The sequence below is a fragment of the Mus musculus genome, chromosome 1 (genome assembly GCF_000001635.26).
Source record: "Mus musculus strain C57BL/6J chromosome 1, GRCm38.p6 C57BL/6J".
Classification (NCBI taxonomy): Eukaryota; Metazoa; Chordata; class Mammalia; order Rodentia; family Muridae; genus Mus; species Mus musculus.
This window is the reverse complement of record NC_000067.6, coordinates 134,242,797-134,383,295: the sequence shown is the minus strand read 5'-3', so window position 1 is coordinate 134,383,295 and position 140,499 is coordinate 134,242,797. Positions and strand designations below refer to the sequence as shown.

The 140,499-nt window shown below is 47.8% G+C and overlaps 3 protein-coding genes, 3 long non-coding RNA genes and 1 other non-coding gene across 24 annotated transcripts; 5 read left to right on the top strand and 2 right to left on the bottom strand.

Moving 5' to 3' along the window:
- The first annotated feature begins 21,283 nt into the window (after window positions 1–21,283).
- Window positions 21,284–37,200, top strand: Tmem183a (transmembrane protein 183A). Of its 5 annotated transcripts, none has more exons than XR_003956268.1 (9): window positions 21,284–21,534; window positions 21,673–21,762; window positions 22,372–22,539; window positions 27,580–27,736; window positions 28,455–28,635; window positions 30,162–30,321; window positions 30,861–30,941; window positions 33,058–33,213; window positions 35,102–37,199. XR_003956268.1 is itself a non-coding variant. In NM_001042485.1 (8 exons), exons 1-8 carry the CDS (start codon window positions 21,426–21,428, stop codon window positions 35,285–35,287), a joined length of 1,125 nt encoding a protein of 374 aa, NP_001035950.1. In that variant the 5' UTR covers window positions 21,297–21,425; the 3' UTR covers window positions 35,288–37,199. The 5 variants fall into 5 exon arrangements, 2 of the variants coding, with proteins under 2 accessions (NP_001035950.1, NP_065613.1); NR_151737.1 differs by having other exon boundaries at window positions 21,290–21,534; window positions 30,159–30,321; window positions 35,102–37,200; XR_003956269.1 differs by having other exon boundaries at window positions 21,291–21,534; window positions 27,583–27,736; window positions 30,159–30,321.
- Window positions 37,201–38,539: 1,339 nt separating this feature from the next.
- Window positions 38,540–86,513, top strand: Ppfia4 (protein tyrosine phosphatase, receptor type, f polypeptide (PTPRF), interacting protein (liprin), alpha 4). Of its 13 annotated transcripts, none has more exons than XR_387189.3 (30): window positions 38,544–38,703; window positions 50,368–51,006; window positions 54,049–54,150; window positions 54,488–54,652; window positions 54,929–55,003; window positions 55,207–55,296; window positions 55,847–56,038; window positions 56,334–56,480; window positions 56,678–56,812; window positions 58,702–58,785; window positions 59,086–59,217; window positions 60,203–60,294; window positions 62,127–62,235; window positions 63,873–64,081; window positions 65,248–65,488; window positions 65,823–65,858; window positions 66,100–66,233; window positions 66,518–66,681; window positions 69,573–69,666; window positions 70,128–70,209; window positions 70,560–70,760; window positions 71,177–71,239; window positions 71,741–71,767; window positions 73,545–73,720; window positions 78,912–79,009; window positions 79,516–79,691; window positions 82,758–82,826; window positions 83,828–84,005; window positions 84,160–84,270; window positions 84,468–86,513. XR_387189.3 is itself a non-coding variant. In NM_001374777.1 (29 exons), the coding sequence occupies exons 2-29, from the start codon at window positions 50,773–50,775 to the stop codon at window positions 84,515–84,517; spliced, it is 3,555 nt and encodes a 1,184-aa protein (NP_001361706.1). In that variant the 5' UTR covers window positions 38,580–38,703; window positions 50,368–50,772; the 3' UTR covers window positions 84,518–86,513. The 13 variants fall into 13 exon arrangements, 4 of the variants coding, with proteins under 4 accessions (XP_006529912.1, XP_006529911.1, NP_001361706.1 ...); XR_387190.2 differs by lacking the exon at window positions 38,544–38,703 and adding an exon at window positions 38,744–39,064; XR_001785570.2 differs by lacking the exon at window positions 84,160–84,270 and having other exon boundaries at window positions 38,540–38,703; window positions 66,518–67,889.
- On the bottom strand, window positions 79,004–83,862 carry Gm32267. Of its 2 annotated transcripts, none has more exons than XR_387416.3 (3): window positions 83,084–83,862; window positions 81,742–81,853; window positions 79,004–79,201 (listed from the first exon to the last, which is right to left on the bottom strand). It is a non-coding gene; the product is annotated as a predicted gene, 32267 (long non-coding RNA). The 2 variants fall into 2 exon arrangements; XR_003948723.1 differs by having other exon boundaries at window positions 81,742–83,556; window positions 83,775–83,862.
- A 4,234-nt stretch (window positions 86,514–90,747) lies between the features above and the next one.
- On the bottom strand, window positions 90,748–93,292 carry Myog (myogenin). Its single transcript, NM_031189.2, has 3 exons — window positions 92,770–93,292; window positions 92,122–92,203; window positions 90,748–91,622 (listed from the first exon to the last, which is right to left on the bottom strand). The coding sequence occupies exons 1-3, from the start codon at window positions 93,238–93,240 to the stop codon at window positions 91,501–91,503; spliced, it is 675 nt and encodes a 224-aa protein (NP_112466.1). The 5' UTR covers window positions 93,241–93,292; the 3' UTR covers window positions 90,748–91,500.
- A 242-nt stretch (window positions 93,293–93,534) lies between these two features.
- Window positions 93,535–94,701, top strand: Myoparr (myogenin promoter-associated myogenic regulatory antisense lncRNA). Its single transcript, NR_160520.1, has one exon. It is a non-coding gene; the product is annotated as a myogenin promoter-associated myogenic regulatory antisense lncRNA (long non-coding RNA).
- A 7,603-nt stretch (window positions 94,702–102,304) lies between these two features.
- On the top strand, window positions 102,305–102,411 carry Gm24517. Its single transcript, XR_003949176.1, has one exon. It is a non-coding gene; the product is annotated as a U6 spliceosomal RNA (small nuclear RNA).
- A 4,413-nt stretch (window positions 102,412–106,824) lies between these two features.
- On the top strand, window positions 106,825–111,242 carry Gm32221. Its single transcript, XR_878548.2, has 4 exons — window positions 106,825–106,934; window positions 109,588–109,725; window positions 110,775–110,808; window positions 110,959–111,242. It is a non-coding gene; the product is annotated as a predicted gene, 32221 (long non-coding RNA).
- Window positions 111,243–140,499: the final 29,257 nt, after the last annotated feature.

Here is a 140,499-nt window from a genome sequence, read left to right as displayed (position 1 = left end):
TTTAGAGCTCAGACTTCTTGGAATAAAGATTTCTTGGGAAAACAGGGTCTCTGCCTCTGCCTGCTTAAGGTCCCACAAATAAACTTATAATAAACTCCTCTCTAAAACTTAAACAAAAATATTTCATGGCTAAACTATAATAAGAATATTAATAAAATATTCAAAGTTACTCCTATTGGAAACATTCTTATTTCTGATAATCCTAAACATGAAGAAGTACAGTATAGTGTAGGAGCTACCAGAAACCATGTATGAAGGTCACAAATTCCAGGCCAATCTGGATAACTTAGTGAGCCCTTGTCTAAAATAAAAAGTAAAGCAAAACAGGGTGGGAGTGCTGGGATATAGATCAGTGGTAAGGGGCTTAACCAGCGTGTGCAGGAGGCCTTGCTTTCAATCCTTAGCAACGAATTAAAAAGACTAAAATACAAAAGAAAACAACCAAACCAAACCAGACACAGTAGTTCATGCCTATAATCCCAGCATTCAGAAGGCAGAAGTAGGTGGATCTTTGACTTCGAGGCCAGTCTGGCTACAAAGCAAGATTCAGGAGAGCCAGGGCTAAGCAGAAAAAATTCTGTCTCAAAAATTCAGAGAGGATGTTCTGCTAAAGCAAGCAAGTGAAAGGACACGCGATGAAAGATTCTTTGATAACAACAACAACGACGATTCTTTGATGAGGATGGTTATAAACTAAGATAATAATTGAGTGAGGGAAATGTTGGGATCAGGAATCGGTTTGGCAGATCTTCTCCAAACTCAAGAATGTCACACAGAGGCGACAGGGACCTGGGCGTCTGTTGCCATGGCAACCGCATACATTCCCAGAATCCACTTCCCATACTTACCTGCAAGCAGGTTACATCACAGCCTAAATAAAAGGCAGACCCTTCCTCACCTTCGACCCTTTTTCTCCTTGTCTTTCTCTCTTTCCCCTCTGTCTCTATCCTTCTCCCAGTAAACCTCTGCCACGAGGAACTACTTTGGCCGACATTCCAACACAACAGGAAATGCATGTGATGAGCTGAACAGATGCTGAGGTAAACATCTGATGAAGCTCGATAAAGCTCAACGCCTACTCTTGGCCTTCTGTGTTTCTTTCCTTCCTTTTCTAAGTTTTTTAGTTTTTTTTTTTTTCCTCTCTCCCCCCTTCCTCCCCCATTCTCTTTCCCCTGCATTTCTCTCCTTGAGACAGAGTCTTGCTACGGAGCCCGGAACTTGGGAGCCTCCTTCTGCTCCGGAGTGCTGTGTTTACAGAAGTATGCCGCATGCTTGGCTTCCGTGTCTGCTCCTCCTCTGCTCCTTGGTTGCCTGGGGATCCATCAAAGGGTGATAAAAGGAGACTCAACACACCCCTTCCTACACTAGACAGTGACTAGGAATCACCTCTGTGAGGAGTCGGCGGAATTTAAAAGAAGGTGAAGGGCAGGAAGCAGGGCAGGAAGCTTGAATCGCTTCCACGCAGAGTTTGTATGCATATTGTGGGGACCGGTTCTCATTCACACTCCCTTGAGGAGACAAGGAAGGGGACGGATGAATCAGGAATGCATATGTGAGGTGACCTTTGGTGGCTATTGGTGGTGGAAGAATCATGGAAGAACCGCTGGCTCCTTTATACTTTTGACTCTGGAGCCAAGAAAACATGGTGTAGGTTTTGTTTTTGTTTGTATGTCTGAGCGGCACCCAGTGTTCTAGAGAGAGACACCAGAAGCCTCTCTTCCTCCAGCCAGTATCCCCTCCAGAGTGCCCACCACTCCCCCATCTACTGCTACCTCATAAGTCTGACACAGATTTTAATCAGGGTTTATGGTGTGGTTCTGTGGGGTATTAATCTCTAGTCAAGTACTTTAAGAAGAATTATTTATCCTAGCTAGCCTATATAGACGACAGTCCTGATTTTATTTACAAGCTGTAAGCCTAGCTTGGGCAGGTTTTGGAGCTATTCTAACTGACATCCCAGCCATGTGTCCTTTGTCCCTTACTGTTTCTCCTGACCATGAGCTCATGGTCCATCTCTCACTGTAGCCTCCTCCTCTCTCCTCTTCTCCTCCTCTCATTTCTTCTCAGACCCATCACTCAATCCTTAGTCCTGCCTTTCTCTCCCTACTGCCCAATCACAGGCTTTAGCTTTTATTAAACAATTAACTTTAAATCAGGGATCAGGGTTTACGTAGCATCACTTGGTGTGTGTGAGGGGCAACCAGACCTTGGGGTACAGAATTTAGCATTTGAATACATAACACCAGAACAACTGCTAACAAAGTACTAATTACTTTCTTCCTCATGTCTAGATACACTCATTAATGGGATCAGAGTACAATTCTCTATCTCCATGCAGAGATAAGTCATTTTGTCCTTTCTGAACTTGAATCTTAGGCTAGCCTCTTGTTTCCAGGTGTAATAAGTAGTTTTTGCTCTCCCACAGTTTATTTGCTTGTGTTTATTTGTTTTGTTTTTACAGTTCCTCATGGGAGGTTTATTGTGGGGAAGAGGGCAAAGGTGGCGATGAAAACGGAAAGGAGAAAGAGAGGTCATGTTTATTTGTTGACACGGGGTCTTAGGTAGCCCAGGCTGGCCTGGAACTCACTATGTAGCAGAGGATGGTCTCGAACTCTTGATGTTCCTGCCTCTGCCTTCCGGGTGCTGGCATTAGAGATGTACAGTGCCAGCTTCCCATTGGTTCTTCTAGCTGGTTCTACTGCTGGTCTTTTCTTTGTATCTCTAGTGTGTGCTTGTGTTATGGGTTATATCCCTTGCCATTGACCTAAAGTCTAGACCCCCTCTGATTCTGCTGTCACCATTCCTGACTTTCTCTCATTCTTCTATTTTGTCCTCTCAGTTGAGTTGCTGAAAAAGCAAAGCAAAACAAAACAAAAAGCCAAAGGTCTGAGTGGGAGGGAGCGAGTGCAGAGGAGCACTCTGCCTTCCCAGCAGGAGGCTTTGGGTGACCCAGAGCTTCAGACAGGGAAGGGCATAAGATGCAACAATTGAAGCCCCATAGGAGGAACAACAATATGAACTAACCAGTACCCCCAGAGCTCCCTGGGACTGAACCATCAACCAAAGAAAACACATGGTGGGACTCATGGCTCTAGCTGCATATGTAGCAGAGGATGGCCTAGTCGGTCATCAGTGGTAGGAGAGGCCCTTAGTCCTGTGAAGGAAGGTTCTATGCCCCAGTGTAGGGGACTGCCAGGACCAGGAAGCAGGAGTGGGTGGGTTGGGGAGCAGGGAGATAGGGGATTTTTGGAGGGGAAACTAGAAAAGGGAATAACATTTAAATGTAAACAAAGAGAATATCTAATAAAAAAGTAAAAATAAAGAATAATGTTTTGCTTTCCGTATATGTTGTCATAAATGATAGGATATAATGTTTTAGTGTCTGAATATAATATGCATGACCTTATAAGATACACACACACACACACACACACACACATCTAATAAAAAGAGAGAAAAGCCGGGCATGGTGGCACACGCCTTTAATCCCAGCACTTGGGAGGCAGAGGCAGGCAGATTTCTGAATTTGAGGAGACCAGCCTGGTCTACAGAGTGAGTTCCAGGACAGCCAGGACTACACAGAGAAACCCTGTCTTGAAAAAAACCAAAAACAAACAAAAAACCAAACAAAACAAAAGAGAGAGAGAGAGAGAGAGAGAGAGAGAGAGAGAGAGAGAGAGAGAGAAAAGAACAAAAATGTAGGAGAATGCCAGGGTGGTGATGTGGGAGTGGGTGGGTGGAGGAGCACCCTCATAGAAGCAGGGAGAGGGGGATGAGATAGGGGGTTTGTGAAGGGGAAAGCGAGAAAGGTTATAACATTTGTAAATAAAATATACAACAAAACAAACAAACAAGCAAGATGAAACAATTGATAGTTTTCCTTTTGAGCGTCAGCCACAGCAAGTGATTGTCCATCCCTTCCCTGGAGCTCCGGCCCCACTTAGTTGAACACTAATGAGCTCTTTCCAACGATAAGAAGAAAATATAGTCCTTGGTAAGCCTGGGGCAGGCCAGAAGAATGTGAGTCCCAGAGGCAAGGCCAAGTGTCATCACTCTCAGGTCTTCCACCCCCAGCCCTGAAGCCATTGCTCACACTGAATGGAGGCTGTTCCTTAGCCTGTCTCACTCCTGCTCCAGGGAAGAGGAGGTGGAAAGGCAGGACGACAGAAACCTCCTGGGATTCTGTCTCAGGGATGTGAGCTGGAAGTTGGTCACATTTTTTTCCCCTCCAAAGAGAATTTTTATTGAAAAATTTCTCAAAACATTTTTTTTTTTTTTTTTTTTGGAAACAAAGTCTTCCTTGGTAGCCTAGGCTGGCCTGGCCTGGAACTTTGTGTCATTCCCTGGCCTCTAACTCCCGAGTGCTGGGATTAAAGGTATGTGCTATCAAGTTCAATTTTTTTTTCTTTTATGATCTCTATGTGTGTGAGAGGGGCTAGGGGTATTGTATGTGGGCATGTGTCCACGAGTTTGGTTACCTTAGGGGGGCCAGAGGCATAGGATCCCCACAGAGCTTGAGTTACAGGTGGTTGTTGTCGCAGAACAAAGACCAATGATTAGACACTGGTGTTCCGTGATTTACTTAAAGCACCGTTGGTACTTGCTTATTTGCCAACCATAATCTCACTTACTACCTGGACCAGGATGACCTGGAGAAATAGCTAAAGCCATGGGTGGTTGCCCTTAACCTGCTGACTGCCACTTCTGCTTTTGTGAAATCTTGCTGGTTTGCCCCACCACCACCCCCCCCCCCCCGTAGTGTTATGGGGTACTTGAAAAACAAAACGTCAAGTGAATCCTGAATCAATCAAACTATGTGGCCTCTTGATTCACCACTGGTGGGGCTGTCCCAGGCAGAGAAGGGGGATCTTTCATTTGTTGGAGTTTTTAAAGGCAAAACCTGTAGTTACAATGTATACAGAAAGGCAGCTGTGCACATCTGCAGCAAGCACGCATTGTTTACAGAAGTGGAGAACAACAGTTAAGTGGTCAGCCAGTTGTTATAACCCCTAGGTCAGGGATACATTGTATAAGAATTTTTTTTTTTTTTGGTTTTTCCATTGTATAAGAATTTACTCTAGTAATTTATAGCTAGTCTACCTGACCAGAGACCAGTTTATCCAAAATAGTTCCTAGGAATACTTTTATGAGATGGCATAAGTATAGTTCAGTAACCCACCCCTATGGTTTTAGAGTAAAGTGAGAATCAGAACTGGACCAAGATGGAAGCCTTTCAGGAGCTGTCCTGGCTTTGGTCCATCAGTGACATCACCTCTCATTTGTCTCAGATTGCCTGTTCCAGAGAGATTCCCACAACAGTTCTGAACTGTCTTAAGTGGGTGCTGGATTTGGAACTGTGGTCCTCTGAGAGAGCCATACATGTTCTTAGCCACCAAACCATCTTTCTAGCACCCTTTATCATCTCTAAACTATGGGATACACTTACTATAAACCTTGAAACAAATAAAAAAGAATAGCAAAGGTGGCTCAAAGTCTGAACAGTAAGAGATAGCCTCTTGCTAAGATCTGGCTGAACAGCTTGAGTCACAGTGAAAAGGGTGGATTGAAATCCAGGTTTATGGTAAGAGAGGTCACATCACTAAGAGGCTCTCGGTCAGATGGGAACAGAATTCCTGAAATATGACAGTTCTCAGGAGTAAAGGGGAGATAAGCCTGTTTCCACAAATAGGTCATTTTCAGTTTCCTAGGGCAACCTCTGACTCCTTCATCTGTATCCCAGATATGCTATCTCCCCTAAAAATACTCATCATTACCTTGATATCTTCCACGCCATTTTAAATAATTAGTAGCCCCCCCCCCCCCCAACACACACACACACACAAAGTGGTCGTGGACTGGTCTGGATAGCATGTGCATTTAGTTGCCAACTAAAGAACAATGGATGCTGGACATGTTGGCTCACGCCTTTACTTCTAGTGTTTGGGAGGCAGATGCCGCCAGGTCTCTGTGAGTTTGAGGCCAGCTTGATCTACATGGTGAATTCCAGGCCAGCCAGGGCTACATGGTGAGACTCTGTCTCAACAAACAACAAACAAATAAATGGAAAAGAAAACATGATGTTGCTAAATTCCTGTCACTTTAATGAATCTAGGGTTGTAGTGTCCCCTGTAGCAATGTTCCTTAAAGAACTAATTTTGCAATGAGTCTTCTTTCAGTGGTTGATACTGCTTTTCTAAAGTCATTTGCTCAGAAGGTTATTCCCCCACTCTCTGTTCTTTCTGTGTGATTGCACGTTCCCTCTCCTTTCCTCTTCCCCTTCTTGGTCCCTATTATGGCTCCCCAGGATTCCTGTTGAGAGGGGTTGGTTTAGCCTCAGCTCCAGGGCACAGGAGACTTGGCACTTGGGTTTAGGCTTCTCATGGAGCTGGGTGGGTCCAATTTGCTTGGAGAGGAGGATGATCGTGCCAGCTGCTGAGGGGACACTGTAAAGGCCTCCTCTTGCATTTGCCTTCAGTGGTGGGAGGGGGCTTTCCTAGGGGGAGCAAGGCTGGCCACCTACTACAAGCAGGTGGGTTGATGGGGCCACTCCTTGGGTGATGGTTGTCCTGAGGAACCTGGGCATTTGTTTGAGCTCTTGCCTGTCTGCTGCAGGATTCAATGCTGTGGCTCTCCAAGACAACATGGATGAAGAGTCAACTAGTACAGGAGTGTTTCTCAGACAAGAACTAGGTGGAGTTTGAAGTCGTGGAAGACAATACAATCGTTCACACTGCCCATTTAAAATGTTCGTTTTGTTTTGTTTTTCAAGATAGGATCACTCTGTAGCCTTTGCTACCCTGGAACTCACTCTGTAGACCAGGCTAGCCTCAAACTCAGAGATCTGACTCCCTTTGCCTCGGAGTGTGGTATGCAGATTGGAGGCCAGGTGTGATTCTGCTTCCTCAGGTTCCTTCCTCAGCCCCTCAGCCTATCCAGGCACAGCTGCACACCAGGCTGGAAGGATGCAGTGGGAGTCTGGACCAGGTGGGCTCTGCAACAGTTCTTACATGATCTTCCCTGAAACAGCTGGTGTGCAGACACTTTATTTGGGGTAAACAAGGGCTATATATGAACCTTGGAGAGTGGGAAGGAGTTTTCAGGGTGAATGTAAAATCACTGGCTAGAGTTTAAAGTACTGTGATACCTCATTTGTGTGGAGAGTCATCCCAGGAATCGCAGGTACTTGCAATCTGAGAGCACAGCTCTCATTTCAATGGGGTTTATTTTGGAGCCAAATATGAATGACCAAGGCTCAGAAATACAGGTTCAGGCTACTCTGAATTCCACGTTCCTACATAGTAACAGTTTCTTGATATTTTCATAGTAACACAAAGAAACCATAATTCAAGACACCTTTAAAATACGTGGAGGAAACATCAGATAGGAAGGTCACAAGCAAAGCAGGGCCATCTCTGTCCTAGGCCTCGGATGCTATCTGATGCCATCCCTAGCCTTTTGACTAGTGGAAGCTAGAGGTCTCTTTGTATATTCCAAAGGATTTACCTAACAGTTAAAAAGATCTAGGTTAAAAGGGGCCATTAAGAGGCCAGGACAAGGCCAAGAGTGGTGGCGCACGCCTTTAATCCCAGCACTTGGAAGGCAGAGGCAGGCGGATTTCTGAGTTCCAGGACAGCCTGGCCTACAGAGTGAGTTCCAGGACAGCCAGGGCTACCCAGAGAAACCCTGTCTCAAAAAACAAAAACAAAACAACAACAACAAAAAAGAGGCCAAGACAGCTCTGGATAATTTGTAATTAGACCCTAGACCTAACAGTCTGACCTCTCCACAATCAGCCTGTGAGCAAGCCAGTATGTTCTCTTCACAGTGATTTTTGTGCACGGTTGCAATGGTCATGTTGTGTTCTGACAGCCAAGCTGGGTTTGGAGATCAGAGGGCAATCACATGGATTCTGGGGAGGGGATTCATGTCATTAGTGTTGGCAGCAAGGGCCTTAACTTGCTGAGGCATTTCTATTTATTTATTTATTTTTGAGACAGGGTTCCTTGAGTACCTTTGACTGCTCTGGAACTCACTCTGTAGACCACACTGGCCTAGAACTCATAGAGATCCATCTGCCTCTGCCTCCCTAGTGCTAGGATCAAAGGCGTGGGCCATCACTATTGGGCTATAACCTATTTTTTTAAAACCAGATTAATTTGATTTGATTTGATGTGAATGCGTGTTGTGAGTGTACCTGGCACCTATGGAGGCTAGAAGAGAGTATTGAATCCCCTGGAACTGAAGTTACAGGTGGTGGTGAGTTGCTTGATGCTGGATGGTTAGTGGTTGGAGCTGGGAACTGGGCAGGGTCTTCGGGAAGAGTAGCAAGTGCTTAAGAGTAGACAGTAATCCTTTCTCCATCCCACACATGGTTTAATATGCTAAACAGAATATATTTCCTTGATAGAAGAATGTATGGAGAAGCAGCTGCTGGAGGCTTCTTGGACTTAACCTGGTGGGCTACATCCTCCATAGTTGAGCATCACCAGTTGTCTGGGGGAGAGTGCAAACCAGAGTCACAGTCTCTGACTCAGCAAAGCACGTGCCATGCAATCCTGAGGATCTGGGTTCAAATCCCCAGGACCCATATCAAACTCAAGATTCTTGAACCCAGTGCTAGGGAGGGTGGAGGCGGTGTCATAGGCGAATTTCTGAAGTTCATTGCCAGTCAGTCTAGTGGAGTCAGTAAGTTCCAGGTTCAGTGAGAGATCACACCTTTAAAAAACTAGGTGAACATGGATTGAAAAAAAAAACATGCAAAGTTGATTTTTGGCCTCCATACATAAATACACACTCCTCCCATGTACATATGTACACAGACACAAACAAATACCCATACCAGATCCTCTTGGACAAACCACAGCGAGACATGATTTTACAGCCATTTGCTAAGATGAGAAAGATGGATAGTAACAGGAGTTGGAGGGGATTGGAGGAAATCTGATGCCTCCCTGGTTGGGAGGAATTTGAAATGGTGCAGCAGCTGTGACAGTTAGTGTAGCAATTACTCAAAAAGTTAAAGACAAAGTCAGATGTCACGGCACAGGACTGAAATTCCAGCACTGGGGAGGCTGAGGCAGGGTGCTTGTGAGTTTAAGGTCAGCCAGGGCTCCAGGGGAGACCATCTCCAAGAGCAAAGACAAATGTTAGCATTACCACATCAGCTTTACTTCAAGAGAACTGAACTGTATGGTCACCCCAAATTTTCCATGAATATTCAGGCAATATTATACAAAATAGCCCAATGCCCAGCCCAGAATGGTGGCATAGACCTGTAATTCCTATACTTGAAAGTGGAGGCAGGAGGTTCAGGAGTTCAAGACCATCCTCAGGTACATAGCAAATTTGAGGTCATCCTGGGCTATGTGAAACTTGTCTCAAAAAATTATTGACAATAAAAACAGCTCCCCCAAACCAATTCAAATTTCCACCAACTAATAAATTCATAAACAAGGTATGATATTTTATCCAATGATGTCACTTGGTATAATAATTATATTTACATTGCTGTAAATATAGCTGATATACCAAATACCTGATATAAACAACTTAAGGAGGAAAATTTTATTTGGGGCCACAGATTCAGAGAGTCTACTCATGGTAGTTGGCTCTGTTGATTTGGGCCTATGGCGATTGCAGAGCCTCATGCTCTGGGTTCATATGGTAGAGGGTACTCACTGCATGGCTGACAGGAAACAGAGAAAGGGACTATAAGAAGCAGCCAGGGCATGCTTACTTCCCACCACCTCTTGGCAATAACATCATTTATTAATTATACAAGTGATAATGGCTAGGCCATTATCCAGATCTCTCAGGATTCAGCAACTTCACCAAACCCTCTGGCAACTAAAGCTTGAATGAACCTGTGGGGACATTTCACATTCAAAATCAAAACATTCTGCATTTGTCCCTGAAATGGCTCATGACCATCTTATAATAAAAAAACAAAACAAAACAAAACAAAAACCTCACACATTTAGTTTATCTCCAAGAGTCTTTGAAGTCTTAAATAATTCCAATATTTAAAATTTTAAACACTGGGCATAGTGGCACATGCTTTTAATCCCAGAACTTGGGAGGCAGAGACAGGCAAATTTCTGAGTTCGAGGCCAGCCTGGTCTACAGAGTGAGTTCCAGGACAGCCAGGGCCACACAGAAAAACCCTGTCTTGAAAAACAAACAAACAAACAAACAAATGAACAAACAAAAAATAAGTTCAACATCTCTTTGAGACTCAAAGCAGCCTAGAGATGGTGGCCCATGTGGAGGCCAGTCTGGGTTAATGAGTTCCAGGAAAGTCAGGGCTCCATATAGAAACCCTGTCTTAAACACACACACACACACACACACACAGAGAGAGAGAGAGAGAGAGAGAGAGAGAGAGAGAGAGAGAGAGAGAGAGAGAGAGAAACAGAAACAGAGAGAAACAGAGAGAAACAGAGAGACAGAGACAGACAGAGAGCTATGTTGGGATTGGGATTGGTTTTGTGCACTGTGCATTCAGATGCTGAGTTCTGTACCTAAGATCAGGATGCAGTCTGAACATAGGCATTGTATTGACCAATGTTCTGTAAAGAACACTCCCTAATAACTTCTGATTGGTAAAAGAAAAGCTAGAGCCTGTGACTGGGCAGGGGAGAGGGGAAGGCAGAACTTCAGATCAAGTGAGGGGATCTCTGGTAGGGACCATGTGGAGAAGGGCAGGAGAGAAGAACAAGGAGGTTGAAACGAGTCAGGATGCACCATGAAGACAAACCATGAGCATGTGGCCAGGAGAAGCTCACCCTGAGGACACACACAGAACAGAGCAAGACTCAGATGGCAAGTAATGGGGCATTTATTTGGTTATTATAGTTGGGTTAGAATAGCTCAGAACCTGCCCAGCATAGTGCCAGCAGCTTGTTAAAAAATCTGATGTCTCTGTAATTTACTTGAGAGCTTAACAGGATAGAGGGGAACAAAAGCCCCCCCCCCACCTTAATATAATAAAAAAACTCAAGGCCAATGCCAGGTTCACGTTTTTAAAAAAATCATGAAACACCAGTGGTGGTAGTGGTACATGCCTTTCATCTCAGCACTCACGAGGCAGAGACAGGTGGATCTCTGTGAGTTTGGGGCCAGCCTGGTCTATAGAGTGAGTTTCAGGACAGTCAGAGCAACCCAGAGAAACCCTGTCTTAAACAAACAAACAAACAGTCAAGTAACAAATCATGTAATTCCAGCATCCAGTGGTACAGAGTAAACAGTCCCATTCCAAAAAGGGGCATTGAAGACCTAGGATGGTATCAAAGGAAGGAAACCCAGCAGGGCAAGCATGAAATCCTATAGCTCTGTCTGGCATCTGGGGCACATGGTGGCATCACGGGAGCCTCTGTGGTGTGGACACTTACCACTGTTACTTTACTTCTTGCAGTGCAAGTGGCCTGGTTCTACTCATTGCTGGAGACTCTCTTCAGCATTTATGGCCCACATTTCAGGCATCTCCAACATCCTGGGGATACTACTGAAGCTTACACTTTACTGTTCCAGCTTTGAAAATCTCCTTTTAAGGCACTGTACAGATGTCTCAATGGTTATGAGCTCTAGCTGCTCTTCCAGAGGATCCAGTTCAATGCCCAGCACCTTCATGGTGGCCTACAGCCATCTGTAACTCCAGTTTCAGGAGATCTGATGCCTCTTCTGGCCTCCTCAGGCATTTTGCACACATAGTACAAAGATAAAAATGCAGGCAAAAATACCCATACACATAAAGTTGACAAATCTTAATATGAAAAAAAATTCCTTTTAGTGACTACCTGTAGAACTCTTGACCATGCTACACATTATCTGATCTCTCAGACTTTGAACTCTTTGTGGAAGCCTCCATGACCCTGTAACTCATACATTCTGTTTGTCTGCAAACTCAGTATGGTGGATGACACTGTGAGATCCCAACTTAGAGTGTTTCTCCCTGGGAGGTAAAGCCCCTAAAACATCCCCTAAGCTTGTTTTCCCTGATCTCTAAAAATACAGCTAGAAAGAAGCTCTTTGTTCTCTATAGCCAGCAAAAAGCCTTTTTGTTTCTATACCTTACAACCAGAGATGTGATAATTGTAAAAAGACCTAGCCAGGCGCTTGCCTGGCTCCCTGTGCCAAGGACACGGAGATAAAATTTCACAAAGAACTCACTCCCCACTCCTCATGCCTTGTAATTTTTTCCAAGGACACCTGGTAGAGAAGAGTTGTAGCCCAACTCCTCTCAATTCCTCAGCTAGCTGTTAAAAGCCCCCTACTGTTACTGCTTGGGGTCGAACTCCCCTGCCCTGGGCTGGGGAAGGAGTTCATCCTCAGCTAGCTGATAGTAAAACCTCTTGCAGTTTGCATCAGGTGTGGTTTTCTCTTGAGTCATTGGGGTGCCAGCCAGCTCATCCCGGAACTTGAGCGGAGGCCCAGCTTTGGGGGTCTTACAACACCAGGTTATGCTGCCAGATTAATCAGGAGACCAGGTCTAGGCATGTTGGTGCATATCTCTAATGTCAGCACTCGAGACAGAGGCAGGCTGGTCTCTGAGATCTGGGCTAGCCTGGTCTACATGGAGCGTTTCAGGACAGCCAGGGATATGTACAAAAACTCTGTCTAAAAAGTAAGCAAGCAAACAAAACGAAGAATAAAGCAAATATTTCAAGATTTTCTAGCAGATGAAGTTTTAATATTGTGTGACATTATTCCTGGAGAGATGTTTTATCATCTTAGATAGGGAACTGACGGAAAACAAGGATACCATCAAAGTCCATGAGTGTGAATCCATGAGTTTTTATTGGGGTTACTGCTAGGAGTAACTAGGATGGAGGGTTACTTATAGGAGTAGAGATGACTCAAAAGCAGCTACAGCATCAAAAGTCTACCCAACAGGGTAACATCCCAGGAAAACGGGAAACCATGAAAGCTCACTGTACAATGCACCAAAAGGCTGATAGACTGAAGAGTCTACAGGGTGGCTAGTTGGTCTGAGTCTCTTCCAGGTAACTGAGCTCTTCTCTGTCTTGTAGGCAGCTTGGCTGGTGTGAGAATATCTATCAGCAGTCTCTCAGTCCTTACTGCTTATATAACTTTGGGGATGAAAGGGCCTAGTGCATCTGATATGTTTCAGGGACTTCCTAAGCCTTCTGACTTGTCCATTTCCTGGGTTGTAAGTCTTTCCCTTTAGAACTTCTTGAATCTAACAAGCTGCTCTACTTCATGGCACTCCTCTGCCTCAGATGTCTTGAGTGCTAGGATTACAGGCATGCACTCACATGTCTCCTTCCAAATCTCAGAGTCTCAGAAGAGCAAAAGCCTTTGTCACACGTGCCACATGTCCACTGTAAGACCCCCGAAACTGGGAAGACCTCCGCTCAAGTCCCGGGAAGAGCTGGCACCCCAATAACTCAAGAGAAAACCACACCTGATGCAAACTGCAAGAGGCTTTATTGTCAGTTAGCTGAGAACGAACTCCTTTTGCCTCACAGGGCAGGGGAGTTCGACCAGAGCGGTAACAGTAGGGGGTTTTTAAAGGAAAAGTGAGGAATTAGGAGGAGTTGGGAGGAGTTTGGGAGGAATTTGGCTACAGCTCATCTCTGGCGGGTGTCCTTGGTAAAATTACAAGGCATGAGGAGTGGGGAGTGAGTTGTAGCTCTTCTTTGTGGAGTTTATCTCCGTGTCCTTGGCTAGCGCCTGGCTAGGTCTTCGCATCTCTGGTGTAAGGTATAGAAACAAAAAGACTTTTTGCTGGCTATAGAGAACAAAGAGCTTCTTTCTAGCTGTATTTTTAGAGATCAGGAAAAACAAGCTTGGGAAAAACACTTTAAAGTCGGGGTCTCACACCACCATGGGAGAAAAATGGAAGGACCGCTGTTGCTTCTTGCCTATGGAAATCATCTGAGCAGCTGGAACAATAAGACCATCAGATTCATGTGGTCTTTCTGGCAGTTCTCTGGTTTCACCCTCAAAAGACATCTGAAGTCCCACAGAAAGCAATGGCCCTCTTGAAACTAAAAAGGAAACAAACACAGGACCTGAAGGGCTCTGCTCTGTACTAAGTGGGATGAGGGTTCCTGAGTTGCTCCTTCAAGATAGCCCAGCACCGCTAGTCCTACCCAGAGTCAACCACTGGCAACTCACGTGAAGGACTTCACACTCCAGCACTGCCGAGGAGGAGGATTCGGGGAGCGGGGGTTCACGTATCCTAACCTTGGGAGTTAGAAAAAGAAACCTGTTAGGGGCAAAAACATATTTCTGTAGTTGTTGGTGTGCTTACAGGTTTCATGAAGGACTAATGTTTTGATTTTCTTATAACGCTCTGCTGCCCCCACGTGGTACAGACTGCCCAGACACTTCTGTAAAGAGAAGGTACTATTTTAGATTAGGCTTTTATGGGCTTAGGCTCTTTATTTTTCTCAATTAATTAATTTATTCATTTACTTTACATCCTGATCGCAGCCTCCTCCTCTCCTCCTGAATGCCCCTCACACAGCTCTTCATTCTCCCCTTCTCCTCTGAGAAGAGGGAGACCCCACCCTGGCACATCAAGTCATTGCAGGACCAGACGCATCCTCTCCCACTGAGGCCGGACAAGATAGGCCAGCTGGGGAAACAGGATCCACAGGTAGGCAACAGAGCAGCCCTCTCTCTGCTCCAGTTGATGGGGGACCCACATGAAGACCAAGTGCATATCTGCTACATGTGTGTGGGTGGGGAGTTGGGGGTGGGCAGTGGGGACCTAGGACCAGCTTGCACATGCTGTTTGGTTGGTGGTTCAGTCTCTGGGAGCCCCCAGGGGTCCAGGTTAGTTGACTGTTGGTCTTCCTGTGGAGTTCCCATCCTCTCCAGGGCCCTCAATCCTTTCTCCAATTTTTCCACAAGACACCCCAAGCTCCAGCTAATGTTTGGCTGTGGGTCTCTGTATCTGTTTCAGTCAGCTGCCGGGTGGAGCCTCTTGTAGGACAGTAATGCTAGGCTCCTGTCTACAAACATACCAGAGTATTCTAGCTCATGGGATGGGTCTCAAGTTGGACCAGTCATTGGTTGGCCATTCTCTCAGTCTCTGCTCCATCTTTGTCCCTGCACTCCTTGTAGGCAGGACAAATTTTGGGTCAGATGGAGCAACCAACAGAGGCTGCTGCTGGCAGCCAGTGACTGGGGTAATCATCCAGTAGACTTTTCTTTTTTTTTTTTAAGATTTATTTATTTATTATATGTAAGTACACTGTAGCTGTCTTCAGACACACCAGAAGAAGGAGTTAGATCTTGTTACGGATGGTTGTGAGCCACCATGTGGTTGCTGGGATTTGAACTCAGGACCTTCGGAAGAGCAGTCGGGTGCTCTTACCTGCTGAGCCACCTCACCAGCCCCAGTAGACTTTTCTCTGAGGGTATAAAGCTTGATTCATTGAGGTCAGCACTCTCTGTGACCATTGAGAAACTCTCTGAACTCTTTTAAACTCTTTGGGGGTTGCCAAGAGGGAGAAGAGAAAAAAGGGGGAAATCACACACACACACACACACACACACACACACACACACACACACACAAAGTGGATAAAACAAGACAAGCTCCAACAACTTCACACATATACATACACACATACATACATACAGGCAGACAGACAGACAGACAGACAGACATATTGATTGGATGGAGCAAAGCTCCAACAAGCAGGCTCCAACCATTTTACACACACATATATATACATGTACACTTATATACACATATACATATTTAGTGAATGGAGCAAACTCCAATGAGTTGATTCCAACTATTTTACACACACACACACACACACACACACACACACACACACACACACACACACATTTTGGATGGAGCAAACTCAAAGGAGCTGTCTTCAACAAAGTTTACATATATCCGTATATACACAATTGTGGGAATGCCGAGGGCTTTAAAAACAGACAATGTTCCTGATTATACATCTAAGGCCTTTAAAAATTGGTGTTTAAGGGGGCTGGTGAGATGGCTCAGCAGGTAAGAGCACCCGACTGCTCTTCCGAAGGTCCAGAGTTCAAATCCCAGCAACCACATGGTGGCTCACAACCATCCGTAACAAGACCTGACTCCCTCTTCTGGTGTGTCTGAAGATAGCTACAGTGTACTTATATATAATAATAAATAAATCTTTAAAAAAAAAAAATTGGTGTTTAACTTTCAGTATCTCACACTCTACTGGCATTCCCTACAGCCTCCAGGGGCAGGCTACTATGGAGAGAGTACATTAAACCTTAAAGTCTCAAATATTTAAGCTACAAAATGGAGATTATGATCATTCTTCTCCTTGGCTCTAACAGTGCTGGCCCTGTCATTAGCATGACCTCAATCCTAGTTCCACCCTTGGCTCTCATCAGTTTGTCTTGTGCTGTTGAAGCTGGCCTTCGACATCCAATTTTCTAGAAAACACCAAATTGATTTCCAGAGTGGTTGTACAAGTTTGCACTCCCACCAGCAGTGGAGGAGTGTTCCCCTTGCTCCACATCCTCGCCAGCATCTGCTATTGCTCTGTGCTCTTGTAGAGCTAAAGTAGCCACAGAAAACTGAGGAAGAGACAGATTAACCAGCGGCTGGCTGGCTCTCCCCGTCCTGACCATCTCTCTCTGGGTCAGTTACATATGGAGAAAGTAATCATAAGTCAAACAGATGTGTCCAAATAAAACTTTATACAGTTAGACATCAGATTTGAGTTGCAGCCCTTCCTTGATTTGGGATTTTAAATGAAAAAAAATTTATTTAATGTGTACAAATGTTTTGTCTACAGGCAGGTCTGAACATCATGTGTATTCCTGATGTCTGGTAGAGGTTAGAGTGTCAGATCCCCTGAAATTGGAGTTGTGGATAGTTGTGAATCACCATGTAGGTGCTGGGAATGGAACCTGCTCCTAAATACTTGGCTATCTCTTCATCTCCCAGAGACAAGATTTTAAAATCTTAGGTGCTTCCAATCTTTGTTATGGGGCCAGATCAATTATCTGTTATAAAACTTCACCAAGGATTCTCTTATGAGAGTGTAGTTCAGATACTGTAAGATACTTCTGCTTGTAATTGTAGCTGATGTTTATTGAGTACATACAATATACCAATACTAAGCTAAGCCGGGTGTTGGTGGCGCACGCCTTTAATCCCAGCACTCGGGAGGCAGAGGCAGGTGGATTTCTGAGTTCGAGGCCAGCCTGGTCTACAAAGTGAGTTCCAGGACAGCCAGGGCTACACAGAGAAACCGTGTCTCGAAAAAAAAAAAAAAAAACACAAAAAACAAAAAACAATACTAAGCTAAACGCTTCCCAGATACTTTCTCACGTACCTGACTCTATGAAATGGGTACCATGATTCTGTCCATTTCACATATTTAGAGGGTAAGACGAAGTAATGTACTCAAGGTAAGTCCTTGTTACAGGAAGGAAAATGGTCCAAACCCAGACAACAGCCCCAAGGCCCCATCACTAGGCGACTCTTCTTGTTCTTATTTTAACTGGAAATGCTTCAGTGAAGACTCTGGACAGCTTGAGCATGACAAACATGGCTCTGGCAGGCCTTGCCCTTCTCCCTGATTCCCTCTGCCTTGCTAAGATCCGTTTGCTTACATTCCTAAAGTTAGTCACCGAGGTCTAGCTTCTCACTGGCCACTTCCTTCTCCTGAGGCTTACTACCAAGGTCCAGCTATCAAAGTATCGAATGAAGTCCAGCAACTGAAAGTCCCCTTTAGCTCACCTAATTAACACGCCCAGTTAAAATGGGACACCTCACCCTAACCCAGGGTTTCCCCTTGTACCTTTATAAACTGCCATTTTAGCTGAGAGTCTTGTCTATTTCTGTATCCGGAGCTAGTCCTTCTTCCCCTTTGGGACAAATATCCTTGTCCTCTCTTCCTTGTTCCCTTCCCCTTCTCCCTCATCCTTTATCTCCTGTTTTTGTCTCTTATTCCCTACCCTCTGTCCCCCTGGGGTCAAAAATTTTCTTTCCTTTGTTCTTAGAACTTAGTCTTGGGGGGTTCTATGCCCATACTGATTGTAATATTCAGTAAATGAAATTAAACTAAATGAACTAATTTTTTAAAAAATTGTATAGTTTTAATAAGGCTAACAAAGCCAGTCACAATCATGTTTAGCTAGATTTAATTAATATACTTTTCTGATGCCACTAGATTCTCAGGAAGGGTTAAATTCTTCTCAGATTCTGCCCAAAGCTTTGACACATCATGGAAATGTATTAAGTAACCTTTTTTCCCATTTGCTTTCTGTCTTACAGAGTTTCTCCAAGATGCCATAGTTTGGCTTGATATTTGCTTGGTACATTGATTTTTTTTAGGTTATTAATGTTAATTTTAAGGGTGACATAGTATGCTGGTTTTAGATATGAGCTTGGAAGATAGTCTTCTGTCTGAAGTCTCATCTTGTCACTTGCAGGCTAGTCTGCTATCAGTTTAGTCTACTGGAATGGCCTGCGTTGACTGTGACTCTGCACTGTAATCTGTCTTCCTGAAGAAGAGACAAAAAGGTCATCAGGCTGTGTGGAAAACACCCGCTGAGGCATCTCATCCCACTCACGTGTCTGAAAATAACAGCAGCCACAGGCTGGAAAGTGGTGGCACATGCCTTCAATCCTAGCACTCCAGAAGGAGGGGCTGAGTTTGAGGTCAGCCTGGTCTACAGGGTGACAGCCAGGGCTACACTGAGCCAGGGCTACACAGACTGTCTTGAAAAAACAAAACAAAACAAAATAACAGCAGCCACAATTCAACTCTCATTATCACCACCACTACCACAACAATAGTTGATATTTACTGGGTGCTTGCTGTATGCTATTTTAAATGATTTTTATGAGTGAATGTGATCATTTGATAATCCTGTCAAGCAGGCCAAACTTTTTAGGTAAAGGCTTAATTTACATATAATAAGTAGCTAGACCTTGTATTTTCAGTTCTGAGGCTCAAACCCAGGGTCATATGCTAAGCAAGTGCTCTACCATTGAGTCTCCTGAACCAGCCCTTGGCTTTTTGAGACAAGGTCTCATCCAGACTGACCTTAAGCTCATGACCTTCTGCCTCTGCTTCAGAAATGCTGGGCTTACAAATGTGTACTACACCTATAGATTTTTACCCACGCAAGCTTAACTTCACATTCTATACTCTGTTTAAATGTATTTTTACTTTTGAGAAAGCTCTTGTTAAGTTCTAGCTTGAGACTTGCTGTGGTAGGTCAGGTTTCCTCAAACTCACAGATGTCCCTTGCCTCTGCCTGCTGAGGGCTAGGATTGAAGGCCTGTGCCACCACTCCTGGCTATATGCTTTCTCTTGAAAAGTAGGACGCTGAAGAGAACAACCTGTACTTCTTTTCATTTTCATGTTACTGGATTGTCTCCAATAGGATGTTGCACTGACCAAAGATTCCATAAAAACCAGGATAGGCTTTAAAGAAAGGCTCTTAAAACAAACACACACGATAATATTTACTATTAGCACAAAGTAAAGTTACAATGTAATGCAGGAGTATAGTGGACATATTAATTCTTTCACTATTCACATATTGTCCTTACATTTCCCACTTGTTTGAGAAAGACCAATTTCTCCCGTTAGTTAGGTTAAATAACTTCTATTTAAATACAATGGTAAATTAGGTAACTTTTCTGTTTATCTTTTGAGAAAGAACCTGTAAAATTGGGTCTGATCATTAATGCAACCAATTGAAAGTTCGTTGCTCAAGTGTGTGTGTGTGTGTGTGTGTGTGTGTGTGTGTGTGTGTGCGCTGGCCAGTGAGCCCTAGGGAATAGCCTGTGCCCACATCCCCAGTGAGTCCCCATCGCCACCATTCTAACCCCACAACTCTTGACTTTTATGTGGAGGTTGAGAGATGATAAAGTCTTGCCAAGCATTTTTTTTTTTTTTTTTGGCAAGCACTTTCTAGAGTAAGCATTTCCTAGGCCTCCACTTGTTACTTTTTATTGAAATGAGGAATAAAAGACGTATGGGTTCTTTGTTCCTCTAAATTGGCTAAATACTCCAAGAAATCTTGTTTAAGATTTTTTTCAATCAAAATTTGAAAGAGAAATTTTTTTGGTGTAACTAGCATGTTTTTCATTCCAAAGGATTAAAATGAGAGAACATTTCAGCTAAAATCCTTATGTTTTTAAAGCAGTTAGTGGTTTATTAATAGGGCCTGAGTCTCTTGCATCTTTGATTCCCTTTGGACTCCTGGGTGTGAGTATTAAAGAGTGTCACATGAGCAGAGATCTACATGCATGAAAGCCTCATTAAATTTTTACTGGTAACGTGAGATGAGAAGGCTCTGTGCTGACCAGCTGTATTTTGAACTCAACTACAGACATTAATTATGTATACATGGAAAATTATTTAGAACAATTATAGGCTGTTAGACCTTTGCTTCCTGTTATAATTCTAGATAAATTAGAGCATGATTATAACCAATTATGTTGTTTCAGTTATCATTCCCAAGTGATCCAAGCCTTATTCTATGATCCCTGGTGGTAGACTGTTTCATAATTCTAGTAAGTTATGTGGTTTGCTCTTTATGAACTTCTGTGCACAGTACTAGGTAGAATAAAATGGAGACCCCTTTGAGGTGTCTTATAGGGCACTCTCTGAGTAGATCTAGCCAGTTGGGTTGCCTGGGTCAAAAGGACTGTTTCTTAAGCCAGGGACTGTTAACACTTTGGGAGCTGAAAGGGAATTAGAAGAAAAAAAGACACAACACGGGACTTCTCTTTTAATACAAAGGAATTATATGTTCTCATCTATCCTTCTAGAATTTGCTCGGATGATGGTGATGGGAAACCTTTTAAGAATCTCTTCTACTTTGAGAATTCAGACATTTACTCATTTTTCAGGCAGCATCTCTTGTAGCCCAGCTGGCTACGAACCGAGGATGACTCTCACCTTCTGATCCTTTCTCTGTGTTGGGATTACAGGAGTTAGCCACTGATCTGCAGAGAGAATTTCAAAGCCTTTGTAAGCAAAATTATAGCGACCGCTTTGATATTTACGTTCAGGTTACTTGACGTAAGTGGGAAAGAGAGAATGACGAAAACAAGATATATGCAATCTAGATGCTGAAGTGGACCACGATGTAAATTATTAGTTCTAAAGAACGCGGTCTGGAGGACCAAACGCCCCAGAGAAGACGGTGATGAAGACGGTGACAACGCACTCCCCGTCCTACAGCCCGCTCCGCTTTGGGAACCTGGCCTCCGCTGCGGCTGAGGGCGCCGGGTGATGACGTCACCGGGCCCCGGAGGCGATTGGCTCCCCGAGAGGGGCGTCGGCAATCAACGGGACCCAGAGCCCTCGCCGAAGTCCTCGCGATAGCCGCGGCCTCGGTGCGGGGATGGCCGCAGAGCCGGGTGGAGGTGCTCTGCGGCTCCGGGAGCCGGCTCTCGGGGCCGAGACATGGCCCGGGGCTCCGGCCAGCTAGGCGGGCCTCATCGGGACACCGTCACCATGCCCAAGAGAGGAAAGCGGCTCAAGTTCCGGGCCCACGACGCCTGCTCGGGCCGAGGTGGGCGAGGGGCGGGGCCGGGCTGGGCGGCCAAGGCGGGCTGGGCGGCCGGGGCGGGCGCGGCGGGACCCGGCGGGGAGCGGTGGCGGAGACTTTGCCTCGAGTCTGAGGAGGCCTTGGCGCTTTGCTCTGTTTCAGTGACCGTGGCGGACTATGCCAACTCGGATCCGGCGGTGGTGAGGTCTGGACGGGTCAAGAAAGCCGTGGCCAACGCTATTCAGCAGGAAGGTAGGCTTTCGTGGGTCTTTTTAGGCCCAAGCTTTTAAGAGACAGCATTGGGTGTTGTATTTACCTGGAATTGCGTCCCGGTGTTTTTTCTACTGACCTTTGGGTCATGAACGTGTTTGCTCTTCCCACTGTTTACTTTCTCGTTTCGTATCCTGGATGGGATGGGTGTGTGTAGCCAGGATCAGCAGGTTCCGGAGCCGAAATGGTTTTGTTTCCTCTTTGAGTTAAAACCAACTTTGTGACCAGCTGCGGTGGGCATTCCTTTAATCTCAGCATTGGGGAGGCAGAGACAGGTGGATCTCTGTGAGTTTAAGGCTAGCCTGGTTTACCTAGCAAGTGTGAGGTCCTGTCTCAGAAGAACCACCAAACCAAAACAAGAACAAAATCCCACACAACTTTTTGTACTCGTTAATTTCCACTGCCACTCCTTGATACCAGTCCCCCCCCCCTTTTTTTTTTTGGTAGTTTGTGCATATTTTACCATGCAGTTGACTTCCATTTCTTTGGCATATTGGGTTTTTTGTTTTTTTTTTTGTTATGTTTGTCTTGCTTTCAAGATTTTTGCAGATGGGACCAAGTGCGTTTCATTCTCTCCTTGTTTCCTCCTAGTAAAATCTCTTTGTGGCTTGGAAGCGTCCCAGGTTCCTGCCGAGGAGGCTCTTTCCGGGGTGGGTGAGCCATGTGACATCCTGGACAGCAGTGATGAGATGGATGCCCAGGAAGAAAGCACTCAGGAAAGATCAGTCTCCAGAAAAAAGAAGAGCAAGAGACATAAAGGTACGGGTTGCTTTCCTGAGCACTGAGCTCTGTCTGTGGTGATGGATGCTGTCGCTCTTCAATGTGAGGGGAGATCTACAAGGAACTAGTGATTGTCGGTGATAACCTTTTTTTTTTTTTTTTAAAGATTTATTTAGTCTGTGTGAGTACACCATTGCTGTCTTCAGACACACCAGAAGAGGTCATCAGATCCCATTACAGATGATTGTGAGCCACCATGTGGTTGCTGGGAATTGAACTCAGGACCTCTGGAAGAGCAATCAGTGCTCTTAATTGCTGAGCTTTCTCTCCAGCCCCATAACCTTCTTTTCCATGATACAAAAATTAACAGCAACATTAGTTACACTTTTTAAAATTCTGTTAGGGATGTATACATACATATTATATGTGTGTGCGTGTGTGTACACATTTTCCAGAAAATTTCCGACTTAACGTTTTAAGTTTTGTTTATTTACTTTTTTTTTTTTTTTTTGAGGAACTGAATATGAGTGTCTGCATGTATGTGTGTGCTTCACTTGTATGCCTGGCACCCTCAGGTCAGAAGGGGTCGTTAGATCTGTCACTGGAGCTGTGAGTTGGATGGTTGGATGGATGGTTGTGAACTCTGATTTGGGTTCTGAGACCCACCACACCCAGGTCTTTTGCAAGGGCAACAACTTCTAAACCATCTTGGCTTTTCAAGACAATATTCTCTTCTCTTCGCTTCTTTTCTTTCCTTCTCCTTTCTTTTCTTTCTTTCTTCTTTTTTTTTTTTTTTTTCCTTGAGATAGGGTTTCTTCATGTAACAGCCCTGGCTATCCTGGAACTGCTTTGTAGACCAGTCTGGTTTGTAGGTCTCAAATCCACGGAGATATGCCTGCCTTTGCCTCCCAGATGCTGGGTCTTAAGATATAACGTACTTTTTCTGGTCTAATTTCTTTCATATGGCTTAAAAGTATTTAAGGTTCATCCATATGGCATGTGTACCAGCTTTTATTGCCTTTTACTTGACTACTTTGTGTTATGACTTCAGGGATAAGTCTTGCCTGGGTAAATGCTTTCATTTCTAGTAGGTAATGAGTGCATGAAATTTCTGGATTGTATGGCAATCTGTGTGTAAGTTTTTGAGGAATCAGTGAAGTGGCTGTGCCATTTGGTGTTTCTAACAGTAGCATAGGAACATTTTTCCCTCCGAGACAGGGTTTCTCTGTGTAGCCCTGGTTGTGCTAGAACTGACCAGGCTGGCCTTGAACTCAGGGATCTGCCTGCCTCTGCCTCCTGAGTTCTAGGATTAAAGGAGTGTGTCACTATGCCTGGCTTTTCTTTGCTTCTTCATTTTAAATTAAAATATTGCATTATAAGACTCCCTTCACATAGTCAGGATCTAATCACTTACTAGACAAGTGATTTGTGGCATGTACACTCTTGAACATCATTTCTCTTTTATTTTGCTTTATTTTCTCTCTATTAAGGTACATCTACTTTGATTATTTTCTCTTAAAAATAATTTTAAAATTTCTTTGTCTATCTGTTTATTTTGACTGTGTGTGTATAGGGGGTAGGATAACAGAGTTGAGCATACCTGGGTGTAAAGGTGGAGATCAGAGGACAGTGTGATAGTTATCTCCTTCCATCATTGGAGTTCCAGGGAGTAAACTCAGTCAGGTTTGGCTGCAAGCACTGTTATCTGCAAAGCCGTCTGGTTGTCCCTATCCTTTAGTTTTTAATGAAGTCGTTATAACCACTATGCAACAGCTATAAATTCATTACTATTTATGTTTCAATTTTGAGCAATTTCTATATATCATTATCTCTATAATGTTTTAGTGTCATACCCTCAAAAGAGAGATAGTTTTCAAAAATACTATTGTTAGCCAGCAAGTAATCTCAGGAGGTGGAGGCGGACCAGGAGTCCAGGGCCAAGGTTAGCTACATGTTGGAGGCTAATCTGAGTTACATTAGACCCTGTCTGAAGAGCTAAAAATCCAACAGACCCGGAATGTTCCAGAGATCCCTCCATGGTTAAGAGCACTGGCTGCCCTTCAGAAGACCCCTGTGGACCCATCACCCACATGGAGGCTTACGTCATCTGTACCTTTCCTTCTAGTGGAGCCAGTGCTCTCTTCTGTTCTTGGGAGCAGCTATGCAAGCGATGCAGACACACACATGCCTGCCTTTTTCAAGTTGTGTAGTGTTGCGCCATCTCCCTATCCCTGAGACATACAACCTTTAGCTTTAGTCAGCTTTGTAAAAGTCCCGATGAGCCCGGTGTGATGGTGCTTGACTTTAATCCTAGCACTTGGGAGACAAAGGTAGGCAGTTTAAGGCCAGCATGGTCTACATAGCAAGTTTCAAGATAGCCCGGGCTTCAAAGTGAGATCTGCCTCAGAGATAAATGATTATTTAAGATGGTGGCTTTCTGGCGTATGTGTTGTTATTCTAATCTGAGATATGTAGTGAACCTTAGGACTCAAGACAATAAACAGTAATTAGGTCTGAAGCAGGAGGAAGAGACAGGAAGGCTACATTATCAAGTAGGGACTGAAGTACAAGATAACTAGAATGTGGCAAAGGTTGATGCTTGTGTAGCTCAGCTGAGACATAGGTTTGATCCCAACTACATAAAGCCAACATGGTGTCATATACCTACAACCCCAGAATTTAGTAGGTGGAGACAGGAAGATAAGATGTTCAAGGTGTACTATCAAGTTGGCAAGCCTGACCTACCTGAGACTCTGCCTCAAAACAAACATACAAATAATAAAAATGAAAACTAGAACATGTGTAGAGTGTTGATTGTGAATATATGCTATAATTTACCTTTTCTGTTGTTAAGGTTATTTAGTTTCATTGTTCTTTTTAATATACCTTTTTAAAAAAACTAAAAAAATGGGTTTTGAGGTTTATTTATTTTTATTTTGTGTGTGTGGGTGTTTTGCCTGCATGTGTGTTTGTGTATCACGTGTAAGTAGTGTCCTGGGTTTTTGTTTGTTTTGTTTTATTTGTTTTTTTTTTGTTAGCTTGACACAGGTAGAGTTATCTGGCAAGAGAGAATCCCAGTTGAGAAAATGCCCTACCAGATTGTGCTGCGGGCAAGTGTGTGCTGTGTTTTCTTGGTTAATGATTAATATGGGAGGGCCCAGCCCACTGTAAGTGGCACCACCCTATCAGATGGTCTGACGGATGAGACGGCTCTGCTGGTAATACTTGCCCCCATGCCTGACTCTCTTGAGTTCAATTCCCAGGATCCACATCAGGGAAGGGAGAGGTGACACCCACAGCTTGTCTCTGGCCTCCATGCTCATGCTGTGACACTTGTGGCCTAAATAATTAAAATGTGGTAATAAAAATCAGACTGAGCCAGCCATGAAGAGCACACCAGTAAACAGCACTTCTCCATGGCTTCTGTTTCACCTCCTGCCTTGACTTCCTTCAGTGATGAACTGTGACTTGAGAATTGTAAGAAGGAAACTTTTTTCTCTACGTGCTGCTCTGCTCCCGTGCTTACCATAGCAATAGAAACCTTAACTGAGACAGTGTTCTTAGTTTTTGAGCCATCTCTTTAGCCCCAGTGTCTGTTTTCTTATTATGACATCAGGCTTAATAATAGTTTTCTTTTTTTTTTTTTTTAAATTTATTATTTATTATATGTAAGTACACTGTAGCTGTCTTCAGACACACCTGAAGAGGGCATCAGATCTCATTAAGGGTGGTTGTGAGCCACCATGTGGTTGCTGGGATTTGAACTTCAGACCTTCGGAAGAGCAGTCGGGTGCTCTTACCCACTGAGCCATCTCACCAGCCCCAATAATAGTTTTCTTAATTCAATTGAATTATTGTTGATTGTTAAAATATACACATAGGTGCTGGGCAGTGGTGGTACACGCCATTAATCCCAGCATTTGGGAGGCAGAGGCAGGCAGATTTCTGAGTTCAAGTTCAGCCTGGTCTACAGAGAGAGTTCCAGGACAGCCAGAGCTACACAGAGAAACCCTGTCTCGAAAAAAACAAAACAAAACAAAAAAAAAAAAAAAAAGAAAAAGAAAATATACACAAAGTAACTTTAAAAACTTAATACACAAATAGAATTTTTTAAAGGTTTTAGTTAGGTAGGTTTAATTGGTAAAGCACTTTCTACAAAAACTTGAAGGTATGAAATCAGATCCCAGTAGTCACCTGGGCTTCTCTCTTACCACACAACTCTACCTTGTGTTTGTGCTGAACAAAACAAAATAAAACCCCAAACCAACCAGGACCCTTTTCTTTCAGGGGACCTGTATGATATTAGCACCCACATCAGGCAACTGACAAATGCCTAAAACTCCAGCTTCAAGGAACTTGACATTCATTCTGGAATCCATGGATTCTTTTATGCACACGTTTTTCCATGGGTGCATGCATGCGCGTACACACACTTTTTTAAAGACCGTGAATAGGGTGGGGCTGGAGAGACGGGTCATGTAAAAAGACAAGTCCAACTGTGCGGTCTCTAACCCTGCCAAAGGGTGCCTGGAGCTCAACGGCTGCCATCTTTAGCTGGCTGGTGAGCTCCAAGTTCAATGAGAGACCTTGTCTCCAAATATGAGGTAGAAAAATGATGGAAGAACATGCTGGATATCGACCTCTGGACTCTACACACGTGTACCTGCCAACACATGTGGCCATACAAGAAAATGTATGTACATATGCATGTACATACAACAAAGGCATCAAGGACAGTAACTTGGGCAACAAAGATCTTAGCAGCTGGAATTACCAGGAAACCATCAACTTGAGGGGCTTCCTTGGAACTGTTTTAAAACCCTATACTTAGCTGGGCATGCTGGCACACACCTTTAATCCCAGCGCTAGGGAGGCAGAGGCAGGTTTTGAGGCCAGCCTGGTCTACAGAGTGAGTTCTAGGACAGCCAGGGCTACACAGAGAAACCCTGTCTTAAACAAACAAAAACACACCAAGACAACAAAAGCCATTTTCTTCAGTGTACAGCTAGCTGAGAATTGGAATGAACACTTTTGGTGTGTGTGTAATAAATAGAACACAGAATTTTCTTCTTGTTTCAGAAGACCCGGATGGCACTGGAGAAGAGTATCCTATGGATATTTGGCTGCTGCTGGCTTCCTATATCCGTCCTGAGGACATTGTGAATTTTTCCCTGATTTGTAAAAATGCTTGGACTGTCACTTGCACTGCTGCCTTTTGGACCAGGTTGTACCGAAGGTGCGACCTCTGAGTGCCAGTGTTTTCTCTGTAGTTGATTTTGTTGCTGTTTGTGATTTGGAGCTCTGCCCCTGGGCTCTTTCTACTTTTTCTCCCTAACATGCCTTGGCATAACCCTAGCTTTGGACTTGTTGATATCTCTCTAAATCTTATGTTACTGATCCATGCAGGTGATTGTCTTTCCTATGGCTGCCACCCTACCCCTTCTAGTATCTTTTTTTTTTTTCTTTTTGCAAATGGTATTACTTCTGGAAGAACTTAGACTTCCTATAGAGGTGTATCTTATTACGTGATGAATAAACATGCTAGATTTTCATGTGGGGTACAGAGGTCTAGTGGACTTTATGAACTGTAGGATGTGGTAGGGATGGATAGAGAACTTAACATGTCTGACAGGGAAACCAAGTGGCTCTTCCCCGTGACAGATTCTTTTTGAGCAACTAAAGCATATTACATGATTTCCAAATCAGAGACTTGTAATTCTGTAGAACCTGAAATAGTCCAGATTTAAATGGAAAACTACAGGGTTACCAAGATGAAGAAGCAAAAGTCATGGATAATGTCAGGAGATGGTGATGGTAGTGGTGAGAACTGGGCAAACTAGTATCCACCAGTGCAATAGTGGAGTAAAGTTCACATGGAAGTTGGGGTCCTGGGAGGCTGAATAAGAACAGGCAGGCAGGTCACATATTGGTAGGAGTCATGTGTCATGTTTCAGGCACTACACGCTGGATGCGTCTCTGCCTTTGCGGCTGCGACCAGAATCCATGGAGAAGCTGCGCTGTCTCCGGGCATGTGTGATCCGATCTCTGTATCATATGTATGAACCATTTGCTGCTCGAATCTCCAAGAATCCAGCCATTCCGGAAAGCACTCCCAGCACACTGAAGAATTCCAAAGTAAGTGAAACTTGCTGTTGGGGTTTGGCTAATGGATTCTTGTATGGTGGGCTTGTTCTTGAGTCTTGTTTGTAGCTTCTTAATGGGGAGGGCTGTAGGTCCCAACCATTAGGGGGCTCATGTAAACTTGTAGGTTCAGAAGTGTCATTTCTCTGACACATCCCTGCTGTGCTGGACTGCTTTGCTATCCTTCCTTAAAGCTTTCTTATGCTTATAGTGTATTTCTTAAGTCTCTATTTTAATTCTATGCACTGTACATTTGATCACTGTAGATAAAATGGTTTTGATAGCTTGGGCTAGAAAAAATACTTGAATGGTAGGTGTATACTACAGTTTTCACAAAATGCTTAGTCATGACACAAATAACACAAGGAATTCTACTGATTGTCTGTTTCTAACGTAACCTCGGCATCTTGCTTTAAGGATTCAAGTATAGACATCTTTACGTGCTAAGACCCTGTGCCAGGCTCTGATCATTTGTCTCAGAGATTATAAGGTGCTATAGTCTATTCATAGATGTTAGGATTCCAAAATCTTCCTATGTTTTAAGCTCCCTTTATCTTTGTATTCTCTACATAGTTTATATCCCTACACTGTATTCAAGCTTCTGGTATTCTGAATAATAAGTAGGTCTATTTTAATTATTTAGGCAAGGTGATGTCTTGACCCTTACCTTCCTCACCCGAGGCTACTGTGTAAATCTCTTACCTTTGAATTTGTAGGTCATTTTTACACCTCTGTCCTACCCACTCTAATCCATTCTGTAGCACTTTCTGTTCTTTTCCTTTATGCTCATAGATGTGATGTGGTCTTCTCTCCTAGTTGAGCTCTAAGGTTGTATTAATTCCAGGAATTAAAAGGTACTGTTGTTTGAAAGTAATCAAGATTCCACTTCCAACACATACAAATGTAGGTCATCAAACGGGTTATAATGCTAGTTGATGGATTTAGGGCAGGAGTAGTGTGTTACATGAGTAGAGTTTCACCCTGAAGCTGCTTCTGCTTGTAATGTGAGTGGACAGTGTCCCATCTCACATTTACAGTGTCTTCCTCCCTAGAAGCATTTAATCCTATCCGATTAACTACAAGGAGGGTGGTAATCATTACAAAGTTAACCATGCCAGGCAATGGAGCAGGACAGCATTGATTGGGCAAACTCCTCATGCTTGACACATCTTAGCGGCTCCAGTGCACAGTGCAAGGGCTACTGCAAAGTCTCAAATACCCATATCTTTATAATCTCATTACTATGTCTTTTAAAAAATAGATTAGAAAGCCAAAGTAGATTGAAAAAATAAGCTCTTCATCCAGGTAGTAAAGGCAGGCTACCTGGCAGCCTCTTTTTGTGTTGTTAGAGATCCTCTGAAGAGGATATGGGTCCTGTTGTGGCAGGTGCCTGGTGCATGGCCTCACCACTTACATGCCTGTAATCGCATGGCACTCAGTTGCCAGCATGCCTAAAGGAAGTTTCCCATTCCCCGGACTCCAGCTTTTCGTATTTGATCCCCTCTCTCTCTTTTCAGTAGCATAGCTTGTGTGGGACACTGGAGCCGTTGTGATGGCAGCAGAAGTGTTTTCCCCTAAAAGCCAAGCCCATTATTTTTGATGGAGCAGCAGGACGTACAGGGCATGTCTGAAGGCAGGACAGCTGGCACGGCGGACGACCCACCCCTTGTCCCCTGGGAGGTACTTCACTTCTTGTGCTTAACCCTAGCTATAGCCTGACTTCATTGAGGGGCTTGCTTTAGACTGAATTCAGCTTAGCTCATTGGTTTCCATAGTAGCTGTTCCCAGAAGATCCTGAGTGGCTTGTTCCTGTTATAGGGCTAGCCCTCCTTGCCTGCTTTGTGGCCTTGTTACCATCTTGCCTGATGGCTACTTGCTGCCTTTATATTTTAATGTAGAGCAGTGGCTGCTGAATCAGAGAAAACGCCCCACACTGTGGATATATATTTCAGTCTTTACAGGTGAGAGCATTAGGGGTTGATCTTCATAAGCTCAGAGGTTGACTTGTATCGGTCCCTCCTCTCCTTCCTGAGTAGCACTGTGACTGTCTTCATGTTGCACCAGTGTTGAGTTGGGGGTCTGTGTGCCAAAGGAAATCCTCCGCTTCAGGACTGTAGTTGGCTTTAGAGCGCTCAGATAATTTTGCTAATTAATTTTTTTTTGTTACTTTATAATACATATCAATGTCACTTTCTTAGTTTACTTTTTCTTTCTTACAGTGCTTACTTTTCTGGTGCAGAAAGATTGTTGGGAACAGACAAGAACCAATGTGGGAGTTCAACTTCAAGTTCAAAAAACAGGCATGTGTCCTTCTCTTTGTCTCATAGTTTTATAAATTTTATTTTTAAAGGTTTGTTTATTTGGGTGGTTGGATGGTTCAGAGGATGAGAGTGAATACTGCATTTGTCAGAGGAGTTCGAGGACATTTAATAATAGCCTCTTCTGACCTTTCAGACATCACACTCATGTACAAACCACTCCTACACCCATACCCACCTTAAAACCAAGAGACTTTTTATTCTGTATGAGGTTTTTGTTTTTGTTTTTGAGACAGTCTGTGTTTCTACAGATCCCTGACTGTCCTGAAACTTGCCACATAGACCAGGCTGGCCTCAAACTAATAGAGATCTACCTGCTTCTGTTTCTCAAGTCCTTGGATTAAAGACCTGCACCACCATATCTGGCTTGTCTGTTAAGTGGTTGCCTGCACTATGCACGTGCACTATGTGTATGCCTGGTGCTTGTGTTGCCCAGAAGAAGGGGTCAGATTCCCTGGAATTGGAGTTGTGGACAGTTGTTAACCTCTATAAAGGTGCTGGGAATCAAACCTTTGTCTTCTGTAAGAGTAGCAAGGGCTTTTAACTGGCAAGCCATCTCTGCATCTTTCAGATATCTTATTTAATGAATTTTACCATGTCTTAATCCTTTTGTGCTGCCATAACGAAGTACCAGAGATTGGATTATTTATAAAGAATGAAAATTAATTTCCTCATAGTTCTGGAGGCCAGGAAATCCATAGAGGTTCTATGTCTCGAGACTCTGGTTCCCACTTTCAAGATGGTTCCTTACTGTACCCTGTGTATTCTCACATAGCTGTGGTAGGAGGCTGAAAGGAGCTGAATCCATTTTCAAGCCCTTACTGTAATAAGAACTTTCACCCATATCATGAAAGAGAAGTCTTTATCTTCTAACGGCTCCATCTCTTACATAACATTAGATTAAATTTCGAAATAACATTTGGTGGGAACTGTTTTATAATGGAGGAAGAAAGATAGCATCTTCAGGTTGTTACCCAAGGTAAACCTACACAGATTACCAGTTCAGAAAACAGAGCTTTATAAGACGTGTGTGTGTGTGTGTAGCACGAGGATATGAATTTGGCTACCCAAAACCCATGTGAAAACTGCTGTGGTGGCATACTTCTGTAACACTAGTATGAGCAAGTGAACATGGGCAGAATTCTGGAGCTCCCTGGCCAGCCAGTTAAACTAGTTGAACAGCTCCAGGTTCAGGAAGAGACTGTTGAAAAATAAAGTGGAGGGGAGGGGGGAGGGGGAGAGATGCTTGGCATTGACCTCTGGCTGCCATGTGCATTCACACACACATGCCTACCCTCTCTCCTCCATCTCACACAGATTTCATGGGCAGCTGAGAAAAATTCAGTATCTGTGGAATGTTGGTGTCTATTGCTGTGAAGAGACACCATGACATCAGCAGTTTTTATAGAAGAAAGTATTTAATTGGATCTCACTTACAAGTTCAGAGGTTTATCCATTAGCATCGTGGTGGGAAGGATGGTGACATGCAGGCTGTCACAGTGCTGGAAAAGTAGCTGAGAGTTCTACATCATACTTTCCTATTAATTTATTTTTAAAACATGGTTCTGGTGAAGAAACTTGGCTTTCATGTCTTTGTAAGAAATCCACAGTCTGTGCTATCAACAAGACACCTTTCTCCACTGAGGAGTCACCCTAGCAATGGAGAAATGGGACAGGAGACCAGAATTACTACAGGAAATTGAATGCTGAGAGACCTTTAGCCTGAGACTTGTGAATCCTGTTTTCTGGTTTTTGGAATTCGGAGGTTACTTCTGAATCTGCCCTCTTGTGCAGCAGATACCCTGAAGTCTGATACAGCACGTGGAAATTGGAGAGTGGCTGATAGAGCCATTTCTTATCAGATAGCGGAACTACTATCTAAATAAAAACTCACTGCTATATTTGCTAATCTAAACACCCTCTCTCTTTTAACTGGTAGATTCTTTGATCTCTGCATGGAAACCAATATGTATACAAAGAGCAGATGACAGAAAATTTTATCTCACTAAAATTTGCCTGTTGGGTTTTCCTTCACAGCATCTTAAAGAGCATACATTATTTCCTCTAGGCCAGTAGATTAATGCTTAGCTCTTCTTAGTCCCCTAGATTAAAGAGCAAGTGTATGGAACGGTTGCAACCGCCCATTCAATATCAAGATGTCCATACCAACCCTGACCAGGACTGCTGCCTACTGCAGGTCACCACCCTCAACTTCATCTTTATTCCTATTGTCATGGGGATGATATTTACCTTGGTAAGTGAGGACTCAGCGCTTTTGTAGAATTTCACTGTATCTATGGTTTGAAAAAGGATTTGCAGACTTAACTACTGGGAAGAAATCTGTATAATAAAGTATAATTTAAGTATAATAAAGTTCAAACGTAAAACCATGTCAACACATGGTATACCCCTTTTCTCCCATGTGACTGCACACACACCACACACCATAACTAAAAAGAACCCACAAAATTGATGATGATGATGATGATGATAATGGCAACACCAATAGTAATAAAAACCCTAAACATCTCCCCAGGTAAAATAAAAACAAAACCACAAGTATAAAGTTAGATTTGCATATTAGAAAGACGATAATGGAGAGGAGCTAATTATATCTGAGAATGTTTTGTCTGCCTTTTCTGTAAGAAAACGAAGGCTTCTGTACCTTCCCGTATGCACTGAAGGGAATATGGATAAACATGCACATGAGCACTGTTAGGACCTTAGGCATTCAGAGGCTGCCATAATGGAATGTTAGAATAGATAACTAGCTCTGTCCTGTGTGAGGTGAGTAAATCATATATGTATCTTTTAGCTTGTAATTTTTAATGGTTGAAAAATATTTAATTGGATAGGCAGCCAGAAAGTTGGTTATTTGTCATTTGTCTTCTCTGTGTCTTAGGCTTATGTTCAGAGATGTTTGGAGTTGTTCTTTATGATGAAAAAGTTTAGTTTTTAATGATAGGTAATGTGTATATCATGAAGAATTTAAATAATGCATACATTTTTTTTTCAGAAAGTAGAGGTAACATAGACTGCCATTGTCCTGTAACTCCAGTTACCTTTCTGGGCACTGTTTGTAAAGTCTGTCTGTTAACAGGTTAACATACATCCTCTGTAGGTAGTTTCCTGTAGCTGAGTGTGTCATGATTCTATTTTTATCGTGGGTCCTTCTCTCTCCATTGAGGTTAAGTTGCTTTAATGACCTCACCGTGACTCCTATTCCATAGATGCCATATCAATTCTGTAGAAACCTCCTGTATTAGTCAGGGTTCTCTAGAGTCACAGAACTTATGGATAGTCTCTAGTTAGTAAAGGAATTTATTGATGACTTACAGTCGGCAGCCCAATTCCCAACAATGGTTCAGTCGCAGCTGTGAATGGAAGTCCAAGGATCTAGCAGTTACTCAGTCTCACGCAGCAAGCAGGCGAAGGAGCAAGAGCAAGAGCTAGACTCCCTTCTTCCAATGTCCTTATATTGTCTCCAGCAGAAGGTGTAGCCCAGATTAAAGGTGTGTCCCACCACACCTTTAATCCCAGATGAAAGGCGTAGCCCAGATTAAAGGTGTGTTCCTTAAACTCAGAGATTCAATCTTCTGGAATCCATAGCCACTATGGCTCAAGATCTTCAAACCAAGATCCAGATAAGGATCTCCAAGCCTCCAGATAAGGGTCACTGGTGAGCCTTCCAATTCCGGATTGTAGTTCATTCCAAATATTGTCACGTTGACAACCAGGAATAGCCACTACACCTCCATCTAAATACTTGGAAAATTTTACACAAAAATGGATCAGGCTTAGGTTTTACAGATCTTGCCTGACTTGTTCATCAGCACATTATCAGAATTCTATCTTTATCCTATATGTGTAACAATTAGATGGCTTTTGTGGTGGTGTGTGTGCATATATCCTAAATTATTTATCTCTAAGACCCTTTAACATCTTAGATACACAAAACAGAGAAAATCTTAACAAATATCACTTTAGTGTTTTTGTAAATGTGTTGGTAGTATAACTTACAAAACAAACCTTGAGGCTGAACCAAGGTATATTAGACCATCTCATGGAGAGCCCAAAGAATCCAAGGTTAAATTAACTACTAAACATTTAAATTACATGCTAAATGTGCCTTTCTCTTCTAGTTTACCATTAATGTGAGTACAGACATGCGGCATCATCGAGTGAGATTGGTGTTCCAGGATTCTCCTGTCCGTGGTGGTCAGAATCTGCGTAGTGAACAGGGTGTGCAAGTCGTCCTGGACCCGGTGCACAGTGTTCGGCTCTTTGACTGGTGGCATCCGCAGTATCCATTCTCCCTGAGAGCATAGTTCCTGCTTCCTGTCCCTCGGGATAGCTTCCAGTCTAGTCCATTAGTAATCAGATTCTGTTTGGAAGGGGCAGCTGTATTGTGTAGCTGATTAGTGATGCACAGGCTGTTTGGGTTCCTGGGGCTCCTGTTACAGGAGGTGGAAAGGTTGAATCAAGAGGAAAACCAACTATGATTTATAAACATTTTCATGTAAAATTTGCATATTTGAAAGGAGAAACCTGGCCTCATTTTCTGTGTTAAACCTCAATTGGTGCTGTTGAGTTTGTTCTTCGTTCATTTATCTCAGCAAATGGATGATCTTTCGTTAGGGGAAAGTTAAACTCTTACTCTTCATGGAAGAACGTTTTTCCTTACAGATTAGAGGAACTCAGAGGCTTAAAATGGTTGCTCCAATGTTGCTGCTCCTCAAATTCAAGTGAATATTTTTTTCTTTTCCCTTTACCCTTCTCCAGAAATAAAGCAGGTGACAGGGTTGTCAGAATCTTATAAGATTGATTTGTGCATCTTTTAAAAAAAATGCTTTTTGGATATTTATTACATGAATATTGATTGTTTTGATGATTTTGTATTTTGGGTTTTTGTTTTATTGCATGAGACTTAATAGTGATGGTAATAATTATGTGCCCCTGGTACTGTTCTAAGAACTTTATAGATTGTGTCTCTAATCCTTGTGTCTTGCAAGGTAGTTGAAACCCTTCCCATTTTAAGGTTGAGAAGCTGAATCATTGATTTACCCAAGGCCAGAACTGCTGGTCCATGCAGAGCCAGGATTCTGACCCCTGTCTTTTGCTACACAACAACTTCAAAGGCCAGTTTCATTTTTCGTGTGGTACTTAGTGGTACAAAGAGGAGGCAGAGTGTGAGGAAAAAGTAAAACAATGAGTTATTTGAATCTTTCAGATAGCTATGCATTAACTGAAAGGTAAGGCAGAGTTTAGGAAAATTGTGTTTACATTAAATTGTTAGGCTTTATAATGCTAAAGGTCATCTTTAAAAAATACATTGCATGTTGAAAGCAGCCTTCAAATAGAGCAATTAGTGGCTTTTCTCTGCCCTGTCCTGTCCTTTGATATCTTTGTTTTTCCTTTTTAAATCATCCTGTGTGCATTCAGGATCCTGGTCTTCATACAGAGATGTTGACACCCTTCTTAGTCACAGTTCTTACTGTCACTGGCATGCTCTGAGAAAAGGATGTGGGTGGGGTTTTGTTTATTTCTTTTGCTAAGAAGAAAGTCTTACTGCTTCCTTTCCCACCTGGATGTGGCAGGAGATGCTCATTAAGACAATGCTCTCCTACTCAAGACCTGGAGTTCATCCTGTAGCGCTGCAGTCCAGCCTCCCTGCCCCACAAAAATAGTCCTTTGGAGACAGGGTCTTGCTGTGTAGCCCAGGCTGGCCTTGCACTTAATCCTCTTACTTTAGCTGCCTGGAGTTGTTGGGTGAGTCACCAGACAGGACAAAGACAGAAAATGTTCTTTAAACATAAAAATATTGTGGGGTGGATACTTTTGTGAGCTAAATTGCTAAATGAGTATGTTGGTTTTTATCTTTCCCCACCCCATGCTATTTAAAGACCATTCTTAAGCATCTGTTTAATGCTGCTGCTGACAGCAGCCGTACCCACACTGAGGGGCATGCTGTCACTGGTTGAACAGATAGTGAGCCTGGGTCAATAAAAAGAACCACCAGAATTTGGGTACTTAATTAACAAAGCAAACAAAAACCCTAGGACAGTAAGCCTCCACAGATCTCTGCAGTCAGAAGCTGCCTAGAGGCAGAAGAAAAGAAGCACAGAGTCTGGAGTTCCCTGAACAAAAGATGCCATGGAGCAGGGGAAGTTGTCCTTGTGGATTGTGTGTCTCCCATTTAGGTTTACCCTGAGTGGGTGAAATAAATGTGGCTTAATTGTTTTCTGGCTCAACTTGTGAGTTTTTATGTCAAACTCCATGGTATGATGATAGATGCTATAGCCTCCCTTTGAAGTTCCTGCTGCCTCTGCTGTGGTCTTAGCACATTGCCAACACTTGGTAAAATGGTTCTTCATGGTTACCATGGCTGCAGTCTCCTCAGCATTGGCTGAGTTGCCTTTTCTGGCATTATTCATGTTTTGTTAATGGAAGGGTGTGAAGAGTCAAGGATTGCCTTTTTGTAAAAACTAGTCCACCTAGAGAACGACTGAAACTTGGTAGGCTCTGGGTTTAAAAACTGACTAATGTTTTTCACTTCTTGATGTATATATTCTTGTTCAGAGTGTCAGACAAATAACAGATTCAGCTCCTCTCAACCCCTATCAGAATTAATTTCCTTGCCATTTTCTAAAGATGAAAGGAAAATTGGATATATTGGGAGAGAGGGAATGAAAGGCTATGTTAACTGACCTCAGCTTCAGCCTTTATAGGACACTGTTGCAAGATGTGTATATATCTGTAACTGCCTATGTGCACATTGTATATAGAACAGTTCACTGCTGCTGGGTGGTGGCAGCACAGGCAGCCTGCAGAAGCAGGTGAATCTAGGAGATGGAGGCCAGCCTGGTCTACATAGTTCCGGAACAGCCAGGGCTGCACAGAAAAACCCTGTCTTAAAAACCTAAAAAGGGAGAAAAAAAAAAAAAAAAAAAAAAAACCAAACCCAAAACAGTTCTTCACACTCATAACAGTGCTTATGGGGTATCTGTGAAGGATTTGAGTAGGCACTGAAATGAAATTTCACAAACCAGATGGAAAAGATACATTAATAGCCACGGGGGCAGGGAAAGGGAACAATTCAGGAAAATCGGTTTAGCTAAAATTTGTCAGAATTTTGGCATTTGAGCATGTTTTCATAGGATGTATGTATCAGACAAACACTTCATTTTGTAGTAACAGCGTTAGGGCAGTCACATGCCCAAAAGCAAGTCACAATTCACTGAGGCACATACTACAATACAAGAGTATCTGGGTTTCCAGTTTCTCCACTTAAAAATATGTGAGCGAGAACAGGTGTGAAGGGCGACAGACGACTGGCCATTTAGGGAACAGACTAGACTTAGGAAGGTGAGTTCAACAGAGGAAAAGAGGGATGTGCTCTGCATTCCAAGTTTTAGGGCCAGAACATCTACCAGATTAAATGCTTGCCCTGCCCTCTCAGGCTCGACCAAGATGGCGCACAGCATCAAAGCAGCGCCCTTGTCACGTGCGAACCAGGGCTGGGGAGCGCCCGGGCGTGGGGGCGTGGCCTCGGGGGATATGGCCAGGCCCCGCCCTTAGGGGTGGGGCCAGGGTATCCGCGGAGGAAGGGGGCGGGTCCTTGAGGCCACGGTACTGGGCGGTGGAGGCTGCAGCTACCTTTGCAGGCTTGCCTCTAGGACGCCTCGCGCTGCCGAGGTCGGGGGCGGCGCCCTGCTACCGCTGGGCCTTCGGCGATTCCACGCAGGTGAGCACCCACAGCCACTCCGCGGGGAAGGATACCCCTTTTCCCAGCTCCAGCTCCCCTGAACAGTTTGAGGAGGAGTCTCTGTTAGTGCGCCTTGGGAAACAGCCTCTTCTGGTCTGGATGTATCTCTGCGGGGCGCGGAATTCGTTGCCCCTCGCCTTTGCTGTGCCCTGTGCCCTTGGGGATGAGGATGGGGGTCGATGCCCGTTTTGCAGGGAGGGCGTGGAGTTCGCCCTCAGCTCCATCCTCTCTCTGGGAGGGGGCAGCCGGGTGGACTGCGCCCCCTCATCCTCTCCAGGAGAGTCAGAGCAAAAGCGCCTCTGGGCTTGGGGGCCAACTCTGCTTCTTTGGGCGAGCGCTGGTGAGAGGCTGAAGTCTTCGATCTTCCCGGGGGTCTTCCTCCTTCCCGCATGCCTCTTTTCGCCCTTGGTTACTATCGCCAGCTCTGCATTCCTTCAACTGTCAGGCTGTACCAGAGATGCCCCCATCTCCGCAGTGCTGGGGCGGTGGGGTGGAAGGAATGGCCAGCCGAGGGCCTGGTTGGGGGTGGGGATGAGGGTGGGCGCAACAGGAAAAGAGGTTCGTAATAGAGATTACTGAACTGGGGTGGGGGTGGGAATGATAGGGTTGATTAGTGAACACAGTAGGGGTATTTCCCAGCACGGGTGTTGAGGGTTTTATGATTGGTAGGAAGGGAGGTTGGCCTGGAGGACTTGGAAATATGTTGTAGGTGGTTTCTCTGAGAAGGAGGAGGGATCTAGCACTAAGTGCCACTAGGTGCTGATGTCACCTTTGAGGAGAGATGTGTTGGAGAGGAGGAGAGTTGAGGCAGCTCCTCAGTACTTGTTCGTGGAGAGCAAGTGGTTAAGGGGGCTGTGCTTAGCCTGATGAGTCCCTCCTGGTGTGAGCTTAAGAAGGCTGTTCCAGGAGCCAGGTTTCAGGGACTCCCTGCAGTCCTTTCCAGACTTGTTGGAATTGGCTCTTAGTACTTTATTCAATATTGAGTAAACATTTATTGGGCACCTACTACATGCCAGACACCATACTAGAGAGATAGATACTTGCCTATCCAAAAGCTGTTAAAGGCCATGGAGCAGGTAGATGGTACCCGAAATAGGCACACATTCCCCTATATACATTTTAGTTATCCTGTTAGTGGAATGGCAGAAACAAAACAAAACAAAAAAGCCAACCGGATCTTAACCCACAGAATCCACACCTCTGTTAACTGGCCAGATAGTCTTTAGTAAAAATGACAGCTTGAATGGTTTATATTGGCTATTTTCTTAGATTTGGGGCTAAGATTTGAGGAGGCTTCTCAAGATAAATGATGTCCCAAAGTAATGAGACGAGGGATAGCACATTGGGTTGGGGGGCTTTGGGGGCCCTAGACACTGTGCAGTGAAGACACCCTCTCCAGAAATGAGTGGCTGCAGGAGCGTGGTGTGAGGGGAGTTTTCATCGGATGCTTTGGGCCTGTGCCGTTGGGCATGTCATGTTGAGCATGTATATGATGTCAGTATATGAGCTCTGTCCCAGCAGCTGGCCTGTGAAGGAAGGATTGGAGGAACGGAGTAGGGCCGGCAGTCAGGCTCGTGGGTCCTCTCTGAGTGATGACTGAAACCTTAGAATTGGAAAGAGTGAGGAGGATTTGCTGTGGGTCCTTTCTGAGCCTCTGAGGATAGCAGAGCAAGAGCTGGGGAGAGGGTGATTAGTTGGACTGTGCTGCTGATGAGGCAGGGGTGAAGCTCAGGAGGGCCAGGGGACTGGGTGCCAACGGGGTTTTAAGGTGCAGGGAAGTTAACTGAGGCTTTGTTACGGCTGAAATGCTCTCCGTGGGCCTCCAAGAGCTGTACTATGTTAAGTTGGTAAAGGATTTGTTCTAAGAACATGGTGGGCTATACTGGCCGAGCAGTATAGAGGTGTGTGTGTACAATACATTCATAGTGTGCATATGTGTGCTTGTGCAAATGTGTGCACTGGGAGTGAGGACTGAGAAAGACTGAGAGAGCAAAACCAGCCCCAGAGTCTGGGTTCCACTTAAGGAATTGGAAGAAATGGAGGGAGGGACTGGGGTCAGAGGGAGAGACAAGTGTGTATTGCAACCACATAAGTCACCATCTGTCCCCTCTCTGGCCTGCTAGCTCACTGACCTATAATTAGCTCTGGAGGGCATACGGTGCTGGCTCACTGGAGTGTGGCACTTTGGGTGTCCAGCAGAGTCAAGAACACACAGAGAGGCTGTGGTCCTATGCTGAGGACCATGTCCCAGGACCACGACCCCTGTGAATTCTCCAGTCTGAGAAGGGCTCTCTGTATTATTGAAGAGGGAAGGGGCCCTAAGGACCTGAGGACGTTAATAAGGTAGAGTTAGCTGGTGAGGCAGGCAGCAGTGGGACAAGGGGCTCTAAGAGAGGGTTACATGAGACTTGAGGCCACCAGACCCTAAGGATCCACTTTTATCCACCCCTGGCTGCTGCCTCCCTCACAACACAAGCATGGTTGCAACCTGGCTTAGTACTCCAACTGCGGACAGGCCAAGGCTGTCACATGGGGTCTTCCTTCCCATCTTTTCTAGCTGTCCCAGAAGACAGTTCTAGCACAGGGCAGCTGCATGCCTGAGAGAGTTAGGGACTGAGAGGCCTTGGCTCAGGGTCACTTTTTCTGAGAGTTTCAGGTGTTTGTACTCCAGATGGTGCTTAGCATGGACCCCAGTGTAGAGCAGAGGCTGGTCAAACCCAGCTCTGTATTGCCCTGAAACAAGTCTCAGTATGACTGTACCCTCCCAAGAAGCCTATTATGTATCTTCTACGTTTTCTGTATCTGTGGCAGGACTATTTGAGAGAGTATCAGATTGAATTGAAGTGGTCTGTCTTCTGGTCCCTTGGGTTATATGAAGCAGGTTCTCCTCGAAATTAAGATATTTAACCTGCAGCCGAGATGTGCCTGGGAACCCAGTATCATACGATTACATTCCACTGGGGGAATTGGCAGTAGATAACATGAAAATCCCTAAGCCTGTCATAAAGCAGAGTATTTGGGTTTAGGTTTATGACCTTGAATGTATAGATTTGTATATCTATAGATTTGTATATCTATAGAATGTATACATTTGGTATATCTTACATATTTTTAGTTACTTATAGAAATATTTAACATGGTACTATATGGCAATTTAAAGAGTTCTCATCATTTTTAAAAGTTTAAAAAGATTTTAATTTGGGCTGGAGAGATGGTTCAGCCATTAAGAGCACTGACTGTTCTTCCAATGGTCCTGAGTTCAATTCCCAGCAACCACATGGTGGCTCACAACCATCTGTAATGGGGATCCAATGCCCTCTTCTGGTGTGTCTGAAGACAGCAACGGTGTACTCACATTCATAAAATAAATAAATAAATCTTTAAAAAAAAGATTTTAATTTAATGTATAAGGGTGTTCTGTTTGTAAGTATGGCTATGCACCATATGTGTTCCTGGTGCCTATAGAAGCCAGAAGAGGACATTAGGACTACTGAACCATCTCCCCTGACCCTGAAATACATGCATACAAACATACATAATACACCATACACATGTGCATGTACATGTGTGTGTGCATGCATATATATATGTGTATATGTGTGTTTGTGTGTGTGTGTGTATATATATATATATATATATATATATATATATATATATATTACACATATATATTATATGTCTCCTGAGTGCTGGGACCAAAAGTGTGTGCCAGTATGCCCTACTCTAAAATAATATTTTTGTCATATGAAGAAGTTAGTTTGCATTTAGAGGCCTTTGTTGCTATCTTGCACAGCCAATGAGTTGAAGTCTCATTAAGTTATGAATACGTGCACATGCGTATGTGTTCAGTAGGCTCTCCTGTAGCACAGGCTGTCGTCAGACTTGCTGCTTATTTGAGGATGGCCTTAAATTTCTGATCTTTCTGTCCCCATACTCAGGGGCTAGAGTTACAGATGTGTGGTTCTATGCATGGCTGACCACTGTTTTCAGATAGATGATTTTCTTTTCTGAGAGGATACAGGTTTCTCTTCATTTTAAGCAGCTACAGGGGTGTGTGTGTGTGTGTGTGTGTGTGTGTGTGTGTGTGTGTTGGGCGGACGATGATCGTGGTACAGTGGACCTTGGTGATTGCTTCAGAAGAATGCGTTTCCATGTTTACTCAGAGGAGTTGGACTGAGAGTGCGCAGCAGGAAGCCTGGCTGTCTGAGACTGGCTGGGACTGGCTGGGACTGGTCCATGCTAATTTATATTCTGAGATATAACATGGCGCGGACCCAGCCTTCTCTCATGGCCATAAAGACCTGGGCTTGGAGCATGCAGCATATCCCTAATAGGTTGAGGTCATCAAAGGGAGGGTTGGGCCCATTCCTGGGACCTGAGCTCACATACGACCAGAGTAGCTTGTCTAAATCCTTTGGCCCTAAAAGGGGCAGAGCGCCGGGATCAGAAGGAAGGTTTTATTCTTGCATCCCCACCGCTCTCTCCATTCCTCACAGGTATCCCCACCTAGTTTCACTTAGACTCTTTCATGACAGGGCTGTAGAGATGGCGCAGTGGTTAAGAGCACTCATTGTTAAGTTTCCAGCACCCATACAGCGGTCCCTGACCATCTATAAGGGATCTGGTGCCCTCTTCTGGCATGTAGGTGTACATGCAGCAAAGCGCTCATACATAAAATAAGCAAAACTCAAACCTTGTGGGGGGGGGGGGAAGCACTTTTATGATCACACACATGTGCACGAGCTTTCATGACCCACTGTCCTTTTAGGAGCGTGCGTACAGAGTTCTTTCCTTCTACATGCATGTGCCTGCCGTTACCGCTCGTACGGTGCACATGCTCACACACCATCCTGTGTGGTCACACACCCTGACGCAGAACTGTAACCACACGCGTACACGGTGTGTTTACACACTCAACAGCTTTCATGCACACGTGCAGGCCCCAATTGTCACAACTGTACTCTTGTCACATATTCCTTCTCTTTCTAACTCTTACATGGCTACACACACATACACGCACATACCAAGCATTCTCATGACCACATACATATTTGACTATGTAAAGACATATGCATGACCTCCTCCTCATCTGTCTCATAAACACATACACATGTTGGTTTTGAACACACACCCACACGCACACACATGCACACTCGCACATGCACACGCCCACTCGCACCCCTTTTACAGTAGTCCTATACTCTGATGCTTCAGACAGCTGTCAGCACTCCGACCAGGACTGCTTGCTGCAATGTGATAGCTCCTTAAGCTTAGCCCTGACTCACTAATGCAGTGACCTCTGAGCATCTTTTTTCCACATGCCAGAGAGGTCTGTTGAACATTTGTCCCACACAGATCCCTGGCTTTGAAAGATTTTTATTTTCCAAATATACCATCCACGTTGCTTTGCTTCTTCTTTTGAAAACTATTTGGGGACACTTGTTTCAGTTGACGGCTCCGGTCAGTATGAGATGCCTGGGATGGTTGTGCTCAGTAATGAGAGATGGAGAAGCTGAGGGCTGTGTTCCGTATCTGTGAGATGTCTGGAATGTGGGCAGTGGTTGACAGGCCCCAGTGTTAGCTGTGGCTGTCCCAGGTCTGCTGCTCTGTTGCACTGATGTTCTGGCTTTCTGGTTGAGACTTTTCATTTTAGCAAAACAGGAGAATTGTACTTAGTTTTATTTATTTATTTATTTATTTTATTTTATTTGGTTTTTCGAGACAGGGTTTCTTTGTATAGCCCTGGCCATCCTGGAACTCACTTTGTAGGCCAGGCTGGCCTCAAACTCAGAAATCCGCCTGCCTCTGCCTCCCAAGTGCTGGGATTAAAGGCGTGCACCGCCACCGCCCAGCTTGTGTACTTAGTGTCTTAATAGACAGTACTTAAATCAGCACTTGCTAAACACACGTTAGACCAGCATCCCTTTAATACAAATGAAACCTTAATCAAGTGTCCTATGAAGCAGATTTATAATCCATGAGACTGACGCTGAGCCGTGGGCTGCTGAGATGGCTCAGTGGTTGAAGGTGCCATCCACGAAGACTTGACAGCCTGAGATTGACCCCCAGATCCTACAGTGGAAGGCGAGAACTGACTTCTGAGAGTTACCTCCACAAGCATACTATGGCCTACACTCAGCAGGCCTTATACACATATCACACACATACAACTAGAATTTCAAAAGATAAATAAGAGAGTTTAGAACCCTTTGAGTTGGTTCCACCCTGGCTGTCCTTGAAAGTACACCCTATAATCGCAACACTCAGGAGGCCGAGGCAAATGGATCTCTTGCGTTCAAGGCCAACCTGGTCTACAGAGCAAGTTCTGGGACAGCCAGGGCTACACAGAGAAACCCTGTCTCAAAAAACTAAAAGAGAAGAAAGAAAAAGAGGGGGGTAGGGGAGAGGAGAGGGGGCGAGAGAGAGAGAGAGAGAGAGAGAGAGAACTATGTCAGAAAGTTCAATTTACAGCCTTTGGAATTAGAGAGGAAGTTGTGATCACTGGAATTGGGTGTCACAAAGGAGGAGCTAAACTGACAGGTGTAGACCTGGTTTCTACCAGTGTCCTGGCGTGACTGTCTACAATACTTCTCTCCAATGTGAAGAAGGATTTAGTGTGGACTGTCCATTGTGCGCTCACAGAGGTGATATGAGGTACGTTGGGAAGGAGAGACCCATCGCTGTCTTCTTAGGGAGTAACTGGAAAGTTGAGCTTCAGTGATGCTGGCCCAGAGAGCTTGTTGGGTGAGCCAGTGCCTCCCTTCTCCTGTGCCCGGCGGAGTGTGCTAGGTATTAGGGGAGCTGAGTGCTAAGGCTGGATGCTGGTGCCTGCTTGAACTTGGAACATATTTGATACCTTTTCAGAACCCCCTTTCTGTCTGTTGTCTCCTGTGAGACCCTTGACAAGCTGTGATCTCCCTGAAGTGTTGGGTGTTATGTCCTTTCTCTGTCAGATGTAGAAACCCGAAATTGCAGAGGCAAAATCTCACTGCTGGTCCTGTAGAAGGTGCAGAGAGAACCGGGCACCTCTGAAGGGTTTGTGGCAGGCTGCCAGCCCTAGTAAATCTCACGCAAGACGTTATGCTCTGGGCATGGCTTCTAGAAGTCAGCTTTTGATTTTCTGACAGTATTTCGGGTGGGCCCAGCCTTGAGGGCTTCAGGAGCCATGGGTGCTGAGCTATCACAGAGTTTGTATTGCTAGGAAGTGGTGTCTGTACTTCCTTCCATGTGTGGGGACTTGTAATTCGCTGCCAGCTGCCTGACAGTGGTTGTGTGTGTGTGTGTGTGTGTGTGTGTGTGTGTGTGTGTGTGCGCGCGCGTGCTAGCTATCACTCCTATCTCAAGAGAGGATAAAAGCCTTCCCAGGGTCACATGACCAGCCTACTCCAGAGTCTGCCACCTTTCAAGAGAGGAGTGGCCCCAGGTTGTCCTGAGGGGCTGTGGCTTTCAGAGGGCAAGTTAAATGACCCTAATCCTGGGCCAGGATTTCCTCCTTGGAGTTTCTTGAAAGTCTTATTAGGTACAAGCTTGTAGACTCACACGTGTGCTCAGTTTCTTTCACATGAAGTTCTGGTGTTAGAGCTTCCAAAGCTGCCTGGAGTTCTTATGTAGGGTCTACAGCTACAGATGGTGTAAAGGAAGGCCAGTGACCGTGAGAGGTCTAAGTATAGATCTGTAAAGGTCACCCTCACGGTTGGCAGGGGATCAGACAAGGTCCTATGGGTGACATGTGGGAAGAGGTGGTCGAGGTCTTGAGGGAGATGAACTGGCCATCATCCTCCATCCAGGAGCAGGAGAAGCTTTGGTCAGGTGAAGATGGTGTGCCGTCTGAGGGCACGAGCAGATGGTTGTGGGTACCACTGGACGACTGAGGATGCCTTGAGTCAGAGAAAAGTGTGGGCTGGAGTCCAGGTCAGTTGGAGGAGGGCGGAGCCAGCTGAGGGAGGGGCCAGTGAAGTGGGTGGGGCTGTGAGTGGGAAGGCGCACGCCCTCCCAGGCTTGAGGAGATGAGTGGAAGAAGGGTTCACCACAGGCCACTATGGGTGTGACACGGGGCATTCTCAGGGAAGATGAGATGCCTGAAACACACCCCTCTTGGTGTTAGGTACACCACGACTCCTGATTTTCCCTTTTACTGTGACTCTGGGAGGAGGGGGGTGGGGCTTGCTTATGTTATCCCGAGTCCTGGTTCTCATATCTGAGACATGGCAAGAAGGGTGATGTTTCCTTGTGAGGAACTTTGAGGATTAAAGGAGCACCATCCTGGCACGGGAGGAACACTTACACATCATAGTGGTGGCCATCATCTTCATCTTTCTGGGTCACCACCGCCATTTCCTCAGACCTCTCTCCCTTAGTCTGAGGTATGTAAGAGCCTCTTCTTGTTCTGCTAGCTTTAAAGAGGCTCCTACTCAATGCGCCATCTTTGCCCAGATCATGGCATGAGCTCAGTTTCCAGCAGCTTGGTTGGGGCCCTGTATCCTTTGCTGAGCTGGGCAAGTGGTGGGGCTTGCCATCTGGTAGGGCAGTAGGGAGCCAGGCCTGTGTGAATGTATAGCCAGCCAGAGAGCATCAGACTGGAGTGTCTATCCCTCCTGTTTGTTAGGGGAAAATGGGGCTGGGGGGTGGGGTGGCTTTGGGGAAGCCAGAGATGCCTCAGAGACTGTCTTTGATGTTTATAGAGCCAGAGGCCTACATTTCAGGCAGCCCTCCCTCCGTAACACACACTCACACCCACCTACTCTTGAGCCTTCTGCTGTTCACAGCCTACCCCACACCCTTCCTGGCAGAGCCCCTTGCAAATGCTGGCTCTGGGGCCTGGCACTTTCGCCTCTGAATCAGGACCTGTGAGTTTGGGAGTTGCAACTTCTGCTAAGCTGAGATGATAATTGCACTATTTAAAGCAGGCCCCCGAGCCAGGGAAGCCAGGTGTCCCCATGTGGCCGCCAATCTAAAGTTTCTTTTGCTTACCCACTCCGGTAGTGGTTGGGTTGGGTAGGAGGTCCTACGCGGACCTCCAGGGGTTTCTGCCTGCACCTTTCTCTGGCCTCATCTCCAACCAGCTCTATGTGCCATCTCACCAGAGGAAGTGGAGTTGCCACCTGGCACCTGATTTGCAGGGAGGCTGGGGAAAGGTTTTTGGCTGCAGAGCCAGCTTCTCAGTTGTCAGAGTGGCCAGGAAGACGTGGGGAGGCTGGGCTGGGCCACACGGCCAGCAGCTCACAGTTATCTCTGTCTCACCTTGCGGACTCTAGCATCGTTCTTGGAAGATGAGAGGGCGTTGCCATGTGGAGACATGGCCTAAGACAGAAGGAGCTTTTCAGACACCACTCCCGGGCTCTCCTTTACCCAAGATGAAGGCAGTTCTTTCTCTGCCATGGTAGGGGTGCTTTCTCCTTTAAGCCAGGCTCCATCTTATAGCCCAGGCTTCGTGGAGGGTACCATGCTCAGGCTCACCCAGCTAGACTCTGGTAGAATTGCACCCAAGATTTCCTAGGACCTGGCTCTAGCCTTTTTCATTTGTGCTAGACCACAGGGTCCCTAGGGGTCTGGCATTGAAGCCATCTGCAGGGGGCTGAGAATAGTCTCCCTCTTCCCACTCCCTCTCCCCTTTCCCTCCACCCCTCCCCCTGTCTAGTGACCAAGACCAGGGTCTTGCACAAGCTTTCAACAAACAGACAGACAGACACCCCCAAAACCTAAGTGGTTGTGGGGGGCTACAGAGAGAATGTGAGCGCACTGTTAATGAGTTTGGAGAGGGAAGGTGGGGCCCCGGGGCCTTTCAGTCTCTCAGCCTGGAGCACTCAGGATGAAGGGGCTCGGAAACACTGGGCAGGAGATATTTTGGAGAAATTGCTGCTGTCAGCATCCCCTAGGGCAGTTTATCAGACTGGAGTAGCCATCTATCCTGTGTTCCCAGCTGCTCTGAGGTGGGGAGGGAGCATGGGCTGTCTGACCACAACTTTCCACCGTTGTTCAGCTGGTGGGAAGGATCTCCACGAGAAACGTTCATATCTATTTCTCTGTCTGGGAGCATGTGTGTTTGCCCTAGCTCTTTCCTTGTTCCCTTGTCTGCCCTCTGTGTGTGTGTGTGTGTGTGTGTGTGTATGTGTGTATATGTGTGTGTGTTTGTGTGTGTGTGTGTTACTGGCTAGAGCCATGGCACCTCTGGGTATGGCTGTGAGTTCTGGGGTTTTCTAGCTGTTCCTCTGTCTCCTCCCTTGCTTGTCCCCCAATTTTGCCTGTTTTGTCAGCAGACTGGTTTTCTCTGTTGAGCTCGGCCCTGCCAGAAGCCCACATCTGATCTCTCACTCGTACAGGCTCTTGCCCCTCCTTGGCTGCTTGCTTCACCTGCTGAAGTGCCCTACATCTTTAGAAATGGGGTGGGTGAGGTGGGAAGGACAGCACTACTTATGGTCTCCAGAGTAGCAACCATTGTATTGGGACCTTTCTGCAGTTTTGGAGTTCTCCAGTGGATGACCTGAGGACATTCCCTGTGAGAGCCGATGAAGCCAGTGGCCTAGCCCTGGCCAGGAGGTGGAAAACTGACGGTGGTCAGAGAACTTTGCAGCTGAGAACTTCTAACTTCCATGTCCAACCTTCCTGTGCTGTGACCTCTGGGCCCCTGGCCTGTGCATGTAAATGGTCATGGTCTGACTGGTGACTTTTGGTAGCACCAGCAGTGGGTAATTACCTAGACCAAGGGAGCAGATTGCCAGCCATGAGTAAGCTGCCTCACACAAGGTCTTCCTCTGGAAGCGTCCCTTTTCATTCCCATTTCCTTTTTTTTTGAGACAGGGTTTCTCTGTCTAGCTCTGGCTGTCCTGGAACTCACTTTGTAGACCAGGCTGGCCTCGAACTCAGAAATCCTCCTGCCTCTGCCTCCCGAGTGCTGGGATTAAAGGCGTGCACCACCACGTCATTCCCATTTCCATAAGGACATGGGGAGTCTTTGTCATCCAGTCTCCAACAAAGAGGTGGAGGCTGCGGACATACACTGGTCTGCGTGCATTCTCCTCAGCAGACTTTAGAAGTGGGAAATGACAAGCCAGCCTCATCCCTGAGTTATGGGCATCCTAGCAGGTCAGGGCTCTGCCTGCCCCACTGCCCAGCCTGAGCCTTGCTAAGACCTCAGCCATGTTATGGGAGTCCAGCCTGGGCGGGGGGGGGGGGGGTGTTTCTCCCATCCACTAAGCCTTTTAACCCCTTCTGTGCCTACCTTTGCTTGAATGTGGGAGAGGAGGCTATGGGGGGGGGGAGGGGGCGAGATACCCCATTTCCTTTCCTTCCACCTTCAGGTCTCAGGAGGACTCTGGGCAGCCTGCCGGCTGCTCCCCTACCGCTGACTGAATCATTTCTATATTTGGCCAGCAAGCCACGTGGGTGGGGAACCACTGTGGCTGCACTTCTGACAGCTGCAGGAGGTGGGGGGCAGGGGCTGCAGGCACAGAGACTAGGCAGGAGGCATGTGCATTCCGTGGGCAACCTAACAAGGTGCCACCAACTCGAGAAAGCCCCGAGAAGGGCATGTGCCAACCCACCCCCCATCCTCTCCCACTCTGGTTCAGGGCCCGCCTCCTTTGCTCCTCCCCCGATGCCCTGCTCTCTTTCAACTGGTCCTCACGGCACTCTCTTCTCCCACAGACCACACCGCCCTCCAGAAACCATGGGTGTTGCTAGACCCAGCTGGGATTCTGCCAAGCTCTGGTGCTCAGTCTAAGACAAGGGCTGCCTTCCAGCCCTGTTCGCCCAGCCTGTCATGGCCACACACCGATGCCTCCCGCTTGTGTGGGGACACAGGGCACCCAGCCCCAACCCTGAAAGGTTAAGCCAGGCCTTCTGGCTCCATTCCACAGGGACACTGCAGGCCCGAGGCTCCTTTCAGAGCAAGAGCAACTGATGTCATGGGAGAAGCCCCTACCCAACTGTCCACTTGCCTGGCACTGCCTGTTCTGAGACCCACGCCCTGGGTCCTTCTGCAGGTGCCAACCCCGTGAGCTCCCTCCCACCCCCTGACCCGACGCTGAGAAGGCTCTCTCCATTCCCATCATGTGTGAGGTGATGCCCACAATCAATGAGGGGGACCCCCTGGGGCCCCCCCACGGTGCCGATGCTGAGGCCAACTTTGAGCAGCTGATGGTGAACATGCTGGATGAGCGAGAGAAGTTGCTGGAGTCCCTTCGGGAGAGTCAGGAAACTTTGGTAGCCACACAGAGCCGGCTCCAGGATGCCCTTCACGAGCGAGATCAGCTCCAGCGCCACCTGAACTCCGCCCTTCCCCAGGTAAGGTTCCAGACTCTCCCCAGCTCCTTTGACGTTATCGCCTTTGGCCCTTCAGTCTCTGCATCTCTTTGCACATCACATACTGGAGTTCACAGAGTATTTGGCCTTCATGTCCCCTCCTAAGTGCAGCTGCCCGGATTGGCTTCACCTGGAGAAGTGAACTCAGAAAGAAAATCCAGCCATGACTGCCAACAGTAGGGAGGCCATACTACCAGTAGGTGGCGCCCTAGACTGGAAAGAAACCTCCTTTCTAACTGAGTTGACAGGAAAGGGGAATCAAGGAAAGTAGAGTTAGGAGAAGCAGCAGAGATCATCCTTCGTTTCCATGAAGATAAGAGACCTCACACAGATAACCATAGGCTGAGCTAAACCTCAGGGCCAGGTGTCTTGGCGTCCTATTTCACGGTCCTCAATAACACCTCCAGCAGCTAAAACCTTTCATTTATTGTGTATATTCTGTGGGCTAGGTTTTCTTTATCCATCATCTCAGTAGATTTCCCACAATGAAACTCGTACAGTTAGGGCCATCACCCTGTTCTGTCAGCGGTGAAACGGGCGCTTAGGGGAATCAGTCAGTGGCATATTGCCCTCCAGGTGGTAAATAGCAGCAGGAGGGCTGTGTCTCCCCCACCCCCCAAGACAGTGTCTGTTCTCTGCTTTATTTCCTCTTTAACACATGGGTTCTGGAAATCTGAGTACCCACTTATACCAGTACCTTTTATACTTATACCAGTAGATATTCTGGGGATGGGGATGCGTGGTTAGAGGCTAGAGACTTGCATAGGAACCCAAGTTATCCTACAGCTTCTCCGAGAAGGTGTGGTCTGCCAGGTCACCAAGTCCAGGGAGGCTGGAGTTTGTCTGTCTATACGTAGAGTACAGAGTCTACTCGGCCAGCTTGCCTTTTCCACCTCTTCCTAGGAGAGAAATGGGTTTGCGTGCTCTGCAGGACCACCCTGAGCCAGTGGGGGAGAAGCAGCCCAGAGGAGTCAAATAATTCAAGCCTCGGCTGCAGGTCCCTTCTCCAAATCTAGGGAGAGCCAGGGCTGAGCCTGGAGTGGTGAGCTTCAGTCCAGTGGCCTAGAGTCTTGTGGTAGTTTATGTCTTAAGAATATGGACCCTGGGGCTGGTGAGATGGCTCAGTGGGTAAGAGGACTCGACTGCTCTTCTGAAGGTCCGGAGTTCAAATCCCAGCAACCACATGGTGGCTCACAACCATCCGTAACGAGATCTGACTCCCTCTTCTGGAGTGTCTGAAGTCAGCTACAGTGTACTTACATATAATAAATAAATAAATAAATAAATAAATAAATAAATAAATCTTGAAAAAAAAAAAAGAATATGGACCCTGGTGGAGAGGAGGTGTGGCCAGGTGGACCCTGGCTACCTTGTCCATCACAAGCCCTGGGTAATATATGCAAGATTACATAGCTAACTGGGGAGAGCTGAGATTTGACTTCTGGTCTTCCCAACAGTTTATAGTCAAAGCTTCATTGGGGGGAGGCAGTGACTGGCAAGGGTCGGATGCTCTTCAGGGAGGAATACTTCCTTCCATTCCAGAGTCTGGAAAGCCCCTGAGGAGGCCGAACCCTTTGGAGGTGGCCTTTGGAAGTGGAATGTGAGCTCCTCAGAGGGTGACAGAGGCTGTGTAAGGGGAGATGTCTTGCCCTGTGAAGGCGTGCTCCATAGATGGTTAATTGATGTTTGGAAACAGTAAGCCACCAAGGTGATCAAGGTCTTGGGGTACTCAGAAAAAAGCCACCAGAGAAAAGTCTGAAAACTAGTCCTTAACTTTATGGACAGGCTTGCCCGTTGGGGGATTCTCCTGGCAGCAGGCTATCACATGAGTTAGAGCTGGAGAGGGAGGGCACAGCATGCAGGGTAGGGAGACAGGGCAGCTGCCCAGCGTGGGGCCAAAGGAGAGGAGAGTGTTAGAGACCATTAGGGGTAGATAGTATTGTGAGATGTGGGCACCCCTTCAAGTCCTCTCTCTAGGGGTGTGTGTGTCCCCGTATAGGTATATGTGTGCAAGCTGGGGGTTAAAGCAGTGTCAGGCTCAGGCCTCAGCTTCCAGATAATGAAATATTGAACTCTCCTTCACTTTGGCTGTAGACCTAGATAGAAAGGGAGTAATCAGGACTAGGGTGACAAGTCCTCGTTTTCTCCCCGTCTGGCTCTCTGGTCCCTTGCCACTCCCCACAACTCCTCCATCCCCTTTGCCTGGTCTGCAGCTACAGTGCTGCCTGTGGTTATGAGTTCTTGGTATTTACAGGGGGCCACAGAGGAGGGGCGAGGCCCCAGCCTCTGCAGTCTGTGTAGACTTCATGGCCACAGGATGCAGCCACTCATCCATCTGAGAATGGTTCTGGGGACCGTGTGGTGTCATCAGGCTGGTGGGATGTGGTGGGCCTGGAACTTCAAGGAGAGCACTCTTCCCTTGTAGTTTGTTTAATAGTAGAGCGGGGCTTGGAAAGACCTCTACATGGCAGTGTGGGGGAGTTTCCCCTCGGAAGGGACAGTCGGTATATGCCATCAAGTGCTGAGCTGTAGACTTGGCTTGATTGAATAGGGTTCCCAGAAGCCAGGGCGGGCACCACAGGGCTGTGTCCTTCCACTCTCATGTAGGTGGGTCTTTCAACCTATTTGTTGTATTAGCTATCTGCAGCTTGCAAAGCCCGTGTGTGTGTGTGTGTGTGTGTGTGTGTGTGTGTGTGTGTGTGTGTGGTGATGGCACACATGAGCTTTATTGCATCCTTCTAGAGGGTGAGTGTAGTCTGGTCACTGGTGACTGGAGAGGCAGGCCTTTCAGGGCAGACTTACCCGTTTCTGTAAGCAGTCCTGTTTCTTGGAATCCTAATATGTTCTTCACCTCCAGTAGTTCCCGATAGCTGTAGGCTTCCTGCACTGCCAGGGGGCCAGGCTGGGATGTGAGGGAGGTGGGCCGATAAGAGGGTGAATAAGAGAAGCCTCCCATGGATTTGGGTATGCAGGGCACCGGTTGGAGGTGAATCCTAAGCACTGAGGGTTTCTGGGGGCTTTCAGGAATTTGCCACTTTAACTCGGGAGCTAAGCATGTGTCGGGAGCAGCTTCTGGAGCGGGAGGAAGAGATATCTGAGCTGAAAGCAGAGCGGAATAACACAAGGGTAAGTAAGGGGTGGTCTTGTGCGTGTGCGCATGCGCACCCTGCCACAGGAGCAGGCAGCAGCTTGGCTGAGCAGGTTCTGCCTCCCATCCTGGGGTTACGGGCAGACAAGGACACCTAGTCCCCAGCACTGGGTTCTTGCTTGTGGTTCCTGGGTCACAGCGGGGTTGGTTGAAGTTCTGGGGGAGAGGCCAGGGTAGCCACGCTGGGGTGGGCTGTTTAATGGAGGAGCAGCTGTTTATGGACATCGTGCTTGGTGATCCTGTGGGCCCTGCTTTGTAGCCCTTGGGGCGCATGCCCATGGCCCTCTCCCCCCCGCCCCCCATGCTCTCTCCCAGCTGCTTCTGGAACATCTGGAATGCCTCGTGTCCCGCCATGAGCGGTCATTGCGGATGACAGTGGTAAAACGGCAGGCCCAATCACCTTCAGGTGTCTCCAGTGAGGTGGAGGTGCTGAAGGCCCTCAAGTCACTATTTGAGCACCACAAGGCCCTGGATGAGAAGGTACCCACCTGCCTCACCCTTTCCCATCCAGGCCTCCCTGAGTCTCCTGTCCTCTTTCCTGGGTTTATCTACACCTGCTGTTAGGGAACTTGTCTTCCAGCTGTAGGACCCCTCCTGCCATTGGTCTGGTTGCCAATCCTAGTAGGTTCCCTGCTGGGCTGTTGCATCTCCACAGGCCCTTCACATTCTCCCATGTGGCAGACCAAGCCTGTGCTGCCCCAGCCCCGAGTTCTGTAGGATGGCTTTCTTCCCCACATCTCTCCTTATCCTGGGCAGGTGCGAGAGCGGCTCCGGGCAGCTCTAGAGCGCGTTACTACCTTGGAGGAGCAGTTGGCAGGAGCTCACCAGCAGGTAAGCTGCACTGTCCCTCTGAGAAAGCCAGCCAGTAACTCTTGATCACACTGTGTTCTTTATTAGATATCCGCCTGCTGTGGCTGGGGACAGGTAGCTGAAGGGTGTTTTTCTAGGAGGACTCTTCTGTGACTCATGGTTTTTATTTATTTTGTGTGTGTGTGTGTGTGTGTGTGTGTGTGTCTTGGGGCTGTGTCTTACAGGTATCTGCCCTGCAGCAGGGTGCAGGAATTCGGGATGGAGTAGCAGAAGAGGAAGGGACTGTGGATCTGGGACCAAAACGCCTGTGGAAAGTGGGTAATGGGGAACTGTTTGTCAGGAGCCTGCAACCCACAGGACAGGAATGGGAGGTCCCGCCTGCCTGGGCTCAGCTGGCTATGGCTTTAATTAAGCTTGGGGCGTTCTATCCTCTTCCCACTCCTCTTTCCCCTCCTCGCTCCTTGGCAAGGGAATCTGTAGGTTTCCAGTTTTGTGCTACTGCACATGATAGGCCTGTGCACACATCTTCCTGTGGGCAAGCATCTGACAAGCTTCCTCTGGTCTCCGAGCCTTTCTGACCCTTATCTGCCCCTTCCTGGGATACAAGAGGTGGAGCTAGAAGGAAAAACTAGAAACATGGTTTTTGTTTGTTTGTTTGTTTTTAAAGATATACGACACACAGGAGACCATGGGTATTTGGCCATTATCAGGAGTGAGCTACTAGGCTCAGTGATCCTAAGCTCTAATGTGGGGTAGAGCTATGAGCTGTGGGCATGGGTTCCTTCCTCCCAGCCTCCCTGGGATGGAGCAGGGTGGGGTACGGGCATCTCTGGCTCCTTGGGTGATGGTTCGCTGTCCCTGGAGGATGACACTGGCCGCGTGGAAGAGCTGCAAGGACTCTTGGAGAAGCAAAACTATGAGTTGAGCCAGGCCCGTGAGCGGCTGGTCACCCTGAGTGCCACCGTGACTGAGCTGGAGGAGGACCTGGGCACGGCCCGCCGAGACCTCATCAAGTCAGAGGAGCTGAGCAGCAAGCATCAGCGGGACCTCCGAGAGGTAGGCGAGGGAGGCCCAGGCCTGCTCTAGGCAACTGTGTCTTGCTGGCTACAGGCATTGGCCCTTGGGAGGATATGAACAGGTGTCCAGCCAGGGAGGGTAAGACTCAACCCTTGGCAGGGTCCACTGTGACGGGGGAGATGGGAGGGTTGGGTCAAGGCCAGACACTGATAAGGGGAGCACAGAGCACAGGCCTTTCTGGGCATGCGCAGTCAGGTGTTAGTGGGAGGGGCAGCCATGAGAAGGGCAGGGAAAGGCTGGTGACCTTTCCTCTCCGACTCTCTGCTCCGCCCAGGCTCTGGCTCAGAAGGAGGACATGGAAGAGAGAATCACCACACTGGAGAAGCGCTACTTGGCTGCTCAGCGAGAAGCCACATCCATCCATGACCTCAATGACAAACTGGAGAATGAGCTGGCCAACAAGGAATCCCTGCACCGCCAGGTAACGCGGCTAGATGGAGCGGGGTGACATTGTACCTGACTCTAGGGGTCTCGATGATCACGTGGAAACTATTCTTTGGTGGCCATAGGAAAGAGCCAAGACTCTTCTGGCCTGTCACCTGCTTGCTCCCTGCTGTGGCTGGGATGGAGATGGGGACCGCGCGCCATCTTGACTTGTTCTCCTCTTTGTACTGCTAGTGTGAGGAGAAAGCCCGGCATCTGCAGGAGCTGCTAGAAGTAGCAGAGCAGAAGTTGCAGCAGACCATGCGCAAGGCAGAGACTCTGCCCGAGGTGGAGGCTGAGCTGTCTCAGAGAATCGCAGCCCTCACCAAGGCAAGTGGGCCGGGGGCCTGAGATCTTCTATCACCTCCTGTGTCCTAGGCTCTTTTGGTGCCAGGGAGGCACAGCAGGCTGGGGGCCAGGGAGTTGCTCCCCACAGTGAGACACCATTCAGCACAGTGCCTTGAGTCCTCCAGTCTCTCAGTTGAGAAGGTAATGCTGGCCTTCACTACTTTTTGTTTTGTTTTGTTTTGGTTTTTTGAGACAGGGTTTCTCTGTGTAGCCATCTCTCTGTCCTGGAACTCACTCTGTAGACCAGGCTGGCCTTGAACTCAGAGATCCACCTGCCTTTGCTTCCTGAGTTCTAGGATTAAAGGCGTGCGCCACCACTCCAGGCTTAAGGCAGAGTCCTTTAAGGAGAAGCCTCTACAGGGACACAGGATACTTTTATTATCATCTGGGCCATTCCAGCTGATACTTCTTTTTGTTTGAGGCTGTGGGATTCGGGGGACTGTACCATCAAGGCAGGAGCAGGGAGAGTTTTAGTCTGAGCATATCTTTCTTTACCCAACTGAAGCATTCTAGCCCTGGAGAGCATCCCTGGTTGCTTGAAGGCTGCAGCTTTAGAATGAAGTAAAGATGTATATAAATTTACCTAACGGAGAGGTAACTGCAGTAATAATTCCTGAGCAGCGTGCAGGCCAGACACCAGTAGACTCAGCGGCCAAAGCAGATATGGCCCTGGTCTTCAGAGGCACAGTTGGGCTGTGAGTTCAGTCTTTGGAGGACCCATCTGTCACACTGGAAGTCTGTAAGCATCAGGCTCTGGGTCAAGTGCTCATGTGACAGTGGTTGCTTTTTCTTGTGTCCGGCCAGCAGACCACAACCTGGGTTCTAGCCTGGAAAGGCATTTTGGAAACCTGGAAGAGAAGAGGGGCTAGGTGGCGAGAGAAAAGAATGTAGCCAAGACAGTTACTCTAATCAAGGCTCAAATTTTATTGTTGCGACACTAGTTATGAAGGAAGGGGGAGGGGACCCGATTCCCGCCGAATAATCTCTGGTCCAGTAGAAAGGTGCACGTGTGTGGCTCCACAGGTTCCAGCAGTGGGCGTGGCAGAACGAATGAGCAGGAAGCTCCACCCCTGAGCAAGCAGGTTTCAGGCTGGGGGAGGGGAGACTACAGCTTTTACCTGAGGGTTTAGGGAGAGCTCTGGTGATCACAAGTCACACCTCTACACAGTCTCCCATCACAACGACAGAATTCATCTCTGGTTAATCCTAGGTGCGTGCACTTCCTCCTCTCTCAGAGTCTATTGGTCAGGTCACAGAGCCTCTCCCTAACTGCACCTCAGTTTCCTTACTTCTATGATGGTGGAGTTGCCGGGGTAGCCACTATTGTCCTGGCAGACCTGGAATGAGGCCCGAGACTTAAGTTCCAGTAGAGGATGTTGTGGGGGGATGCTGAGCAAAATCTGTCTCGAAGGGATGGGCTCAAGTGATTGGTGTGTTCAAGTGAGTCATAGCAGGAGGATGTAAAGAAAGGGTTTCCTGACTGTAAGGGATGTAATGTTCTGGGTACAGATACAACAGGGTCCCCATGACTGGATAATGGCCAGGAATGGCTAGCTGGTTTAGTAGTGGTTTAGGTAATAGCCACCAGGAGGCTAGCATTCTGGCATGCTTACCGCACTTGGACATTTACTGTGGATTATTCCCTTTAGTTCTTGTGGGTCCAGTGGGCATACACTTTAAGGTTAGCCCTGGGCAAGAAGGAGAGGGGAAAAGGGAGTAACAGTTCTGCTCCAAGATGATGGGAGAGAGCTGGGTTTCTGATCCCGAGACCCCCGATCCCCAAGACCACCTTGACACCAGAGTTTGTGGCATATGGGGCCTGAGCATAGGGAACAAAGATCTCCAAGGTGGCTGACTGTCCCTGCACCTAGGCTGAGGAACGTCATGGCAACATTGAGGAACATCTGCGGCAGCTGGAAGGGCAGCTGGAAGAGAAGAACCAGGAGCTGGCAAGGGTGAGGGCACCAGTTAGCCATCTTGGCCTCTTCTCCACCCCCTCAGGGCAGGCTTACAGGGTGGTCCGTGGAGGGGGGAGGTGTACAGAGGAAAGGCTAGGCCAGGGACAAAGCTCGCATGGGGTCAGGAGGAGGCTCGCAGACAGGGAGGAGTGGATTGAAAGAGCTGGAGAGAATTGTCCTAGAGGACAGATGAGTGGACAAGTGAGTTGGCACAGAACCCCGGTAGAAATGGATGGTTTTGGAAGAGGGTGGTGACAAGCCTTGTGGAGACTAAGTACAAGATGGTGGGATGTGCAGGTGCGCCAGCGGGAGAAGATGAATGAAGACCACAACAAGCGGCTGTCAGACACCGTGGACCGGTTGCTTAGTGAGTCCAACGAACGCCTGCAGCTCCACCTCAAGGAGCGAATGGCTGCCCTGGAGGAGAAGGTGAGGAAGCTGGGGTGAGCACAGTGGGCAGGGTGGGCATGGGTGGAGCCCAGTGGACTGGAGGAGTGGGATTGTGAGGAGTTAGTGTGTGGTGGTGGGGGGAAGGGCATATAAAAATAAGCATATTGGTAAAGCCACCTGAGCCACAACGAGGGAAGGGAGGAGCATCCCTGGCCAGGGAGGACCATGCTGGCCTGGAGAGGTAGGGCTGGAAGAAGAAGACACCTGAGATCGGGGTCACTCCAAGATCAGAGTCAGGACCCCTGGCTCACAGCTGCTCTCCCTCAGAAAATGCTGATCCAGGAGTTGGAGAACTCCTGGGTCATAGAGAGTTCATAGAAGAGCTACAGGTACCCAGCTGCTGGCTAGCCCTGCTCATGTGGGAGGCCTCAGGCACAGTGCCTGGTGTTCACGAAGCTGCTCTGCTAGCCTCTCTTAGGTCACGCGCACACTATGCCATCGCCCGCCTGACACAATAGCTATAGACTGTATATATGCTGTATCCATACAGAGGCCAGAGGAGCAGAGGCCACGGACATAGGCCATAGGGTTAGCTCAGACTCTGGGCCCACTGAAGGATCTGGTGGGAGCTTCTAACTTGTGTGAGGAAAGAGTCCTACCTGCTGGAGATAGCAGCCGTGTCTTTAGCGGTGTGTGCCGCAAAGACCTGGTCCTCTCTGCTGCCTGGCTTCATTTGCCTTGCATTTGTCTGGTGGTGAGGCACCAACTGGCCTGCAGAACTCTTCTCTAGGCAGGGTCGCACAGTTTCTGGCCCAGCCCCTCTGTCAATCTTGTGCTCCTTTTCCCGTCACACCTCTTCCTTGGTGTCATCCACGGCCCTAGCTTGGGGCCCTTGGCTTCGGACCTTGCAGTATGTCCTTCTCCTTTGCCCCACCTCTGTTCTCCTCTTTGCCCCTCTCTGACTTCCACTCTCCCCTCTCTGCCCCTCCCTGGCCCCATCCCACCCTGGGTCTGCCTGGCACAGGGCCGTCTGTCTGAAGAGATTGAGAAGCTGCGCCAAGAGGTGGACCAGCTGAAGGGTCGAGGGGGGCCGTTTGTGGATGGCATCCACTCCAGGTACTAGAGTGTGGGACTCAGTGCATGCTGGGTTATGGTCCTGAGTGGATCTTAAGAAAGGAGACTCCCCCACCAAAACACTGCCCGGGACCTCAGGGTCTTCCGTCCTGTCAGGAGGGGACACTGGGGCTCAGGGAGCTTGGCCAGTCCTTCAGCTCATCTGGGCACTTAGGAAGGGAGCATACCTCCTCTAGGGGGTGCTGAGAGGCTAGGAATCAATAGTGGTCCTTCTCTGCTGTGGGAGGAGGCCATGCTTCCTAGATCCTTGCCAGAGGGCACGCCCTTGAAGGGTCCACTGAGTTACACGCTCTCCGTTATCCTGCAAGACCCTCTGTAGAGTTCACCACTCACTGAAGTTCTTGTGAGAGTCAAGGACCACCCAAGTTCAAGTAGGAGCCAGCGGACAGAGAGACACCGGGGAAAGTGAAACAAGGCAGCAACCCTCCTCCTGTTGGAAGTGGAGAAGCCACGTTTCTCCGTGGCCTCCATATCCCTTTACCTGAAAGCATTGTAAGACATGGCCAGTGGCGCTTGTAGCCATACTTTGTGAAGCAGTTGGCGTTGAACTCAGTTCTCAGAGCATCGAGGTAGGGTGAAGAGGAAGATGACTGATGCTACTGCCTAGGGTTCTTGACTCCTTGTTGTCTCTGAGATGTGCTGATCCCTTCAGTTGGTGTTCTTGCTGCACCAGGACATGGACATTAGCGGTTAGGAAGGTGGTTACGGGAAACACACATGTATGTGTGCATAGGAGGTGCTTGTATGAGGGCAAAGGATGCTGGGCTGGAGGTGAGAGGCCTCTGGAGCTCTGAGGTGGTAGGCATGCAAGTCTCATCTTCAAGCTCACTAGAAATTATGCTCTTGTATAGGGAGGGGGTGAAGAGGAGGTGGCAGGGACCTTTCTGACCTCTCCTTCCCCATTGGTTGACCAGAAGGAACAAGCTCTCAGTGAATGAGAACTAACCCAGAGCACACCAAAGCCCTTTGCTGCTGCTTGCTTTCCTTGCTGACCGGGAACTCTTGGCCTCACATGTTGAGTCACAGAACTGAGGTGGGGAAGCTAGGCTGGAGCGCCCTCTTCCCGGGTACATGGTTTAGATTGTAGGCTCCTTTGCCTCTCTGTATTAGGCTCCATCAAGGCTTCTGAACTGAGTAGCCATTGTGGAAGAATCCCAGAGAAGGCTTCTCAATACCAGACATTGTTCCAGGTGCCCTAAAGTCTTGCACTTGAGACAGACATGTTGGGCAGCCAAAGTGGACTCTCTATCTTGTATCTGTGATTTAGCTTTGGGGTCTTTAAAGCTTCCTAGTGATGTGGAGGACACACCTGGGTGAATCTGAGCCAGGTGTTCAGTTCAGGTTATCAGGAAACCTGCAGAGAGTGTCTAGAGAGAAAACCAAGATGCAAAGACCTCCAGACTTGAATGGCCCTTAGAGCTCCTGTCTTTAGATTCATCTTTGTCCCCTGGGCCAGGAGCCCTCCTGCATGGCTGTGATCGCAAAAGCCCAAGGCCTTCCACTTGAATGCCTCTCTGACAGGGGGCTCAACTTTTTAAAAAGCATCCTAACACTTCTTGTCAGGAGACGATCCTGCTCATGCAGAATGGTCCACCGCTCCCTACAGCATCCTCCCTTGGGTCCATTTGACCCACCCCCCCAGTACCGGGGCTTAAGTGGAGCCTCGTGCCTCCCTGGCAGCTCTTCTGATGTTTGAAACAGCTGTATCCCAGACTGCTTCTCTCCAAACTGGCCATTCCCCAGTCGTTGGGCCCTGTGAGTGTAGGCTGGGGCTATCAGTCTTCAGGGCCTGTCTTTCTCTCCTGTCACTCAAGGTCACACGTGGGCAGCGCAGCAGATGTGAGGTTCTCACTGAGTACAGCCACACACGCGCCCCCAGGTCTGCATCGACGCTATTCGGCGCTGAGGGATGAATCTGCCAAGGTAAGGGGTGGAGGGATATGTGTGGGGGTCTCCCTGGGGAATGTGGGGTCAGTTCAGCCGTGTGTCTGGCTCCAGTTACAGACGACTGGCGTGTGGTGCAAAGCCTCGCCCAGCCTTCTCCCCTGTCAATGACAGCTGCAGCCTTGGGGTTGGGACTCTTGTCAGCTGCAACAGCTGTGACACACCCCCCCCCCCTTTACCTCAGCCTCCCAGTGGGCAAGAGGTAGGGAGTGGAAGGTGGCCAGTGGTCCCTGAGGCCCCACTACAGCATGTGAGCGTGTGCCTGGCTGTGCACCATTCATTTCTGGTGCCAGAGAGGGGGCTGGAAGGGTAAAGTGGAATTAATGAGCTTCCTGGAACAAAAGCATGGCTTATAGTGTCGAGGAGGGAGAGATGGCAGATTAACTGGCCCCCCAGGCAATGGCACCTGAGAAGCAGCTGGGAGTTTACACTGTTGTCCAGGAACTTGGGGTGGGGGACAGGGAAAGAGAAGGGGCAGAAGAGGGCCAGCTGTCCACCAATCGCCAGTCCTCATCTGTTCTGGGGCCCTAGAGTATGGGCACAGAGAAAGAGGGAACACCTAGTCGGATGGGGAGAGAGTCATCTTCACCTTTGAGAAATTCCTAATCCGAGCTTGGTGTGTAGGTGTGTTAGCGTACTTGGTGTGTAGGTGTGTTAGCGTACTTGGTGTGTAGGTGTGTTAGCGTACTTGGTGTGTAGGTGTGTTAGCGCACTTGGTGTGTAGGTGTGTTAGCGTACTTGGAAGGCTGAGGCAGGTGGCTTGTGAGCCAGTTGAGGCAACATGACTAGAACCCATTGAAAGAAGTGGGGAGGAGGAAGGAGTGAAAGAAGAAAGGAAGGAAAGAAAAAAGGAAGGAAGGATGAACAAAAGAAAGAAAGGAAGAAGCAAATAAACAAGCATACATGCAGGGAGGTAGCAATGCATGAGGGCAGCCAGGTAGAGAGACAGGCAGGCAGGCAGGCATTGGGAGACAGGCAGGCAAGCAGGGAAGCAGGAAAGCAGAGAGACAGGCAGGCAGACAAGAGGCATGCATGCATGCATGCATGCAGCTAGGCAGAGAGGCATGCATGCATGCAGGAAGCTAGGTGGAGAGGCATGCATGCATGCAGGAAGCTAGGCAGAGAGGCATGTATGCATGCACGCAGGAAGCTAGGCAGAGAGACATGCATGCATGCAGGAAGCTAGGCAGAGAGGCATACATGCATGCAGGAAGCTAGGTGGAGAGGCATGCATGCATGCAGGAAGCTAGGTGGAGAGGCAGGCAGGCAGGCAGAGAGGCAAGCGGGCTGGAATGCAGGTGAATCTGCTCACAGTCTGAAGGCCTCTTCTTTCCTTCCTCTCCTGACTCTTTACTCCACTGTTTATAAGAACACAGCAGCTGCTTAGATGCTCCATGCAAAAGAGGCAGAGGCTGAAATGCAGCACTGGGGTGGGGTGGGGTTGGGGATGAGGAGTGGGGTGTAGGGATGGGGACACAGGACACTGGAGCCTTGGGTCAAAGAGGCTGTGCCAGAGCCTTTCTCTGGCCACATCTTCATCAGGCTTCCAGAGGAGGTGCAGGGTTCTAGCCCCTAGCTTTCCAGGGTTCTTACTGCCGCCCCTTTCCTTTGCTAAGGACTGGAAGCCATCGCCACTGCCAGGGGTGTTGGGCGCCACCACGCCTGCCTTTGACAGTGACCCTGAGATCTCTGATGTGGATGAGGATGAGCCTGGGGGCTTGGTGGGCACTCAGGTCGATGTCATCTCACCCGGTGGCCATTCAGATGCCCAGACCCTGGCCATGATGCTACAGGAGCAGCTGGATGCCATCAACCAGGAGATCAGGTGGGGTGGGAGTGAAGCTGCCTGGGAGGATGGGCCCTTTGGGTGGGGCACTGCAGGAGAAGTATTGACTCCTGTCCCGTCTTACAGCTTAGGACAGCCATCCAGGGACACTCGGTAGGTACCAGGCAAGGATTCGGGCCTCGTATTGACCCTAGAGGGGCAGGGCTACAGATGACTCTAGGTGTCATCTGTCCCCTCTGGGCTGGGAGGTGGCTGGGCTTGGGCAGATGGAGCTGTCTATGTTCCTGGTATTCAGTATGCCCGTGAAGAAGCCAGCTCAGGGTGGGAGCTTTGTCAATGTGATGGTTAGTCAAGAGGGGTTTAGTGATTTGCTTACAGTTGCTAAGTGGCTGAGCCCAGACAGGGTAAAGTTAAGTACAGGTAGAAGCTCTCCAGTGCCATGCCTCTCAAGCTATAAGGCCACATCAAATGGAACCGGAGACAGGGAAAGTTGTCAAAACCTTTACTACATCCTGTGTCTCTAGCGAGCTTATTTATGGTACTGTCCATGCAGCAAGGTGAAATTGACAAGCTGTTGACGTCAGACTTTCAAATTTGAGAAATCAGCATCAAGACACACATGCAAATACAAGACTCCAGTGTGGACCTCTGTAGAGTATTCCAGTAGCCATAGCTACCATTTACTGTCCCAGCAGATTTTCAAGAGAAAAGACATTTGAATGGCTTCAGAGTGGGGAAGGTGTTGTTTCAGAATAAGGACACGTCCCTCTCTGAAGCCCAGTTGGCATCTTTCCATCAGTGGGTGTGAATGCATATGCACAGCTTTCCCTGAGTGCCCCTTGGGCACAACACACCATCTCCCGTGTTTCTCATTTGCAGTGAAACAGAGGTACCTAATTAGAGGCTGGCATGAATTTACAAATGCCCTGTTTGGGCATAAACATGATCCCAATGGTGGCGTGTACTGGGAGCGAAGGCCGCTCAAGGTCACTCCTGTAGCTAGTGCAGCTCAGAGATTCCCGCTGAGATGGGTCATAGTTCATGGACCAAATGCCTCCTTCCAGAAATGGGCTTTTGTTAAACTGGGAAGGTGACTGGCCAAAGAGCCCTGGGAGCCCTGGTGGTGCCTACGGGTGTTGCCCACCTTTGGTGCTAGGGTGCTGAGTGCAAGGCAGTACCTAGCAACACCCTGGTTTTCTGAGCAGGATGATCCAGGAGGAGAAGGAGTCCACTGAGCTTCGAGCTGAGGAGATTGAGACCCGTGTGACCAGCGGCAGCATGGAGGCCCTCAACCTGACCCAGCTGCGCAAGCGTGGCTCTATCCCCACCTCTCTGACCGCCCTTTCCCTGGCCAGTGCATCTCCACCGCTCAGTGGCCGCTCCACACCCAAGCTCACTTCCCGAAGTGCTGCCCAGGATCTGGACCGAATGGGGGTCATGACCCTGGTGAGTCTGGGCGGTGGTTGAGAGGCCTTGCGACCCTTAGGCCCGTGGATGCCATTCTGGCATCTTTTGCCTGTGACATGACATGCTAGGTCACCAGCATGCCCTTCTGGGTAGGAAGGACTTTGTAACATCCTCCCTGCTCCCTTCTTTGGATGATCACAGTAGGCTTAAAGCCACACCCCACTGTCTGGCTGCTCTCTCTTCTTGGGAGGGGATTTATCTTTCCAGGTGCTCCGTTCCTTCCGCTGTGGTACTTTTTCCAGGCTGGTGTGTGTCCACGGCTCCTCTGCTCCCATCCTAAGCAGACTCGCCCTGTCCTCTTTCTCTCTTTCAGCCCAGCGACTTAAGAAAGCATAGGAGGAAGCTGCTGGTGAGTGCTTCCCACACCAGGTACTAGCTTACACCAGGTACTAGCGGGTTACAGGGTTACCAGCGTCCAGACCCTTTCCTCTGGCCTTCTGCCCCTGGCCCTGGGGTCTGAGTTTACCTTGAGAGGCCACAGGGCCTCCCCGAAGTGTTCTCTGGTTCTCCGATCCTCTGCCTTGTCTGGGCTGGGTAGGCAGGCCCCAGCTCTCTCCCTCTACCCCCTGACAACCCCACTGTCTGTTCAGTCGCCAGTGTCTCGGGAAGAGAACCGAGAGGATAAAGCCACCATAAAATGTGAGACTTCTCCTCCTTCCTCACCCAGGACGCTGCGGCTAGAGAAGCTTGGCCACCCTGGCCTGAGTCAAGAGGAGGGCAAGAGGTGAGTGAGCAGGGCAGGCTCCACCTCTGGTCTCTGTCCCGCAGCCTTGAAGGGGCTGCATCTCACCTGCCATAGGTGCCTGACTGCTTCATTTCTGCTTGGGACACCATCAGAGACTGATGTCCCCACATCTCCCTCAGTCACCTGCTTTGGCTCCACCCCCTCCCATCCATCCACCCCCAACACTGATAGTTAACGCCTTCCTGAACTCTAACTTCCATCTCTCTTGCTGCAATTGAAGTGTGTTTCTTCTTATTCACCCCTTCCTGGCTGTCATCCTGTAGTGCCTTGGAGGGTCAGGACAGCAACCCCAGCAGCAGCAACAGCAGCCAGGACTCCCTGCACAAGGGCGCCAAGCGCAAGGGCATCAAGTCATCCATTGGCCGCCTGTTTGGGAAGAAGGAGAAGGGCAGGCTGATCCAGCTGAGTCGGGATGCCACGGGCCATGGTCTCTGCCTTTCACCCAGAGAGCTGGGCGGGTACTGGGGAGTCAGCTTCCGGAGGGCCTGCTTTGTTTGCCTGTCCTGGGGCTTGTGGGTAGGAACCAGATGCCAACAGCTTCCAGCTCTGGAGAGAGGGAGGTTTTCATAGAATTGTGTCATGCTGGACTGGGTTATCTCATGAGCTGCTAGGTTCCTGTGCCTACGAGTGCCAGGTGGTGGCTGCTGTTCACTGACCTGATGTGCTGCAGAGGCGAATCTGTGTGGAGGCAAAGATGGCTCCCTGTAGCTGCTTCCTCTGTGGATCATTTCTGTTGGGCATTCTAGGACCTGAGGGCAACCATCCTGGCTCTCTTTCATTTAATTAACTAATTAAATAACTTCCGTGTGTGTGTGTGTGTGTGTGTGTGTGTGTGTGTGTGTGTGTGTGTGTGTATGCATGCATGCATTTATCTTATCTAGTTATTTTTGTTGGTCGTGTTTGGTTCTGTCCTAGGTCTCTGGGCCATCCAGCCTGTTTCCTGCCCCTCCAGGCAGTGTCACATGTGGGCTCCCCCTTGTGGCATGGGTCTCAAGTTGGGCGAGTCACTGGCTGTGCCCCAGCTCTTAAGAGTTGGATCGCCACTAGCTCTGACTCCTAAGTGCATCTGAGTTTTCACAGGGCTGAGGATGAAATCTTCCGCTTTGTTTGTTTGTTCCATTATCAGGGATTGAACTTGGGGCCTCCAACATACTAGAAAAGTGCTCTACCACTGGGCAATATCCCTAGGCCTCTGTTTAAGATTGGGTTTCATTATGGCCTTGAAATTCTCTCTGTTGTCAATGCTGGCCGGCCTTGAACTTATGATCCTTCTGCCTCAGTTTCTTAGTACCTGGGATTATAGGCCTGGGTTTCCAGGCTGGGTTCTAATTATAACTTAATGTTTATTTATTATTATTATTATTATTATGTGTGTGTGCACACACACGTGCGTATGCATGTGCGTGAGAGTGAGTGTTTGAGATAGAGCCTTGCTATGTGCCCTTGATTGGTCTGGTACTTGCTGTGTATCCTATGATAGGCTTAAACTCATAGTAATCCTCCTGTCTTTGCCTCCTGAGTGCTGAGATTACAGATTCTGTGGCCTTTTTTTGCTGGAGAAGATGGTTGGGCAGGAGTGGCCCTTCTGACACCATGTGGCGGTGGAGAGCTGTGGTTCTGCTTGGCCTGTGAGAGGCACGCAATAAACCTTCGCCTTTCCACCCTTGCTCTACTTCCTCCTCCCTCTCTCTTCCTCTCTCGTCTGTCCACCATTTCCCCAGTCATTATCTATACATTAAGTAACCCCATTTCAGCACAATATAAGGGGGTGGCGCCATAACTCAGGGGGCCTGGCAGCTGATTCAAAAAGGAAAAACAATGAAATTATCCCAAAACACTATGTTGTAGAGATGGCCCAGGTGTTGCAGGACCCAGCAGTAGCCATGGAAGGGCTGGAGAAGGGGACAGGTATCCTCTGCCAGGAAGCTCTGAGCTGAAGCCTGTAGGGTGACAGAATTTGGCCAAGACAAGAAAGGTGTGGGGGGCTGGGGCAGGGGAGAGGGTGCAGCTTGAGGAAGGGAAAGACATGGGGAAAAGACCAGTGTGTGCCGCTGCCCACTGTAGAGGAGGAAGAGGCGGGAAGATTGGGGCAGAGGAACGGATGGCTGGCCTAGCCCATCTTCCTGAGCCTGAGAGGAGAGTCAGAAATCCCCCAGTGACTGGAGCATTAATGAATCTCTCAGGGCAAGAACTTGATCAGCCGGAAGAAAGGAACCTATGGACCTAAATGCATAATTAGACCTTCCCTGACTTCACATCCCTGGAAGGGTGTGAATCAGAACACAGCAATCTGAGAAAAGAAGAGGACGAGGAGGGTAGGAGTCTCACTCAGCCTGGAAGAGGGGCAGAGCAGGCAGGAAGGGAGTGGAGCCAGCGACAGAAAGGTCTGCTCGGTGGCAGAGGCAACCTGCAAGAGGTGCGATTTCTCGTTCCTCACCCAGTGCTGACAGCTAAGCTTGTCCATGTTGCACTGCTGCTGCCGTGTGGACAGAGGGGCCAGGCCTACAGTGACTTCAGTGACAATGCCCTCTCCCAGGAATTCTCCAGGGTTTCATGCTGAATCAGGGAGATTGTCAGTAGGAGAGGGTGAAGGGGAGTCCCCCTTTGTGGTCTGTGCAAGTGAATGCACCTGGGGAGAGGCTGGTGTGCAAGAGGACACCCAGAGATGGTGCGTGCATACATGTGCATGTGTGTGTGTGTGTACATGCATATGCACAAAGAGTGAGACAGAAAAGTAGAGGGAGAGAAATAGAGGGAGAGACAGACAGACAGATAGACAGGTCTCTCTTACACACACACACACACACACACACACACACACACACACACACACACACACACGAGTATGATAGAGTGTAGCCAGAGAGATTGCCCAAGAGATAGATCTCTCAATAGTTTTTTTTATCAAGTCAGGATAGTCCTTTCTGAATTCTTTTCTGTGTCCATTCATATTTTCACTTGGGGTTTGCTTTGCACCTTGGCTTAGAGACGTAGTGGGCTCTGCCTAGGGATCTAGAGTGGAACAACTCTGATCCATCTTGTTGGAAAACACTCCCAGGGCTCAGGATCCCCCGGGGATGAATCAACCAGTGTCACTCTGGGGCTGCCTGGAATGTGGAGACTTCGGGGGTAGCCCTGGGAATGAGATGGGGACCCGTCAGCTTTGCTTGGGTTGCTCTGTGTGTGTGTGTGTGTGTGTGTGTGTGTGTGTGTGTGTGTGTGTGTGTAGAAGGTGCCTTCTGCTGCTGCTTCATTTTCTAGGTCCAGGCCAAGGCAGAAGCAGAAGGGCTGCTGACATATCTGTGTCTTCATTTCCAGTTCTGCTCACAGACTCCGAGCTCAGTCTGCAGGAACCAATGGTACCTGCTAAGTTGGGGACCCAGGCAGAGAAGGACCGGCGACTGAAAAAGAAGTAAGAGCCTTGGACCAAGGTGCTACTAGGGTGGCCCGGGCCCCCAGCTGCTTTTCCTCCCCCCATTTTGAGCTCAGAGAGATAGAGTCCGGCAAGACTTGGTCCATGCGGGCACACCTGAACGAGCAGTCCCGAGTTGAGATCGAGGCCTCAGGATGATCCCGGGGAACAGGAATCAGGAAGGCTGTGGGAGAGTAATCTGGGGCCTATGGTTCTCTTGCAGGGCACATGGAGATGCCTAAGTCAGTGTGTGTGAGGTGTGAGGACACTGTGGGCATGCAGGGTGTTTCCTGACCCACTTTGAAGTTTCATATTGCTTCAGGCATAGAGCAGAAGAATTCAAGGGTGGGGATCGGGGGGAAGAGCGAAACGGCAGCTCTTGGCCCAGCCTGGAGTGGTCCCCAGGACTCAGCCTGGTTGAGAGAACAAAACACTAGTGAGCCTGTTGTTCCTCCCCCAAGACACCAGCTGCTTGAAGATGCGCGCCGAAAAGGAATGCCCTTTGCCCAATGGGATGGCCCCACGGTGGTCTCCTGGCTGGAGGTGAGCCTGGGCGATGGAGATGCTCTGGGATCTGGAGGGAGGACCATGTGAGGGCGGGTTTCTCCATTCCTACCTGAGAGGACAGTCCTCTGTGAACCCAAGTCACTTGTGTCTGCTCTTGGGGTTCGCTTTGCACCCAGGTTTGGTGGGATGAGGTCTCCTAAGCAGCAGGTGTGATGTCTCTGTAACTTCACCAGAGTATTTCTCCCACGTGTGTGCCATACCAAGAACGAGGGAGCAAGTTACAGAGACATCAGTCTTTCACAGGCAGACTCGCTCTCCCACCAGGCTGCCCCAGGAGTAACCACCCAAATGATGCTGAGTTGTTCCCCTGTGCCCGATGTCTGTAGCTCTGGGTGGGGATGCCTGCCTGGTATGTGGCGGCCTGCCGGGCCAATGTCAAGAGTGGCGCCATCATGTCCGCCTTGTCGGACACGGAGATCCAGCGGGAGATCGGCATCAGCAATGCCCTGCACAGGCTCAAGCTCCGCCTGGCCATCCAGGAGATGGTGTCACTGACGAGCCCCTCAGCTCCACCTACCTCCAGGACTGTGAGTAGCCTCCTTCATCCTCAGGTCCACAAAGGCCCTGACATAGTGTTTGCACAGTCTCCTACTGGTCTTTAGGAAGGCGGGAGTACTGAGCCCTGCTTTAACCTCCCATCTCCACCAGTCTCCCCGGTCTTCAGGGAGGTACACTGTTGCTTCTGGGAGGATCCTTGGAGATCTGGTTCTCTGCCTCCCATGGGCCACCCATAGGCTCCATTTCCCCATGCCTACCTGACAATAACTGCAGATCTGGGGACAGTTTCTAGGATAGATTGTGTAGAGCTAGCCTGTGGGGAGCTATAGGCTCGGCACATGGGAGGAGTCAGGGAAGGGAAAGTTGTACTTGGGGCCTCCTCTGGGGGTCTTGAGGGGTGGGGTTGCGGCATCAGGGTCTAGGATGCCTTCCTCTCTGCCTGCAGTCTTCAGGGAATGTCTGGGTGACCCACGAAGAGATGGAAACTCTGGCAACATCTACCAAAACAGTGAGTCTGCCCCTTAGCCCGAGGACCAGCGACACCCATGAAGATTAAGTGGAAGGTGTGGGAAGCCAGAGGGGCTGGCAGGGATCCAGTATCCCTGATGTTGCCTGGTTCTGTTCTCAGGGTGGAGGATTGTGCGTAGGCAAGATGAGATTGGGACTCATATGTTACAAGCTCTGTTCCAGTCATAAGACCCTTAGTGGCGTTGGGCTACAGAAAGCTCTTCCCTGTTATGGGTCTGAGTCACAAACTCCATGTTCATGGCTTGGTCCTAGGGAGCAATCAAACCCGGGAACCAGGAAACATGTTTTTGCTACATAAACGTGTTTCCCTCACCACAATTATGCATGTATACACCAGCTTTCTCAACGGACCCAACTAGTTATTCTGGTCGCCCACTAGCTATTGGGATGTCTCTCCTCCTCTTTTGGGGAAGCCTGGGTGGAGGCTCCAGGTTTCTTGACTTTCATGTCTCCCCTGACATGCGGCACTGGCTCCTGCTAGGACAGTGAGGAGGGCAGCTGGGCCCAGGTAAGACCCCTCCTCCCACATCAGAACTACTACTCTATGAAGGTCAAGGCAGCATCCCCCCCACCAGGCTCTGAATGGCACAGCTGGCCGAGTCCAGTGTGTGCATGTCCTTGTCACACGCGGAGCCCTGAACAAAGTTCCTTCCCCTCTCTACCCCCAAACTCCCTTTTTCATTCTTTTTCTGCTTTCCTAGGATGACAGGTGAGGAGTCCTGGGGGGCTGAGGCCCCAGCATGCTGGAGCCTTCACAATTGGACTCTCTGTTCATGTGTGATGAGTCTTAGATTCAGACAGTCCTCTTCCATTCCTTATCCTTCCAAAGGTCACTTTCGTGAGCATCTATTAGGATTGGCCGGTCTAAAGTTTCTCAATGTGTGAAGGGATGGCATGAGAGGTTTGATGGAATAAAAGGAAGGGTGATATTTACAAACACAGTGACAGGGTGGGACAGTGGCTGCTGTGGTGGAGAGTGTGGCAGGGCAGTCATGCTTGCTCTCCCTGACCACACTATCGGCCTACACAGAATTCACTCCATAGACCAGACTGTCCTTTGAACTCAGAGATCCACCTGCCTCTTCCCATTAAGTGTTGGGATTAAAGGCATGAGCCACCACCACCAGGCTAATGCCTTCTTTCTTGTAGTAGAAGGATGGTAGACAGTTGGGTATAGCAACTGTGTGTGGGCAGGCAGTGGGGAGCAGGACGCAGGGGAAAGAAAGGGCAGAGGCTCTCCTAGTTCTGCACTTGGATGCGGACTATAGAGGATAACTTCATTTGTCTGCTTGATAATAAACATATTCTATTCGGTGTACAATTTTACATATATCAGCATGTGCAGTTTCCTTTTAAAACAGAACAGCTCAATGTGAAAACATCTAGCAGGATATGGGAAAGGTGTTTGAGGGTTGCTATCAAAACTGAACTGTCCCTGTTTGCTGTCTGTAGAGGTAATGCCTTGTAGTGCAGTCTTCTTGAGGCGAGTGACATCATGAGTGGGAACATTAATAAAGGACCTGGAGAATTGCCCAAGTGATGACCTGGCCTTTGGGGAAGCACACTGGCTATTCAAGTACAGGCTACTCTGTGCTTTTTTTTCTCCCCTAGCCTTCAGCCAACATTCAGTCATTCTCTGGACTTCGAAGCTAGCCATTCCCCAGAGTCAGGCTGGCATCCTTTGCAGATCCACTATACCCTGGCTGCCTCTCCTCTGGCTCAGCAGGCTTGAGGTTGACATAAGTTGGCAAGTTGTCTATACATCACTACACACCACCTTCCAGAGGTGGCAGGAAGGGCTCTGTTTTTCTTACTCCTTGGACAATTGCTCTTGTTCATTGATGTAGGCCAGAAGTTCTCGACCCGTGGGTCACAGTTGCTTTGGGGGTCAGATATCAGATAGTTATATTATGATACATAACAATAACAAATTACAGTTATGAAATAGCAATGAAGTTATTTTATGGTTGGGAGTCACCACAAGGTGAAGAACTGCAAAGGGTCGCTGCATTAGGACGCCTGAGGACCCCTGGTGTAGACAGCTGATACCTGAGTAGACCTGGGTCATTCTGAGATCCTGAAATACCTCTGTCACCTCCAATCACTATCAGCTCCTTAGTACAAATAAACTGAAATGTTATTGAACAGCTTGACCTCTCATGGGTGAAGGGGTGATTGGTATTTCTTCCTAATAGATATGCCACCTGTAACCTGTTGGCACTGCCTGCCTCCCAACCCCCCCCCCCCCACCCCCACCCCCGTCCTCTTCTCTCTCATGTCCCCAGACCCTGGCCTATGGAGACATGAATCACGAGTGGATTGGAAACGAATGGCTGCCCAGCCTGGGGCTCCCTCAGTACCGTAGTTACTTCATGGAGTGCCTGGTGGATGCCCGCATGCTGGATCACCTCACCAAGAAGGACCTGCGTGTCCATCTCAAGATGGTGGACAGTTTCCATAGGTGAGCCAGGCTGGAGCCAGGGCCCCTCCCTGGTGGTGTGGTGTCTCCCCCAGCCCCGGGTCTCTGTCTTCAGAAATGGAGAGGGCCCCTGTCTCTTTCCAGGGCCTGTTTTGGGTGGTAATAGCTTTCTCTGTTATGAAACTCCCTCATATTCTAGTCATATTCTACAGGTTGTAGATTTGATCCTGTCACCTTTAACCCTTAGGACACAGGTCGTTGTTTTCAATAGCATCATCTTTGAGCATTTCCGCTCATTCTGAATTTCCTTGGCTGTCTCTGGGCTTGCTGAATTCTCTGTGTTAACCAAGAAGGCTCACAGTGAATCAGGCATTGAGTTTAGGCACTGCATTTCTTCTAGGTCGTGTCATCATTGTAAAAGAATACCTTGTGAAATGCAACGTAAGAAGGCAGGGCTTATTTTGGCTCACGGTTGCAGGGTACAGTCCATCATGATGGACAAGTGAAGACGGCGCAGAAGCGTGAGGCAGCTGGTCACTTTGCATGCCCTCACTAGTAGTCAGGAAGAAGAGGGGGACGGAAGCTTGTGCTCGGCTGGCTTTCTCCTTTACATAGAGTCTACGACCCCAGCAGGGACTGGTGCTTATAGGAAAGACCTTCATACCTCAAGGCTGTAAAACTCCAGAGCCAACCCCATGGCCTAATGAGGCTCTAAGAGTTCTGTTATCTTTCCAAGCAGTACTGCCGTCTGGTCACCAAGTGTTTAAACACACGAGGGACCACCGCACCATCCCAGGGGCAATGGGCCTGTTGTGCTTTGAATCCTTAGTGGGAGTTCCTCTGCTTGGGACCTCTGTTCCTTTATGCAGAATGTCACCTAATCCTTTTCTTCTTTTGATGAAAAGATCTGTTCAAACATGTCATGGTAGAGGTCCCATGCTGGCAGCCTGTGAGTAGGTGACCTATAGATATATTTTGTTTGACCCACATGGTTGCCAGTATTTTGCTTTTGTTCTAATTTTTATTATTTTTATTATTTATGTGTATGGTTGTTTACTTGCATGTATGTCTGTGAACTGCACATGTGCCTTTTGCCTGTGGAGGCTGGAAGAGGACATTGGATCCTCTGGAACTGGGGTCACAGACCTTTGTGAGCCCTCTTGTGTGTGCTGGAATTTGAAGCAAGGTCCTCTGGAAGAGCAGCAAGCGCTCTTAACCACTGAGCCATCTCTCCAGCTTCCGTTGTCAATGTTTTAACAGTAGTTTGTATCTGAGTATCTGGTATTGTGGCTTCTTTTGAAAGATGGAAAGTTCTGTGGGCACAGTGTAGACTGGACACCACAGCCTCTCCAGCTTGCTTCTCAATTAGCTCCTTAGCAACAGCCAGCATCACTGCCTGGTCCCAGCTCTCAGAGCCGACTGTTAGATGTTCTTAACCAGCTTTATAGAGCCCCACTTCCCACTTAAGACCCCCCTTTGCCTCAAGTCAATGGTAAGATGGCAGGTGGCATTGGGTGTGTGTGGCTTTTCTAGTTCCTTCAAGGCTTGGTAGATATCTTCCAGTTGATACACCATAGTTTTGTTTTGTTTTTAAAGTTTTTTAAGACAGGGTTTCTCTGTGTAGCCCTGGCTGTCCTGAAACTCTCCCTCTGTAGATCAGGTTTGCCTTGAACTCACAGAGACCCACCTGCCTCAGTTTTCTGAGTGCTGGGATTAAAGGCATGTACCACCACTGCCTGGCTTACACCATAGAAATTTAAATCTGGGCAGGATCTAGTTAACCCCTTCGTGACCGAGGAGAAAGAGGCACGGCAAGCAGCAGCTTAGGGATGATGGCCGAGCACAGGCGGAACTAATTCTGCAGACTCAAGTTCAGTCCCGGGCCCCTAGCCTTTGTGACCCCACAGGGACTTGTGAGGGCTGCAGGGAAGCGAAGCTATGTCTCCTCTGCCCTTCGCCCCTCACTGAGGCTAAAAGAGAGTCTTTGTCTTTGCCTGGGCAGCTGCCAGCCCCAGCTGCACCTGTCTTCTCCTGGGTGATTGACAGCTGAGAGATATGCTACTCCTCTGCCAGTCTGCCACGTGCCTGAATTGCCGGAGAACGCCCTCCCAGGCATGGTGGGAGCCCTCCCACAGCCCCGAGCCTGCCACAGGGCCATAGAGCAGCTCTGCTGCTTCAGGCTTCTGAGGTATCACCACACAGCCTGCCCTTGCCAGTCACTCTGCTTCCATTCCACCTGCCATTCCAGTACCACGGTCTTTGTTTCCTGTTGGAGCCTGGCGACAAGGACTCTCACTCTATAGCCCAGGCTGGCCTCAAACTCACAGCTCTCTTCCCATCTCATCCTCCAGGTACTGGGATCACAGGTGTGAGCCCTCATGCGGAACCTCAGAAGGATACTTGTGGGTCTGGAGTTTGTCCTTTCTTTTTGAAATGGGGATTCTCTGTGTAGCCTCTGGCTATTCTGGACCTCACTTTGTAGACCAGGCCTTAAACTCAGAGACCCTCCTGCCTCTGCTTCTTAGTGCTGGACCTAAAGCATGTGCTACCACTGGCTTAGATTTTTTTCCTCCCTTTGTTGCAACAGTTGGGATTTAGTGTAGAGTCTTTACACAGACATCAGGCATGCTGTTTTGGTTAGGGTTTTACTGCTGTAAACAGACACCTTGACTAAGGCAAGTCTTATAAAAACAACATTTAATTGGGGCTGGCTTAAAGGTTCAGAGGTTCAGTCCATTATCATCAAGGTGGGAGCATGGCAGCATCCAGGCAGGCATGGTGCAGGCAGAGCTGAGAGTTCTACATCTTCATCCAAAGGCTGCTACTGGAAGACTGACTTCCAGGCAACTAGGGTGAAGATATTAAGCCCACACCCACAGTGACACACCTACTCCAACCAGGTCACACCTCCAAATGGTGCCACTCCCTGGCCCAAGAATATACAAACCATCACACATGCCAACACTGAGTTATAATCCCAGGTACCCCTCCCTTTTTTGAAACAAGGTCTCATATAGCCTAGGATGGCTGTAAACTTTCTATATAGTAATAATAACCATGATCCTCCTGCCTCCACTTCTAGGCATGTGCCTCTGCGCCTGGTCTCCCCGCCAGTTTTGTATTTTAAGACAGGGTCTCACTAAGTTGTCTGGTCTTGAACTGATTCTGTAATCACACTTGAACTTGAGAGTCCTCTTGCATTAGCCTACGGAATAGCTTGGATTACAGGCTTGCACCAAGGCAGTTTTGGAGCCATTATTTTTATGACGAGGAAGGGGCATTTACTAACGGAGGTAGCAAATCCAGGACAGGTTGTTTCTGTCTGCTCACTCAGCTGGACGGCTAATCTTTTTCATCTTTTCACGTCTCACCCAGTGCTTCTTGGCTCGGGATACTCCATTGAGTGGGGTTCTACTGTTATAGATCCTTGTCCCACATCAGTCACACCTACCCTCCTAACAGTGGTCCTCCTTTTGAGTCCCTGAGATGTCCTGGGCCCTTCCATTCATTGTCAATTTTAATCCCCAGTACAACCCTTAAAGAGAGGCGGGGTTCCATCTTACAGATGCCGGCTGCCCTCTGGTAGGCTGTGCCGGGGCTGGCTTTCAAACCCATCTTGACCTAACTTCAAGGGCTTTATAGCTTTGCTATGTTGTACAATAGCTGTGAAAGTCATAGGAACTGTGTAAAAGATTACAGTGAGACTAATGTATGGGGCATTTCCCAGCAGGGGCTGTATGTGCCTTTGACATCCAGAGCTTAAGACAGCCGCTTGAGCCATCAATACAGGCAGCCGAGAAATGTATCTCTGAGCTGTGAGTGTTCCAGGCAGAAGAGCTTTGCGAGTAGCCTGTATAATTTAATCTCAAAGGGGTTGGAGTTAGGAGAAGACTTCTGTTTCGTTTCTCAGTGTGAGGGACAAGTCCAGAAGGTGAAAGAGGTCCTTTCAAGGCAGAACCCTTACATTTGTCCCCCTGTAAATTTGTCCCCCTGCCCAGCCATGGAGGGGTTACACTGTTGCTCAGCCAGCACTGTGGAAGTGCTGTAGGGTGAGTCCTAGATTTGGAGAGGCTTGGACTAAGGGCCATGGTTCTCCTTCTAACCCAAGGTCCTCTGTTCATTCTCTGCTTATCACGGCCTGCTGCTCTCTTAGTATAGTTAATAAGTTAGGAGAATTGCCTCATTTTCTCATTAAGCACTTACAGAGCACCTAGGACACTCTAGAGATCTGTGACTGTGAGTTAAACAGTCCCGTCCCCAGGAAGGGGACATTCTGACTTGGTGAGACAAGACAGTTAAGGAACTAGGAGAAAATGAGACCAAGTTACTGTGGGAGTTACTGTGGCGCGGAGGTGGTGCTGTAGTGGGAGCCTGCTGACTGAGCAAAGACTTAAAGGTGAAGAAAGAGCCTTGGATTACAGGCTTGCACCATTTGGAAAATTGGGGGTGGGATGTTCTGGGCAGACGTAGCAACCAGTGCAAAGATCTGGGACACCCAGGTCTCAGAAGCTTTCCGTGTTTGAGGGACAGCGTGATGTCAGCAGAGAGAACAAGTTGGGCGGGAAAGGGAACAAGTCCGTTGGCAATGTACAGGCTATAGAAAAGGCTGAGGAAAACGGTAATACGGAGTGTCTTGGATTTCTCTTTCCTTTGACTTGTGAGTGGCAATGATTTTTATTACTTCAGCGCCTGTGAAGAAGGGACATGTCCGTGTCATCCAAAGCCCTCCCACCAGTCAGGCCACAGCTTAGGAGGAAGCATTGATTTTCGCTTCTTCTTTGAGCCCTTCGTTGTGAAGGGGAAAGCAGAGAGAATGTCTGGGCCCTTAGGCTGTGCCCTCCCCTTTCATTCCATCTGGTCTCCGTGGGATGGAGCCGTCCATACTCAGGATGGGTCTCGCCACCTCCCTTAACCACCCCTGGAAATGCCCTTGAAGACAATGCAGAGGTGCCTTTGACTAACCTAGGTTAGTTACCAAGGTGACTGTCAAAATTAGCCTGCACAGGCCCTTCCTGGCTGAAGTGGGGCATGCAAGCAGACCTCAGATCAGGTACAAGCCATGGCAGCAGGAGCACGGGGGTAGGGCGGGGGAAGCGGGGGACTGGAGTATCCTCTGTGGTGCATGCAGTGGGCCTGCGTGCACTGTACCCACTATGGCTGGTACAGAATTGGGGCCCCATGGGCAGGAGTGCAGCCACACTGAAGCCCTGGCTCAGGTGCTGTGTGTCTGCAGAACCAGTCTTCAGTATGGCATCATGTGTCTGAAGAGGCTGAATTATGACCGGAAGGAACTGGAAAAGAGGCGGGAAGAGAGCCAGCATGAGATCAAGGGTAAGGTTGCCGTCACCCTCAGCCTGGGCTCCAGCGAGCCTCAGGGAAGACTCACGTTAGCCTGTGTGACAAAGTAGATATATTCCATGTGTGCTCACATGTGGCTCCCCTTCCCTCAGACGGGCCACCAAGCAGACAGATGCGACCCCTCTGATGGTGCTGTGGACTGGTGTGCTCGTAGAAATTGATGATCTGGGGGGAGAGGGAGAATTGAGTGAGAGAGAGGCAGGTTTTACGTAAGACTCTGAAAATTGAAAAAACAAGGCCACTTTGGCCTTGGGTTGGGGAGTGGGGGTGGAGGTGGGGTGGGGATGGCCCATGCGGGGACTTCTGGGAGATGCAGTGAGGTGGAGCTGGCTCAAGGAGCCCAGATGCCATGGAGGACAGAAAGATGTGGGAAGTGAGGGATGGGCTGAGGCTCTGCGTCTAGGAAATTTTATTTCTACACCGTGAAGAGCCTGGGCCAGCATGCTTCCTTTTTGTCTGTTTCTTCCTCTGTCCTCCAGATGTGCTGGTCTGGACCAATGACCAGGTGGTTCACTGGGTCCAGTCTATAGGGCTAAGGGACTATGCAGGAAACCTACACGAGAGTGGTGTGCATGGCGCCCTGCTGGCCCTGGATGAAAACTTCGACCACAACACACTGGCCTTGGTTCTGCAGATCCCCACACAGAGCACCCAGGTAGCCCTCAGTCAGTCACCACCTTCCCCACCCCTCGTGTGTGTGTGTGTGTGTGTGTGTGTGTGTGTGTGTAGCCCTTCAGTCAGTCACCACCTTCCCCATCCCTCCCGTGTGTGTGTGTGTGTGTGTGTGTGTGTGTGTCTCCAGGGCGAGCTGTGTCCTTAGTGGTCCTTGTAAGATATTTTTCTTTACCCAGCTCTGGGTTTGCTTCAGCTCTTCCCAAGCCAATTTTATAGCCAAAGCTTGTGACTTTCCTTTTCCTTAAATTGCTTCTCCGGCCCAACGTTCCACAGGGAAAAAACAGCCTCAGGCCTCACAGGGACCTGAGAGCCTGTATCTCTTTTGTTTGCTAGCCTGGGGATCTGCTTCTGGGCCCCTAGGCTTCAGCAGACTAAATATTACCAGTAAGCACAGCCCAGAGACTCTCCGCAGCAGGCCTTTGTCTCCCTGTCAGCAGCTCAAAAGATTAGACGTCTCCTTCAATTACATTTCATAATTATTGTTGTAACTGCTACCCAAGGATAGATCTAAATTCTCTTGACCCTATTTATATTTTTGGCCCCTCTGACTTCCTGTGGGTAATGGATCCTAGCTGTACTCACAGTTGTGTTAAGTACTTCCTGATTTTAGTTGTCCTAAATATGCCTCTGGCAGGCTCCCCCTGGGGAAAGGCCCGCCTCTTCCCTACAGTTCCGGTTGATGAGGTTTTCTGTATTTGACCAGCTTCTCCTTTTGTAAGAACTGTGAATTTCATAAACTCTGATTATATTGCTCTGGGCCCAAGCCTTTGTCTCTCCAGACAGACCGGTCTTAATTCCTTTAGCCTTCCCTAGTGCAGTCTCGCTGCTGCCCCTGATCATTTTAGCTGCCCTTGTCTGAACTGTTTGCAGCTGTCAGATCGCTTTTGAAACCCAGCCACTAGCTGTGCTGGCTATTCTGGGAGCAGACACTTTTTGGCTTGAGGGAGGGTGGGGCTGTGTTGTCTCTTGGTTCTGGATGGTGTGTTGGCCTTCGGGGACAGTGGCAGCCCACAGGGCCAATGTGTTTGCAGACTGTTTGCTGTGACCCCTATTGACCAGTCAGAACGCATAGCTTGGAACCTTTCTTTTCCAGTAAAAGTTTGGATTTTTTCCAAATGCAATTTCCCTATACTTGCCTACCTCTAACTCCATTTGCAGGTTTCCTGCCCGCCAGCGCCCTCAGAAGGGCTTCTGCAGTTGAGATCTAACTATTTAACCCTCACTATTCAGAAGATATTTGAAATATTTTTTTTAGATCATTTGTAAGACATAACATTGCCATTTCTGACAAACACTATTCCTGTAGAACTCTGTGGTTGATATTTTCCCCCAGGAGTGGACTTTCTCTTTCTTTGCTTCCTAAATCAGAATGCATATTTCTTCTTTCTTTTCTTTCCTTCCTCATCTCTCCTCCTCTTCCTCCTCTTTTTCTTCTTCTTCTTTGTTTTTTGAGACAGGGTTTCTCTATGTAGCTCTGGCCGTCCTGGAACTCACTCTGTAGACCAGGTTGGCCTCAAACTCAGAGATCCACCTGCCTCTGCCTCCTGGGGTCCTGGGATTAGAGGTGTGCGCCTCCATCACCCAGCTGACCCAGTATGGAAGCCTCCATGAACAACCTTGAGAATATCTGGTGACAGAAAGTTTTGAAGACCTCTATTTTTTTCTTGCTTTCTTTTGTATTTTATGTGTGTATATGCATATGTGTGTGTATGTGTGGGTGCCTGCATGTATGTATGTAGGTGTATCATATGTATGCTGGTGTTGCAGAGGCCAGGAGAAGGCTTCTGGTTCCCTGGAACTAGAGTTATAGGCCGTTGTCAGCCGACTGCTTTAGGTGATAGGAACTGAACCCAGGCCCTCTGCGAGAGCAGCAAGTACCCTTAACCGCTGAGCCACCTCTCTACCCACTCTGGAAGTTTCCCTAATCAGTAATTTTAAGGAGTCTAGAAAAATGTGTGCATGCCTCTCAGCTCAGGGCTCCCGCTATCCTCCACTGGGCTTCTTTTAGTTCAAGTTTGTAATTGACCCACCTGACAGAGATAGGTTGGTTTCCTTCCTCCTAGGAAGGCTTGTTTCCTGTGCTGTGCATGCTTGCCTCTCTTGCTTCTGCCCCCACCAAAGGGTAGCAAGCCATGACTTCTCCTTTAGAGACAAAATGTAGGCTTTTAAAATAATAATTTTTATCTGCTCATATATTTGCATATATTTGTATAATTTATTTTGAACATTTTTGTCTACTTTAGCCTCTTTCCAGTTTCCACAAGTGCCTCCCTCCCATGTTCCAGTCCTCTTTCTTTCTTGTTATTGATAACTCCCCGAGTCCAGTTAGTGAAAATAGTTCCCCCCTCCCAATACCTAAAGCCTGTCTCTTCGTGTGCTCCATGATCAATTTTTAAAAATATATTTCCCTCCAATTTGCCCTCTATGAAGGAATGCCAAGGTTAGCAGTTTGGCTTTTAGTAGGGCACTCTTAGTGATTTGCTGGAAGCAGGAGCCTTGGGAAGATGTGTGAGCTTTCCAGTGGTTAAGTACACTAGACCCCTGCCCTGTCTCTGCCCTTAGACACTGGGAAACAGCTGAAAGATGCCATGAGGAGGATGCTGAGGTGGCTCAGTGATTAAGGTGCTTGCCACAATCACAATGTGAGTTCAGTCCCCAGAATCCACATGGTAGGAGAGCACCAATTCTTGTGTGTTATTCTCTGATCCCATGCATTTACTGTGGTGTACGTACCTCCCCCAAACCCCATGTAAAATAGAAAAGAAAAGAAAAAGATGAGGCTGGTAAGCTGGCTTAACAAGTTAAAGCACTTGCCACCAAGCCTGATGACTTAAGTTTCATCCCTGAGACCTACATAAAGAGAGAAGCAACTTTTGTGATTGTTCTCCAACCTAGGAAGTGCATAGTTGCAGATATGCTTGCAAAGACACATACACACTGAATAATGTGTGATAATATAAAAACTGAATTAATGTAAATTTTAAAAGAGTAAGATAGCATCGTTAACTAGAGCTCCTCTCTCTCCCTCTCACCCTATGGGTTTCAGGCCCGCCAAGTGATGGAGAGAGAGTTCAATAACCTGTTGGCCTTGGGCACAGACAGGAAATTGGATGACGTGAGTACCTGGATATGAATTCAGAGCCTTGGCTGTTGTTGGCTGTTTGATTAGAGGGTCATGAGAGCTCCTGCCCCAGGGCTGAGTGGTGGCTGGCCTAATGGAGGAGAGCCAGAAGAGCCAGAGAATGGAAGCTGTGAGGAGGAGGAGGTCTGTGGTTGGGTAGAAGTGGTCTGCTGTGGAGAAGTCTGAGGGACTGAGATAGGAGTCATTGAGACAAGAACAGGGGTCAGTGGCCGTGTTCCTGCTCACTCTACCTGTGTCGTGGGGCCTGTGCAGTTCTGAAAACACAGGCTGGAAGACAGTGAGCTGCGGCTCTGGGGAGTGTTGGGCAGCCTGTGGGATTCAGGCTCTGGGAGCCCACTGCAGAGGTGATTTTGGAGGTTGGCATTGATGGGGAGCAGATAGTGAGGGTTGCTCTCTGTATCCTCTGGAGAAGCCTGTCTCTGGCCACCTGACTTATCATTGTCCGTATGTTCTGGTCTCACTGGGATAGGCAGCGTGAGAAATAAATAGGTTAGACAGATGTTGGAATTTACACTTTGAAGATAAGAAAACTGAAGCCCGGAGCTGTCATGTTGCTAGTAATGTGGCAGGAACCAAGAAGGGCATCCCAGAAGTCTTCATCCCAGGTACTGCTTTTCTAGCAACCTGGGTAGTATTTTATATTGAGGACCCAGCAGGACAGGAGAGCAGTGCTGGGGCTGACCCATGACTTTCCGGAGAGAGTCTGGAAAGAAAAACATGTTAGGAAAGCAGTGGGCTGTCTGAGCTCAGTTTGGGGAGGTTGGGGTGGGTAGAGCAATGGAGTTCACTGCTGGCCCAGACCTGATAGGAGAGAGGAACCTCCTGCTGGATCTTTGAGATCCCTTGAAATCATCTTCAGCCTCCATCTATCCTACACGCAAAACCACTAAGGTCTAGAGAGGGGGAGTTCAGAAGTAGTACCCCTTAGAGCTTTAGGGACTGGGCTGGCAACTCCAATATGCCCCTTGGTGCAGGGAGAAGAGAAGGTGTTCCGCCGAGCACCCTCCTGGAGGAAACGCTTCCGGCCTCGGGATCACCATAGCGGTGGCATGTTGGGCACCTCAGCGGAGACCCTCCCGGCGGGCTTCCGTGTGTCCACGCTGGGTCCGCTGCAGCCTCCACCTGCCCCGCCTAAGAAGATCATGCCGGAAGGTGAGTGCCATGCTGGTAATGGGTTCCTCCCCGCACCCTGGAGCCGAGCGGGCTGGAGAGGGGCGAGGCCGAGGCTGAGCTGCACTAACGCTGCGGTGGGGCGCGCACTAACCCGCGCTCTGTGTGTTCTCCCGCCGCTGCCGACTCCTGCCAGCCGGGACGGCGGGGGCGCAGAGACTGGAGCCCTCTACGGTCCGGACCTACTCCTGCTGACCCCCCCCACCCTCCCGCCCCGGGTCTGACGGGGGTGCGCCCCCGGCTCGGGGTAAGTGGGCCAGGCTGTGGCTGTGCTCGCCCCGTCCTGCCGCCGCTCCGGACCGCCCTGCCGCCGCTCCCTCGCTGCAGCATCGCCCGGCTTGCCCTTCCCGCTTCGCTTCGTGCTTGGCTGCATGCCGCACCTACCTGCTGCCCACCCCGGGAACCACCTCCACTCACAGAGCCTGTCTCTCTCTTCTCTCATAGCTCACTCCCACTATCTCTACGGACACATGCTCTCCGCCTTCCGGGACTAGCCACGGCCCCCAGGGCGGGTGTCCTGGTTTCACAGGCTCAGCCGGCCCTGACCCTTCCTGCTCGTTCCCTTTCTCCCTTGGCTCCCAGTCTCTCCTCTGTGATTTTCCAGTTGCCCGGGATCTCAGAATATGCTCATCCACTCCTTCATCATCCCACTATCCGAGTCCTACTTCGTTCCCCCTTTGTAAGTCTCTGGAGGATGTGACCAAGGTCTCCCGTGAGTGTCTGTCGGGCACCCAGGTTGTAGGTGTTTGAGATTCTGTAGGAGGGAGGGAAGGACAGCACCTGTGGCCACCTTCCCTCTTCCGGATCTGTTTTGGTCTGGACTATGGGCTCATCAGGCCCAGGATCCCGGACCAAAGACTGAGATGACCCTTCCAATAAAAGGCCATTTCGGACTCTGTCCTGCTTGGACTAATTGGCCTTCTGGACCCCTCCACTCTGGCCGTACCCGATGGTCTGAGTGGTTTTGCCACCTCCTCTCTCAGTATCACTCCCTCCTCCCCAAACCCCAATCTCCAGTGTCTGTAGCTCTTGCCTGCAAGTCTTGCTTGTGGGGTGACGAGGGGTGTAGAATACCCCGAACCCTCTTCCAGGACAAAGCCAGGAGTGGAGCTGAGGAAGACTAAGGTAGAAACTCTGTGCCCAAGCTGACACAGAACCCCAAATGTGTGGGAGGAATGGACCCCAGAGCTTTGGGCCCAGGGTGAGGGCAAGGGGAACTCTTCAGCCCCTTGCCTAGAGAGATGGCCTGATGGCCTTTTGTGCTTCCCCCCAGAGGGCAGTGGGGATGCCTCCAGCCCCAGCCCCAAATGGTGCTGCTACTGGATCAGATTGTGAACGGTTAACTCTGCCCTGAAGTGGGGGTGCGGGAATGGGGAGGCTTCCCCTTTAGTGACTCATGTCCCAGGTCTAAGAAATCTAAAGTGGACTGAGGCAGGCTCCCTTGTGTGTCCCTATACCCTCCAGCCCTCCTTTAGGGTTCTTTTGGGGGTAAGGGGCTAACTGCTCAAGAAAATCTTGATCCCCTCTCTTGTCTCCATTATTTTAATTGCTTTTTCTGGCAGCACGGTGGGGACAGGGCAGATTTATGAGAAATATCAATTGCCCCTCTCTTCTGGACCAATTCCTTAACCTTGGGAAAGCTCAGGGCCTAGTATCAGGGTGGGTGATAGAACCCGAAATGGAAGAGGACGGGAAAGTGCCTGGGCTGTGCTTGTGACCGGCAGTACAGTGCCATCCTGGAGGTGACTGGAGTAGCTGCTTTGCCATTTCATCACTGGGATTCTGAACAGGCGCCAAGCTAACAGGTGGAGAAATGAGCCAGAACTCCCTGTCTGAAAAGGATGCCGAGCCTTGTGCTCAGCAGAGGGAAGTTTGGCTAATGGGCTGATCGAATGAGCTAACATGGGCTGGGGCAGGCAACTACCCGTCCTCAAGCCCGCTGTTTCTGTCTCCCTACCAGACAGGCCTCTGGGAATGGAGAGAGAAGCAGCTGAGTAGAACATGAACTAGTTAGAGCGAGAGAACCCTTGGTCCTGAATAGTGGAGTTATAGAGAAGGGCCAGTCCTAAGATGGAAGGAGCCCTACAATCTGACTCCTTCTAGGGACTCTGGGGCTAGCTTTGTGGGAGAGTCAGCCCTGCCCCTCCTCTCCCATGTGACCCTGTCATAGTTTGCAGTGTCCTAGGTAGCACTTGGGGAGCCAGGTGCATTCAGGGTCAGTAGGGAGGACAAAATAGGGGGCTCTACGTGCAGTGAGGAAAGGCTGCTGTCATGGTGTGGCCCTGCCTCACTGTCAATATCTGTTTTCTCTGGAGAGTCCACCAGTGACCCAAGCTCTCCCTGCCAGCCTCCTGTGTCAAACCAGGTCCCTTCTCAGTACTGTATTGGCTCAGTGCTTTCAGGAGTGAGTGTGTGAGTGAGTGTGTGAGTGTGTGTGGGCGTGAGCGGGTGTGTACGTACCAATAAACATCCTGGTTTTAAGACAATGTACAAATGGTGTCAGTTTCTTCCTTCCTTCCTTCCTTCCTTCCTTCCTTCTTAAATTTTTTAAAAAAGATTTCATTTATTTTATGTATGTTATTAGTACATTGTCATTGTCTTCAGACACTCCAGAAGATGGCATCCGATCTCATTACGGATGGTTGTGGGCCACCATGTGGTTGCTGGGGTTTGAACTCAGGACCTCTGGAAGAGCAGTCAGTGTTCTGACTCAGCCCCCAACCCTGCTTCTTCCTTCCTTCCTTCCTTCCTTCCTTCCTTCCTTCCTTCCTTCCTTCCTTCCTTCCTTCCTTCCTTCCTTCCTCTCTCTCTCTCTCTCTCTCTCTCTCTCTCTCTCTCTCTTTCTTTCTTTCTTTCTTTCTTTCTTTCTTTCACACTAAGTTCATTTGCTGTGTCCAACTTTACTTCATGACCCTTGGCACTGCTATGTTCTGAGAAGGAAATATCGGGTTTGAAACATGTAGGCAATACCCTTCTGTTTATTACATACTCACAGGCATGATGGGAAAGTTAGTGTTTGGGTGGCTTGTGCTAAGGGCTTATAGTCTGGGGTGAGGGTGTGAGAAAGCTGCTGTTAGGCTTGGTCGGTTTTCTTTCTCATCTGTCCAGGCTTACTCTATTTGGACCCTTTCACGCTGAGCCTGCTGCCACTGCCGCCCAGCTTCCTCTGTATATCTCAGCATTTCAGTAGCTGTCTTAGTTAAGATACCATGGCCAAGGCGACTTATTTTAAAAAAAAAATCATTTACTTGAGTACTTGCTTACAGTTTCAGAGGGTTAAAGTCCATGACCATTATGGTGGGGAGCAGGACAGGCAGGCAAGCGGGCAGGAGAACTAGCTGAGGGTTACTTACTTGTTGAGACAACAACCAAGAGGCAGCGAGAGCTAACTAGGATGGCGTGAGCTTTTGAAACCTGAAAGCCCAACCACTGACACTTCCTCCAACAAGATCACACCTCCTAATCCTTCCCAAACAGTTCCACCCACCGGAGACCAAATGTACTGGCTGATTTTGTGTTTCAACTCGACACAGGCTGGGGTTATCATAGAGAAAGGAACTTGGTTGGGGGAGATGCCTCTATGAGATCCAGCTGTGGGGCATTTTCTTAATTAGTGATCAAGGGGGAAAGGCCCCTTGTGGATGGGACCATCTCTGGGCTGGTAGTCTTGGTTCTATAAGAGAGCAGGCTGAACAAGCCAGGGGAGGCAAGCCAGTAAAGAACATCCCTCCATGGCCTCTGCATCAGCTCCTGCTTCCTGGCCTGCTTGAGTTCCAGTCCTGACTTCCTTTGGCGATGAACAGCAGTATGGAAGTGTAAGCTGAATAAACCCTTTCTTCCCCAACTTGCTTCTTGGTCATGATGTTTGTGCAGGAATAGAAACCCTAAGACACCAAGCATTCAGATATGTGAGCCACTGGGAGCCATTCTTATTTAAACCACCACCATAGGTCTCCATTACTTTAGTTCAGGGTCCAGCCCCTCCCCTGGGCAGCTTTAAGAAGCTATTCATGCTCCCAGAGACTTGAAGTACCGTGGTTGGGGGGATACACAGGGGAGCTTGGAGGGGGAGGAGAGTGGAGGTGGGTAAAGTGTTGTGGGAGGTGGTTACTGGGAGGGAGCGGGATGTAAAGTGAATAATAAAAAAAACATACACACACAAATAATTAATTTAAAAAATTATTCATGGCTTGGATCCCAGGTCCCCTCTTGCCACCAGTTTACATAACTCAGAAATGTTGTGTTCACCAATGTCCTTTGTAGAAGGCCACTCAATGACTCTTTTCCTTGCCTTTGTGGCTTTGACCCTTCAATTTCTTTCCAAGTCTCTCCTGGGAGGTGGTAGGGAGGCGGTAGCTGGTGCTGCAGTAGAACTAGCCAACATGTTTCAGCTCCATGAACATGCTATGCATGTTGCACAGACACACGTGCTGTCTCCTTGACTGTCTGTCTACTGCGCTGGGCTGTGACATCACCCCGGATTGACTGATCTCATCCTGGAGAATTTGTTGATGAATATTAATAAAAGCAGATACTTGTGTCTGGTTAGGTTTGTACTGCTGTGAGTGGACACAGTGTCCTTTTATAAGGACAACATTTAATTGGGACTGACTTACAGGTTCAGAGGTTTAGTCCATTATCATCAAGGTGGGAGCATGGCAGCGTCCAGGCAGGCATGGTGCTGGAGGAACTGAGAGTTCTACCTCTTCATCTGAAGGCTGCTAGGAAAAGACTGGCATCTTCAGGCAGCTAGGAGGAAGCTCTCAAAGTCTACCCCCACAGTGACACACTTACTGTCCACAACAAGTGGACAAGGCCACAGCTACTCCAACAAGGCCACACCTCCAAACACTGACACTCCCTGGACCAAACATTCAAACCACCACAACTTTCCTGTTGCTGCTGCTATTGCAAAATAGCCCAGTTTGATTTATTGTAGTTACTTCCACAGATGACATAATTTAATTTCCCTAAAGAACTCCATCTCGTTATTCATTAACCTGACTGTTACCTGTAATTCAATTGTGAAGGCTGAGAGTTTGTTAATTTAAGGAAACCTTTATGCTTAATAACATTTATTATATGAAAATATTCTGGACTCCTAGAAAGCAGGGTTATCATCCACATCTGAGCTGTGCTGGCATATTATAGCTTGAGGACTTTCAAGCTGTGGTTACACAAGGGTCACTTGACTCCAGTGACCTTTGTTCTCTTTTTCAAGTGTGAAAAGAATGGGCTTTAACACAATTTTCCAGCAACTGGAGCCCATGAGCTGCAGGGTATTCACGGAGGACCCTTGTTCTTGGCTAGCACTAGACCCTTGGAGGGGCCTAGGAGGACAAGGGACAGACATGTCACAACTGAAGGCAGTCGGGGACAATCCACTCAAGAACACTGGGAGGCACTGGGGCAGAGGGCACAAATCTGAGAAGAGTTCTATTTTTTGCACAGTTGGGTATTTTGGTGGGCCTAAGGGAGAACACTAGACCAGAGGTAGGAATTGGTAATGCAGACACTTACTTTGCCCCACTGTCAGAAGCTCAAAGCTAGACTTAAATATTCCTCTTCAGGCTATCTGAAAGACTGTAAATCCAATGACACAAACTCATAAGGAAGAAAAATCCCACAAACCAGGATGCATGATCGTTTATTCACGATAATCACGACCTTGATGAGACCTACCCTCTGTAGCTTCTTACCTCCTCAAGTTCCCGAGGCTCCACCAAGCCTTTCTCATACTATCTTCTTTAGGGAGGTTAGTTGTGGGGAGGGGCCCAGCTGAGCTTGAGCAAGCGCAGAATGGCCATCAATGCCTGCTCTCTTAAACTGGTTCAGGTTGGTTGACAAAGGACCTGAGAGGACTGAAGGGGACCCAGGATGCACCATATACTGAATCCCTGTCTGCAATGGTTTGGAAATAATCTCCAGGAAACCAGACAAGCAGTACGACCCAATAGCAAATTTGAAGTAGGTGTTTTTGGCCTGTTCCCGATTATAGTTCTTTTAGACCCCGTGTTAATCCTTACACAATCTCTACCTGTGCACTTTGCTTTCAATTTCCCACCCACCTTCTCCCCTTAGGAAGCCAGTCTTTGGAAAAAAAAAAATCTCAAATGAGGAGAACCCTGGCTTCTCCTCTGATTATTCTTTGTCTCTGGCTCCCTTAGCAGAATCTCCTCATCTTTGAGCTGTAGTTGGGGACAGGAATATCCCTGTGCCTGCAGGGAAGGGCAGAAGGTGGTCAGGGGATATGCTGTTTTTCCTTTGAAGAAATGACAGCGTCTGACCCCATTTGTTCTGTATAGTCACTTCCTACTTCTCCGTGGAGCTTAAGGTGACCAATGGATCCAGGGGAGAGATGGAGCTGAAGAAGAAACGTCCTGAAAACCCAGCTCTTTACCCCTAGCCCTAGGTGTGGGCTGGGCACAAGGCACGTGAGCATGCGCAGTGGACCTATTGGGCTGTGAATTGGAACTGTGAATGACGTCTGACTGAAAGTACAACAAACAGAGTATTTTACAGGCCTGCCTCTGTGGGCCCAGGGTTTCTAAGGAATCCGGTCTTTCCCCCAAGCTGTGCGGCACTTGGCTCCTGCGTCTAACAACCAGCTCAGGACTCCAGCTCCACTCACATGATCCACACCCCCCCACTCCCATTTGGACCTCCAAGGGAAAGGTGCAGAGTTTTGGTGGCTCCCCTCTTGATAATATCATTGCAGATGCTCTGATAGCAACCAGTCTTTATTCATTTTTTAAAAAAGGAAATCCAAATAAGTTAGCAAAAGAATTACAAAAGAAAAAAAATTGGCAAAACCACACAATGCTTAGTTAACAAAAGAAGTCACCCCAAGAGCCCCCACCCCCTTCCCTGCCTGTTCCCGGTATCATCAGCACAGGAGACCTTGGTCAGACGGCAGCTTTACAAACAACACACAAAACAATAAACAATACACAAAGCACTGGAAGGTTCCCAAGATCCACTGCAAATGCTTGGCCCCCAGAGGCTTTGGAACCGGATAGCTCCTCCCCCTTCTCTCTCAACTCAGGGCAGGCCCAGCCCAGCCACTGGCTTCAGGAAGAGACTAGAACAGATGTGCACACTTGTCCAGGTCAGGGCACTCATGTCTCTCAAACGGTTTCATTTTGGGGGTGGGGGGTGGAATTCGAGGCATATTATGATAAACAAAAAAGAAGCTCCTGAGTTTGCCCCACTGAGGGACATTAACAAGGGGGCTCTCTGGACTCCATCTTTCTCTCCTCAGAAGAGGATGCTCTCTGCTTTAAGGAGTCAGCTAAATTCCCTCGCTGGGCTGGGTGTTAGCCTTATGTGAATGGGGAGTGGGGAGTCTGGCTTGTGGCAGCCCAGGGCTGTTTTCTGGACATCAGGACAGCCCCACTTAAAAGCCCCCTGCTACAGAAGTGATGGCTTTTGACACCAACTTGGGGGCTCACATGCACACCCAGCCTGACAGACAATCTCAGTTGGGCATGGTTTCGTCTGGGAAGGCAACAGACATATCCTCCACCGTGATGCTGTCCACGATGGACGTAAGGGAGTGCAGATTGTGGGCGTCTGTAGGGTCAGCCGCGAGCAAATGATCTGCAAGAAAAAGTGGGAGAATGTTTCCTGGGCAACTGGTATGGGACCCTTGACACAGATTTTCCAGGACAAAATGGGTAAGGAAGACTCAGGAGTGTTCCCCGCCCCCAGGACACTAGTACTCCCCATGCTGTGTGTGTGCTTGTGGGGTTTTAAAAGTGGCTATCCCTAGGTGAAGCCAGGATATCCTAGGGCACAGGGCACAGTTTTACAACACTGACTGAGTGATCCCCAGGGACCCCTGGGGCAGGAGCAGGCTCTTCTCTCTGAGGTCAGAGACCAGCAGGGAAGTTGCTGGAGGCTCTGACTACTCTTTAGCTGGTCAAGGCTACCGGGAGGCACAGGGTCTCCAGCCCACCATTTGGGGCCCTCAGGTCAGCAAGTTCCTAGAAAAGCTGCTGAAGGGTGATTGGGACAGGGCTTATGGTAAGGGTACAAGCCCAGCCTAGGTAGGGACTAAGGGATTTGAGCCATGTTACCAGGGTCAGGATTCACTTACCTCCTGGGTTGGGACCGAACTCCAGTGCATTGCCCCACTCCGGACTGCAGGAGGCGCTGTGGGAGTTGCATTCACTGGGCACCTGCATGCAAGACAAGGCCAAGGTCCAAGGTCAAGTCTACTGCCAGTCTCAGGTATTTCTCTCTGCCTGGGTTACAGGGTCAGTTGCCTACCCTAGAATGTTACCATAGACATCCTACTTCTAGGTCTTTCCTAGCTTCTAGGATGAGAACTTTGCTTTCATTTCGGCGGTGAGGGTGATAAACCACAGTATTTTGTTACGGTGGCTCCTGAGCAGGCCTGTGGGCATTCTAATGTGTTTCGTCAGGTCAAAAATGAAGGCTGTGGACTTGGGACAAAGCAGGTTTCTTAGGCCACTTTTCCCTCATTTTCACCTAGGCTCACCAAAGCCCTTACTGCAGGCTTGTTTCCGGGCCCCTTCTGTTCTCCTGTGCCAGTCCACCCTACCCCATCTGTATTTTGGAAACAGTATGAGCCCAGAAGGCCACTGGACAGTCTAGCCGACAAGGAAAGGGGTCCAGGGATCCCAAGGGCCCTGCTTTGCACCTGTTCTAGCTCTGGTGGCCCGGGGCTGACCAGGCACCTCCCTCTGGCCCTATCCCTGGATCTGGTGTACTAGCCACTTACCATGGGCTGGGGCCCGCCCCCGCCTCTGTAGCGGAGATCGCGCTCCTCCTGGTTGAGGGAGCTGAGCAAGGCCTGTAGGCGCTCAATGTACTGGATGGCGCTGCGCAGGATCTCCACTTTAGGCAGCCGCTGGTTGGGGTTGAGCAGGGTGCTCCTCTTCAGGGCCTCGAAGGCCTCATTCACTTTCTTGAGCCTGCGCTTCTCCCTCAGTGTGGCTGCCCTCCTCCGGTCCACCGACACAGACTTCCTCTTACACACCTTACATGCCCACGGCAGGCACTGGCCTGGACAATGCTCAGGGGTCCCCAGTCCCTTTTCTTCCAGGGGCCCTCGGGCTTCCGGGCTTAAGCTGAGCTCAGTCCGCTCATAGCCCGGGGGCTCGAAGCCCTGAAGGTGGACAGGAAGGTAGTTTTCCCCATCATAGAAGTGGGGCTCCTGGTAGAAATAGGGGGATGTCTCATACAGCTCCATCAGGTCGGAAAAGGCTTGTTCCTGCCACTGGCCCCCAAGCTCCCGCAGCCCCTCACACCAACTGCTGGGTGCCATTTAAACCCTCCCTGCTGGCATGAACCCAGAGATAAATATAGCCAACGCCACAGAAACCTGAGCCCCCCTCTAAGCTGTTGCTGCACATCAAGACGTTTCCAGTGGATTACATGTGATTCCCCTTCCCTCTCCTTTTGCCCCCACCCCACCCTGCAGGCCTGCCCCTGGCCCAGGCGGCTCCTGTGCACGGGTCGGGAGGCCGTCGGCTGTAATTTGATTAGTTTTCATTTCTCCACAGCCCCTGTGGGGCAGGGAAGGTGGGGGTGGGTGCATTCCCCCGTCTCATCTGCTCCTTTCAATTACTCCTACCCGGGCCTCCTGCCTACTCTCTCCTCCATGGTCCAAGGCAGCTGGTGGACAGGGCAGGAAGGGAACAAGAAAGGGGTTGTCTTGGACGGACGGGAAGGGGTCTTGAAAATCCACTTAGCCTTCTCTTTCCTGCTCAGCAGCACCTTAAACCATACTATGTCAGTCCCATGAGACCCCTAAAGACCTACCACTACCACATCAGGACCACTCCAGATTTGGGGCGTGTGTGTGTGTGTGTGTGTGTGTGTGTGTGTGTGTGTGTCCCTATCGTCCATGGAGGCAAAGACAGAAACCCAGAAGGGCAAATGGATTCAACTTTTGGGTTTCTACAGCTTCTTTGACCAGGTCTCATGATGTTGGGGGTAGATTGAAGTAAGAGAACACAGGGACTTCTTAAGTAAGGGGGGGGGCCTTAAGTAGTAGGGGTCAGGTGAAGTCAGTGTTTAGCAAGGATTAGAACTCACAGACTACTCTACATTGCCTTCTTCTCCCCTAGTCAAGAGCTGTTCAGTCCCCTGTCTGACGCTCTTTTTTAAATTATTTTTTATTAGATATTTTCTTCATTTACATTTCAAATGCTATCCCAAAAGTTCCCTATACCCCCCCTCCCCCCGCCCTGCTCCCCTACCCACTCATTCCCACTTCTTGGCCCTGGCGTTCCCCTGTACTGGGGCATATAGTTTGCAATACCAAGGGGCCTCTCTTCCCAATGATGGCCGACTAGGCCATCTTCTGCTACATATGCAGCTAGAGACATGAGCTCTGGGGGTACTGGTTAGTTCATATTGTTGTTCCACCTATAGGGTTGCAGACCCCTTCAGTTCCTTGGGTACTTTCTCTAGCTCCTCCATTGGGGGCCCTGTGTTCCATCCAATAGCTGACTGTGAGCATCCACTTCTGTATTTGCCAGGCACTGGCATAGCCTCACAAGAGGCAGCTATATCAGGGTTCTTTCAGCAAAATCTTGCTGGCATATGTAATAGTGTCTGTGTTTGGTGGCTGATTATGGGATGGACCCTGTCTGATGCTCTTAATCATCTCTTCTGTGCTTTCCCCTCAATAATGCCTTCTGGCACTAGAACCGTTTTGACTCTTTCCTTTCTGTAGAAGGGTCGATAAGGAGAAAGAGTCCTTTGCATCATTTGTCTGTCCTGGGCCACCAGGCTGGCCTCTTCTATTCCTTCCTGCCTGAGTCATCACCTTTGCCTGCGTCATACAACTCTAGAATGTCAGGTGGGGGAGGGGCCATTCCCATTGAATCTTGGCCTCTGTCAGCCAGAAGATACCTCAGGAGAGGCATTGGTAGCCAGGGAGGACCAGTTCTAAAGAGCAGTGTGCAGGCCTCTGGCCACCTTTCACCCAGCCTCTGATTCCCAAATCTCTTTGCCTGTGGCTGTCATGTGACCTGAAGCTTCAGGAATTCTGGATTTGGAGCCACAAACTTTCACCTATGGCTCAGACTTTTCCCCAGGACCCCGCAGACTAGGTGTGATCTGTCCTGCTATCCCTGCTCCAATGCAGGAGGAGATGGCTACATCCTAACTACCAGTCAGGACACTAGGAGAAGGGTGGAGTTGTCTGTGGGGGATGGAGTGGGGTGGGGTGGGGGGCTCAGGGAGGGCTCCTTTCATAGCAGCCGTGAGAGCTGTATGGGGTTTGAAGGACCGGCCTTCTCTCTTCTCTTAAGCCACAGAGAAGAGCCAAGAAAGTGCTGTCTTTTAAAGGAGGAAACAGGTGTGTGAGGGGGGACATACTGAGCAATAAAAGAGCCCCAAGCAAATTGGGACACACTGAGGCCTTAAGTCAGTTCTTGACTTTACTTGGGGATACAAAGTGCAGCACATTATTGTGGGTTCTAAACGTTCAACACACTTTCCACCTCCTCAAAGTGAAGAAGCAAACAAACAAAAATTTACCTTGCTTCAGGTTATACTCCAGCCCTGTGAGCCCTAAAAAGAGAGGGATGTCATACCTGCTGTGGAAACTGCCAAATTGTATCTTTTGTCCTTGGGGGACTCAATCCCACTTACCCTAAACAATCTGTGTTCTTTTGAAGTGGGAGCAGAAAGGACTTATTCTTTGATGCCTTGCAGGTTCCTGCTGCCTGGTACAAGAGCCTGGACCCTTAGCAGCGAATGCCCCATTGCAAAGCTGTTAATGTTGTAGCCAATGAGGTGGCAGAAAGCTGGGTGGGCATGGTGGCACATACCTTTAATTCCGTACTTGGAAGGGCCAAGGCAGGAGGATTGCCAGTTCCAGGCTAGTCTGGGCTAGTTGCGAGACTCTGTCTCAGACAAAATAAAAAAAACAAAACCTAACAGGGACGAGGATCACTTGCAAACCAATGGCAAAGTCACTGGAGGCTAAGCCTCCGAGGAGGGCTGCGGAGGAGTCAAGTCCTGGACCAGGTCTTGGGGAATCAGCAGAATGAGGCCATGAAGAGGTGAGAAGAGGAAGGTGTGTGGGTGATCAGAGTGTGTGGATCTCAGGGTGGTGACGACTGAAAACGAGTCTATGAGGGTAAGAGGCTCGACTGGGTATGAAGAGACTTCAGAACTGAAGCAAGAAAACCTCATTACCCCACCCCATCCAACCCCGCTTGACAGTAATCCAGGAGTGAGATGATAAAGGCATGAACCATCGGCTTACGGGTGGGAGGGTGAATTTGACTGGGAAAAAACTCATAGTTCAAATTGGCAGCAGATGCCGTGTGTGTGTGTGTGTGTGTGTGTGTGTGTGTGTACATGTGCACCTGTGTGTGTGTGTGCACATGTGCACCTGTGTGTACCCAGCGCATCAAAACACCCAATGAATACAAGACTTATTCCCTGCATGGCCATCTGTTTCTGTGCTCTCACCTATTCTTAGCCTCATGCTCCTCAAATCAGGTGTCTACACTGACCCTATGGACCAGGGTCAGGATCGGGGGAGGGAACTCCCTCCCCCCCCCTTTTTTTTGAGACACAGTTTCTTTGTGTACCTCTGTCCTGAACTCACTCTGTAAAACAGGGCTGGCCTCAAACTCACAGAGATTCCCCCTACCTTTGCCTCCCAAGTGCTAGGATTAAAGTTGTACACTATCATACCTTGCTTACCCACTGCCTCCCCCCATGATTTCAATCAAGAAACTGTGTCCTGTGCATTGGGTACTAGGTGACATGAACAGGATGTCATCTACCTGCTACCCTGTGTGCACAGTTGAGTGACAATTGTGTACTAAAATTCACCTTTCCAAGGTAGGGAGTGCTGCGAGACAAGGGGGAGGGCTAGAAAAAAAGGACAAATATAACCCAGAAGAAAAATCGATTCTTTTTCTCCTTCCTCTATTCAACCCTGCTCCGTGTTGGTCCCTGGGTGGGCACGAGGGCAGTGACTAGACATAGCTCTGGTCTGCAGGATGTGAGTGTGATGTTTGCTCCTGTTTGATGCGGGTGGGGCTGGGAGCTGTGTCTCTGGGTCTCAGTGAATCCTTGTCTGTAGATGTCTTTCTTTGTGTATGTCTGGATGATGTGGGCTGACGATCATGCCAGGTCCCATTGAAGGCAAAGATACTTTGGGAACTGAAGTGGTAGAGTCTTCTGAAATCTCAATGTAGAGGTGGGGGTACTAGCCTTTTAGACACCTTGTTCCCTCACTAACCCGTGAGGCATGCCTCCCTCGCCCTTGGTCTTCCTCCCCTGCATACCTCAGCACCCCACTAGCTGCCCTCTGATGGACGGGAACACATTGGTGCCAGGCACAGAGCTCCTTTGTGTTCCACCATCAGTGGTGATCCATCAGCTCTGACCTGACAGCAGGGCGTCCAAGCTTAATCCCCACCCCTGCTGCGTGGGCACAGAGGGGTCCCCTGCCCCTACTGTAGCCTCCTCAGGCGGTCATGCCTTCTCCAGAGGAAGCCCCCAACCCCTACAAAGTCTTCATACCCAGACTGTGGGCCTCCCACCCTGACCATCTCAACTTGACTTTGTCCATTTGCATGCTGGGCTGACCTCATTTGCATGGTAGCATCAGGTTTCAGAAATCCCCTTCACCTGCTCCCTCTTCCTTCTCCTTCAGCTGCATACCAACATGGCGGTCTGGCCTCCAACCCCGTTCTAGTCTCTACTGATAGGCTGACCTGGGTTGCCAGGTTGCTTGGCTAAAATCAAGGCACATTTGTCACTCTGGAGTCTCATGGGCTTCGGAGCGGAGGAGCAAGCAGGTATAGAGAGGGGAGCCCCTGACCTCTCCAAGCATCCCTCCCCTTTTGTTTTCTCAGGCAAGAGAATTATTATTGGGACTATGTGGGGATTATGTGGTAATATGTATGTATATGCTTCAGTAAGTATGCATAAATACGATGTGCAAACCAACACTATTTATGAGGCAGTAGTTTTTTAGCAGGGTCCCAACAGATCACAGCATCACAGGCCATCAGAGCTACAGTTGAGGGCAGTAGCTTTTTAACAGGGTGGAACCAGATCACAGCATCATCGGCCATCAAAGCTGCATGGCAGCTGAGGGTTGACTACTCCATCCTCCTTCTACACAGAAGGAGACAGAGGCTCAGAAAAGAGACTTGTTCATGAATGCTGAGGACCGGGGTGTCTCTGATTTGAAGACTTGAGCTTAGACCTCTGTGACATTGCAAGTGAGGAGGGCGTGCAGCAGGTGTGTACACAGCCTCTGGGAGAGTGCAGGGCTATGTGCCTGTGGACATCGGGAGAATTCAGAGAGACCTCAGGGGAAGCGTTTATGGAGAGAGGAAAATGAGAAGAGACACTGGGGCCTTGGGACAAGGTTTGGGGGTAGATGGGAACAGAGCTTAGAACTGGTACAGGGAAGGGATGCTGGCCTTGCTTGGACCACATTGTTTCCATAAGGGCTAAGTATCAGGTAACCACTGGGAAATCCCAGCCCTGCCTGGAATCTGGAGCTCAGAGCCAGGATCATCCTTCAAGAATCTTTGGCTTTGGGGTGGGGAAAGGGGCGGGGCCTGGAGGCAGAAGAAGTTGGGTTCCAGAAGACTTGGGGTCAGGAGAGGTGATTGTTGGAGACAAAGCAGAGAGCTGGTGTTCCAAATAACCGGAACAGGGCATAGCAGAGCACACAGCAATGGGAACCCAGGGCCTGGTACTGTGAGACCTTTGGAAATAAGGGTGAAGACTATGAGCGTTCCCAACCTCCATCACAACAGGCTCTTCCTGGTTGGGACAAAAGCTGTCAGGAATTTAAGGGAAGTGGATGGATAAAGAGATACGAGACGGGGCATGATGCTGTCTTGTTCCCCTCTCTGGTTCTCAGTTTGCCCACCTGTAAACCAAGATGCTGGAACCAATGATCTAAACAACTGCCCTTTCCCCTCAGCTCAACCTGTAGACCTGGAGGAAGTGCTGGTGGGCTTAAGAGAAATCATATGGGTGAACTGTCACGTGCAGTTTGCACTTGTCAAGAGCAGACTCTGGGAGTGAGGAGCCTCTCCTACTCCACCTCAAACTCCATGTTGATCTCAAGTGTCCTTCAAGGCTCCCTGTCTTAGGGCAGGCTGACCCCCTGGGTCTGAAACAGGGAGCCAAGAGTGTAGCAAATGACTAAGGTTAAGGAGAATTCTGTGCCCTGGAGACTGGATAAGGGTAAACCACTTCCAGCTGGGGCTGTTGTTGTCTAACCCATGGTAGACAAATGTCTGCAGTGGGAACAGGAGGCCAGAGACATCCAAAATGGACAGAATGTCTTGCTTTGCCCGGAAATCTCTCAGTTGGGAACTTCAGCACGGTTCTTTCTCCAAGGCCTCCTCAGTCACTTCTGCGGATGCTGGAATTGCCCAGTCTGATGATGTTTTTCTCTCTGTCTTTTACTTTTGTTTGGTGCATACCTGATAAACTCTTTCAAAACTGGAAATCGGGCTGCATAGATCATTCTCTGTGGGGAATATGTACTTGGGGGAGGAAGGCAACTTTTTTTGGTGGCTGCTGTTCATTGGTTGGTTTTGAGGTACTAGGCTCAGAAGCCAAGACCTGGGCACACACACTACGTAAGTGCTCCACCACTGAGCCAGTGCTCCACTCTCTCAGCTCGAGGCCCGCTCTGTCGGTTGTTCGAAGCAGGTCTTGACCGGAAGATTGAACCACTGGGGTCAGGCAGGACAGGTTTCTTTAGGGAACGTTGTCCCCAATTCACTTTTGCTCCCATGCTCAACCTCACACACTCACCTCTGGCTCAGCCTCCCTGATTGTCTCCCTTCCTTCCTGGTCACCCTCTACATGGCTTCAGAAGCCATAGCATGCTACCCCACCCCCTTCCACTCCCCAAACTGCTTCTATTTCTGCCTCTTTGACAAGTTGTGACATATTTGAGAGCAGCTGCTGCCTGGGTGGAGATGTCTTTTCTTTTTCCTGGCTCTGCCCTCTGCCCCATCCCTCTGCCGACAGTAACCCCTTCCCAGAATGCATCTTACATTGTCTTCTTGGCAGCCTCAACACTGGCTTTCTCTTGATTTCTGCAGGACTACCCAGGGCTCCAGAGTCATTCAAGGGAGTCTTGTGGCACAGAAATTCAGTGGGGGGAAATCTTTTCTGTCAACTCCAGAGCTGTGTGGTTTTGCTGCAAATTTCTTTCACACTAGGTGCTTCTGTCTTTAAGATGGAGGCTATGACTAATCTCTTCCCTGCTAATTTATCTCTATAGAGACTAAGGGAAGTCTTCCATTCTTCTTGTCTGATCTGAGGATGTCTTTTTCTGCTGCCCTTTCTTCTGAGCTAATAAGTGTGCTGGAATCCTTTCTGTCATAAAGATCCCTCAGCCATGTCTCCTTACTAGCCTTCCCTGCCTTCCCACATTTCTAGAAAGAGGAGTTAATATTTTCTCACCTCCCGTTCACTTGCCTGCCCACTGTCACCTGTCACCCCTGGGTCACTAAGACTACTTTTCCTAGGCTGAACAGAGACCCTCAGAAGCTCTGTCTGTATCTCACTGTATTGCCCTGTGACCTCTGGAGGTGTGGACGGTACCATTCTTGAAACTTGAAACTCTTTGTGCCCCTAAAGCCTTCCAGCATTGGTCTTCCTCTTATTTCTTGCTCTCTTCTTTTTTACCTCTTCTTCCTCTTTTTGCTTTCCTTCTGGGCACTTTTTAGAAGGCTGCCTCTATTCCTGTGTTCTTATCTACTGTGTTTCTCGGCAACCCCATTCTCTTCCTAGGCTATAGTGACCATGTGAGCAAACTGTCTTGTGAGCCGCTCCTAACTGTGATGGGCTGGTGATTCCCACTTCTCTTCTCTGCTGCTACCACTTCCCTGGGTCATAAATCACACATGCATGGTTTTGGAAGATGGCTCCACTTAGATGTCTTACAGGCTTCTAAAGTTAAATATTTCCTCTGTTCTGATATTACCTTTATTGCTGACTGAAGCCACCATTCATCAATAATTTATCTTCACTTTTTAAATCCAATTATATTCAGTAAGTTCCATCTTAGCAATTTTTTGATTCACATAGAACCAGGAATCAACCAGAATGAGAAGTCTCACTGAAGACATGGACATTTGGCAGAGTCACAGCAGGAATTCACCTTCTTGTAAAGTAAAGGCTACTCCACATCTTTCCTCAAAAGTATAAAAGCACGGCTGTGGCTCTGTGATAGGGCACTAATATGCATAAGGCCCTGGGTTTAACTCCACAAGCCTCAAAGGCTCCAGTTTCATGTGACTGCCTGCAAAATAATGCCCAGTACATATTGTTACAAAATCTAGCAATCAAATGGATGAAGTTGTCAATGGTCATTCTATCAACACTAGTAGACAACAGGAGCTAGAGCGATGTCTCAGTAGCTAAGAGCACTTTCTGCTCTAGCAGAGGATCCCAGTATGTTCCCACCACCCACACAGTGGCTCACAACTGTCGGTAACTCCAGCTCCAGGGGATCCAACGCCCTCTTCTGGTCTCTGTGGGCATTGCATGGGTGTGTGTGTGTGTGTGTGGCGCACATACAGACAAGCCAGCAAAATGCTCACACACATGAAACTAAACCAAACTAAGAAACAAGGGAAAATGTGGTTCCCCTAGAAGAATCAGTTCATTCAAATACATCAAGAAATGGCAGAGTGGCAGAGTAGCACTCAGGCCCTTAGAAGAGCTGTTGTAAATATGCTCGATATACTCAAGGATTCAACAGCATGGACAGTTCTGGAGGCTCAGTTTGAAAGCAGGGTTCCAGTATGGCTGAGTTCCTGTGGGGGTTTTCTTTTTCTTGGTATCTTATAAAATGACTGCCTTCATGCTTTAGTGGCCTGTTTTTGGCATGTTCATGGAGTGTTTTCTCTCTCTCTCTCTCTCTCTCTCTCTCTCTCTCTCTCTCCACTCATCCCTTCTCCTCCTTTTCTCCCTCCTCACTGTCTCTATGTGGTCCGAGATGACCTTGAACTCTTTGATTCTCTTGCTTCAGGCTCTTCTGTGTGGGGTTATTATCATGCACCACTACACCAGGCCGGAGTCTTCTTCCCTGAGAGTACTAATTCCATTGGAGCAGGCTTCACCATCATTACCTAATTGTGTCTCAAAGGCTCCATCTACAAATCCTATTATACTGGGGTTAAGGATTCAACTTGAATTTAGAGGGGTGGAGAAACATATGAATCACTCAATCCATAATAGACAAATATATGATTAGACACTGCAAATAAGGTTTATTGAAAAGGAACACTGTGCTCGCTTCAGCAGCACATATACTAAAACTTGAACAATACAGAGAAGATTAGCATGGCCCCTGCGCAAAGATGACATGCAAATTCGTGAAGCAGAAAAAACAAAAACAAAAAAGAAAAGAAAAGAAAAAAAGAACACAAACCTGTATAAAATGAGACAGGGAAAAAGGCTAAAAAGAATCAGCCAAATCAAAAAGGAGCTTCAGTGGTCCATGGGAAATAGCATATCTAGTAGATTTACATCTATGTAACTGAGTCCCAGAAAGGGGAAGAGAAAATTAGAAGAAAAAAATGGAATTTTGAAAAGTTGATAAAAATTATAAATTTATATATTGCATTCAACCAACCCCAAAAGAATAAACTGGAAGAAAACCACACGGAGACACGTCACAACCAAACTGCTAAGACCCAGAGACGTAAAGGATGTAGACAGCTGGAGAGACAAAGTGCATTCTATATGGAGGAACGAAAATGAGTAATGGCCGCTGATTTCTCACTAAGTACTAGGAAGGCCAGGAGAGGCAGAACAGGCTCAAAAGCTGAAAGAAAACAAAAAACCAAAACTCGTCAACCAATGTGTGTCTGTGAAAATTGCTTCCGAGAGAGTGGTGATGAGATTAGAGGATTGTTCAGCCAAGAGAAGTTGGCAGCGTTGTCACAGCAGACCTTTACTACAAGAAATGTTGCAGGGAACTTGAGAAGGAGAAATTGACTTAAAAAAAAAAAAAGCAGAGACTTAAATGTATCTAAAGGAATGAAGGTAACTGTAAGTAAATAAGTACATGAAAAAGCTATTATTACCTTGACTTCAAAATACATTTAAAATATAGTTACATATTTAAAACAAAATAATAATGCATTAAGAAGTTTATAGCAACAAAATATATAATAACAATAGTACAAAACTGAAGGTGGGAAATGGAGGCATACTGTGATCACATCTCTCCGTTCTACGTGGTGCGTAATGGTGAGAGCAGACCATTAAAAATGCCTGTTGTAACACTAAAGTAGCTGCTCAAAAGGAAAACGCACAGGGATCTAGCTAAGGAGCATGTGCTGAAAGATGTGTAGGGATGCTTAAACACGGAGCACCTAGAATAGGAAGAAGAGGAGAGATGAGACAAGTTAAAAGCAGTTTGTGAGATGGCGGGCTTGACCCCAAACCTCATGTGTAAGTGCACTGATACGAAGAGAGTGGATTTGAAAGAGCTCCAGCTTTGGGCTGTCCATAAGAAACTATGGTAAATATGTAGACACGGTGAGAGCCAAAGGATGAGCAGGTATATACAACGCAAACGCCATTCAGAAGAGAGAGTAGCAGCGTTATTAGTATCAGATAAAAGGAGGTTTGAGTGAGGGATTCTGCCGGGTGTTGTGGTTGACTGTGAAATGCAACCGTGGGTCTAAGTATTTGAATACTTATCCCCAGTGGTGATGCTGTTGGGAAATTATGGAGCCTTTGAAGCTGTTTTCTGTAGGCCACTGGGGTGGGCCTTGAGCATATAGCTTTGCTTTGTTTCTGTCTCTAGCTCTTGAAGACCTGCAGAGCCCTGGCTTCATGCCTTCACTGCACTGCTTCACTTCACTGCACTGCTGTGCACCTCATGGTGCCCTGACCCCAGCACGATGGACTGATGCCTCTTGAAACATGAGCTAAAATAAAGCCCTCCTCCATTAAGTTGCTCCTGTGAGCTATTGGCTGTGGAAACAGTAATACACTATGTCCAGTCACTAGGGATAAAGAGGCACATGGTGTAACGATCGGAGGGCTCATTTATCCGTAGAGTGTGATGGTTCTGTATCTAAAATATGCCTTCAATACTCATCAAACAAAAACTGAAAGGAGAAATAGACAAATACAGACATTTACAGATCTCGCACTCCTCCAGTAATTGATGGAGCAAGTAGCTGAAGCAAGTGTGAAAACAGAAGGGCTTATGTAGGCCTGTCTGTTTTATCACTTGATTTTTGCATGATATTCCACCCAACAGTAATAGAATACCCTTTCCCTCCAAATGCACATGTGACACTCTTCAAGATCGTACACCAAGCTGAAAAAGACAAAAAACAAAAAGCAAAACAAAACAAAACAAAACCCCCCAAAACCAACCAACCAACCAACCAACCAACCAACCAAACAAACAAACAAACAAAAACCCAGGTCTTCATAGCAATGATCCTACGTCCTGACTACAGTTGGGTAGACTAGGAATTGTGCTAAACCGTGTCTCATTCTGATTTGTCCTGATGACTCCAGGCAATGTGACAGGTGTGGTCTATGTAGGAGCAGAAACTCACATTTGTCTCAGGCCAAAGCTCAGAGTGGGATTCCTGAGACTCTGTTGTTAGTGAATGTGGTGGAGAAGGGACCGTCCCATCCTGAGCTCAGGATCCCAGTGACTGGTGTGTTGTTACCAGGTCCCTAGCTGCATCGCATCCCAGGCTTGTACTCCAGCAGCCTGTACTCTAGCAGCCGAGCCCCCTACCCCACCCTCACCCTGCCGCCAAGGGAAGAAAGGCTCCTGGTGGATGTGCCTAGGGTCCTCCCCACAGCTACGCCTGTCTGTTCAGTGAGCTTCCTCTTGATCTCTCGCTCATTTCCTTGAGTGGTTCATCCAACTTCCTCTCTCTCATCTTGGCCTTCATCCTTGGGGGTCTTACCCACTGCCTTTGTTCCTGGCTGGCCATTCTTATCAGCTCAGCAGGCTTGCTCTTCCAGACAGGGTCTGAGGACCCTCATTCCTGGGCCTTGAGCTCCAAGTAAGACCTGAGACACCAAACAACTCAGGTCAAACTACCCCTGGTTACCCAGAGTCAACTGGGAGTCAGAATGTCTGCCTTCTGGGCAGTGCTGTCCAGGTCTCCCTTTTTTTTTTTTTTTTTTCCGAAACAGGGTTTCTCTGTGTAGCCCTGGCTGTCCTGGAACTCACTCTGTAGACCAGGCTGGCCTCTAACTCAGAAATTCTCCTGCCTTTGCCTCCCACGTGCTGGAATTAAAGGCGTGCACCACCACTGCCTGGCTCAAGAGACTCTTGAGCCAGACTGTTCAGCTTGAGCTGAGAAAATAGGTGTGTCCCACCCTTCCTGGCTAGTTCCCTTATTAGTGAGTTCAAATCCTCCTGCCCTGCCCTCTGTCAGATGGGACAGTCTAAAGAAAAAGAGTAGTAGATCTTGTCATTCTTGGGACTTTCTGGTGAGAGGGGCCAAGTTTTTCCTAAAGTGCGTGTGTTCTGGATGGCAGGGCATGTCTCCTCAAAGACAGGGACTGTCTCTCTCATCGGGCTCTGAATTTACCTTGCTTGGCACTTCCTGGGGACCAGGCAGGAATATAGTGGGGATGCTGGGGGAGGCATCCTGGAGGCTCCACCCTGGGAGAGGAGCCATGGGATCTTAGACACAGGTTTCTCTCCAGGGCAGCAAGTAGGGTAGAGTGCGCCAAGCAGCTTGTGCTGAGAGAGAAAGCTGTACCAGGGGCTGCTCTCCCCCAGGAAGGGTAAGCTGGAGTGCTCTCCCATGACCATGACCCTTTTGGTCCCTCACATCCGTCTTACTCCTCTGCAGAAGACAGAACATGCTGAGAGGCAAGGGCACAGTAATGCCAGATGCCGTGGAGCCCGGCTCTGCCACTTGCTAGCTGAGTGACCTTTTTATTTAATATCTTGGAACCGTATTTTCTCACAGGCCAAACGCTAACTAGAGGACCCGTTGTTTCTCTGGGGTATCGTGTACTCTGGGAATGCAGGCTGAGTGGACGAGTCCATATTTGATTCCTTTCTTTGGGGGGAATTTGGGTGCGGTCTAACTGGTCTCTGATAAGTTCTAGTGTCTGTGGGAGGGACAGGTCACCGACATGACATTTAGTTCATTCTCAGCCTTTAATCCATCCCAGGCACACACTTAAATAAGTTCCCAAAATGGAACCCTTGGTAATGCATTCCTGAGCTCTGGTCATGAGAAAATCCCGTCCAGCGTCACCACCACCCCCATGGTCAGTGACAGGCATGTCTTTCCTTTGACTCTTCTGGAGTTGGAATGGGGAATGTGGCATAACTCACTGGGTCTGAATTCCTGATCCAGCCCTGTCATTAACCCCCTATGTGACGTTGGGAATTGGAAGCTGGTATTATTAAGCCTCGTTGCTTGCTGAGCACCAGGTTAAAACGTTCTTCAGTTCTTCAAGTATTAGCTTATTCATGCCTCACAATGTATCTATCTGTGGGGGAGTCTGCCATCTCCCCCTCTTACAAAGGAGAAACCTAAGGATCAGAGAGGTTTAGGCACTTGCACCAGATCGCACAGCTACTAAGGACGGCATGGAACACTTCCTGACACCACAGCCTCTTTCCAGGGTGGGGCCACAGTTTCCTGGTCTGTAGAATAAGAAGTTTGTAGTCACTGTTCTAGAAGGTTCTGACACCAGGCTTATGGGGAAAAAATTTCTGGAAATTTCTCCTCTGGTTCTTGGCTCAGCCTTTTTATGATTCCCAAGTCTTCCCTTTGTCTCTTCCCAGGTCCTCTTCAGTGAGTCGGTGTGAGACCAAATGTTCCTCTGGAGTCTGGGCCATCCATCTGCTGCGTTCCCTGCATTGCTGGCTGTGGGAACACTGCGTTCCACCCTCCTGACCCTGAGGTCTGAAGTCTCTTCCCCAAGCCTCTTGCTTGTCTGCATTCTCTTCCTATAGGACTTAGGCGGCTGGTGTCAAGGCCTGCCGGTCCTCTCTGCCTCTGAAAGCACAGATGGCCTCCTGGCATTTGGGGTGGAGTGTGGGGGTGTGTGACTGGCTGTGCTTGCTTCTAGGCTTACAGAAGCAGTTCTAGGCTTACAGAAGGAGTTCACACAGCCAGGCGTTCACTCCTTCACTCACACGCTCACACTCTCTCCCCATCTCCCCGAAAGCCCTGACTTCATCTCCTTGGCCGAGCTTTGGCACCCTCAGCCTGTGAACTGCCAATCTTCCAACACCAGGTGTCTGCCGTGCTCCTGCCTGAAAGTTGGCTGCTGGAAGGAGCTGCTTCTCTGTTGGCAAGGGAGGTGCTTACACCTCCTGGTGCAAGGGCAAAGAGCAATGTTTTCTTCAACCCAGAATTAATTGTGTTCTCCGTCTGGTGTCACATGATAGGAGCTGGGGAGTCAGGGAATGTACCCTGGGCATAGGGTGCATGGGGGCAGGGGACACTGACGATGTGATATCTTCACATATCATCAGCAACACCTATGTCATCATTTAGGGCTTTCCTGTTTACTGGACACCACAGTAAATGCTTTAGACACATTGGCTCCTTCCCACAGTGAGCCAACGAGCTGGGTCTCATTACCATTTTCAGACTGAGAGTCATGGCTTAGGAGTTTGCTAATGGAAGATTGAGTCCTTGCTCAGCACAGGCTGGCTTCCTCTAGCCCAGTGGGTCGCGACCCATTTGGGGCATCAAACAGCCTTTTTACAGGGGCCATCTAAGACCATTGGAAAACACAGAATTTACATTATCATTCATAACAGTAGCCGAATTACAGTTATAAAGTAGCAATGAAAATAATCTTATAGTTTGGGGTCAGCACATGTTGAACTATATTGAAGGGTCACAACATTCAGAAGGTTGAGAGTCACTGCCCCAGGCAATGACAGCGTTCCTCATTAAAGTACTCTGCTTCAGACCTTGGACAACTTTGGTGACCAGCTTGTCTTCAAAATGTATTTGCAGTAGGCACCCTGCAAGAGTGTGGATATTCAATACACACTTGTTAATTAGCCAAGCTCATCGAGGATCTATGGTATCAGGACAAGTCCCTTCCGTGTTATTTAGAGAATTTCAGGCCCATCTCACGGCAGCCTCCTCTCGCAACCTTGGTAAATTCCTGCCCTTTGGGACTTGGTGGTACTCACCAACTAGAGAGACTGAGGATGTCATTCAGAGGGGCACAGGATGGTGGACTAAGAGAGTCAGGGCCCAGTGCCTTGATCATTAGGGGAGGTGCCACCTCAAAGGCAGGGAAACTGATCAGGTTGCTGGGGCTTTCTTTGTTCTGAGGCAGATAGTCTTCCAGAGTAGTGAACTTCTGAACATCCCATCCTCCCACGAGAGGAGGCTGCAGTCCTATGGGTGGGTGCAGAGCTGATGCACCTTCACTACTGCCCCATGCTGTTACGAGCACAGCCCACAGCAGATGGCCCGTCCTGCTATGCTCGTGTTTGGCTGCCTCACCAAGGCTTGGCTCCTGGCCCTGGCAGTTGATAACCAACCTCTGACCTTTGACACCTTGAAGTACCCCCCAACCCCACCCGCACACACTTGTTAACCACAGTGAAATCATAGATGCATAAATCACCAGAGCCAGGGAACATCTTAAACCGATGGTCTCATTTTAACAAGGAGAAACTGAGAAAGGGCTAGGGAGTGATTTGCCTAAGGCGACAGATGGCAGAGTGGTGTGAGCCATATTGGACTTCAGCAGTTGGCCTGCCTTGTCCTTAAGAGCCAGGAAATGTCTCATGCCTTCCACAAGAAATTATACCGCCTTTACCTGGATGATGGTCGCAAATGGACACCTCTCTCACTCTCTCTGTGTTTCTCTGTGTCTGTCTGTTGTCTGTCTATCTGTCTCTCCCCCCCACTTTTTCTGTACCTTTTAAAGAGCCAGATCTCTCCAATTAAACCATAGAGGATCTTGCCTGTTAGGTGGCAAGAGGCAAGTGAGACCTGGAGGATGTCTAGGCTCCTCCCCTTGGCTGCCTCTCCTCCCTATACAGAGCAGGCAGAGAGCCTTACAGCTATGAGGCCATACACTGGTTACTCATTCCCATTAAGCCTTAGCTTTTTTCATTTTGGAAGCAAGGATAATACGGCACTTGGCTTGGTGCCTGGTGTACCACTAGCTAATAGAATGTTAACCAATATTTATTATTGGCAGAACTGTAATTTTTCCTGAAGGCAGTGGTTCTCTGCAGGACTTCCCAGCCTGCAGGTATCTACCACACACTCCTGCTACTGCCCCTGAAACACACACCAGCAGACCCTTGCATTCTAGGGGTCCTTGTGGAGGTCTCAGCCCTACCCTGGACCAGCCCATTGTTAGCCAAGCCTCTTGCACTTCACAGATCTCTTCTGCCAGGACTCAAACAACCGCAGGCCATCTGTCTATGAAACTCTCATAGTTAGACCCAAAGCAAACGTTTCCTAGATCTTTGCTGCCATCCGTCCCCGTCTTGATCTGATTCTGGCAGGAGTTTTCTTTTTCTCTGCTTTAAGATGTAAAAGCTCTTGTTTGTGCTGCTTTCTGTGTGCAGACGCTCCATCACAGCAGATGTGGAGGAAATCTCCCGGGAACACTTCTCCGGGAAGGAAGTGCCCATTTAAAGAAATTACATAGAAGTGATGTACTCCCTCCCTCCTCAGCCCATGGCGGGCAGGGTGGCAGCTGCAAGGTAGGTGGAATGTGCTCAGAAAACATGAGGGTCTGTGAGGCAAAGACCACACACAGCAAAGGGCACAGAGACTGGCCTTGTGAGTTTCCAACGCTGAGTGCCTCCTCTACCTTGTAGGGAGAGGAGATAAGAATCCTTGGGCCCAGGGCTGGAGAGATAGCAGTTAAGAATGCTAAATGCTCTTCCAGAGGATCTGGGTTCAATTCCCAGTACCCACGTGGCAGCTCACAACTGTTAACTCTGAGATCTGACACCCTAACACAAACACACGTGCAGGCAAAACCAATGCACATAACACAAAACTAAGTAAATTAATAGGAATCCTTAGGCTTGTTCTTCATCATTTCTCATGCTAAGCAAGCGTGTTTGGGCCCTTTGGACAATCCGTTGATGTGAGTGGCTGCAGGCTGTGGACTGACAGCATTACTCTTCTAATTCTCTTGTTGACGCATCACCCAGTGGGATGGTATTTGAGGGAAAAGCTTGAGAGGCTATTAAGGTTATGTAAGATTATGCGGGTGAGTCCTTCACAATGAGATTAGTGCCCTAATAAGTAGAGGCACCGGGAGCTTGCTCTCTCTGCATGTGCACACAGGAAAGGCTTATGCAGAGAACAGCAAGCAGGCAGTTCCCAAGCCTCAGCATGACCTCAGCAGGCAGGAGCAACCATGTCCAGTTCCAGGCTGCAGCACTGTGAGAGAAATACTTTCTGTTGCATAAGCTTCCCAGTCACTGGTATTTTGTTATGGCAGCCTGGAATGACTAATGACTCTAGATAACTAATAACTCTAGAAGTCAGGTCACTGTGTGTCCTTAGTACACTACCAAGGACTTCCTGGACTCAGTGCCGATGACTGTCACCATTCCATCAGTGAAGCCTAGCGCAGAGGAAGCCATGCTTTTGTCTCATGCTCAGCAACACAAGCAAAAATCCCATGTGTTTAAAAGCTTAACTAAAAAGAGGGAAGGATATTTGTAAATCACGATACACAGAATAACAAGTCAATAATAATCGTGGGTTAACTAGACCTTTTCCTTGCTGTCACCAGATACCTGAGAGAAACAACGTCAGCAGGAAGAGCTGTAAGTTCAGCTTGCCATCCATGAGCAGAGAAGGTGGGGCCGGTGCAGCTCCTGCGATGGTGGATGGGAGGCAGAGCCAAGCAGGACAGACCCTCTGACTCAGGAAACCTGAATTCGCATCTCTCTTCCTGCTATCATTGTTTCTCCCAGGTGTCTGGTAAGAGCAAGGAATCCAGTGGTCTGTGGAAATGCCATGATGGACACGGCCAGAGACATGTTTTCCTGATCTCTTAGGCATTGCTCAGTTGACCCCGCAAACTGGGCATCACAGCTCACATCCTTTGATATGGTTTGGGAAAGGGTCTATCTCCGGTACCATTGCTCGAGTGATTCTCTCCTGATCCCTCTGTGAGTAAGGGGGAGGGTGACTCGGTTAATTTTGTGCTTATGATTCTTTTATAAGATTGTCCCATTTTTATCTCCAAATGGTGCATTTTTCAGTTGATGCATTTTTAAATAATTTATTATGGAATCAAGTGTGTTTTCTTTTATGACTAACATCTTTCATCTGTGCTGTGTGGTACAACCGTTTTCTTTGCTATGTGATGAGTTCTGGGAAGGGATTGACACCACGGTTACTGAATTTTGAATTTCTCCCCCCAATTTTAGAATACTGGGCACTATGTTTCAGTGAGTCTTCAGTTTCAAGCTGCCTGGTTTCCTGTGTGGAAGAGTTATCTAGAATCTCTGTGCTGAGGCCCAGAAATGTTGCTAAATTATGTAGGGATTGTTTCCCAAAGTGACTGTACCTACCGTTTATATAATGCATGCATTTTGAGTGTTCATGTGTGTGGTGTGTTCAGGTGTGTGCACGTGTATGTGTCTAGACCCATGCCTGGAAGCCAGGGAGGATACAAGGTATCTTCCTTTATCCCTCCTTGCCTTCTGGAGCCATAGGCTCTCTCACTGGAGCTCAGCATTTTTTTTTTTTTTAATCTAGGCTGGCAGCTCGCACATCTCCCCTAACATCTTGATTCCACCCATCCCAGCTTTGGAGTTATAGATGTGTGCAGCCATGTCTTGTCGCGCCCGCTCTCGACCAGCAAGAACGACGCGACCACCAGTCCTTCTAACAGCAGTTTATTCAGTCCTGATTCTTCTTGTTTATATCTCCCCCAACCCTGGGCCTCTCACTCCTTTTATACTCTCTCTTATCCACGTTCCGCAGGCCACGCCCCCTCGCCAGTCACGAGGCTTCAGCTAATCAGGGCAGCAGGGGCAAATCTCCACCAAATTGGATTCACCTGTATCCTGGTACACCTGCGCAGCACTCAAGATGTTTGTGTCTTATATGAGGAAGTCAGGTGCAAGTCATATGACTTAGCTGCAGTCCCTGGCGCCTTTGGGACTGCCGCCACACCCGCTCCCCACAATGTCTGACTTCATGGGTAATGCGGATCCAAGTTGTAACCATGGGCCTTTCTATGCCCACCCCAGCTCTTACTAATGACCTTAATATTTGTTAACAACACTGTTGTCCTTGGCTTAGCTTGCTCCCCAACTAGCTCATGATCCACATTAACTGATTTATAGTATTCTGTGTCTGTCTCATGGCTGCATACCTCTCCTCCGTTTCAAATGCCCAACTTTCCCTGTGTCTTGGTGGCAAATCTCCCATGCCTCTCTCTTTCCCAGAGTCCTCTCTCTATCCAGAAGTCCCACATTGTTGTGGGAACTATTAAAAATTGAACCGGCTTGTCCCTGTGCTTGAGCCGGCAACTCTCTGCCCCAGAGGCCTGGCCGGCCATGCACTGGCTGGCAATGGCCGACCTGTTATTATCTCAAGGAAACTCTGACTCAGTGTTCCAAAATCTCTCTGCCCTGATCACTAGGTTCCCACTGGCAGGCCATTACCACGCCAGCTTCAAAACCCCTATGACCTTTGTGGTGCATATCAGGTAAACCCACACTTTGCCACCATTCCCTTCTCCCTTGAACCCAGATGAGCCACCACGTGAAGGAAAATGCAACACAAACTTAGTTCAGAAACAACGGTAACTCAACCACTGGGTGCAACAACTGAATCCTAATCTCGTAAGCCTTATTAAATCTCAATCCTCTGGTGGCGAATCCTGAACCAGGAGACACTCGTAGCTACATCTAATCCTCACCCTATTCCCATCCAAAAAGACCCTCTCTCTCCTGCTTCCTTTTTTTCTCCGTCCAACCCGGATGTCCCGCCTACTAGCCCAGTGATGCCTCCTTTATCCATCAGGGGATTGGTTCACAAGAAGTCACCTGAGTCCGTGACTCATTCCTCATTCCAGACAACCCTTTCCTGGAGAGCAGAATTAACATAAAAATACAGCAGCGCAGAGCCATCCCCATCACTAGTTTACTCTTCTGCCTTTCACTATAGGCTGTAGGTTTTTCATTTTAACCAATCAGAAGGTGCTTTAGGTGGGCAAGGAAGGACAGAGACCTGCCTTCACACAATGTACAAAAACATCACTCCAACCTCAAGCTCAACTCCAGAGCTTGCCTAGCAAATCTCTTACCTGCTGAGCCACTTCCCAGCCAGATAAATTGACTGATAATGATGTTGCCAGACTTATATATATTCTGATTTCTTGTTGCTTCTTTGAGACAGGGTCTCTCTATTTAACCCTGGCTACCTTGGAACTTTATATGTACACAAGGCTGGTTTTAAACTCACAGAGACATCCATCTGCCTCTGCCTTTAGAGTACTGGGATTAAAAGCACGTTCCGTCATTCCTGTCCTTAGACTTACATTTTTGCTATTGTTAATTCCCCAAAGGGAGTAGGGTAATTTCTTGTCTAGTGTCTGAATATTTTCTAGCCAAGCTTTTGTTTGGATGCTTATGGGTCATGGAGATTTTTCTGCGAAACCCATTTTAAGATATTTTGTTTATTTTTATTGGACTGAATTTTCTGTCACTGTACGGAATATCTACGATAACGGAACTTAAAAAAGGAAAGCATTGTTTTGGCTCCCTGTCCTAGTTCACTTTCTGTAGCTGTGATCAAGCACCATGACCAAAGGCAACACTGGAAGGAAAGTGTTTATTGGCTTACCTATCCCTGTGTTAGCTCAGCACTGAGGGAAGTCAGGCCCTGGACTCAACCTGTAACAGAGACAGCAAACAGCACAGAGGAAGGCTGCTTCCTGGCTTGCTCCTCATGGCTTGCTCAGCCTGCTTTCTTATATCACCTAGGACTACCTGCCCAAGGGTAGTACCACCCATAATAGACTGTGCCCTCTCACATCAATCACCAATCAAGGAAATGCCCCACAGACTTGCCTCCAGGTTATCTCACAGAGGCAATCCTTCCATTAAGGTTCTCTCTCAAGGTGACTCTATTTGTGGGTCTCGGGTTGACAAAAACAACTAACCAACACACTCGGGGTTTCATGGCTTTGCGCTCCATTGTTTGGGTGCTTGTAGCAAGGCAGAATATTATACCATGGTGGACTACCTGCTTTTCTCAGAGCTATGACAAAATTCCTGGCAAAGGAGACTTAGGGAAGGAAGGGTGATTTTGGCTCACAGTTTGAAGGTCTGTCATGGCGGAGGAGGATGAGGTCCCATTACATCTAGTCAGGAAGCAGAGAGAGCTGAATGCCCAGGTCCTTTTCATTTAGGTTGGGACCCAGGTTCACAGGATAATGCTGCCCACATTCATGGCGGGTTTATTGCTTGTACATAGAGGTAAAATATAGGTTTTTAATAATCATTTTATGTGAGTGCTAAATGAGCCTGAAAATTTTAATAGTTCCCATATACATTATTTAGAAAAATTATGTTAACAGTCATGTTATTGGTTAATACCAAGATTTTCCTTTTACATTTTAACTCCGTTTTTTTCCTTTGATTTAAAAATCTTTTTCTAGTTAATTAGTGTGTATATGTGAGTGAGCGTGTCTGTACAGGTGACAGGGACATTTGTGTGCCTCTGCATGATTGGAGGCCAGAAGAGGGCAATCGGTGTCCTTCTCTATCACCCTCTGCCTTTTGCTTTGAGTTAGGGTCTCTCCCTGAGTCCAAGGCTCTCATTGTCTCTGCTAGGCTGAAAGCCAGCTAGTCTGTCTCTGCCCACTTGAAGCTGTAGTTACAGAGGTACTGCTAGCTGAACCTGATTGTACAGCAAGTATTAACTGCTTAGTCTCTCTCTCTCTCTCTCTCTCTCTCTCTCTCTCTCTCTCTCTTTCTCTCTCAAGACAATGTCTCATTATGTAACCCTGGCTGGCCGAGGACTCACTGTGTAGGTCAGGCTGGCCTAAAACTCAACAAAACTCTACCTGCCTCTGCTCCCCAAGTGCTGGAATTAAAGGCACATGCCACATTTCATTACACTGCGTATCCATTTTAATTTTGTATTTTTTTATTGTACCGTTTCTGGCTCTAGTGTAATGTCGCAGCCCCAGTAGCAGACATTCTAACTTATACCTGATCTCAAAGGAGAAATCTCTGTATATTTTACTACCAAGCAAGATATTTGATGTTGCTTTTATAGAGAGACTTTAAAAAATCAAATTAATGGAATTCTTTTCTAGCCTCATTTTACAGTGATTTTACTTTATAAATGAGATTTGGGGGAGGAGAGCTCGAGGGATGGCTCAGCAGTTAGGAGTACACTTTGCTCTTACAAAGGACCTGAGTTTGGTTCCCAGCATCCACATCAGGTGGTTCACATCCACCCGTGAATCCACACAGGGTATCCAAGGCCTCTGACCCTCTGGGCACTGTAGTAATGTTCATGAAAGCACATGTGCACATATAAATAAAAATAATAAAATAGATATTTGAAAAAGTTTACTGTCCGTCATCCAGGGAAGTCAGGGCAAAAACACAAGGCAGAGCCCATGAAAGCATGCTGCTTGCTGGCTTGCTCAGTCTGTTTCTTATACAAACCAGGCCCACCCACAGTGAGCTAAGCATGCCCATGTCTATCACCAATCAAGAAAATGTACCACAGGCTTGCCCACAGGCCAGTCTGGTGGGGACATTTTCTCTTCCCAAATGGTTCTGGCCTGTTCCAAGTTGACATAAAAATTAATCAGCAAAGTCACCTGTTGATAAAGTGATGGCAAAATTTCTACCTACAGTTGTGTTGTCTGTCTGCTCACTGGAGAGGAGGGATACTAAATGCATTTCAGCTGTATTGCTGACACACAAACAGATGTCTTGTTATCTTTCTGTTGAATTTACTTTTTAAATTACTGTTCACCTCTTTATTATGTTTTAAGACTTATTTTGTCTGATATTAGTATTAGTACACAGCTTGCCTCCCTATCCCTCTCTCTTTGACAGGGTCTCACTATGAAGTGCTGACTGGCTTAGATCTTACTGTTTAGATCAGCCTGGTCTTGAACTCACAGAGATACCCCCTACCTTTGCCTCCTAAGAACTTGTACTAAAGGCGTGCACCACTGGGTCTGACCTCCCAACTTTCTTTTGATTAGTGTTTGTGTGGTATAGTTTTCCCATCCTTTTAATTCTTTTCTTTGAACTTATAAAGTATATCACAGCATTTAAAAAGTTGAACTTTGTTTAAGTATTTGATTCATTATTACTCAAAACAATTACAGGTATGGAGTTAAATTATCGTATTAGCATATGTATGTTAACATATGTATTCTATTTCTGATGTATGTACAATATTTTCTTGTTTTCTTTTTAATCAATGTATTTCATTATTCTCTCCTGCATATGGCTTATCAATATTGTATTACTTTATTCTCTTGGTTGTGCTATGCTCACAGCTTTGGCTCACTGTACTTTACCTTCAGCTAATGTCTGTGTCCATTGCTTTGTGTCACTGTGGTAGAATGCCTACTTAAAAATGAAACATTTGTCTTTGATTCATGGCCTTGGAGAGTCTTGGCCCATCTTAGAAAGGAAGGCTGGTGGAGTTCACGGCTCATGCTGGAGGCTCCTCACATCACACAGCATATTCCTACACAACTAGACAGACAGGTTATTCACTGGGGTAGGGACCAGATCCAGGGATCAGGCCCCAGCCTTGACAGGCCTGCCCCGAGAGATGCACTTCCTCCCACTAGCTGGTCCCCAGAGATTCTTATCCCCTTTCTACATTGCCACTTACTGGAGGACAAGCCTCCAAAGCATAGACCTCCTCCCCCAACCTCCCACCCCTCCAGGGAGGGTGTGCATTTCAGATTCTCACCACAGTGGGTTTGATGCTTTTCATCAAGGTGATGAAGATCTCTTGCCACTTTACGCACACCTTCTTATGCCATTATCACATATCTTAGGGCTACATGTACATACATGAATCATGTATCTTAATACATAAAGCCACACAAGATATAATTGTTTTTAGACAGACCTTAGGAAATCTTGGCCTGAGGTAGTGGGAAACTGTCAGGAGCTGGAAGCCTGGCCCAGAGATTCCCCAGCAGCAGCAGAAGCAGGCAGGGACCTTTAAAAGCCAGCACTCTTCGGGAGCTGTGCGGGACAGCTGCTTCTCTCTGCCCCAGGAGCAGTGGCATAAACAGGCTGTGAATGAATGGCTCTGGCACTGCAAGGCTCTGGGAAGAGGAAGGAGGAGGGCTCACTGAGGACCAAACCCACAGGCCCTGTGGCCAGCTCACCATGGTAACAGCTTCCAAGACATGACTTTCTTAGGGGCACTGTTTGTGAGGTGCTCATACTTTATTCCTCTTGGTCTTGGATGTCTTTGCCTGCTCTGCCAGCTTCCAATTAGGTGGCTAGCTTTTATTCTCAAGTATTCATTAAGTGTTGGTCTGTAAGTGATAAACTCTACCTTGCTTGAAGATTTTTAAACTGTATCTTTTAAGGTTATTATTATTATTAATTATTATTTTGCCATTTATTCTCTTCTATGTTTATGGCTACTGGTGGTCAGCATTTTAAAGATTTATCTTAACTTATTTTATTTTATTTTACATGTGTTTGCCTGTTTGCCTGTATGCGTACCATGTGTCTGCGCATGCCCATGGAGGCAGGTACCCTGCAGCTGGGGTTACAAGCAGCTATGAGCCACACCTGGGTCTTCTGCAAGAGCAAGTTGTCTTTACTGAGCCATCTCCCCAGACCTCCATTCTCCAGCCCTGCGTTCTCCAACCCCCGTTATGTTCATGTTGAACACTTTAAAAATGCCATTTTATTTCTGTCACCGGACAGTCACAATATCTGGCTTTCTGTTCTTAAGGATTCCCCTCCATTAGGGTTCTTCCTAGTCCTACTATGCGGTACCTAGGTATTTCTGGGGCAGGGGACTGTCACAGACATTCTTGAGCCTGGGGTTTCATTTTGGAACACTCTAGGTATCTCTAGATCCTGTGTGTATTTCGTCTTCTCTTACACTCTGGTTCCCTGTGTGTGCGCTGGGCTTTTCCCATGTCTCTCACATAGTCTCACTGTGAATTCTGTTTATGATTTTGGTGTCTATGTGTTGCATGTGCACTATGTGTGCATGTGAAAGGGCATGGGGAGGCCTGAGGACAAGTGTGGGCTTTGTCCCTTGGGAGCTTTTTGCGTTCTTTTGTTTTTCAGACACTATTTCTCATTGGCTTGAAGCTTGCTGAGGAGGCTAGGTGGCCAGCTTGTGGGCCCCAGGAACCTGCTTGCCTCCATCTCTAAAGCATAATGACTACAAATGTGTGCCCCCACCCCCCCTTTGGCTTTTTTGAAAACTTTGATTCCCAGGCCTTGAACTCAGGTTCTCACATTTGAGCAGCAGGTTCTTTACCAACTGAGCTATTTCTCCAGGCCCCTTACTACAGAATTTAATCAGCACATTTTCAATTGATTCATATTCTAGTTCGCCAGTCTTCTCTTTTCCTGTGTTTTATCTGCTATTAAATCCTCTAGTAAATTTTGCATCAAGAGGCCATGCCACGTGATCGACCTGTATATCTGTCTGGTTCATAGACAAGGAGCCTGTGAAGGTCCCACAATGATGACATCATGCTAGTGATCCAGCCTCTAGAGCACATCCCCATCTGAGTGATGCCTGTTGGGTGCTTTGTGAAGGTCCCACAGTGATGACGTCATCCTAGCGATACAGCCTCCAAAACGCCTCTCCACCTGAGTGATGCATACTGTGTGCTTTTCTCTGTGACTGCACTTTAACATGATCTCTTTTTGATGTGTAACATGTTAGACATCCTGGACATTTCACTATGAAGTTTTAGGTACTGTGCTTCATTTACATCGCTCCCCCAGGTTAGCAGATGGCATCACCAGTTACCTGCCTTTCTGTTCTGAGAAACTTTGTCATTTACTCTCCATCTCTCGCCTCTGCCCTTTCTCTATCTCTAGTCTTCTAGAGTCCAATTTGATCTTTCTTTCATTATCCTATCTCCTTGCTTCTCTGAGCTGTATTCTGGGTAATTTAGATCTGTCTTCTAGTACAGTGATCAATTTAGCTTTTCCCACTTCATTTTGGAAATATTTTAATGGGGAAGTACAACACCATCCAGAAAAGTATGAGACCATAAATGTTTTTGTTTAATTATCTGTTTACTTTAATTTTGTGTGTATGGGTGTGTACTGCTTGTGTATATGTGTTTGTACTACATGTGTGAAGGAGCCCGTGGAGGCCAGGAGAGGATGCTGGGTCCCCTGGAACTGGAGCTACAGAAGGTTGTGAGTTAGGTTGTCCAGGCTGCTCTTGGTGTTAGGAGCCAAACCAGGGTCTCAGCAAAAGTAAGGGCCTTAACTACTGAGCCACCTCTCCAGGTACCTCCAGCCTGCCTGCCTGCCTTCTGTCAGTCTGTCTGCCTGCCAGTGCATCCATCTGTCTACCTGTCCATCCGTCCTTCCTTCAATTTTTTCCCCAACCAGTTTCTCTATCTAGACCAAACTAGCCTTGAATTCACAGAAATCCATCTTCTTTTGCCTCCCAAAGGCTGGGATCAGAGGTGTGAACCATTACACTAGGCCTTGACAAATAATTATAAAGCAAATACCCAAGTCACTACCTGAGTAATAAAAAAATCACCAGTAGCCCTGAAGACCATGGCAGGTTATACTCCAAGCCAGTTAAATCAGAAAGTCCAAATGGAGTAGTGATCTCTAAGGATCTCCTGATTTCAATGAACCACAAAGACTCAAAATCCTGTGATAGGAGAAAAACAATAGTTAAAAAACAAAACAACAAACAAAAACAAAAACAAAAAAAAAAACCTCTTAACCCCTAATACTTCCTTCACTGGGAGAAACCCTAATGCAGTGATTTTTAACCTTCATAATACTGTGACCCTTTAATACAGTTCCTCATGTTGTGGTGACCCCCCCAACCATAAATTATTTTTGTTGCTACTTCATAACTGCAGTATTGCTATTGTTATGGTTGTGAGTATCTGTGTTTCCCATGGCCTTATGTGACCTCTGTGAAAAGGTCAATCGACCCACGATGGGGTCATGACCCACAGGCTGAGAATCACTGCTCTAGTAATGGTCAGGAGTTCATTTATTTCCTCTTTGACCATAATTCAACCAGGTGTTCCAATTGTCTTTGCTTACATTTTGGCTGTGTTTTGTGTCTGCTTCTTTCATTTAACATTATTTTTTAAAAGGCTAATCCACATTTGCACCCATATTTCATCTTTTTTTCACTACTATGAAGCATTTTGTTGGGTGATTATTATAACTATCATTAAAAAACATTTTTATTGATTCTTTGTAAGTTTTACATCATGCACCCCAATCCTGCTCATCTCCTTGTCACCTCATACCTGCCTTTCACCCTTGCATCCCCCTCCCCAGAATAAAACATACACAAACAACAACAAAGTCTAGAAAAACATCTCCCCATGGATGCTATAGCATGTCAGAGTGTGTCCCACAGTATGCTCCTCTGTCCACACATATTCACTTGCAAATGTTCATTGTATTTGGTCTGGTTCAGCATCTCTGGCTTTTGTGACATCATCAATATTGGATCCTCACCAGGACTCCTGCTGGTTATCCTGTTGTTGCCTTGTGTTATGGAGATCCTGCAACTTTGGAACAACAAGACTGGCCCTTTCACATGTCCCAGCCACTCACAGATTATATAGATTTTGAGGTGGGCCAATTCAGAGCTCTGGATCTGAGCTTGGGTGGTAGCTACGTTGGTCAGCCTACCAGCTCTCCCTTATCTACACTACCAAGGTGAGTTCTCCAGCACTGCCCCTGTTAGGGCACCCAGTGCTGCCTTGGAAAGAGGCAGGGTCAGCTCTCCTACTCTCATGCCCTCAAGGCCAGCTCACCAGCATCTATGCTTCCAGAGCCAGTTCTACTATGCTGCCTCATTAAGGTGTGGGCCCCACTCTTCCAAGTGTTGCAGCCTGTGAGGGGCTGGGCCAACTATCCTGCCTTCACACACTTGGGAGCCAAGAACCAGCCTTGGCTTGGGAGAAAGTCCTGAGGAAGGAGTGAGTAGGAGAGGCAGAAGAAATGGCTCAGAGTCAGTGATGGATACAAGCTGACAGCTCTGTCTTCTGCTCGAGATAGCTCTCCAGATAGCCCTCTAGATAGCTCTTTCTTGCAGACCAAAGCCTAGTCTTTTATTTGCATAAACTATTTCCTTATCAGTTTAATCATTTACACCAGAATTCCTTTTGATTATCCACAAATCACCATTTTATGGCCTTAGCCCTTTGATGTTTAGAAATAGATAGCAAGTACACTTAAAACAAAAACAAAAATAAAAGCAAAAACAAAAACATAGCAAGTCTTATGTGGTTCCGCTGAGCACAGCACTTGTGGTTGCTAAGTCTAGACATAGAAGCTATTTTTATATGAGAAAGTGTGAGAAAAGTAGTTTTCTGTTTCCCAACTCCTTCACTGCCTAAGCTTGGCTGTCCTGGAACTTGCTCTGTAAATAGACCTTGGGCTCAGAGATCTGTATGACTCTGTCTCCTGAATGCTGGGATTAAAGGTGTATACCAAGCCGGGCAGTGGTGGTGCATGCCTTTAATCCCAGTACTTGGGAGGCAGAGGCAGGTGGATTTCTGAGTTTGAGGCCAGCTTGGTCTACAAAGTGAGTTCTAGGACAGCCAGGGCTACACAGAGAAATCCTGTCTTGAAAAAACAAAAAACAAACAAACAAAAAAAGGTGTATACCACCACCTCTGGACCTAAACTCGCTTTGTCTCAGGCTGGCTTTGAACTCAGAAATATTCCTGCCTTTGCAAACACAAACAATAAGCTTAGCTGGGTGGGATCCCACCCTGAGATCATCAATCCCTCACTTCCTGGTGCCCCTTTATTATTTAACTATTCCTTTTCCTTTACTGACTCATTAGTGTAGCTGCCTCTGTTCTTTCAGGTCTGTGAAGCCCCTTGTACAATTCATATTGCATTTTTCTATTTGCATAGTTGAGAAATCCTGCTTTTATATTCTTGAACTCATGTTTTCAGAGATCTTTCCCACAGCTTTAAGAGCTGCCCTGAAGATCACAGCATTTACCATTTTGCTGAGGAACATCAGACACATTCTCACTTCCTGGAATCATGCTGTCTCTGATTATCATGGAGTCATTAACCTTGGCGAAGGGAGAATATTCTTCAAAGAAGGAACAGGAAGTAAAATATGTACATTATTATGCAAATAAGCCTTATGCCTATAGCAACTGTCAGCATTTGTGAAGACCCATGTCCCACAGGCTCTCTTCCAGGAGTGGGAACCATGTCCCATTGTCCCTTCTGTGGCCATGCCAGGTCTGGCACTTGGGGCTGGCTCCCCTGTGCTTTGCCATTGGGGTCACCTCCACTGTGTTGCCCAAGCAAAGTATGGGACCTGCTCTCCTGAGTGCTACAGCCAGTGAGGGCCAGGGCCAGCTCACCCACTCTTGTGACCCTGGGTCAGCTCTCCCTATTGCTTCAAGTGACCAGGGACATGAAGGCAGAGGACATCTCCCCCTCTGCCTCCTTCCCAAGCCACATTACAGAAGAGGGCACAGGGGCAGCTCTCCCATACTTTCACTGTTGGGGCTGGAGCTGGCTCACCTGTGCCCCTGCCAGCAGGGTCAGCTCTGCTGTGTTGTCCAGGTGAGGTGCAGCTCAGAAGGGCTAACCCTGCCCTGCACCAGGTATAGTACTTAGAAAAGCAGACCCTGTGGGCAGCTTTCCTGACTGCTGGAGGTGGTGGGAGGTGTGTGTGGGGCATCACTTCTGTGCCTATGCCACCCCAAAGCAGATGAGTAGTGGGTTTAGTTCTCCTATACTCATACCCTTGGGGCCAGCTCACCCACAGCTCCGACACCAGCTCCACTGTGCTGCCAGGGAAAGGTGCAGGGTCTGGTTTTCTGAGTGCTGCTGCTTTTGAGAGATGGGGCAAGCTCTGCAAGGTGCTGCATCCAGTGAGGAGAAGAGCCTGTTACGCACAGCCCCTGGTCACCCATGTGGCCCCTGGTAGCTGCCCTGACTAGAGACATCACCGTATTCTCTATTGGTAATATGAGCCATGGATATCAGAGCCATGTCGCATAGTCGTGAACTCAGATATGGCTCTCAGAGGCAGCTTGGGGCAGGACCTCACCATGGTCTCAGGTGGCAGGGCTGGCCACTGAGGAACAGTGGAACAGGCTACTTCCTTGAGTCTCCAGTTCCATCTCTCTTCATAATGTTGAAGCTTCCCCACTTCTCTTTCTCTCCCATCTGTCAACTATATACTCATACATTGTATTGGCTCCCGCTGCAAGCTGGCTGAGCAGCTGGTGGGTCCTGGGTCGACATCCTCTATCAGTGCTGCGTGATGTGGTGGCAAGTGGGTGTCTATGGCCTGCCTGTGCCATGCACAGGAGGGCAGGTTTGTGGGTGGCACAGTGGTCCACAGGTCTCTGTCTTCCTTCTCCTGCACTATTCTGCCTGGATTTGATTTGATTTGTTTTTTCGTGAGTCCTAGGCATAAGACAGCTTTGGTCACCAAGCCAGGCATCAAGCTAGGATGAACAGAGGACTGCCATCTTCTCTGCCCTGACTGATCTAAGACCATCACCAATAATGTGTCTGGTTGACCACTGCCAGGAAGGATAACTTATCATTTTATCCTGGTTGATATTTGAGTTAATTTTCTACTTTTCTTGAAGGACAGTATATTCATTGAACATTATTTTATATTTGAACAAATGTACATGAGTTTCTCTAAGTTATATATTGATAAATGAATCTTTGGGCTGTATATCAGATATAGCCTTAGGTTTTTCTCAACCTGGGCATGACTGTCTCAGGACAGTTGAAGGATTTTCCTGTGCATTGTGGGATGTTTAACAACAGCCCTATCCTTATACACCAGATGCCAGCAGCACTTCTCCCTACTCTCCCAGGCATGGCTTGCAAGCTGCCCTGGGCTGTGAACTACTGTGCTATGAATTACTGTGCTGTGAACTAGTGTGCTATGAACCTTTGTGCTCTGCTTTTCTTTTGTAGAGGTTCTGGCTTTGTATTTTGCTTGTTTGCTTTGTTTTCCATGGTTTTGTTTCCTTGTGTTTTAAAACATTTTATAATAATAATATTAATAATAATTATTAGTGTGTGTGTGTGTGTGTGTGTGTGTGTGTGTGTGTGTGCAGGCACATATATGCAGCAGCCAGCGGCTAACTTTAGAAGTCCAGATCCATCAGTTCCCATGTTATCCCCTCGAGAAAGGGTCTCTCACTGAGCCTGTGAAAGAAAGATGAAATTTCAAGACCTGTAAGTCATATAAAGTACTCAGAAATTGCTGGTTGTTTGTGAGCCTAGAGGCTGCCTGGGGCTGAGAAAAGAGAAAAACAAACCTGGGTATGCCTCGTAGTTAAAACATTCCTGGGAACATCTTGACCATAAGATAAAGGGGACTGTGAAGACATAGCAGGGCTATATTATCTGAGTCAACACCACCTGGCCGGAACCTCCTGTACTGGCTAGTTTTGTGTCAACTTGACACAGCTGGAGTTATCACAGAGAAAGGAGCTTCATTTGAGGAAATGCCTCCATGAGATCCAACTGTAAGGCATTTTCTCAATTAGTGATCAAGGGGGAAAGGCCCCTTGTGGGTGGGACCATCTCTGGGCTGGTAGTCTTGGGTTCTATAAGAGAGCAGGCTGAGCAAGCCAGGTGAGACAAGCCAGTAAAGAACATCCCTCCATGGCCTCTGCATCAGCTCCTGCTCCCTGACCTGCTTGAGTTCCAGTCCTGACTTCCTTTGGTGATGAACAGCAGCATGGAAGTGTAAGCCGAATAAACCCTTTCCTCCCCAACTTGCCTCTTGGTCATGATGTTTGTGCAGGAATAGAAACACTGACTAAGACAAATTGGTACCAGGAGTGGGGTATTCCTGTGACAACCTGACCATGTTTTGGGGAGGACTGTGGAAGGACTTTGGAACTTTGGGCTTGAAGATCCAGAGTTGTTAAAAGCTCTGTCAGATGTTGTATAGGAGCTTGGAAGATAATATTGAGAACAATGCAGAAGATGGAGGTCTGGTTTGTGAAATTTCAGAGGGAAAATTAAAGAGTCTTTCCAGGGCCATTGCTGTTTTGATTGTGAAGATTCTGTAGTTCTGGTTAGCCGGGGCTGAAGAATCAGCTGTGATTAACAAGATACCAGAACTACCAAAGCAAAAACTTTGTATTACTGGGACTATTGATGCTGGTTAGCTGGAGTTAAGAAATTAGCGGTGATTAAGAAGAGACCAGCATCATTGAGGTGACATCTTCTGGGAAGTGTTTTCTGAAAGCACAAAGAGGCTGTGTTCCAGAGATGGCCAAGGTTGTACTCCTGCTGCAGCGGGACTTGGTAATATGTAAGGGTCACCCAGGTGGTACTGGTTTTGAAGGCATGAAGGGGGTCACGCAAAGCAGCTGAGGCTCGGCACTGTGAGAGGCCATGGAAGGCCATTGGTGAAGGTGCAGCCTCAGTTGCAATTGAAGGCCCAGGACTGAAGGGGTCATGCAGTGTTTTGGAGATGCCAGTACCATGAGATGACCACCAAGAGCAGCAGCAGCAGTGGAGTACAGGCATCTGGAGCCTAGAGGATGATGTGTGTGCTACAAAGGGCCTGGCTGGAGAAGTGACCCAAGCCCTTGGAGGAGCCCAGAAGATCGTGAGTTGGATCCCAGACATTGGACGGTTGGAGATTGACTTTTGCTTTTGATTGTGACTGTGCCCTGATATTTTCCCTCTTGAAGGAAGAAACTGTTTTAGTGGAGCCACAGTTAAGAGACTTTTAATTGTAAAAAGACTTTGAATTTAAAGAGATTGAAATTTTAAGAATATGTAAAGACTGTGGGACTTTTAAAGTTATTTAGATCTTGGGGATGAATAAGATTGTAAGGGTTGAGGCTTACTAGTGATGTTTTTGTGTGTCAAGTTGACAAGGGGTCAATTGTACTGGCTAGTTTTGTGTCAACTTGACACAGCTGGAGTTATCACAGAGAAAGGAGCTTCATTTGAGGAAATGCCTCCATGAGATCCAACTGTAAGGCATTTTCTCAATTAGTGATCAAGGGGGAAAGGCCCCTTGTGGGTGGGACCATCTCTGGGCTGGTAGTCTTGGGTTCTATAAGAGAGCAGGCTGAGCAAGCCAGGTGAGACAAGCCAGTAAAGAACATCCCTCCATGGCCTCTGCATCAGCTCCTGCTCCCTGACCTGCTTGAGTTCCAGTCCTGACTTCCTTTGGTGATGAACAGCAGCATGGAAGTGTAAGCCGAATAAACCCTTTCCTCCCCAACTTGCCTCTTGGTCATGATGTTTGTGCAGGAATAGAAACACTGACTAAGACACCTCCCCTCTGTCTATTGCCCCTTGACGCCGGGTAAAGTCATACATCAACTGGTTGCTATGTGAACAAAGATAAGCCCCCAGCCCACAGGAACAAAGTCCTGATGCACTGTGTTCTTTCTGCTAATGTTTGAATAAGCCAATAGTGTGTCACTATGCTGAATTCCACACCTCTAAGCCCCTTACCCCATAAAAGCCCCTGGCTTTCGAGCCTCGTGGCCGACATCCGTTATCTCCTGTGTGGGATGCATGTCGGTCCGGAGCTCCGTAATTAAATGTCCTCATGTAATTACAGCGAGTGGGTCCTCGTGTTTCTTTGGGTGCTCTCACACTCCCGAGACTAGAATGGGTGTCCCCGAAAAGGGGTCTTACACCTGGAGCGAGGCTGGATGTCAGCAAGCTCCTGAGGTTGGTTTGTTTACTCAGTAACTGTAAGCTCCTTATTGTGGTTGTAATCTTAATGATTCCCCTAGAGGCTCCTATATTGAAGGTTTGGTCTCTGGCTGATGGTGATTTGGAGGATGTTGTTGAACCTTTTAGAGCAGGGCTTAATAGAAGAAGTTAAACTGTTGGGGGTATACCCCTAACAGAGACACCCATTAAGATCCTAAGATCCTGGCTCCTTTCTCCTTTGCTCCCAGGCTGCCATGTGATAAAGAGCTTTGCCTCAGCACACTGTACCACACTGCACCACACTCTTCGTCCCAGGTTGCAACTCCAAAGTGAGCAGGCTGAGCATACACGGCCTCAAATCTCTGAAAACATGAGCGAAAATAAACACCTCCTCTTTTTACGTTGTAACAATGACAGGCAGCTGGATCACATCCTCATGGTTCTTGGCACTGTATCTGAAGGGGATTTCTTTTGCTCCCTGAGTGTCTTTTGTTGATATTGTCAGACACCTGTGGGTGCTGTGAGCCCGGGATCACAGGAATGTGAATTCTTGACTTATACTTGTGACCACCACATGCCTATGCAAGGTTATTGGGCAGCTATTTCTTGGCACAGAGGCTCTTCACGAGTATGCGCAGTTCCAGGCTCCAGGCTGGCAGAAAGGGTGCTGGTTCAGGTTGAATTTGCTCTTAGACTGAATTGTAGCCTCTAGGTTCCAGGTTTCCTGGTTTATGCTGTGAGACCCCAGCTTAAAGTATTTCTCCCTGAAAGGTAGAGCCCCTAAATCATTTCCCCAAGCTTGTTTTCCCTGTTCTTTAAAAATACAGCTAGAAAGAAGCTCTTTGTTCTCTATAGCCAGCAAAAAGCCTTTTTGTTTCTATACTTTACAACCAGAGATGCCTGCCTTCCTGTGCTGAGGACACAGAGATAAAAATTCAGAAAGAACTCACTCCCCACTCCTGCCTTGTAAATTTCACCAAGGACACCCGGAAGAGAAGAACTCTCCTCCCAACTCCTCCTAACTCTTCCCAACGCCTCCCAATTCCTCAGCTAGCTGTTAAAAGCCCCCTACTGTCACTGAATTCCCCTGCCCTGCTAGGCGAGAGGGGTTCGTCCTCAGCTAGCTGATAATAAAACCTCTAGAAGTTTGCATCAGGTGTGGTTTTCTCTCGAGTCATTGAGGTGTTGGCCAGCTTGTCCCAGGACTTGAGCGGAGGCCCAGCTTCGGGGGTCTTACAATGCTAAGCATGGGGCTGCTCATCAGAGACTCCATCAGTGACCAACCCTTGCTGCCTTGAGAGTTTGTCAAAACCAAAAATCAATGCGTATCATGCTGGTATAACACTTGTCTTTCACATAACCTTAGGATTTGGAATTTATCCTTCATTCTGTCCTGGTTTATTGATGCATTTAAAAAGAGGCTTCAGATGTTCTGTCCAGTATTTGTTGTTGTCTCTACTGAGAGGATTAATCCATAAATTACTCTGCTCTCCCGCTGGACTGATGTCTGTAACTTTTAAAAATTAACAACTGCTGTGAAGCTGGTTGAGCAAATACCTGGGCTCTTAGCAGCAATGCCAGAGAGCTGGATTTAGCAGCAGCAAGCAGAGGGCCTTCCTGTAGATCCAGGTTAGATGTGGGTGGACTTAAGATATCTACAGAGTGAGTTCCAGGATAGCCAGGGTGATACAGAGAAACCCTGTCTCGAAAAACAAAACAAAACAAAAAACCCCAAAAAACAAAACAAACAAACAAACAAACAAAAAACAAAACAAAAAAAGAAAGAGAGATCTATGAAGTCCATGAGGACATATGTGTAACAATGTAACAAGTGGAACCCAGAGAGTGTGCTTAGAGCACCTCCAGACCCTCGCCAGGCTGGTGCTCAGGGTGGGTTTCACTCTAGAGAAAAGTGGACCCAAGAACAATGGAGGTCAGGTTCTGGGACTTATCCAGTGCTTTCTAAACTTCTAGGAAAGTAGGTGCCTCCACCTTCTCGTTCTTTTTCTGCCTCTTCTCTTCCCCACCCTTCCTCCTTGCCAATTTCCTGTTATTTTGGTATTCTGAAACGGCATCACTCGGTAGCCCAGGCTGCCCTAGAATTCCTGTCTCTACATCCTGAGTGCTAGGGTTATCAGCATGCATCATGACACCTGGCCAGGCTGTTTTCTGGGAGAGCACAACTTTCTTTCACCTTATTAAGTTCCCCAGACTTGAAGCCGATGCCTAGAAATTCAGACATATCCTCAAGTTGTCTGCAACGCAGCCAGGAGCAGCAAACATGGTTGGCATTTTAAAGTCTTTCTCTCTGAACTTTCTGGTTTAGTATTTGTACGATGATTAATTAACAAGACATAACTTCGACAGGTCCAAATAAACAAATAGCACTTGTGCCACACCCAGAATTGTGCCATTCATAAGGACACTCAAGAGGCTAATTTCAAAATATAAAAAAATGCTAGGTAAGATATACCTACTGGTGCAATAGTGGTATCGCTGTAAGGGGTAATCAACTCCTTTCTTCCTTCCTTTCTTTCTTTCTTTCTTTCTTTCTTTCTTTCTTTCTTTCTTTCTTTCTTTCTTCCTTTCTAAAGATTTGTTTATTTATTATATGTAAGTACACTGTAGCTGTCTTCAGACACTTCAGAAGAGGGAGTCAGTTTTCATTATGGATGGTTGTGAGCCACCATGTGGTTTCTGGGATTTGAACTCAGGACCTTCAGAAGTGCTCTTAACCACTGAGCCCCACCCCCCTTTTTTTGGACTTTTTGAGGAAAGTTATCACTGTGTAGTTCCAGGCTGTTCTGGAACTCACTATATAGACTAGGCTAGCCTTGAACTCACAGAGATCTGCCTGCTTCTGCAACTGCTAGGATTAAAGGTGTATGCCACCACACCTGGCTTGCTTTCTGATTGAAAACTACCCAGAAAGCAATTCACACTTGGTTCTGTAAACCTGATCTGAAGCACATGACTAGGCACTGGAGAGATGACTCAGTGTTTAAGAGCACATGCTGCTCTTGAAAAGAACCTGGTTTTGGTTCCCAGCATCTACATAATGATTTATAAACATCTATAATTCTAGTTACAGGAGATCCAATGGCTTCTTCTGGACTTTGAAAACACCAGACATACATGTGCTGTTCATAATACATACAAGCAAATGCTCGTCTACAAAATATCTTTTGAAAGAAAGAGAGAGAGAGAGAGAGAGAGAGAGAGAGAGAGAGAGAGAGAGAGAGAGAGAGAGAGGAACGAAGGAAGGAAGGAAGGAAGGAAGGAAGGAAGGAAGGAAGGAAGGAAGGAAGGAAGGAGAGGAAAGCCAGGTATGTTAGCATACATCTTTAATCCCAGCACTTGGGAAGCAGAGGCCAGAAAAATCTTTGTGATTCTGAGGCCAACCTGGGCTACCAGACTCTTTCCTAAAAACAAACGAACAGACAAACAAACAAAGGCTAGGAAGGTCATATGCCCTGGGGAGGGGGGGGGATGTGTGTCTGTTATTTTGTTAAATGAACATGCGATCCAAGTGCCTGCAAAAATTTATGTTCCAGCCATAGATAAGGCGACTTTAAACCATGGTCAGAGAAGCTCCTCCGTGCAGTGGGCTGCAGTGAATGTGAAGACTCAGAACTTGCCAGAGTGCTGAAGACAGGTGATTATTAAGTGTCAAGTGGGGAGTTTGTATCAAGCCCCCTAAGGGCAGAGGATCCAAGACAAACCGAAACAGTCCTCTGAATATGAGGCGGTTGTTACAATCACAGACTTAGTAGTTGTTACACTCAAAGACTTAGTAGTTGTGGTCATCAGCACAAGATTAAGCCGATGAGCATCCCTCATCCCAGTATGGATGGTGGAGAAGCCTCACACCTAGCTGAGGAGCTATTTGCAATTGATGGCTGCTGGGAGATGGGGATGTGGCTGTTGTTACAATGTGCATGCAGGCAGTACTAGTTGAATTTAATAGGTTATTTTTTTAAAAAGGAAGAAGGCTTGGAGATTGGAAGAGATGTGTTGGGGGAGAATCTGGGGGAGGGAGGGGTGGTATGGGGGGTGTGCTCAAGTTGCATTTTGCTGTGTATGAAGTTGACAAGGAACATTTTTTATATTTAAAAAAAAAAAAAAAAAAGGCCTGAAGCAAATTCACACTTGTCAAATCAGAGGCCCTTTCCCGTTTGTGTGACTTTGTGCTCATTAAATAGTGCGACATTTCCTTACAGCTGGGGATAGTCCTGCAGTGACAAACAAGACTGGTTCCAGGGGCCAGCCACAAATTAAATGTGGACATCAGCAATGGCAATGTGTCAAACAGGATTTGAGTGTTTACACATCTCGGATAGCCCTAAAACCTGCAGCCTGCTGAGCTGGGTGCCTGAAAGCCTTTTAATCCCCTGCACCCTTCTGGGGTAGAGTTCAGTAAATCTTCCAAGTAAGTTTCCATGAGTTCACCACCCAATACCAGCAACATAAACAATGTCTCCATCCCCAGCCTCATTCTGCCCCCAAGGACCAGTTAACTCAGAGTTGAAGCACAAGGCTTTAGTTGTTTTTTTTTTTTTTTTTTCCTGTTACTGTGGCAAAACACCCTGAGCAAGGCAAGTTGTAGGAAAAAAAAGTTTATTTTTTGGTTTCTTGTTCCACAGGGTTATGAGTCCACCATGGTGGTGACAGCATGGGGACAGGCAGGAGGCATGGCAGCTGGAGCGGGGGGGGGGGGGGGGTGGGGTGTGGGGGGGAGCTCCAAGTAGTTTCCTCTCCCAGTAACTTCCTCCAGCAAGGCCACACCCCCTAAACCTTCCCCAACAGTGCCGCCAACTGGAGACCAAATGTTCAAATCCCCCAGGATCTGTAGGACAGTCTCATTCAAAGCACCACACTCAAGAACAAAATCTCTCACAACTTTGGCAACTCCCTCAGGAGCATTGTGGAAGGGATATGACTTGCCAGACTGTAGAACATGCTCTTCAATCGCCACACAGACATCATTCTCTGGGGATGGACTGCTGAGACCCTTCAGCTTCTATCACTCCTGTTCACTGCAGGCCTTCATCTTAATGCAGGGAGCTTGGCCTTTGTATATTTATAGCTATGCTAGTAGTTTTAAGGTAAACCGAGTTCTAACTTTGTCAAAAGCCTCCTTGGGAAGGCCTTTCAAGGGCAGGAGGGGTGGGGAAAGGTACTGATGAACATGAGTCCTGCTTTAAATTTCTGTGCTGTTTGTTTTTTTTTATTCATTGGACACTCCGTGGTAGTGTTCTGGGGACTTTCCATGTAAGTCACTCATGGAGAGGGCCACAGGCTTCTTCTTTTTTTTTTTTTTTCTTTTTCTTTTTTTCTTTTCTTTTCTTTTCTTTTCTTTTTTTTTTAAAGCTGTGTCTGACCTGGCCTTTTCCAGACTGGGTTTCTCTGTGTAGCCCTGGCTGTCCTGGAACTCACTCTGTAGACCAGGCTGGCCTTGAACTTGGAAATCCGCCTGCCTCTGCCTCCCAAGTGCTGGGATTAAAGGCATGCGCCACCACGTCGGGCTGACAGGCTTCTTAATTCACACCTTGCTATAGAACAGGTCAGAGACAGAAGTAAAAATGATCGTTGCCTCCAGACAGCTCCTTGCCTCTTGGTTCCACTCTGTTGACAGCTCCTCTGTCCCTGTGCCCCTACCCAGTCACCTCAAAGCATGAGGCCATACTAGGCTCGTCTCAATACCTCACACAGCTATCGTCTGTCTGTGGTGGACACATCGACTGACTCTGCTGTGTGACTTCCATGCTGATGTGTGAGGGTCTGTCTCTCTGTTTGTCTTCCTCTCATAGGCTGTCCCTTGACTTCAACCCCTCCAAAGGCATTCGCTGAATACATGGAAAAGTGTTATCATTTCTACACAAGGATTTCTGGAAGGAATTCCCCTTTGTTAACTGCTCCAGGCTGAGGCAGTGGGTCTTTCTCACTTTCTAAGGGATGTTTCTCCTCCGCTCCTGCCTACTCTCTTCATTGCCTCAAATACACGATCCTATGGGGAACATTCTCACTCAAAACACTGTATATTTTAAAAATTACATTGTGTGTGTTGCATGCATGTGTGTATGTGTGTTACATGCATGTATGTTTTATATGCATCTATCTGTGTGCATGTGTGTGTTATATGCATGCATGTGTGTATGTTATATTTGTGTGTGTGTGTGTGTGTGTGTGTGTGTGTGTGTGTGGTCAGAGGACTTACAGGAGTCACCTCTCTCCTACCACTAGGTCCTGGGGATTAGATTCAGGTCACCAGTCTTAGCATCTTTCTGAGCCCTCTCACCAATCCAGGGATGCTCTTTCTGCCTCCTCTCTGACAATTCAAGTGTGCTCTTATTCTGATTCAGTACTGTGATGCTTTTCTTTGCCCTATGGATACATTCAAAGCTTCTTTTCCTGCCCCTGTTTCTCCTGTGTCTAGCTGTATTCAACAGTAACGTATGTGGTGCTGGCATGTTTAGATCCCAGTGCCTCTGCACATGTGCATTTTGCCTAGAATGCCTTGTCTGGAAATCTGCCAATCCTTTTAGTGTCACATTAGATGTCCTTACTCTGAGAACCTTTTTTTTCTCTCTCTCTCTCTTTCTTTCTTTCTTTCTTTCTTTCTTTCTTTCTTTCTTTCTTTCTTTCTTTCTTTCTTTCTTCCTTCCTTCCTTCCTTCCTTCCTTCCTTCCTTTCTTTCTTTCTTTCTTTCTTTCTTTCTTTCTTTCTTTCTTTCTTTCTTTCATTTTTTTTGTGTGTTTTGTTTTGTTTTGTTTTGTTTTTCGAGACAGGGTTTCTCTGTATAGCCCTGGCTGTCCTGGAACTCACTTTGTAGACCAGGCTGGCCTTGAACTCAGAAATCTGCCTGCCTCTGCCTCCCAAGGGCTGGGATTAAAGGCGTGCGCCACCACCTCTAGGCGAGAACCTTTTTCTACAGCTTCTATATTATTTTACTATTTTCCAGTAACTGTAATAATTTGTCCATGTTTATGCCTCTGCCCCTCCCCACTCCACTAGACTCTGTTGTGTGTAGTATTCTTGGCTTCCTTGTGGACTTCAGATAGAACTAGAAGGGATAGTCAGAGAGGGCCAGAGATGGTTGCATGCTTCTGTGCACAGTGAAAACTTTATCATTCTGAAGGAAAGAAGAATCTAAATGACATTGGCTGTCACAGTTCTAGTCCAAATTCCACACTCAGCTTCTACTGTAATCTCCCTTTCTCATTTTTCTTCCCCCTCCACTCTTCTTCCTTTTCTCCCCCTGTCCTAGTTAGGGTTGCTATTGCTGTGACAAAGCACCATGGTCAAAGTTATTTGGGGAGGAAAGGGTTTATTTGGCTTACACTTCCACATCACTGTTCATCATCAAAGGAAGTCAGGGCCAAAAGTCACACAAGGCAGGGACCTGGAGGCAGGAGCTGATGCAGAGGCTATAGAGGGGTGCTGCTTACTATCTTGTTCCCCATGGCTTGATCAGCCTGCTTTCTTATAGAACCCAAGACACTGGCCTCTTATAGAGATCAGGAGTTATGGTCTCTTATAGAGATCATAGTGGGCAGCACCGCACCATCAATCACTAAGAAAATGCCCTACAGGTTTGCACATAGCTCAGTTTTAAGGTAGCATTTTCTCAACTAATGCTCTTTCCTCTCTGATGACTATACCTTGTATCAAGTTGACATAGCACTAGCCTGCCCTACCCTCTACTCACTTTCCTTCCCTTCTCTTCTTTCCACTGCTATTTCACTTAAATATTCGCCATCTGTTACATGGGCAGATTGTAGCAGTTAATCAACTGTATCTGTAATAAACAACAGTATCCATGCACCAGGGATTCTACCAAGGAGCCCAACCAGTCTGGGTGCATTTACCTATCCCATTTTTGTCCCTCCTATCTTTGTATGCATACATCCTATTGCATACTTGTAACCATAACAGAATTTTAATTTTGTAGTCTGTCTTAAAATTTAATATAGAGACATTTTCCATGCTCCTACAGTCTTCATAATGATCAGTTTAATTAATGATCCCATAATATTTCACGGAGTGGACGCACCAAGTTTCACTTAACTGTTTCCTTTCTGGCAGACAGTGCTGGTATAATGAAACTTCTCCTTCTCCTTCTTCTTCTCCTTCTCCTCCTCCTCTTTCTCCCCCTTCTATTCTTCTTTTGTTCTTGTTTGTTGTTTTGTTTTTGAGTTAGGGTCTCACTCTGTAGATCAGGCTGGCCTCAAACAAACTCACAGAGATCTGCCTGCCTCTGCCTCCTAAGTACTGGATTAAAGGCCTACACCACAATGCCCAGTTTATGAAGCATATTCTCTACTTCCTTTTTCTTCTTCCTCCTCTTTACTCCCCCACCCCTCACCCCCTTTTCTTTTTTCAAATCTCTTTGTCCCCTTCTGTGTGGAAAGAGCAATCATCCCACCAGGCTACAAGATTTTGGAAGAGAGTGATTAAAATTTTATTTTTTAAAATGCTCTGAGGATGTTTATGATCCTGAAACAGTATAAATGGCAGCCCCTTTTCTTTTCAGGGAGTAGAAACACAGCGCCAGGTAGGACCCGGAAGGACTAGATTGTAGATGGCTCAGACTTGATATAGAGACACAAGCGATAGGGTAAATGGCTGTCAATAGGAGAGGCTAACAAAATGCTGCCCAATGCCATTGTCAGTTCTGAGAGAGGACGTGGAATCTGAAGAGACTGCAGAGCTGCATGCACTGATGTAGGCAGGCAGACTTTTGAAATCTGTTTTTGAGCCGGGCGTAGTTGCACATGCCTTTAATCCCAGCACTCGGGAGGCAGAGGCAGGCGGATTTCTGAGTTCGAGGCCAGCCTGATCTACAAAGTGAGTTCCAGGACAGCCAGGGCTATACAGAGAAACCCTGTCTCAAAAAAAAAAAAAAAAAAAAAAAAAAAAAAAAAAAAAAAAAAAGAAAGAAAGAAAAGAAAAGAAGAAGAAAAAACAAATAAAATCTGTTTTTACATTCATTTATTTGTTGGTGTGTATGTATGTGCATGTGTGCGTAAGTTAAATGATATTTGTACCTGATTCTCTTTAGGGTGTGGCTCAGCCCTTAGCATATACCTTTAGTCCCTCTGGCTGGAATACCCTTAGTATTGACTGTTAATCCAAAACAATCAAGGTAAAGTTAGTTTGTAGAAGGAAGCCCCCATGTTTGAAAGTGATGTCTAATCGAGTGGCAGACAAAGTGACGAAAAATTCGACAGAATAGGATGTGTCCATCCAATTCTCATGAGAAGAGAGAGGAAAGGGAAGCTACTTAAGGGAGAGATAGCCGGGACAGGAGGATGAGAGTGCAGCACAAGAATACAGGAGAGTTCGTGGAGAGCAGTGCAGTGGAGTTGAGAGGGAGAGACAAGCAGCCCGAAGGGAGATGGAGGCAGGTTTACTGGGAGAGCTTAACAGAGACAGGTTGAAGATAGAACAAGCTAGAAGAAGGTGAAGACAGAACAAGCCAGAGAAGGGGAACTTAGAACAGATTTCTAGAGTTAGCTTGAGGCCAAGCAGAGCAATTCAGAGGCTGAGAGCCAGATTGAATACGTCAGCTGGGAGAGGAGTTTAAGCCAGAATAGCTGAGTTGAATCAGCCAGTTAGAGCTCAGAAAGAATTAGGAAAGGGTGAGCTAACTCAGCAGTGAGTCTCAGAGGCTGAAAACGTTTTAGGCCTAGATAAGATTATGCAGAAGCTAGAAACTGGGCCTTGGTTAGCGGAGTGAAGCAGTAAGCCTCAGAGATGACAATTACATCAGGCAAATAAAGGTTACAGTTACGTGGGTGTGTGTGTGTGCGCGCGTGTGTGCAAGTGCACTCACACGTGCTCTTGTGGAGGTCAGAGGATCACTTTCAGGAGTCAATTCTCTTTCCACCATGCTGGGCTTGAGGACTGAACTCAGGCTGTCCGGCTTGGCAGCAGGTGATTTTATCCACTGAGTCATTTTACTGGCCCAGGTAGGGTGATTGCTGTTGTTTTTGTCTGTTTTTTGTTTTTTGTTTGTTTTTTACAACAAACTCATTTGCAGAATACTTGTAGGTTACAACTTCCTCAAGAACAATAAAAGCCAATACCTGCACAAGCCTGTGAGTGCCATAATGTATATGTGTATATAACTTATGCATGTAAGTGGTACAAAATATGGCAAATGCTTGGAAATACCCCAAAGCGTTCACGGTGGTCCCTCTGTGCTCAGAAGGGTCTGGGTAGGGAATTGGTAAGGGAATTTGAGCTGAACTGTAGTGGCTTCACTGTCAAGAAAAGTATAGTCAGTCCAGGACTGCTGGTACACATCTGCAATCCCAGCACTTGGGAGGCTGAGAGATAATCAGGAGTTCAAGGCCAGCCTGGGCAACATGAGTACCTGTCCAAAAAAAAAAGGTAGAAAGACGATACAGAAAGAATTTGATTTCTTGGCTGGGAGATAACTTAGTCACAAGTGCGCGCGCGCACACACATGCACACACGCATATACATGCAATTTCCCAACGCCTTGTTTTTCTGTTTGCCATTGTACATTGTTAAAGCGCCTTGCCACAGAAATGAGATTAGAATGTGTTTAAAGATGCAAAGGTCCTTCTGCAGTGAGCGGGCTGTTCACTTTCTTCAGGTGGGAAGGTTCTAGGTTGTTTGGAACATTGTTGGTGGCCTGGGCAGAGAAGAAAGAAGATGAAGTCACCGGATTAGATCCTGTCTCTCAGCCGAGCCTTCCTACCCACCCTAGGCAGGTGGGAGCTAGGAGCTTTGCAATGGAGTCTTTGCCCTAAGTCCTAGACGGAGGACAACAGATGGGGCCACACAGCCCTGACGCCCAGACCGAGGGGAACAGGTGGAGGCTGAGGGGTCAGAGTGTGAACACTGGCGATTCATGAGGGCTACAGGTGGGCGGAGTGCCCAGCACAGGGACAGGGACAGCTGGGCAGCATGTGGGCGACAGAGGGAACAGGGGAAAGGGGGGGGTGGAGGCCCAGAGAGCAGAGGACAAGGAGAGGGGTGCAAGAGGACAGCCCCCTCCCCACAGCTGTGGCAAGAGTGAGGTCAGAGGTCCCAGGCTGCTACGAAAGGTCTAGAGGGCTGCGGGGTGAGGGAACACATTGATCAGGCAGGGTGCCCATCTTTGTCCTCCTTCAGCCCCAGCTGTCCTTTGTGTAGCATTTGGGCCACCCCAGCAGCTGTGCCAGCCTTTGGCTGGGTCAGAGACTGGGCAGCCGAGGGAAACAGCTGCCACCCCTCCTGTTGTAGACTGGGTGGAAGAGCAAGGAGTTGGCTAGGTGGGGAAAATCTCAAACACGTGGCAGGGCGGTGCCCTACTCCTCGTGGACAACTCCTACCTGCCATTAGTTACATGTTAGGGTGGGAAGGGCCAAAAAGCTATGCAAACATCAGTGCTTAGGGGTGTGTGTCAAATGCTCAAGTGCGACCAACTTCACAATACCACCAAATCCTCCCAGCCACACACATAGAAAAGTCGATAGTTTGCATTTTATAGACGGCAAAACTGAGGCTTCCTGGTCACATTCCCAGTTAGGGACATTTGAGCCAAATTTACTAGGCCCTGGAGGCCTTTGAGGAGAATTGGGTGACCTAGGGTTCTGTGCCCAGACGCATGGTGTTCCCAGAAGTACTGGAGGTGGAAGGTCTGCGATGAACCACTCCTGAGGCAGGCTGGCCGGAAGCAGACGGTGCTGGGAACCCCGTCTTTGAAGATTTCCCCAGAGCAGGGAGGGCTCCCAACACATGCTCTTCGGGCATGTTCAGGAGATTTTGCCTGCAAACATAAGAAGCAGCGGGGCTGGTAACAAAGGATTTGGATTGGGCACCAGGAGACCAAAGTCGCCATCGGGGTGGCATATTTGTTGGACATTCCTAGGGCTGGTCCCCTGGGCCTTCCAGCTGAGTTCCAGCAGCTCCACCTCATTCGCCACGTTCCCCAGAGTTGTCACCTGATTGTGTCCGCCCTTCGGCTCAAAGCCCCGCCCAGGCTCCAGTGCGCCAGCAGGGGGACCCCGAGCTCCAGACAAGGGCACTGAACGTTGATCTGTAGCCTCTCTGCCCTCCCTCAGCCTCTGTAGGCTGCAAAAAGGGAGAATTATTGCCATGTCACCCGCGATGCCACGAGGGGCTAAAGAACCCACAAAGATAACGTGGTTCTGCTGTCTTGAATCTCATTCTGGACCGTCTGCTCCGGGAGCCGCGCCGGCCCTGTGTGATGAGGTTGTCCAACTTTGGGGTGATCGAAACAGCTCAGTGGTGGAGGGCTTGCCTTGCAAGTGACACCCTGGGTACTGGGGAGGGGAAAATGAAGACGTCTAGACATCGAAAGACCCCTCTGTCCCTAGCACGAGCGACCAGGTCGAGTGACTGGCTTTTAGGAATAGGAGTTAATTTCTGGTCTGTGGGTCCATAGAGGGGACCGATGGTCTGCCCAGCCACAGACCATCTTTCTCAGGTCATCTCTCTTTTCCGGCCTTAGGCAAGTGGCCCTGCTCAGGGTGTGAATTTCTTCCAGGTTCAGGACTGAGGTGAGGTGGATTTGAAGGGAGTGTCTGTAGAATGGCATTTAGAGTTGTGCTTAAGATCAGGAATGGGCGCCAGGCTAGGCAGAGGGAATGAGCCTGTGTGACCGGTTTGGACTCCACAGAGTGAGGAAGGAGGCTCAGTGTCTGCACGCCTGACTTCCATGCCCGCTGGAGAGGAACACAGCCTATGAAAATGTGTGTGGTAGGCCTTCTGACAGGCTCACAGCCCCAGGGCCCCAGCTGAGCAAACCCCACCCCAGTTGGTGCTCAGCTTAACAGGATGAAAACTTTGCTGGCTTCAGTGTCTTCAGCCCTCGTGCCTCAGACTGGTACACGTGGCACCACACTAAGGCACCACTGTGAGGTGACTATGCTCATCGCTACTATTGCTTTTCTGTCCCCTGAGCTCTGATGTGTGTGTGTGTGTGTGTGTGTGTGTGTGTATACTGAAGACTGGGTAATCAAAATGTGAACTGTCCATGAAATGAAGTCTTCTCCAGCCATTGAAACTAAGCATTGAGCTAATGAGATGGCCTGGTGGTTAAAGGAGTTTCACATGAAGCCTGATGACTTTGAGTTATAGCCTCAGAAACCATGGTGGAAGGAGAGAACTGACTCCCAGAAGTTATCCCTCTGACCTCCAAATAATTGAAGGAGGAGCATGAGGAATAAGAGGAGGAGGAGGAGGAGGAGGAAGGGGAAAAGGAGGAGGAAGAAGAGGAGGAAAAGGAGGAAGAAGAAGAGGAGGAGGAAGGGGAGGAGGAAGAGGAGGAAGAGTAGGATGAGGAAGAAGAGGAAGAAGGGGAGGTGGAAGAAGAGGAGGAGAAGGAGGAGGAGGGGGGAAAGGAGGAATAAGAAGAGGAGGAAAAGGAGGAAGAAGAGGAGGAGGAAAAGGAGGAAGAAGAGAAGGAAGAAGAGGAGAATGAGGAAGAGGAGGAAGAAGGGGAGGTGGAGGAAGAGGAAGAGGAGGGGGAAGAGAAGGAGGAAGAGGAGGAGGAGTAGGAAGAGGAGGAGGAGGAGGAGAGAACTGATACATGCTACAACTCAGATGGACCTTGAAACATTA

Excerpts from the sequence above, each read along its gene's own strand:
- Ppfia4 (NM_001144855.1), top strand. The coding sequence starts at position 50,773 with ATGTGTGAGGTGATGCCCACAATCAATGAGGGGGACCCCCTGGGGCCC. Across the intron at positions 56,813-58,701 it reads GAATCGCAGCCCTCACCAAG|GCTGAGGAACGTCATGGCAA; the intron begins GCAAGTGGGCCG and ends CCCTGCACCTAG. Across the intron at positions 82,827-83,827 it reads CAGACAGGAAATTGGATGAC|GGAGAAGAGAAGGTGTTCCG; the intron begins GTGAGTACCTGG and ends CCCTTGGTGCAG.
- Tmem183a (NM_020588.2), top strand. The coding sequence starts at position 21,426 with ATGGCCCGGGGCTCCGGCCAGCTAGGCGGGCCTCATCGGGACACCGTC. Across the intron at positions 21,763-22,371 it reads CAACGCTATTCAGCAGGAAG|TAAAATCTCTTTGTGGCTTG; the intron begins GTAGGCTTTCGT and ends GTTTCCTCCTAG. Across the intron at positions 28,636-30,860 it reads GCACACTGAAGAATTCCAAA|TGCTTACTTTTCTGGTGCAG; the intron begins GTAAGTGAAACT and ends TCTTTCTTACAG.
- Myog (NM_031189.2), bottom strand. The coding sequence starts at position 93,240 with ATGGAGCTGTATGAGACATCCCCCTATTTCTACCAGGAGCCCCACTTC. Across the intron at positions 92,204-92,769 it reads GGGGCGGGCCCCAGCCCATG|GTGCCCAGTGAATGCAACTC; the intron begins GTAAGTGGCTAG and ends TCTTGCATGCAG. Across the intron at positions 91,623-92,121 it reads GTTCGGTCCCAACCCAGGAG|ATCATTTGCTCGCGGCTGAC; the intron begins GTAAGTGAATCC and ends TTTTTCTTGCAG.